The sequence below is a fragment of the Muscardinus avellanarius genome (genome assembly GCF_963383645.1).
Source record: "Muscardinus avellanarius genome assembly, chromosome: 1".
NCBI lineage: Eukaryota > Metazoa > Chordata > Mammalia > Rodentia > Gliridae > Muscardinus > Muscardinus avellanarius.
In genome coordinates, this window is record NC_137786.1 from 57,349,503 (window position 1) to 57,493,681 (window position 144,179).

Genomic DNA, 144,179 nt, shown 5'->3' on the forward strand with positions numbered 1-144,179 from the left:
CACAAATGTATACAAATGTATACAAAGTGATATTATGTTTACATACAAAGAATAAGAAATTTGTAGTACATGCCTATTAAGACTAGCTTTACCCTTTAGAGAGAGGGAAATGGGCATATGCTCCAAATCCACATATGATAAGGTGAAAATCATCAGGTCAAATACGTACTTTGAAGGCCAAATGTCAGGACGTGTTTAAACGTCTTGGTCGTCAAAAGTGGGTTCATTGAGAACCTTGGCCTTCTGGGAATAAACTTAGAGGTTGAAAGAGATGGAGAGGACTTTGAGAAAGTATATGAGCCAGCCTCACCGCAATCCAGCTCACTTTCCATGAAGCTGGCTCAGTCTGCCCTGCTCCCTCCTGACCTCTGACCTCCTGTACAGTCCCATGGGGAGGAAAGCCCTGGGCAACTGCATTGTTGTTCCTTTAATGGCTGTACTTCAAAAATAACTCCCAGCTGTTCCAGCAGTGCTAGAGACCGTGGGGATGAGCCTGACCCCACACTCGGAGTTCTGAGAGGGAACAGCAACCCACTCATGCAAGTATTTGACGCCTGAAGATCTTCTCCCCACTCCAAGTACAGCAGCTGCAGAGAGAAAAAGGGGACCGAGATAATACTTGTTAAGTGCTTAGGAATTGCCGCAGAGGAGGTAGCCATTCCTGGGCACCCAGACCCCATGGGGGAGGGTGTGAAATGACAAGGTCACTAAGCTAAAAGTGCCACGGAAAGCCCCCACCTATGGAGAGAAAAGTTGGGGTGAAGCTGGGGAAGGTTCCTGTCTCTCCCAGCATCAACACCAGGAAGGGACAGCAGCTGTGACTTAGACTTGATAACAATGAAGCGAAGCTGAAAAAAAGAGTCAGAAACTGGAGCCCAGAAATGTCAAATAAATGTGAAAAATCCTAAGGGATCCTGAGAGAGATAAAAGTGGGGTGCAGGGGGGATCTAGGCAATGGTCCATCTAAACAAACAAACATATATATATAAATAAATATATATATATATATGTGTGTGTGTGTGTGTGTGTGTGTGTGCGCTTAGGATGCAAGTTATTTTAAGGTAAAGATGATAAGATGATTTATTTATAGCAGAGATTCAAATCTCTGCTTCATCATATTAAAGGGGCTCAGTATATTCTTCTCTGGAGGGATGGAACACATGTGTGTGCTCCAAGGCTTTTTTTTTTTTTATGTGAGAGACTCCCTCTGTATCATTTCTTTACCCCCTCATTCTCTGAAGATAAATACTTCTGCACAGACACTCTACACTTCTCTACTGAATAGGTCTCTGCTCACTAATGGCTCTACTGCTACACTAGAAGTGACCAGGGCTTCAGTCTGGCAGGCAGAAGACGCATTGATGAGAAGGAGAGGGAGTTACAAGGCCACTCAGTGAGGTGTTGGCAGGGTGCCTGATTCAGGGTCCTGCATCAGCTTGATAAGTCCTGAAAAGCAGCAGGCTATCACCAAAGAGTGGGGCCGGGGGTGTAGAGGTGGGGATAATGCTGATGAGGCAAAATGCCATTAACCTCAACACACTTAGTTTTTAGATGAATTAGTTTGGATGTCTAGAGTCTGTCTTTCCTTTTTTCTCTCTACCCTGTCTCTCTGGTCAGCTTCTAGATTTTAAGCAGCAAGCAACCTGAAAGCATTCTCTTAGAGGCTCTCCAACAGAGGCATTGAAGGAGTGCTTCAATCAATGCCATTCAGTATGATTTGAGTAATCTCTACCTACTCTACCAAACTAAACTAACTCTCAAATTTTCTAAAATTTACAAATACTCACCACATAAATCATAGGTGCCATGAATACAAAAAATCCACAAGACATAATACCTGTGTTTGAGACTCAGATTCTATTTGGGGAGGACCTACATATGCCTATGTATCCACAGGAGTGCGCGCGCACACACACACACACACACACACACACACACACACACACACTAAGTGATTGAAGATAACAATCAAGGAGATGCAAGCAGGGTTTAGCTTATTATTTTTTCAAATGAGTGGACAAAGATGGCAGCATTATTTGGATAAGGGAGGAACCTCAGCCTGGGGTGCTAGGGGAGGCTAAAGTTCAGGGACCAAACTGGACCCATAGACTAGTGTTTCAAGTTAAACTGTATCTTTCCCAAGTCATATGTTGGAGTCCTGATTCTCAGTACCTCAGAAGGTGAAATTATTTGGAGACAGGCTCTTTAGAGAGGTGATCAAGTGAAAATGAGGTCATTTAAGTGGGCCCTGTCCTTATAAATAGGAGATATTTTGTGATGGATACACGTGGAAGAAAGATGATGTGTAGAGATAAAGGGAAAACACAACCATCTATAAGCCAAGAAAAGAGGCTTTGGACAGATTGTTCTTTTACCATCCTCAAAAGAAACCAACCCTTGCTGACACCTGATTTCAGTCTTCCAGCCTCCAGAAATGTGAGGAGCAATTTCTCTTAAGTCACCCCATCTGTGGCACTGTGTCACAGCAGCTGGAGGAAAGCACTCCGGCTTGGAGCAAGAGTAAGACCTGAGAGAGCACAGGAGGATGGAGGAAGCCTTGCTCATTAGTGAAACAGCACCAACAAAGTCCACCAATCAGAACACAGTGAAGTCCACCAATCAGAACCCAGCAAAGTCCACCAATCAGGACACTGCACCTGAGAAACAGTGAGGAACCCAAAGCCAAGCGCTCTTGGAGGAGAGCAGGAGATGCACCTTAGGAGGCCAGGGCCTTGCACCTGTGTGCACTGGGCTTATTCTAGGCTGAGTTTGGAATGTAATCTGAAACTAAAGGGGAACTTAGATGGCATTTCAGCAGGGACCTGTGGTGACAGAGATGGTGTGTTAGGAAAATGCGGAGTCAGATAGATTGGAGAAAGGAGACTGGAAGGAAGGTGGCTTAGTTAGAGGTTCTCAAGAGTGGACGCAATTAGAGTCAGCTGGTGTGACTGACTGGCCACGGCCCCCAAGCATACCCGTAGCTTCATCCTGGGAACCTGTGAATATCTGTGTGACAAAAGAGATTTTGCTGAGTTAGAGGGACTATTTTTTAGACCCTAAATATAATCAAAAGTGCCCCACAGAAGAAAGGTAGTGGGAGACTTGACTTAGAGAAGAGGAAGAAGGCAACATGCCTGGGGAAGCAGGGGGAGAAGAAGTGGTGTGATGTGGCTGTGAAGAAAGGAAAGTGAGACAGCTCTGAAGACAGAGAAGTAGGCTCATGGATCTCGCACCAGCACCTGCAGAAAGGGGCAGCACCTAATTCAGCCCAGGGGAACCTCTTTCAGGCTTCTGGTCTGCAGAACTGTAAGAGAATAAATGTGGGTACTTTTAAACCACCACGTTAGTGGTAATTTGTTCCAGCTGCCAAGGAACAGGAATACACTTGAGGAAAATTTAATGAAAATCCGATGCCTATGTCCTGTCCAAGAGCCATTGAACCTGTCCTGACAGTGAGGCCTGGGTATCTGTAATGTCGCCTAAATGTGCTGCTAGGGTGAAGACCTCTGGGGCAAGAGGTTGTCTCAGACACCAGCAGGAGAGGCACAGCCGGGAGGAGGAAAGAGATACGAAAGATACCATAAAGAACGGGGTACCAGGATTAGGCGACCATGCGGCTACTCCATGCAGGGAGGGAAAAAAAAGAGCTAAAAATGGTTAAGATCCTGTGTGTGGAGCGCACCCATCCCCTTCAACACCTGGGAAGGAGGGGGCGGTGGGGACAGGCCTGGTTGCAAGGGTCTGATGAAATTGCCCAGCCATCAGTTAAAGAACGTGAGATGAGACCTGGGGAGAGATTACCAGGGGAGTTTTGAAATGAAGGAATGAGTGGGGACAAACAGAACCAGGCGTCCCCCTGTAGTTATAAAAGGTGAGCAAAGTAAGGAGAAGACAGAGGCAATAATTGGCGGTGGTGGAGAGAGGTTAGGTGCTTGGTGGTGGCAGGGGAGACAGCAGAGGCTCCTCAGGCTGAAGGAAAGGTGAAGACAGGATGACTAAGCTCTGATGACAGACCAGGGTTCTCCCAAGGCCAGCCTAAGACAACTCAGTGACCTTTGAGAAGGCCATTTCCATGGTATTGAAGAGGTGGGGGTACACACATTGGATAAATGGTCTTCAGGACAGAGAGGGTGGGCAGGATGTAGAACAACAACAAAGGCCACCTCTTGGGCCTCCAACAATGACAGCATGAGGAGAAAGGAAGAGACCGCTTAGCAAACAAGACAGACAACTCAGCAGACCAGGCCCCAGAGTCAGACAGATGTGACCCATACACAGCTGCTCCTGTCCATTGGGCCTTAAATTGCTTAAACTTTCATAGATTCAGTTACCTCATTTGCAAAATAGTCATAATAATACCTACACCAAAGCATCATAAAGATTCCATTTTTGACATAGAATGGGTAAATTATCTATTTTAGTGTCCTACACAGAGTAGTTGCCAAAATTCATGTAAGTGTAGATGGGTATTGAAGTATGGATGAGCTCTGGAGCCGTACTCTCCTATAAAAAAGGTTGGAAGATAAAATACAGGATTTGGTTAACTTTTAATTTCAAAATAAAGGTAACTTTGGTATAAATAGATTCCAAATATATTTATGAGCCAAATGCATACTAAAATATCATCTGTTGCTCGTATTAGTTATCCTTTGCATCTAGCAAGTTATCACCAACTTGATGGCTTAAAGTAAATATTAACTTGAAGTTCTGTAATTCAGAAGTCTGGCATGGGGCTCACTGGGCTAAATCAAAGTGTCAGCTGGGCTGCATTCATTTCTGGAAACTAGGTGAGAATTCGTGTTGTTGTTGTTGTTGTTGTTGTTGTTGTTGTTGTTGTTGTTTTGCCTTTCTGAGGCCATGTGTATTTCTTGGCTTATGGTTTCTTCCTTTATCTTCAAAGCCAGCAATGCTACATCTCTCTGAACCTTCTTTCTTACCCACCTCTCTCTCCAAACAGCTGGAGAAAGTTCCCTACTGTTTTAGGGTTCATTTGATTAGATTGGACCCACTCATATAAATTAGGCCACTCCCTACTTCAATTTACATACCTTTACCACATCTTAAAGTCCCTTTTGTCAACTAAAGCAGCATATACACAGTTCTCAGGGATTAGAATAGAACATGAACATCTTTTGTGGGCTATCTAAAATACAAATTTAAGTAGGTGTCCTTTTATTGTTTGTTTGCGAAATATGATGATCATACCTATAAAACTTTGTTTGATTAGTTGAAAGAAAAACAATGCTAATTTCCCCTGCCCTTATTACTTCAGCTATACATTTTGTTACCTCTTTTCATTCTATAATTCTTCTATATGATTGCCCTCCACCTTGTGTTATGTGTGTTTTTATTCCAAATTTTATAGAGGACATCCATAGCTATTTGTAAAAAAGATTGTGTGTGTATGAAAAAGAGAAATTCTACTCTGTCTTGACTTGTATTATTTGTCTAAATCTCATTTACACTTAATAAATATTAGTGGAGAAATCAGAAACCATATTAGGTGTTTTAGGCAGGAAAGGAATTTAATACAAGGAACCGGTTGCAGGACTGTGGAGAAGTCAGGGGAGGAAGGTGGGGAAAGCCACGAGCTTTCAAGTTTGCTGCTCTATATCAGAGACAGGAAGTTTCAATGACTGCAGGAAACTGCTGGTGATGATCACATCTGCTTCTTGTGCTGATGTGGATGATTCATAGGGAAATGTCTGGGAGTCAATACAACATCTGATATCTGCTGAAACCCACACATCTGTCCTGTTCTGCAGAGGAGCAAATGATGTGGCTTCCACCCCTCCAGTCCCTTCTAAATCTCATGCCATTATAACTGGTTGTCAGCATATGACTGGGAATTCTGCTGGCAAGGATGGTGAGAAATATAGTTTCCAGGCTTCCAGCCCCCCCAACAATAAGAGGGAATAGTGGGCATAGATAGTTAAAGAAAGAAACAACCCCAAAGGTATGTAGGGAGAAAACTTTTACCAAAGCAAGAGGCAAAATAATCACTAATTTTTAGATTCCTGGTTATTATCAAACACCCAAATCCATAAGGCTTTTGTGCCCATCTTTAGCATAATACTTTGTGAATTTGCTGTGGCTGACCCAGTGTCTTCTGGGCTTAGCCTACCAGGGGATTTTACTGACAACATACTCTTGTCCATCAGAATTTTCTTTTCCCTATCTAAGGTGGCAATGTGTAAGAAGAGGATCTTGATAATTAGGTTTGTTTCCAGGGCCAATTCCTGAACTGTAAAATATGACCATTTCATAATTTATTGTTATGAAACAGATTATACTCTAAAATTGAGTGGCTGAAAATAATAATCCACTGTCTCATCATCTGTGGGTCAGGAATTTAGGGTAGCCTCAGCCAGCTTTTTTTCCTGTGGTATTGCCTGAGTCTCGCTCAATTTTGTTTAGTTGGTGGCTGGCTGTGCAAGCGGATCCAGGGAGGCTTCCGGCACATGCATGGAGCCTTGGTGACTCGCCATGTGGCTTCTCTCCATCTCTGTGACCAACTTGGGCTTCAGCATAGCACAGTCTCATGGAATCAGGCCCCTTGCACTGTGATATTATATATATAAACATGTAACTATAAATATACATAAATATGCATTCATATACATAATATGCTTATGTAACACTCTTAATATGTCTGTTAAATATTAGTTGCCGGGTATGGTGGCACATGCTTGTGATTCCAGTACTTGGGAGACTGAGACAAGAGGATCGCACAGGTTCAAGGCCAGCCTCAGCTGCTCAGTGAGGCTCTCAGCAACTTAGTGAGACTCTATTTCCAAATAAAATATAAAATAGATCTAGGAGTGTATCCTGGAGGTAGAAGGCCCCCGGGTTCCATCCCAGTACCACACACACACACACACAAAAATCAGTAAACCTTATTGTCTTTTATTTTTAATAAGTATAAACAGAAATAGGGATAAAAACTGCTTTTTCATATTCCATGGTGGTAATCACTGATCTGCTTTTCCATCTGGGTCTCTCGATTGCTTTCTTTGGTTTTTCTTGTTAACTCCCTACCCAAGTCCTTCTATCTCTCCACGAGGTGATGTCACGATCTCTTTCCCATTCATTATCCTTTTCCTGATGTCTGGATATATAAAACATCTAATAGAGCTCGGTTTGTTCGGCACTTCACAGTACGTATTTAGAAAAGAATTCTATTATGTGCTCAAATCTGATTATTGTTAGAATGTAAGGGTTATAGTTGGATAAAACAGATTTGGTCTTCTCTTCTACATACTGGCAGCTACACATCTGCATCCCTATACTTGAATTGGTATATATACACCAATTGAATACACACACACACACACACACACACACACACACACACACACACACATTCAGGCACTCAGGTACTCTCATTCCTCTAACAAAATCATTTGGGGATGAAATCCTGATTAGAATTATTTGTGTTCAAGCCGGGCGTGGTGGCGCACGCTTGTAATCCCCGCGCTTGGGAGGTGGAGACAGGAGGATCGCGCAGGTTCATAGCCAGCCACGCTGGCTTAAGAGACCCTGTTTCAAAAATATAAAATAGGTGTGGGAGTGTAGCCCGGAGGTAGAAGGGCTTCCAGGAATCCCAGTACCACCAAAAAAAAAAAAAAAAAAAAAAAAAAAGAGTTATTTGTGTTCTCCCACAAGTGGGAGTTTGGGAAGAAGTGGGGTACACCTTACCACCTTAGCGTTTCCAGAGTTCTACCACAGGACCCAACAAACAATAGGCACTTTATAAATGTTTGTTATGCTAAAATCTAGCCCTTTGCATTTAACTTCCCCAGTACATATTGTCTTTTTTTAGTTTTTGAGCTGAAATGTACAATTTGCTTTGCAAGTACTTCTTAAGATATGAGACACATGATAGAGGCTTTTTTATAATACAAAATTAAAACTCAAATCTTTACAGAAAGTAGTGGATAAATAATAAAGCAGAAAACATAGACGGGACATTGCAGTCATAATTGTTCAATCCTTTTAATTATGCGTACAAATTAACTCTGGAAAGCAGAAGTGGGATGCTCAAGGCAGTAGGCAGTGGTAGAGGGGTTTTAAACGATCTGTCATGATCTGCCAGGATATGATCTGTTGGCAGGATGATCCTTGCACCTGCTTCCATAGAAGAAGCTGGAGAAGGAGCTCAGCTGACTTCATAATAACACCTGTAGCTGCTGCACCTATGGCCTTGCTGTCCAGGCTGCCTGCAGGCTCTGATAGCTTATGGAGAAGGAAGAGAGAAGTTGATAATGGGGTAGGAGCCCTGGGAAGCCTGTGGGCGGCCCAGGGCCTCCCATCTGGGCCATTCTTGTGCCAGACACAACACCATCCCTTGAGGCTCTGAGCAGAGGCCTAGGAGGGTCTCTCTCTCCATCTTGTCAAATTTAACAAAGTTTGTTTCTATCTGACACCCCTCATTTCTAAAGAGAGACTGAGCTGCTTGCCTGCATGGCAGAGTCCTGTGGAACTCTCCCAGCCAGAGCTTTTTAATAAGCACTGGGCAGGGTCTGGGGGGTGGATCCAGTGCTGAGGGGCCTGAGATGTGTGCAGCGCCGTGGTGTGGGGCAGGCCTGGGCTCTGATGGATGTGCTCATTCTGTTCACTTCACCTATGGCTGCCCTTCTGAGTGTTTTTACCAAGGTGACTTTCCCCCTCAAAGACACAGCTACAGCTGCATGGGCATCGGTTTCTGTTCCCTCATCCACAGGAATCCCAGGCTGCACTATGGCCAGGTCTTTCCTCCTCCTGAGCAACTCCCCAGAACACCTCGAGGGCTCCCCTTGTCTCCTACGCAGGCGAGGGGGCCTGCAGGGAGACTGGTTTTCAGGGGTTCTGCTGCAGGGTATTGGGTAGTTATCCCCATGGAGACTCGGGGTCGGGGGAGATTAGGACACTGCTAAACAGTTTCAAGCCTATCAGTCATTTGCTGAGAAGATACTTCTTTTAGGGGTGTGTGTGTGTGTGTGTGTGTGTGTGTGTGTGTGTGTGTTTGTGTTTCTGGGTACTTGACACAGAGAAGCTTTACCTCAGAGCTACACCCTCAGTCCTTTTCATCTTTCATTTGAGACAGAGGCTCGCTAAGTTACCATGTGGCCTCAAACCTGTGATCCTCCTATCTTAGTCTCCCAGGTGTTGGGATTAGAGGCATGCACAGCTAGCCTGGCCTTCTTTTAGATTTTTGAGTTTTATTAAGTTGGGTCCTCCTTCTAATGGTCTGGGCCTTAACCCCTTCTCTGTGAGTGAGAAGACTGGACTATAGCTTCTCTCATGCCCTGTGTGGTTTCTACTTCCCATGATCCCATGACCCTCTAATAACCAGGGGTGGAAGAGGCCAGCAGAGGCAAGGAAAATCCAGCAAAATGAGAAACCAACCCCCAGATTTTTTTTTTCTCCATCTTGGAAGATCTTTCTTTGAATTGCAATGTCCATGTGCTAAATAATTAGGCCCCACAATAAAAAAGTAACTCTGAAGAATTTCCCATGACTCCATCCTGCCCCCTGAATTCTAGAAATTTCTTTAGAATTTCACCTTTCTAAAGAAATACAAGGCTGAGCGTGGTGGCGCACACTTGTAATCCCAGCATTTGGGAGGCTGAGACTGGAGGATTGTGGTTCGCGGACGGCCTCAACTACTTAGTGAGGCTCTCTGCAACTTAGTGAGACCCTGTTTCAAAATAAAGAATAAAAAAAAAATAGGGCAGGGGATGTAGCTCGGAGGTCAAATGCCTCTGGGTTCCATCCCTAGACCCACAAACAAACAAACAAACAAACAAAAAAAAATATAAGGACTGCTTCCACCCTACCCTATCTTTCATTTGTCTACTAGTTAGCACTTCCTCTGATTAGAATAGTAAAGGTTGGTTTGAAAAGCCTCTTAGCAGAAGAGTTCTGCAGTTTTCTCAGCAGGCAAGTTCAAGAGTAAATATATAGTGATAGCATCAACCAGGCTGAAAAATAACCGAGGGAGTCGGGTATGGTGGCTCAAGTCTGTAATTCCAGTACTTGGGAGGCTGAGACAGGAAGTCACAGGTTGGAGGCCAGCCTTAGCAACTTAGCAAGATCTTGTTTCAAAATTAAAAATATACAAGGGCTAGGAGTGTAGCTCAGACATAGAATACCTCTGGGTTCAACCTCAAGTATAAAACAAAAAGAAGGAAGGAAGAAAGGAAGGAAGGAAAGAAGTAAAGAAAGAATGAGGAAAGAAAAAGAAAGCCCAAGGGGGTCATAAAAGAACACTATGCCCTCTCATTTTGTTTCTCCTATAGCCCTGTGCAGTTATCTAGGTATTTGCATATGCCAATATTAATTCAGGGAGATAATTGAGTTACCCAAACTTTCCAGGCTGCTTAAGGCAGACTGAGAACTAAAAACCAAGTCTCTGGTTCTTACTGTCCTATTTACAGAGGTGTTTAAAATATGGATCATCGCCGGGCGTGGTGGCGCACGCTTGTAATCCCCTCGCTTGGGAGGCAGAGACAGGAGGATTGCGCAGGTTCGAAGCCAGCCGCATGCGCTGGCTTAGGAGACCCTGTTTCCAAATAAAAAAGTATAAAAAATAGGTCTGGGAGTGTAGCCCGGAGGTAGAAGGGCTTCCAGGAACCCCAGTACCACCAAAATAAATAAATAAATAAATAAATAAATAAATAAATAAATAAATAAGATATGGATCATCTTTCTGGATGAAATGGCTAGTACATTCTCTGTTCACCGGCTCCTGAAATAGAGAGGCTGGAAAAGTAGAAGGAGGCAGAGAAGTCATCTCCAAATTTAAGCTCCTTTTAAAACAATTTGACTCTTTCCCTGGTATGCACAAATGTGGCTTCTGCTTATAGGGTTTGCCCAGAAACCCACAACCACAAAGGCAGTAGCTCCTTTTGTCACACGTAACTACTCAAAAGTGTGAAATCAGAGGTGGTGATCCAGCCCAAGGATCAGCGGTCCACTAGGAGAGATCACAGAGCTGCAGCATTCTTGGGTCCTCCTGTTGGGCGGGAGCCTCTCTGGAGGAGCATCAGCTTACTGGCCACCTCTGTCCTGTGACCATGCCCTCAATACATGCTGATATATTGGAGCACTTGCTACCAACTAATGAGACCACTTCACATTTAATAGGAAACAGAAAGTAGAAAACTTGAACTAATTGGAATATGAGTTTGAAATATATTTAGAGGTTCTCATTTATTCAGATTCAGTGCTTTAAGGTTCAGTTCTGGTACTGCACAATTTACTGGTGGTTTTTCTGGAAAGAACCCCATTTTTATTTGTTTCAAAATTCAGTTAAAATATTGCTGATGAGTTTGATTAAGAGTTCATGTCAAGGGTTTCCTTCACAGTGTTGTTTTGCTGAGGCCCTGGCAAAGTCCATGAATATTCAGAGTCTGAAGTTGATCTATTAAAAAAAACAAAACAAAACAAATGCAAACCTCAGGAATGCTATAATTTTCTGAAAAAAAATACTGAACAATAGATTTCAGATGATCATTACTTAAACAAGATGATCTTAAAGATTGTTGGTTGGTCCTTGTTGGATTGAAAAGTTCCAGATCGTTTTTTAAGCTTTCTGAAATATCTCCTTTACAATTTTTTTTTAGGCCAAAGAGCACGCCATTTCAGCCTCAGAGACTTAAGAACCGGTGCAAACTCTGAACTAACATGGTGGCAGCAGGTCTCCAGTTCTGGATTTTGGAAGGACTAGAGGGGCAGGTTTGCAGGATGGTCACATTAAAGAAAAGTCTGAACTACATAAGAATGCGTGAGCAAAGCTGGGCCCATGGCTAAGAGGTTCAGAAGAGCGGAACACAAAGGAGACGTGCAAAAAGAAAAGTATTTTAGCGGCGCCTCCGCCCTTCACCAAGTGGCTGTGTTAGCCCAGTTAGCTGGCATTAGGACTTCTCCAAAAGCAGCGTGTGGCTTGGAGTCGTTTCAGCGTTACCGGGGTTTTCAGTTTTAAGTGTCTTTTCCCTATTCAAATAGTTCTATCCCGGTGTTTGGAAACCACAAAAGAGTTCAACCAAATACCTTAGAAAATGAACACTTGTCTTTGCTTTTCACCTTTTGTCAACACACACACACACACGCACACACACACACACACACACACACACTCCCATACTGACAACATTACCATTCTTTTTGGTCTTCACCCCAAAAGATATGGTTGCTTGAATATTAAAATTAACTGCATTGCTTCATTTATGTTAAAAGCATTCATTGTAACCACTGAAGAGCTCTATTCATCAAAGACCTATTAAAGTGGCAAGTTTTATTTTTATTTGATTTTTAAATTTTTGTGTAGCGTTAGGATTGGACCCATTCTACCTCTGAGCCACACCCTTAGCCCTATGTTATATTTTTATTTGGAAACAGGGTCTAGCTAGGATGCTGCGGATCTTACTAAGTTGCTGAGGCTGACTTCAAACCTGCACTCCTCCTGCCTCAGCCTCCCAAGTACTGGTGTGACAGTCAGGCACCACCATGCCCAGCTCAAGTAGCAGGTTGTAAATCAGGTGGATTTTTCAAAGCTTTTGTATCTGTGAGTCTGTTTCCCCATCTAAAAGCTGATAGTTACAGAAATAGCTAAGGAGGAGGAGAGAATTCCAACCACAGGATGCACGGAAAGCCTTGCTTCAGTAAGCACCTGATCTGATCCTCCTAAATGTAGACACCTTTCATTCTCTGGATCAGGGCCTTGTGGGGTTGGGGGAGCAGGAGGAGACCCTGAGATGTGAGTGGACATGGACCCTTCTGAGAGGAGGTGGGGAGAGCTGAGTGGCCACTTTTATGGCTGGTCACAAAAGCTCCTGGGGAATCTGCACAAGCATGTTTTCCCTGTCAAAGTCGAGGAGGAAGAGGTGCCCCTCATCTGTTTCTCCTCTGCTTATCTCCCCAGCTCCACACTGGCTCCCTCTTTGAGGGGAAAACTTAAGCTTCCTCCTTCATGTCAGTTCCAATAGTTGCATTCAAATAGTAGACGAAAAGCAGACCTTTCTCTCTTTAAATTTTTTTTTTCTGATAAACTACATATGAGACAAAACTTAACCACTTCAGTCCTTTTTAAATGTGATGTTCCTAAGTCCTAAGTACATTCACACTGTTGTGCACCAAACATTTTATCTTGCAAATCTGAAACCCTATACTCTGAAACAATCTACTGTACCCTCCCGCTCCCTCCTGTCCCCGGCAACCACCGTTCTCTCTGAATTTGACTGTTCTTGACATCTTATATAAGTGGAATCATACAGCATTTGTCTTTTTGTGCCTGGTTTCTTTCATTTAGTATAATAACCTCCAGGTTCCTACGTACTGTCACTTAACATCAGAATTGTTTCCTTTTAAAGGCTGGATAATATTCCACTGAGTGTATATAGTACATTTTGTTTATCCACCCATTTGGTGGCATTGTCTCTTAGCTGCTGTCAATAATGCTGAATGTGGGGATGGAAACATCTTCTCAAGTTCCTGCTTTCAGTTCTTTTGGATATATACTCAGAGGAGGAATTTCTGGGTCGTATGGCAGTTCTCCTGTTGATCTCTGGAGGAGCTGCCCTATCGCTGCTTTCCACACTGCGCCCTTGCCCATTCCCATGGCCAGTGCTCTCCTCACTTTCATGTCATGGCCACTCCTGAGGACGGCGGGGGTAAGGCAGGATCGAATTTACATCTAACAGTGTGATCAGATCAATCAGCCTTGACTTACTGAAGCACTCTGTATCAGCACCATGTCCTCAGGTGACACAAGTTCCAGGCTCCTTCCCTTTCCACTGCCAGCCGAGGAGGGAGTGACAGAAGCAGTCCCGGGTGTCCCGGGGTGCCATGTGTGCCGGCAACTCAGAAGAGCTCTCCCCTCTCCCTGCGTTCCTTTCCACACTGCTCAGGCTCTCCGTACACAGGCCACCAACAGCCTTCCCCAAGACCTGCTCCATGTGGCCCCAGAACGGCCTCTTTCTTAGGATCGAAAAATCATCTAACCAAAGGCTTTTATTTTGGTAATGTTCTCATGGACTCATCCAGACCAACGTGGAATCAGGACTCCTGAATTTAGGGCCTCTGCTTTGTTCACAGCATTATCCAACAAGCACCAGGACTTTTCTGAGATCCCAGCCAGGTGGGCAGATCAAGGGCAAGTGTACTAGAGGTGAGTGTTAAGTTGGGTCCTGCACTCATGTGACTTTGTGTCACATGACCTCTGCAGGGCAAGGGAGGGGCTGAAACCCCCGCGAGAATTGGGCGTTCCCACGAGTAAAACCCCCATCTCGCGAGATGCATGCCTTTAAAAGGAGAGCCCGCGTCCTCAAGCTTCGGACAGGCGCGCGGGCCCCACGGTGCCTCGCCCTGATCCCCGGGAGAGCCGTGCCATTAAAACTTTACATGCCACGTGTACCGGACCTCTCTCGTGTTTTTCACACTCCGCCGTACTCACTTATTTTTATTTTACTCGCATTTAATTTTTTATTTTACTTATCATTTGGTGCCGAACCGGGAGAACTCTTGGGTCTCTCCCCATTTTTTTTCCTTTTTTTTTTCTGTTTTCTCTTTTTATTTTTACTCTCTTTTTGAGCCCCGGACTCTCCAACCCGCCAGCAGCTCGACTGTGAGGTCCCACACCAGCGCTCCGCTTGCAGGCGTTGCTCCCACCACTGCCGCCGCTGCCGCCCCGTGCCTGCGTGGACTACCTCCTGCACGGGCCAGGACCTCTGCCTGCCGCTTGGACCTCCTAAAACCACCGTTCCCGCCTGCCCACGCCGCCCACCGCTGGAATGGGACCGCGCCGCCCGCGGACTGCGCCACGCCGTGCGCCTATGTCTTCTCCGCGCCTGGCGTTGCTTAGACCCGCCTGCCGGGGCCGCCTGCCTCCTCCATCTAGGCGGCCGCCACTCTGCTAAACAGCCCCCAGCCCGCCAAGTCCAGCCCGCGCTCCAGCTGGTTCCTCCACTCGGACTCGCGCCCTGGCGCCCTTCACCCTGTGCCTGCCCACCCCTGCTGCCTGGGCCTGGCCATTCCGGTAAGCAGCCACATGGGATTACTGCGGGGGGGGGGTCGCCAGCTTTGGCCCGCCATCTTGCACACGTGGAATCACTGGGGGGCCGCCATCTTGGCCCCATCATCTTTAACCCCTCCCACCTCATGGCCTCACTGGAGGCCTCGCCATCCTTAACCCCTCCCACCTCATGGCCTCACTGGAGGCCTCTCCATCCTTAACCCCTCCCACCTCATGGCCTCACTGGAGGCCTCGCCATCTTTAACCCCTCCCACCTCATGGCCTCACTGGAGGCCTCGCCATCCTTAACCCCTCCCACCTCATGGCCTCACTGGAGGCCTCTCCATCCTTAACCCCTCCCACCTCATGGCCTCACTGGAGGCCTTGCCATCTTTAACCCCTCCCACCTCATGGCCTCACTGGAGGCCTCTCCATCCTTAACCCCTCCCACCTCATGGCCTCACTGGAGGCCTCGCCATCTTTAACCCCTCCCACCTCATGGCCTCACTGGAGGCCTCACAATCTTTAATCCCTCCCACTTTCCACTCCTAACCAATCCTAGGAGTCGGCGGCCATCTTTCCGGCCCGAGCCAGGCAGCTTGGCACTTGCTCTGCCTGCCAACTGCCTGCGCGGGCCAGGACCTCTGCCTGCCACTTGGACCTCCTAAAGCACCGTTCCAGCTTGGTTCTCCGGTCACCGCCGGGACCTCTGGCCGGTTTGCCCCACCCGCCCCGAGCCAGGCTCACTGGCGGTGCTCCTCGGGGCCCAGCCTCAGCGTCTGGCACGTGCCTGGAAGCCATTTTGTCTCCACGCCGCCTGCCCGGCAAGCCATGCCGCCTGCGCACCCCCACTGATCCCACCTGCGCCAGCCGCCAGTGCCGTCCACACCAGCCACCGGCATCCACGCGCCCCAGCTCCACCACGCTCCCAGCAGCTTCTCAGCGCTTCTGTCGCAGCCAGCACTGGCTGGCAACACTTCACTCCGGTAAACTGCCTCCTTCCCTTGGTTAGCGGGTTCCGGACTTGGGTCTTCCGGTCCACTGGGACCCAAAAATCCAAGCGCTTGGTGACCCATTGTCCCCCGGTCCACTGGGACCACGCTGCAGATGACCAGGTCATCCTCCGGTTTTGAGAAGGAATGAAGACGTTCTTCCCTATCTCTTAACCTCTGTTTCCGAACGATTGAGCAGGGAAATCGGGGACGCCCATTTCCTGTTCTTCGTTTCCGCCCGCGAACCAATTATGGGGAGTCGAACCTTTATACTAGCAGATGCCCTGAGAGCCTGTCTGCCTTGATACGAGTTGGGAAATAGGTTGCGGTGGCCCAGGAATAGTTAGGAACTTTTATAAGCGGTCTGGTATCCCTCCAAATGCTCTCCCCCATCAGTTTCCATTTATTTTCCTGCCAGCTGCCATTTTGTGATGGCGCATAGTCGCTGCCTGGTGATGTCACAGTCACCATCTTGGCCTGCGCCAGACTGCAATTTTGCTGGGTGGCCCGCTCGGGCGCGCCCTAGGTGCTGCGGGAAACGACAGGCCGGGGCTGGGGCGACACTCTCTGTCTGCCCGTGCGGAGTCCGCGTTGCCATTCTTGCTAGACACCCATCTCGGGACGTGCTCTTTGTGAGTATAGGTCCGTTGCAGCTGACAGAACCTTAACATAGCATCTAAGCTTTAATTCCAGAGAGAAACAGGCGGAGATGGAGCGTACACTCTTGACTTTGCCAAAAAACAGATCCCTGGTAGCTGCCCTTTGGCTGGCGGTGGCGGCTCAGCCCCCTGGAGCGCCACCTAGGTGTGGAGGACTGCAACAACTACCTCCAGGAGCCTGCCTCAAGTGGGGCAAAGCCACGCCTACCAATCAGACTGCCCGGCGTGTGGCCAGGAGGGCCACTGGAACAGTGCCCTAGGAAAAGGTTGAGCCCCAGGTGCCTCAACACAGGGGGAGCACCTTTCCAGACCAGGCCCCGCCGCTGGCCCTACTCAGCCTGGCTGAAGACTGACGGCTCCTGGATCCCTCAACCTCCATCCTCTTTGCCAGCTCAGGGTAGCTCTCCAGGTACTGAGTAAGCCAGTCTCCTTTTTGGTCGCCTGCTCAATCTCATGATTTGTTTTTTTCTTTAATAGCCCTTGCCTGTTCAAGCCTCCTCAAGCGCACATCACTAAGCTGTCCAGGGTAACCTCCAATTCGCACTGCAGCTATGCACCCATCTGCACCCCCTTCTGGGGGACTGAACTCCCGACTCCTCCCGGCCTGGGGCCCCTGACGACGCCCCTTGACGGCAGGAAGAAGCTAGAGGGTCCAATCGTCATCCATTATCCCTACCATCAAAAGGCCGGAATGTTAAGTTGGGTCCTGCACTCATGTGACTTTGTGTCACATGACCTCTGCAGGGCAAGGGAGGGGCTGAAACCCCCGCGAGAATTGGGCGTTCCCACGAGTAAAACCCCCATCTCGCGAGATGCATGCCTTTAAAAGGAGAGCCCGCGTCCTCAAGCTTCGGACAGGCGCGCGGGCCCCACGGTGCCTCGCCCTGATCCCCGGGAGAGCCGTGCCATTAAAACTTTACATGCCACGTGTACCGGACCTCTCTCGTGTTTTTCACACTCCGCCGTACTCACTTATTTTTATTTTACTCGCATTTAATTTTTTATTTTACTTATCAGTGAGGTTTACATTAGATTTCACAGAAGAGGAATCAATGAAGGAAAGTTACCCCTACCACTTCTGTGTCCACCTAAAATGAAATCTCTTCCTGCCCTAAGCTGCCAAGCTTGATCCTTCAAAGAGAAACTCTTTCAGGATGCATTTCACCACCTGCTGGCTGCCACTGCGGACTCAGGACTCAGTTTCCTCATCTGTGAAAGGGAGAGGAATTGTACAGCCTTGTACAGTTGTTGGCAGGTTTGCCATCTGCCAATAGTAAATACTGACAAAAGAGACTACTGATAATTCTAGCATAGAGAAAGAGCTTTAAAACTCAATTTAGCCAGGCATGGTGGTGCATGCATGGAATCTCAGTGCTTGGGAGACAGAGACAGGAGGACTGCAGATTTGAGGCCAGACTCAGCAATTCTGTGAGACTTGCAGCAACCTAGAGAGACCCTGTTTCCAAATAAAAAATAAATAGTGCTGGGGGTGTAGCTCCGAGGCAGAATGGCCCCGAGTTCAATTTCCACGGAGTGTGGATGTGCGCGGGCGCACACATACACACACAGCCAAGAAATCAAATTTGGCTTAATATTTAGGTACGCGGAAACAAGTCCAACATCTCCCCTGCCTCTATGCCCAGGCTGGGGCCTCTGCTGGATCTCCTCCAGGGTCAGTCATGCCCAGCCTTCTGCCTCTCTCTTAGACTGAACTCCCAAGCACATCTACCCATAGAGATCTCTCTGGCCACATCTCTGCAATGCTCATTTTTGCTTTGCATTTTACTAATACTTTGCATTTTGCTTTGCACCTCTAAACGCAGTCTGGGACGTCAACCATCGAGGCAGACACTCTGCTAGGCACAAGCCAGAGGCACTCAGTGGACGCTCTTTGAAGGACGCGGAATGCCTGCTCCAACAAGCCTGCTTTCTTAGAAGCGTTCCCACTTCCCAGCAAACCATCTCCACCTCGTGATCCCCATGAGGCTCCTGGGGCCGGGCAGTGTGGTCCCGGGATCGCTGAGCACAGGCGGGTGAAATCCGGGAAGCAGGCGTGCGCTGCGTGCGGAGGCGGTCCAAGAATAGCTTCAGACCAGACAGCGAGGAGAGAGGGCGAGCGGTGACTCACGTCCCCAGGGCAGGCTCCACTCCGAGGGGCGAGGGGCGTGGGCGGGAGCTCACCCTCTGCGGAGGGGATTACCTGGGAGGACCAGGAAAAGGGTGCAGAGGGCAGCTGCTGACTCACACAGGAAGGCAGGCTAGCGAGGGCAATGACCCAATCTGAGAGGCAAGTCGCCCCTGTCAGGGAAGCCCTCAGAGAAACAGGAAGTTGGTCAGCTGGTACCCAGCTCGGTAAGAGGAAAATTCAAGGTGTCCGCCTGTGTTTGCTCTCGCTCAAGTTTATCCAGATGAGCGTCCGCTGAGAGCAGCGCTGTGGTTGTGAGTCAGCGCCCCTCTCAGCGGGGAACCCACAGTCAGAGGGTGCAGCAGCCACCAGGGTGCCTGGAAGGAGCAAATGAAGCCCCATGGCTGACCTGCTCCCTACCCTCCTATGTAATGACTGCTGCTAGCATTTAATGACTGAGCCTTAGTTTTCAGTTTTGTGAGTTGCACCCAGACAAAATATGGCCCCTAACTGGAGGGGGGCTTTGCTCCCTAAAACCGGAGCCCAGGCACTAGCCTGGGCCATCCCAGAGGGAAGGAGTCTTTATGAAATGTGTCTACCCACAGGAGGACACCTTTTTCTAATTAGCACAAAAACATCCTGCCCGTTAACCATGACCCTGTTGACTGAGCCCTTGCTAATCTGCCAGGTCTTGTGCTAAGAATTTGGGGTCCACCACGTCATGGGGCCAGCTTAAGGTGTCTGTCAACCGATGAATGGATCAAGAAACTGTGCTAGATACAAACAATGGGGTTTCACTCAGCCATTTTAAAGAATGAAATTACATAAATTATGTCATTTGTAGGAAAAAGGATGGAACTTGAGAACATTGTTAAGAGAAATAAGCCAATCTCAGAAAGTCAAGGGTCCTGTATTTTCTCTTGCGTGTGGAAGCTAAGGAGAAAGAATGAACCTAATAAAAACTGAAGAGCAAGGGCTTGATGGTGCACGCTTGTAATCCCAGTACTTGGGAGGCTGAGACAGGAGGATCGCAGGTTTGAAGCCAGCCTTGACCACCTAATGAGGCCCTCTGCAAGTTATCGAGACCCTGTTTCCAAATAAGAAATATAATCGGGCTGGGGGTTAGCTCAGAGGTAGAATGCCTCTGGGTTCAATCCCCAGTACAGAAAATAAAAAATTGAAGGAAGGACAGTGGAGTAGAGGAAGGGGATGAGAGGGCTGGAGGAAAGGAAAAAAAAGGAGGTTCTGGAAACTGAATTGAGCACATTATGTTATATGCCTGTATGAATGTCAAAATGAAGCCCACTTATTATCTATAACTGTAAGGTGCCAATAAAAATTAATTAGGAATTTGGTGTGCATTCTCTCATTTCATTCTCACAATGACCCTAAGTGACAGCTTTCTTTATTATCCCAGTTTTACAGATGAGGAAGTGAAAGCGCGTTGGGGTGGAAATGCACTGGGGTAACCCAGCTATGTGTATCTGACTTAAAATGTGTATGTAGACGGTGCTGCCTCGCGGTATGACTTTGTTTAGAGCTGGTGTGGCTTTAAATCTTAGGTAGCCGAGGATGACCTGTGTTTTTGGAAGTGTTTCTTTAGCATAATGCACCTACAGGGTGAACAGAAAACGCAGAACACTGGGGAATTCTCGGAGAGGTTGGCTCTGCCCTGCCAGGACCTACCTACAGCCAAGAGGAGGTTTAAGTGTTCCCCGGCTGAGTGGCAGGGCTGGGTAGGAGGTCCCCAGGCAACACACAGCAAGGGGCCATCTTGCCGAGCAGGGACTTGCCTCTACTCTGTTATCTCAGTTCCTTGACTGTGGTAGGCCTTCCTGCCATGACAGGGATTTATTTGGGACTCTGAAGAAAATGAAAGACAGGATCATCTGCCACTCAAATGGAGTTGTAGCTCTCAAGAGAGACTGTACCTTTTAGTCCAGAAGCTCTCAAACACTAGTGTCCTTTAAGTCATATCCCCATCCCAGGAATTGTCATGCCAACAGGTTCCCAGGGGATTCTGAAAGCAGTTGGAAGTTCTGTTCTTCCTGAAATATCACTCTAGGCCTTTCATGCCATGGGTGATGGGACATCATCCTAGCCATATAAAAGGAGAAAAGCTGGTGTTGAAAGTCTTCTTTTCGAATGACAGCTAGCAGCCCTGGTGTCTTGACTGACCATCTTTTAAATTCATGTTCTTTTTGAAAAGGAGCTGGCAATGTTTGTTTGTAACAGTTTTGGGGGAGAGGGGAGGTTGTGAGAACAGAGATTGGGAGAATGGAGATTAGGAGAGAGACGAGATACCCAGAAAGTACTTGTGATGACATGAATTACCTCGAGAAAAAGCATAGAAAAAAGAATCTTCGAGTGTCCTGGGCTTTTTTTTGGAGCCTCATGATTCTGCAAAACTAAACACTGTCATCTATAAAAACAAAGACTTGAAAAATGAGAGCAGATAAGGCTTTGTGTTTTATAAGGGCAGCTTATATCTCTAAGTTCAGCCATGGAAGATTCTCCAGTGTTTCCTCTAATTTCCCTCTCAGTTTCCCTCCTCCTAACAAAAGTAGCAGACATGAATTATGATTTAAAAAGCTTCACAGAGGCAAGTGTCCCAGAAATGTCTCTCCAATCTGTCTGACACTTTGTTCTCCCATGGCTTTCCTTTGGCTCTAGAAACATTAGGAACTGTGTGACTGCCCACCTGAAGTGTTGAATTCCCGAGGGGGGGCACCTTAATCCTTTGTCTGCTATCTTGTTAGGGACTGCTTACAAACCCTGACAGCTCGCTGGGAGAATCTGGGCAGGTGAAGGGGCAATAATGGTGTGTGTGTGTGTGTGTGTGTGTGTGTGTGTGTGTGTGTGTGTGTGTGTTGGAGGGCGATGGGGTCAGATGGGGCTCTTAAGGAGGGATGGGTGTGTTTTCACATGCCCAAGACCCATTCTGCTTGCTGCCTTAAGGATTAGAGCTGGAACTGTCCCTGTGCTCCCCACCAAAAGTGATGCACACACTCTCCTAACTTGAGAGAACTTATATTCAGTCCTCTCTAGTTAGGAGTCCAAACATCCGAGCACATCTCACACTCTGGCTTCTTCCTGCTCCAAAGAAATGGGGCTCTCTGTGTCTAGGAGGTAAGTTGTACAACGTGACTGTGGGCTGCCATCCTTTATGGACCCCTTGCATCCTTCCCCAGGTTCCACCACACTGCACAGAAAAGAGGCAGCTGGCTAGAAATCTCTTCCTCAGTGGGAAACAGTGCCAAGGCGGAGCCGAGCTGCAGCCAGTCACCCCCAGGAAAGAGCTGACTCTCTGCAAGGTGTAAAACCCACACTTTGATCACCTCTCAGCTTTCTGCATTTCATTTATGGGATTAATGTGGCCACAACAGGCAAACGTAAAGAAAGCCCTATTCCTTCTACTCTTCCCCTTCCTATGAACGGACACCCAGGCCCACAGAACATATTAGAAACAAAGGTAGACAGTGAAGCTGGGCAGGGAGCAGCCTTCTGGGCCTCAGTTCCCGGAATGTAAGACAAATCAGTTGGTCACAGAACTTTCTGTCTGGCTCTAAAGTTGTGCGATTCTATCAGATTTTAGCACAGTTAATCTGGCACACATTTAGATGTGTGTATATGTAGAGAGAGCTCATACAGTCATTTAACTTACATGAATTCTACTATACAAGTTGTCTCTTTTACATGCTTAAAAATAAAAGTGATGCAAAGTCCTACTTTACATGCACATATATATTTTTAAATAAACATAATACCAGGAGGGGCTATAATGCCCCAAACCTTGCATAAGTATACTTTATGGGTGATTTAAGATTATTTACAACTTGTCATTGATTGTATCTGACCTTAGAACCTAACCCCACTTCCCACTTATGTGATGCCACAATAATTACTACTGTGTTGCCAGGAAGGCAGTGAAATAGAAGGAAAAGAATGTGGGTCTTGAAGATAGAATGTCCTGGGTTTGAATCCTGTATTTTAATCTCAGCTCTGTCATTCATTGATTGTGTGATCTGAGACAAATATCATAAATGATTTTTGTTTTTTATTATTAAAAATAATTATTGGGAAGACTAAACGAGATGGTATGTGTGACACTTCAGTCTCTGGGACAGTGTATCACTCAGTGTATGGTGTCTATTGGTTAGCATATACATGATACAGCCTAAATACATTTACATATCTGAGTATATATGTATTTATGTACATATATGTATGTAAGTATATGCATCTATCTATCCATATCTATAGTGATACTGGGGACTGAATCCAGGGGCATTCTACCTCTGAGCTATACCATCAGCCCTATTTTATTTTACTTATTTTTTAAAAATTTGTAAAAGGATCTCACTAGGTTGTGGAGAGCCTTGCTAAGTTGCTGAGATTGGCTGTGAACTTGTGATTCTCCTGCCTCAGCCTCCCAAGCACTGGGATAACAAGTGTGTGCCACCACGCCTGACTCTGACAATATTTTATACAGCCAAATCAAGCATTTTAATAGCCACTTATGTAGAACAGAAAAATTCTGATATATCTATAAAGATCCATGGATCCTGCTTTCCTAAAATATGCTCTAAATTCAGCAGAGGTCTGTGGCCATATACATTTGGAATATTCTACATGTTATATATTTCTCCTTGAGCACAAAATATTTTAACATATTCAGGGTCTGAGAAGCTTCAAGAAAGGACACTTTCTAGCCAGGTGTGGTGGCACACGCTTGTAATCCCAGCATTCAGGAGGCTGAAACCGGAGGATCACGGTTCGCGGACAGCCTCAGCTACTTAGTGAGGCCCTCTGCAACTCAGTGAGACCCGGTTTCAAAATAAATAATAAAAATAGGGCAGGGGATGTGGCTCAGAGATCAAATTTCCCTGGGTTCCATCCCCAAAAAGAAAGGAAAGAGAGAAAGAAAGAGAGAGAGAAAGAAAGGAAGGAAGGAAGGACAGACGGACGCTTTCTAAGCATGATTTAACTCAGTGTTCTGACACCTTCTATCCTCCAACACTTATTAATGTCCTGGTACCAGATCTTCAGAGCCTAAAATATACTTCAGGAAATACTTCTCAGGTACACAATTTAAGAGGCCCTAGGTCAACATGGGCACAGTTACTCTTCCTTCCAGGAGCCCCTTGCTTGGCAGATGGACTTGCACGTAGCTGTTGGGTATCAGCACAAGAAAGATTTATTATTTTAGGTACCACTAGCATCAGAACTACCTGGAATGCATTATAAAGCTGTAGATAGATTCACTGGCTCCACTGCAAAGCTGGTGAATTAGAGGATTCAGAATTGTGCATTTTTAAATAAGAATTGCAAGCACTGAACTAAACTTTCAGATACACTGGATAGATGTTGGGAATTAAAATCAAGCAAGTGGTGCAAGGAAGGTCTCCCATACTTCTCCCTCTCAATGACTAAGTTTCTAGAGCTGATTTGATGTGATTCAGGGACTAAAAGGAACCTTCTTTCTCTTGAGCGGTCTCATGGGTAAGTTAAGGGCTGCCATCAGGCCCAGTTTAATGTGGGTTCCTTCAATCATATTGCTTTTCTCTTCCATATTTGCAGAGACCCCGGCCCTTGCTGAATCAGCACCTTGATTTCTGAAGGAGATGCCAAGGGCATCCCTTGGGAAAACCACACTCTGCAGTGACTACCAGCCACTGACACTTGTATGTGAACACTCAGAAAATCAATCAGAAGGGGAAAAGCCATGAAAGATAACAGGCAGCCTCAGGGTTAGAGGTATGATAAGGAACAGGATGTTCTTTAACTGTGAGATGTGGGTCTATTAGGATTGATTCTATGCTTAAGAGACCTTCTGGTTCTGTTATCAGTAGTATGAGTCTCCTTGAAAACACAATGGGTCCACATCCTTGCTCTAACCTTTTGGAATGCAAGTCTCTCCAGAGGTTTGATAGGCCCAGCCTCCAGTTTTACAATGCAGAGAAGTCTTAAAGCTCAGGAGCCTCATGACCCCTCAAAGTGGGAGCACACCTCTCTGGAGTTAACCTGGAAGTCTCTCTCAAGATGTAACTGAGATGTTTTATTGTTGTGTCTAATGCATTACTATATAAATTGTGTGACACTCCATCCTGACTCTAAAGCCTCTGCCATTATGCACGCGCTCAAGGTGTGTGCTGAATAATCGATCAGTTGTCTATCTTTCCACATTGATGTAGACAGGTTTTTGCCTGTTGGCTAGACTTTCAATTTCCTTGCAGTCAGAATGGCAGGTTGAACTTCAGTTGCCCTGTTCTAAGCAGTAATATGAGGGTCCTTCAATTATAAAGTCAGTGTAAATCTTACCAATTTGGTACAACCAATGGCAGCTCTCTGGGGGGCCTTGAAGAAGAAGAAAGGAGGAGTGTTTGAGCCTGGAGCACGAGAGCCAGAGCATTAGGGACCTTTGGGTGCAGGAAGGGTGCAGACCCTCCCTATGCCAATCCTGCCCCTCCTCTTCACAGAGAGACTTCACCAAACTTGGAAATTCCCTTCCTATTAGGGCCACTTCTGTCTTCTCTAACCCCCCTCTTCTTTCTCTTCTTCCTAAGAGAGGGGTGAAGCAGTGCAGGAGGATCATAAGAGTGAGGAGCCCAAGAGAAAGAACGGTACCTGTTACGGTTTGGCGCCCTTAGAAAGAGGGAAAGCTAGAGCTTAGAGCAAAGCACCATGCCACAGAGACATAGTGGGATGACCCGAAACAAAGTCAGCCCCGTGTGGGCGTCACACATGTTACAGTGAAATATGTTATGGTTGGGAATGTTATGGTTTGGGGAACACTGTCCCCGGGAACCCCTGTTAGGGTTCCGGACACAATTTCCCTCAAAACACAAAAAAACCCAAACAACCAAAACCAGAAAAACCACGGGTTCTTGTCCTGAGCTAACGATAAGTATACATAGCTTGGACACTTGCTGAAGATTTTAAAAAGTTTATTAAAAAGATAGAAATACAGAAGATAGTTACAGCCCCATGCCAGAATGGCATGGGGGGGTTGGACTCCGAGCCAATTCACCACCCAAAGATACAGCACGTGGACCAGACTTTTTATACCCATGACCTCCATCTTGTTTATGTAATTCTGACTGTAGTGAATGTCCCTGTAAGGTTGCTCCCCTTACCCTGTAAGGTACCTCCCCCAGCAAGGTGTGGCAAGGTGTCTCCTTTCATGAAGTCAACTCCTCCTCCCATCCTAGCTAGCTTATCTAATCATGTAGATCTGTCTTTAGACAGAGAAAGGCCTGGTTCCCCTCTCCTATTGACTTGCTAATTACTTTTAGCTAAGTCAATCTAAGTTTTCAATAGCTGTTTGCTTCCTGATGGAAGCCAAGCCTTTCTTTCTCCAGGTCTGCTATTTTGACACAGTTATTTCTGAAATATATCTACTAATAATCAGAGCTTTCTCAAATCTTCCTAAGCCATTCCCAATACTGGTACAGTACCCTTTGCACAGGGCCTGCCTTGTTCTCTGAGCTGTGCATCCTTTAACTCAGAGCCTCCTCTACCCAAAGGCTCCACTTTTCCCTTCTTCCTAAAGCTGCCCACTACGGTCCAGTATGAGGAAAAAAAAAAAAAAAAAAAAAAGAGCCTTTAACAAATTCAGAAAAGGTATTGGCAATTCGCAGGAATTTGATTCTCATCTGCTTTGTAAAATGCAGAGGGAAAGGGGCCATGACCCAGGGTGGGGCATGCAGACTTCAAATGCTTGTCTAGGGGAATGTCTGGTTGGATTAAATGGTTTGGGTTGATAAAAGGAGGTTGATAGGTGGGAGGACAGGCAAAATGATTTAAGATGCCCTCATTCCAATCTTGCTTGAATATACTAAGTGTCCTTCCCTTCCACCTCTAAGTCAGTTCCACAACACAAGCTAGCTGTTGCTCTTCTCCATTACACAGGACACGGGACAATGGGCCAGCTTTCCATATATAGAAAGGACATTTTTTTTTTCCTTTTAGCTAACATTTCCCTTTAAGAAGAAAGAATCATTCGTGTCCCACATTCCCATGACTCCTACCCACTTTCCACTGGGTGCCCCCTGCATCCATTAAGCAGAGCTCAAGCAACATTCCCCGACCACCACGGAGTTTCAGCTCCTCCCCCCATTTGGATAGTTCTGTCCAGAGTTTCTCTGTTCAGTAGGCTGTTTTTGACATAGTGACCCATTTTACCTTTTTCTGTCTAGAGTGGCTATTCCCAGAGGGGATGAATCACTTTGTACTCCTAACAATGCAGGCGATCCCCAAACATCATACATTTTGCACTTGTTCAAAGTCCTTGAAGCAGCTTTGAAGAAAACTTAACAAAGCAGTTACCCCTGGGTTAACACCTGGTGTGATTCTGCAGAGCCTGAAATATAACTTTACAAACCACTTCAAAGTCACTGCAGATCCAGGTCTGGAACAGAAAGACCATATCCCACTAACCGCTACGGCATATTTCTTTCCAGTTGAGCAAATAAGCCCAATGTAGCAGCAGAATTCCTGTCTTCCTGAGTTAGCAGAAAGCTGAAGCCTTGTCATGGCTCAATTTGATCCTTCTCATTAGTCGGCCCAATGTTACCATAGCTAATAAATCAGGTGTAGGCTGGTTGCCTCCTAAAAGAAGGAATTTGCCTTATTCCTCTGTACCACACACAAGCAAGCAGTAATTTATAGTCTTCAAGCCAGTAGCACAAACACTGATAAGTAAATGTTCAGTTGAAGTCACACTCTTTCTACTATTTATGAAAGGGGCTTGGAAGCCCACTCTCAACTGTCAATCATCTTGAATCATACCACTGTCGAATTTAGCTAATGTTTTCCTGAGTAGCCTCTCCCATTAAACTAAATTGTGATGCCTTTGGGCATGTTATTCCTTTAAAACGTGGCACTGGATCTGAATAGAAAATAACTTGAATGTGGAAAAAAATGTAAGTTTATTTGGATGGTTAGTTATGTAGACAGGGTTAAGTGTTTGTATTTTAATGTACTATTTTTAATCAAAAGTTATCCAATAATTACAGCCTTAAGGAAACCACAGTAAAAAAAAAAAAATCTAGCCAGAAATTTTTACTCACTGTAATGGATAATTGTCAAAATATAAATAGTGTTAGGAGTAGGGAAGAAAAAAGAGTGACATTGTTAGAAGCTGTCAATGTGGCAAAGTGGAACCTTCTCCCAAGCTGTCCTCCTACTCCCCTCCTTCCCAGGGCAGGCCAAAGCGCAGGAGACTCTGCATTTCCCTCTGGCTCTCTTTACTGACAAAGATCTGCCCACTAAAAGAGATCTGAAGCTCATTTTCATTATGGTGTAAATGATTGATAACTTAAGTGTTACATGTTTTTAGATTATTCATTTATTTTCACAGACTAAATAATGCTCCCCTCTAAAGAAAGAAGCTCTAACGGGAATCTTAGCAGCCAGGCTACATGTGAAGGATGACTTTATCAGCAAGCGTGGTGGTACTGGGGAATATTTTACCAGTCAAGTGAGATCACGAGAGCATAGAAGTTTTGATGCCATTATAGAAAATACATCAATGAACAGGGTCAAAATTAAATGTTTGGCAAGATTTTTTTTTTTAATTGCTATGTTCTAGGAATTTAAGTGGCTTCACCAAACAGAATCAATACAGAGAACATGAGATCTGAGCATTTGGGGAAATGAACAGGATGAAGATTGAAAACTAACACACATTCTCTCTCTCTCTCTCTCTCTCTCTCTCTCTCTCTCTCTCTCTCTCTCTCTCTCTCTCTCTCTCTGTCAGAGCATACTATAGTTTTACATTAAGAGAAACAAGGAATGGGGCAGAGAAAGAGAGAAAGACCCTAATGAACTTAGAGGAACTCAGAGGACCTGGGAATCCTATAGATCCAAGACCACTGATTTTGGAAAGAAAGAAACCCGAGGAAAGACTGTAATATTAGATAACTAGAAGGTCACTAGTGACTTTTTATGATGATAATCCCAGAAGCTTTTGTTCTCTTTGGTCAAGACCAAACATCTCAAACATCTGGACCACTGGCCCTGGCTGCCCCTCATCTCTCTCCACTACCTCCCACCTCTAGCCCCACCTTTCTCTTTTTCTTCTTGTAGATCCTGGGTCTTTGCCCTTGAACCTTCCATTGTGAAATGCTTCCATACTCCTCCGACTTCCTCTAGTTAATCCTTGCTAATCCTTCAGATCTTGGGACACTAGCTACATCTTCTGAGAAACCACCCAGACTCCTATGACTAAAAAAATGGCTCCCTGCTCTCAGACCTTATGCTTTGCCTCAAAAAACACCCACCCTAGTTTGTAAATATGTGTTTATCTAGAAGTTGCTAAATGTCTGTCTCCTCCACTGCTCTGCACATACCACAAAGGTGCGGCTATATGCTTCATTTATTTTTATGTCCCAGTGATAAGCACAATGTTTGGCCATAATATGTTCTCAATAAACTGCAAGTTGATTATGTGAAGGAATCAGTAATTCTCATCAAGGCATCTCAATAGAATCCACTTTCTGTTGCTGTTTAAACCTTAAATTGCCTAATCTTTTTAAACTCCAGCTTCCTTAACTCTAATATGGCATTAATAATAGCACGTATTTTTGAGTTTGTTTTACGGATTAAATAAAACTATGCATGCAAATCAAGGGGTATCTATCTAGCACATAATACCCTCAAAAATGTTTGTTATTATTATTACTGTTGCAACTTACCTTTTTGCATCAACTTTCTCATCTATGAACTGATGGTTTTGAAGCCTCCTTCTGGCTTTAAACATGCTACAACTCCTACTTAATCCTAGAAGAAAAGTTCTTTGTTCTCTGGATTTGTCAACCTGGCAACTTTAACAATCAATATATTAACCATTTTTGAGCTGCAAAAATTTCTACGGGAACCAGCAATGATTCATCAGCTTGTAATAATATGCATGAATTTAAGGCATGGCCATCATTATTTTATGAACTTGCATTTAATGTACCAATGTCTTCATTTTTCTCACAAGTTTTTGAGAAGTGGGAAGAGAGGGTCATTTGGAATGATAAAGCTCTTTTTCACATTCAGTCCTAAAGAGGGATATTTTTTTTTCCTTTTGAACAACAGGGTAGATATATATGTTCTTACTTAAAAGAGGGGAAAAAAACCAGAAAACCAAAAGTAAGATATTTATATTACACAAGCCAAAATATTAAACAGAGATCTATTTTCTACACTGTAGTTGGCTAACTCTGCTACATATCTTTCTGGATTTTCATGCGTATGAAAGAAATGATATTCATACCCTAGTAACTGCATAAACTGGGTACAATCCTTAACCTTAAAGGGAAGCTGTCATCTGCTGCAATCTTATAACATATAATGGAGAGTTTTATGTTCATGTACGTATGCAAAGTTGACGCTTCATAAAGAAAGATAATTATCTAAAAATCACCCAGTTAACCATGCCCCGAATCCATGCCAAGTAGTTCCAAAGGCTTAGGCCTCACCATCACGTTGCTTTGCTTACCTGCCAAGTCCCGTAAGTGTGAGCTATGCTTTGTGTCTGTTTCCCATAAATACATCCTTATTGATAATGTCAATAAAGTGAATTGCATCACCCACTTGGAATGGCTCCGTCTTCATCCCAGAAGTGTTTTGTCTTCCCGAAGAAGCACAGGACAATGCAGCACAGTGTCCAAGTGCCTTTCATTTGTCACTGGGCCCTTTGCTATTCAGATCACACTTCCTCCTTCTTAGACCTTAGCAAATGAAATACCTCCATTCAAATAATTGTTTCTGTAATGGAGGTAATAGCATTGGTAAACTCTACTCAGACACCAGTTTTTGGTTTTTTTTTTTAGTGTTCAATTTTAAGTTGACCCATACTGTCTAAGAATGTTTCAATGACATCTGAAGCCAGAGGGGGATGGGATGCCAAGAAAAAAAATACCCTAAAACCAACAACCTATGTTTGCACAAAGCTTTATAATTTACCAACTTTCAATATTAGAAAGGACTTTTAGCAACTCAGTGAGATAGCGAGTAAGGGCAGGTTTCATTATTTTTGTTTTATGTTTGAGGTAAATAATGCCTACCCAGATTTTTTTTTAATTTAAAACCCTATGCTAGAACTACCATACCACAAAGCTACTGAGAACTTCTTCTATTATTATTATTACTCTTACCATTCAAAGCCGGAGTGGCATTTGACTGAACTCCCATTCATATGAACCATCAGAGAAATCAGGATTGGAATCATGTGCCAAAATTTGCTTAAAATAAATTTACTTATTATTTTCCAGACACAATTTGGACAAGTTATTTTAAACACAATTGTGTATCAGTAAAAGTCCATGGGAACAATGAGCACTCTATAGACTTTTAACTGAGAAAGCGAATTCAGAACAGTCCTTGTTACGGTGTCAAAATGAAACAATGCCCGGGCAAGTTCCATTACTGTTCCACAAACAAAACTAAGGAAATGGGAGAAGAAAGAAGAAAGTAAAGCATATTTGTGCACTGCAGGACTGGAGCTCTGAAAGGGAATCTCGAGTGAGAGCTCCCACCAGTGCTAACACTTGACCCTGAGGTCATGGAGCCTTTGTGTGACTCTCTATCTACAGCCGGACATGTGGCTGCTCCTTCACACACTCCAGAGGCTGCAAGGCCCTGGCCCTCACTCAGCATCCCCAGCACCCAAACGCGGCCACTTCATCTGCAGGGCAGCCTCCTTTCTTGCTCGCATAAGCCTCATGACTGCCAGTTTAACCCAAGAACTGCCTCTCTGCCCTCATATTTACATCATCACCTTTACACAAAAGATTCTTTGGTATGTAAGAGTTTGCTGCCTATTGGCTGGGAATACTCAATGTGAAGAAGCACCGGATGGCCTGGAACACAGAAAATGTTACCAAGCTTGATTATGTAAGAATGACTTGGGGTGCTTTTTAACAACTCAGGCTTTTAGATTTGATCTCTGAAGATTCTGATACAGTAGATTTTGGATGGGGCATAAGATCTAGATTTTAGTTTTCTTGATATGGAGGACACAGGCTCACTCTTTGAAAAATACTATGGTGGTTGCTAAATAATTACAAGAATAAGCCAGGCATGCTGGTCCACTCCTGTAATCCCAGTTCTTGGGAAGCTGAGAAAAGAGGATGGCAGATTTGTGGCCAGCCTTGGCAAGGTCCTCAAAACTTAGTAAGACCCTATTCCAAAATAAAAATAAAAAATGAAGCTAGGCATATAGGTTGGAGGTTGAATGCCCCTGGGTTCAAAAAAAAAAAAAAAAAGAAAAAGAAAAAGAAGAAGTGAACCATAGTATCATAAATTGGTATCAAATGAGTAATTTTTCTCAAATTTGTCTTACCATAGAATCCTTAGGATACTTTTTAACAATATTACTTTCTAGGCCTACCCTACTTCTCATAATCATAATTCCAAGGAAGGCTCTTGGAATCTAAATTATTAAACAAATTTCCCAAAGCAGGCCTCTGATGCAGTCTTTTGGGGAATACTACCCTATGCTGTGTTCCCTGTAGTCCCTAAAAATACTCATTTCTATTTGTTGAAGTAGGATCCTGGGGTGACCACATCCAAGCAGGCGCCCCAAACTCTTTTTGTCTCAATAGAACTGCTCCTTTGCTGTAACACCATTTTAAAGAAAATTAAATCTCACAGCCATATGATACTTCCGGCAAACAGCCTACAACTTTGGATCCAAATGGTCCTTAACATAATTAGGTGAGGTTTCAAAATATATAGTAATTGATATTGCTTGCACATCAACCAATCAAAGTAGATAAACACTGTTCTATAAGCAACCAGTACTTATTGTCTAAAACACCAGACCCTCATATATTTTAAAAGGCATTTTTTTCTATTATGTAAGCTTAATGGAGCTTGGGAAATTAATGTGATTCTAACTTCTCTTCTACTTCATCTCTCCCACCCTCATTATATAGGCTTGATATTGGTAGAAACCTTCAAGGTAAAGCTTGGTCATTTCACCAGAGTTTGGTTAATATATCTCTTTCTGTTTAATATGTTGCATGCTCCATGCCCTGACATCTTATTTCTTACCAGACCAGAAGTTTTCAAATGTGCAAGCCTATTGTGCCTGGGGAAAAATGTTGAACTTTTGCCTTTGTAATAAGATATGCTCCAATTACCAACTTTAGCAATTTAATATAGTTGAATAATAACCGAATGGGACACTTTGTCACTCAGCCATTATTCAAGCTCTTACTGGGGGTGGAATGAGGAGTTGCTGGAGGTCAGCCTACGCCTGGGAGAGCTCAGCCTCACGAACCAAAACTGAGAATTTACTTTTAAACAGTGTTACAAAAATTAAAAATCCCAGGAAATACAGGTCAAGCTATAGATTTGTAAAATGCTATTAAGAGCTCAAGTTCAATATTTTTTTTTAATGGCATAGTGTTTGGTGTTATTTTTATATTTGGGGAGTGTTGGGGAAGGATAAAGCAATCACCTGTATAATTCAGTCTAAGAAGTACTTGTTGGTGGAGATGATCCAAATAGATGATCTCATCTTCACATGGGCCAGAAGTGCGGGAAAATTTCTCTTTAACCTATCCTCCATGTCACCTCACGTTCAGAAGATATGCCAGTATCAATTGCAAGGTTGAAGCACCTGAATCTCACTTCAAAGTGCACAAGACATTTTTGCTAAGAATTGTTAAGTCTCTTGTTTTTATGTGAAGCTAGAAGAAGCCAACAGTTTTGTTTGTTCTAGTCTAAGGTTAGGTTTTGTTGTTGTTATTGTTATTGTTTTTCAGATGTAATTATAGACAAATTTCTTCCTCTGTCTGGGGGCCAAAGCTCATTTACCACTTAAGAGATTATCGCACACAGGCTTAATTTACATATTTAGTATATTCATTCAAAGTGTCCTAGGGTCTCATGAAAGTTAATCGAGAAAAACCCCAGGTGGCGGTCATCTAGGAGGGCAACCTCTCCTCTGGAATGACACTGTTGGGACGAGGCTGATTCATAGAGTTTCGCGATAGCTGCCTCAGTATCAGGACAGAAGGCACTCTCAGGAAAGATGGGGTGCTTTTCCAGGATACCCAAGTCCCCATTCCTGTGGTCCATGTCCTCCTTTAAATCTATGTGGACACCACTATCAAAGAGGTCAGCCAGAGAAGATTCCTGACCATATTATATCTTTCCAGCAAAAGAAAGACCATGTCTGCTGCTTGGACTAGGATGGCCCTTCCCAGGAATGTTTAGAGGACTCAAGAGAGTTGCAGAAGAAATTCTGGAGAGAGTTCTGGAAGGTGTAGAAGGCCCTGAGAGATATGGACCCCATCAACAGAGGGCTTCATTATTCACCTTCCCCCCCATACTCCACATCCGTTATGCCAGTTTCCAGCCACAAACTTAAGAGACTAACCGCAGGTGAAGATAAGCTCCAGGTCTGGAACTCTTAAATTGACCTCAAGGGATTTTGACAAATGTTGATAGACTTCAATAGTAAGACCTGTTCCCTTGTGACTAGCAATCTAAATGTTCAGGCTAGTAGAAGAATTTTTAGAGGAGTGGTCACCCCTTGACATAATCTTAAAAGTCACCATAGGTAAAACATCTCTCTCCCATGGACATAGTTATAAATTGAAAAACATTTTTTCTAAAGTACTGATTTAATATCCAGATTATCTGTAAGATGCCCCATGGCAAGGCCCTTTCTCCCTGCCCTAATTTGAGGTCCAGATTTGCCCTAGATTTCAGCTCTGGAGACAGTACTGTTTACCCACAATCTGCAGTGCTTACCCCAAGAATATTCTGCTCTGGTTCCAATAGAACCTGTATTCTTTCATTGTCTCGCCCCACCAGAAGCTGGGTCTTAGGGAAAGCACATAGACTGCCCCATAGTGGAGCTTCCAAGAGCAACTTGAAGTCACATTTGGCAAATGGAAGCCCCTATCAGGACTATCACCATATGCCCCTTGGAAAACTTCTGGAATGACCTTATTATTGTCATGCACTATGCCCAACCTGTGGCTTCACCTTACCCCTCAGCTTCCTTCATTTTGATGCCCAGCCCAATGAGCACACACTGCCTCCATAGTCAGCATATATTCAGGTTCCCCATTCTAACTCACTCTACCTTGCCATTCTTGAGCCCTCTTGGTCTTCTTTTTTTTTTTTTTTTAATTTCACATAGCCATACTTTATGGTCTAGCCTACCAGAATTGATTTTTTCAGGCAGAGTACATGTCTGCCAACTCATCCCAGGCTCATGCCCATCAGGAAGTCCTAACCCTACCCTAGGCCTTTGCTCTGGCTCAGATCCATCAGCCTCTGTTGCATAATTAGGCACCACAGGGAACACATGACTACCATCCACAAAGACAAAGATGGAAAATATGAGCCATCCATTTGGCAACAATGTTGGCATCTTCCTCCACTCATGCTGCCAAGCCCTGACCAGAAAGATCTTGGCCTGCTTACTGCCCAATGTGGTCAGTCCAGACCCAGGGTGGCTCAGGTCATGGTGGGTAGAGCCAGCTATAATGAGATTTATATGTGCGAGTAATGACAGAGAAGGGGTTCCAGACTCCTTATCAGTTTGTGCCCATGAGACCCAAGATAGAGGGAAATCTAGGAAACTTTCATGAAATTAAGTTGGAAAGGGTTTTTGTTGTTATTGTTGTTCAGATATTAAGCAAGAGTAAACATTACATTCTGCTTTTCTTTTCAGTTTTGTTATCATAAAAACCGAACGTGTTTTCTGTCCATATAAAGCATGTACCATCTTTTTCCAGGAATAAGCGAAGCAGAAAAATAAGGGAAGAATATTAAATAAATAGAGTTGAATATATGTTATAAAGTGGGGAAAACTGCGTCATTGTTGCCTACATAGTATTAATTATGTGGTCGGAATGATTCTGAAAGTACCTTAAAGAAGGCAGGAAAAAAATTAAGCCCTTGTACATTTATCTAATTTCATTCTCCCTTCAAATCTTTCATGTTAAGTGTTATTTCCCTTCCTTGTAAACAAGGAAACTAAAGCAGCCTCAAAAAGGCAATAGGATTATTTAAGGTCATAAAATTAATAAGTGATTGAGTGAAGAGCTGACCACCAGACATCAAAGCTCACAACTGTTAAAGATTGTCATTCATTTAGACAACTGTCTTCTCCTGCAATGTATACCCAAAGACGTTTAACAACATTCCAAGACGATGTCATCAGGGAGAACATGGTCAAGTTACCACTGAAGGAGTCCTTCCAGGCCATTTCCCAAAACTAAGAGTTGAAAGGTGAGTTTTGTAATTGGTTCATTTTTAATGGATGATTTATTTTAAGCTGCCTCGCCTGATGATGCAACAGGCAGAGGAATGAGCTTGGTTTGAAGATAGATTGCTGATCTTCTGGGAAGTGTTTCCACTTTAATAAGCTTTGATTCTCCAAGGAAATTCCTAAAGAGGGTCAGTCATGACCCAGTGAGCTGCAGGTATCTGTAGATACACACATGAGTGTGTCTACATACTTAAGATAATAGATAATTTTATAGTTTTGACACTGAATGCTCTGACAGAAGGTGAGGGGATAACATTTCCTCTTCCAACTTGGGCCAGTGTTTTTTTTGGGGGGGAGGGATTCACAGATTAACTGACAAGAGTAAGAGAAAAAAAGACAGAGTTAATTTGTGTAAACAGGTAGGGTATTCAATGATAACACACTAGCCAGAGATACTAAGGTTTATATACTAAATGTAATGGGGATGGCATTAAGGAATATAGAAGGTTCTTTGGGCTTCATTGCTAATGCAAATGGTAGTCTATTTCCATGGTAGCTGAATTTGTAACAAACTACCTTGAAGGAAGGTTAATGACAGTTGCATTTTCTTGGGGCTCTAGTCAGATAAAAATATTTCACATGAGATTTGCGAGTCTTCTTTATTTAAATCACCAAGTTGGTCCCCACATTTTGTTCATTTGAAACTATTCTAAAAGTTTCACCAAAAACAGAAACAACTAGGTTTATTGATGTAGCAAGAAATTCAGGTTAGAGGTTATAAAGTGAGATATCTGCAAAGGGGAGGAAAAATAGAAATTAAAAGCTGAAGCAGACTGGACCCAGTTTATAAGTCCAGAGGGCAGCCAGTCAAGAAGATTCCTAAAGATGTTTGGTTGGAAGCCACTGCAGTGAGGCCAGCAGTTACAGTCACAGTTATTTTGCAGGAGCGGAGGACGAAAGATATAGGTGTTCTATGAATTTTCTGAGTGTCCCACATTTTCTTTTATGGTACTAGCAAATGAATCCAAGGGCATTCTATCATCTCTGAGCTACACCCACCAAACCTTTTGCATTTTTTTATTTCAAAACAGGGTCTCACTAAGTTGCTGAGGCTGGTTTTGAACCCGTGATCCTACTGTCTCAGCCTTCCACAAACTGGAATTACAGGTGTACACCACCACACCTGGCTATAAATCTTTTTTTTTTGGTGTTGGTACTGGGGTTCCTGGAAACCCTTCTACCTCCGGGTTACACTCCCAGACCTATTTTTATATTTTTATTTGGAAACAGGGTCTCTTAAGCCAGCACAGCTGGCTTCAAACCTGCATGATCCTCCTGTCTCTGCCTCCCAAGCGCAGGGATTACAAGCATGCGCCACCACGCCCGGCTATAAATCCTTTTAAGTTATATCGAATCATTCAGCTTCAACTTGTGGGGCTTCAGGAAAAGGGAAGTTTTAGTTCTCTGATGCCAAATCAGCAGTGTGGGAGAAAATTTTTAAATATGACTGACTGACAAACTTGTACCATCATGCACATTAACAATGAAGTAAAAATAGTTTAAAGACAATGAATGGGACCATAATCTGATAACTGCAATTTTCCATTAAATCATACTTTTTTTTTTTTTACAATTACCCCCATTTCTATCAAAGGTAATCAAAGGAAGAATGCTTTTCTTAACAAAATCTGGTCTCATTAAATTTGATCTGATCATTTTCATAAGTATAGCAAGAAACATGATTGGCCACGTACACCTCTTAAAGTTTGCTTTGCGGAACTTTTATAAGAAATCTCAGATTGGACTTTTTAGTCTTTCGCAGCTAAGAAGCCAAGCTAAAAATTTGTCATTAGACTTCATCTTCTTTTACAGATCTGAATGAATTCTTTTCTCTTGAAGTTCTCAAAATATTCTAAGTTTCCTGGGCCTGCCAAGAAGTGACCTTCATTATTCATCAATAATGCTGGGAACCTGTAAACCAGGTACTAAACCAGTTTTTCCAAGAAGAGTTTGTAAGCTCTGATTCCATAATGTCAATCATAGTTCCTGTATGTCTGGTCATATCTGTTTCTATGCACATCATTCTCAAATATGACATTCTAGTCAAAACTCTGTAATATAACTAATTTTCCTACTTAATTCCTATTACAGAAATAACATTCTTATAGGATTTATGCAAAAGTGATATTGCCATAGAGATAAAAATATTCAATATGGGTTTATTATTTCCAGAGATCAAGTAGGAAAAAATGAATGTTTCCATTTTTCTTGACAAGGTATAATCTTCTAAATTGTGAATTATAGATATCTTAAGATAAAAGAGAAGTGGGTCCTTATATTCATAAAGTAGAGTATTAACATAAAAATATAAACATTATTCAACAATTCATTAAGACTCCTGTAATGAACTCTTGTTCTGCTTCATTTGGGGTAGGCCGTGTTATACATCTACACCAGTTTCTCCACTAGAATTCTAGAAATCTTCATCCCATCCAGCGGTATGATCTCAAAGGTATTTATGCAATGTTATCAGAAACCTAGATCCAGAGTATCCATCAGAGACCTTTCCAGGGGTCTTTTTTGTTAAAGATGAAGCATTCTGACTTGTTGCAGATTGCAAGAGCTTTCAAGAAAACATCAGACAGAATAAAATGATGACTATCTCTGAATGACACAAGACTTTAAATGACTGTGATTAAAAATTTGATGAGAGTTTGTTATAAAAATAATGCAGTTGCCAAGTAAATTCACCTGTTTCTGTGACCTACAACATTTTGAGATAATGGCTAGAATTTATGACTGATAACACTGTAGCAGGACTTACGGACAACAAAGATACTAAGAAATACCTAGCAAGTTCATACATTTTCTGGAGTACTTAATCATGAAAATATAGAGAAGGTAAACTATCTCACCTTATTTGATGATTCTCCCCTTCTCCAGTGTTCTGACTTTCTAAAGTAACTGAAATCATCTTGACACTAATAGGGAGGCTTTGGGATTAGGAAGAACAATAGGTGGGCTTTGGGTTACTGTCAGAACTATATTTCTTTTTGTACACACTCAATTTTAGTGTGACAGTTATTTTTAGTTCTTCAAAGAATTGAGTGACCACCTCAATAATAACATTAAGGGGCCAGCCTGCCCATCCTACTGTATTGTTTTGGATTCGCTATTTTATATTACAGACATTTCCAATTAAAGTAGAAACCTAAAGACTTCTATGTCTGGGGCTTCTGGATTTAGAACTAGGGTCTTTGGAATTTTTTTTATAAATCATTCAACAGAGGGTTTTGTATGTATTCCTTCCCTCTGAGTATGTTGGTCACTTTGGCCCAATTAACTTTCCAAGAGAAGACTTCTGTAATAGCTGTTTCCAGGCCTGTACCTTAGCCTCCACCTGGGCCATTTTTCAGGAGAAGGGTGATAGAAGGAATTTTATGATGGGTGTAGATTTTAATTTTTGCTCTAAATTTAATCTTTAGTATTTAATTTTGTAAAGGGGATGTTTTAGGCTAGTCATGATTGTTGTTGTTGTTGTTTTTATGTTGTTCTCTCAATTTAATCTTCCCATATCAGTAATAGACCGTTTGTTTATGGCAAAAGCTTGCTCAAAATCCTCTCAGGTACAAAAGCTTTCTTTTCCAAATCTAAGTATCTTTGTCTGTCCATTGACAATTTAGGGCCTTAATTGGTATACCTGTTCCAAAATGTGACTCAAACCAGTGAGCCTTCTTATGGTTAACTATGGATGCAAGAGGCATCCCCCCAAAAGATGCAGAACCTGCAAACCCCCATGATCCATGGTCATCCCCAAAGATAGCAAAGAGAAAGAAAGCCAAGACTGTCAACTGCCACAGGACAAGGATGATGCTGTGAAAACTCCTATGTCCAGGCTCCCTGAAAGGGATGTGCTCCCCATAACTGATATGCTCATGAAATGGGGCAGAAGATGCTGAGATGGGATTTCCTTCCCAACACAAGCAGGGCAACAGGAAAGAGACCATCAGGGTGATTACTGGCCAAGCCCTCTTTTGTCTTTAGATTTAGATGAATTTCCCTAGAGCTGGCAATAGTTGGTATGATGGCAGCAACAGAGGCATCCCCAGTTTCTATCCAGTTGACTACAAATTCTTGAGCTCTTACCTGACAGGTGGATGCCTCTGAACACGGACCTAAAAATCTGTGCTCCCAACAGGTGGCAAATGAGAGAGAGAGAAAGAGGTGGGGGGAGAGAAGAGAAGAGAAGAGAAGAGAAGAGAAGAGAAGAGAAGAGAAGAGAAGAGAAGAGAAGAGAAGAGAATGTTCTCACTGGATCCAATCCAAGGTCTTGGGCACAAAATGAGACAGACAGGACACCATAGCTGCCTTTGGGAGAGAAGGTATCTATAACAAAAGTATTCAGATCAAGTCACAATTTAGCAAGGACTAGTTCTTACGTTTTCTCCTATGAACCAAAATCTTGGAAGATAAAGTAAAAAAGAATCTCCTATTGCCCTCCCTTGGCTGGACCCTGAGCTGAGAGCCAGGAATCTGATTGGCAAGAGACATCTTTGTTGCCTTAGTCAGAGGTCCTGAGATATCAACTACAGTCTCTGGAGGAGCAGGTAGTCCCAACCATCACATCCTTATCACCAAAGCCAAGGGAGGAAAATTTTCCCTCCTTTAACTTGAGTACAGTGGTTGAGGTCCCAAGAATTAACTGACAATAGAGAGATGGACAGGAGAGAAGACCATACACACAGGAGTTCTCAGTGATGAATAACTCACTCAAAACTCAGAGATAAAAGATTTTATATACTAAACATAACAAAGGGACAAGGGAGTTAGGGCATTGGTGGGAAGGTACTAAAGGTTCTGTTGTTAATGGTGATGGGAATTCTGCCTCTCTGGCAGCTGAATTCCAAGAAACTCCTGGCAAATGGAGCTAATAGCAACTGTATTTTCTGGAATTTTTAGCAGGTGAGTATTGTTTGGATAATATTTCTTTTTGTATCTTTTTTAGCATGACAAGTTTTTACTTTAAAATAATCTTTATACCTCCTCTGGGTGTCTGAGTAGATCCCCACAAGACCCAAAACCTGTATCATCACAAGAAGTTCTATAAAGGGAAACCTCCTGAGTCCTTCCTGTGGCTAGTTTTGAAATAGGCAGCCTTTCTCTGACATGCTTGAGAGCTTCAGGAAGGTTCCGTGAAGCTTCTGGTGACAGAGACATCACTGCCTAATACAAATGCACTGCTGGGTTATCGGTAAGGTCTCTGCACAGGCTGACATCATCCCGGGCCTCGTTCCAACCATGGCAGCGTGGCTTCTGTGCCCACAGTGAGGACTGGTGTTTAGCTTTATTAAGTCCCTCAGATCCCAGCCTCTTACTTGTCTTGAGAAAATCATTGTGCAATATTTCCCAAGTTAAATAGTATCAGGTTTCAGGTTTCAGCTTGTTTTGCTTTCTTTCTTCCCTTTCTTCTTCTTCTCTCCCCATCTCCCCCACCCCCTTTTTTTTTTGCTTCTAGTTTTTACCATTTTACACCTATGAAAAAGTGGATTGTTTGTATTTTGAGATGACAACTTGCTCTTATAATTCCAACCACTGACTTCTGAAGAAGTTTTATCATCAGTGGAAATATTTAGAAGAAAGAGTTCACCCTTTCTTAGAAGCACTTTATTCAAAGTGCTAATTTCAAGAGATAGTATTCCATAATACCAATTTTTCATACAAAATATGAATTGGCACTGCTTGTCTACAAGGATAGCATGCTTCCTGACCATTACAAGCATCTCTACAACCTCAGGAGCTCTGGCATTATTAACATAGTCTCAGACATCTAAAAAAACTGTGGGAGTATGGCGTGGTGGTGCACGCTTGTAATCCTGAGGCTGAGACAGGAGGATCACGCAGGTTCAAAGCCAGCCTCAGCTACTTAGTGAGGCTTGTAGCAACTTAGTGAGACCCTGTTTCCAAATGAAGTATAAAATAAGTCTGGGAGTATAGCCCGGAGGTAGAAAAGCCCCTGGGTTCTACCCCCAGTACCACAACAACAACAACAAAAACTATGTCCTCGTGCCCCTACTTCAGTACAAAATATAGAAAAAACAGACTGTTGAGCCACCAGGTGAAAATCCATTTAAAAAAGAAAGAAAAGGATGAAATTCTCTAAAAATGGCACCAGAGATTCACTAGCCAGCAGACACACTGGAGGTCAAGAACAAGGTAGAATAAGAACACTACCAGGAGTTCAGAGGTTGAGAAATTTCTTCATTGCATGGTTTGAGATGTTGCTAATTAGTGGGTTCAAATGCTGGGTCCCCTACAGTATTGTAAAAATAATTGTTGACATTGGATATCCCTGGGGACTGGGCTGTCCTTGGTCAGAGTAAATATCCAGCAGAATTCCTGACTACCCCTCGTTGCCAGTAACACCTCCACTTATGAGAATCAGACATTGCTAAATGTCCTCCAGGAAGCAAAACTGTCCCCAGGTGAGAACCAGTGTCTTATGGCTAATGAACCACAATGCTTTGACAGTGTCTTAGTGGAGCTTCAGAGGAAGGAGGACACAGTTGGGAATGTTTTAAGATTTCAAAGCCTGCATTTTTCAATGTGTACCTTTTAGTGCCAAAGCAAGAAGGGAGGTCCAGTTAGGGTTGGGTGAGGATATAATATAACAGCTTAGACCCAGTGGACACAGCAAAGTAAAGATTTTAAGGTGAGGAGCTCAAACTGATGTTAAATTTTCCTTTGATAGCTTCTATTGAGGACTTTATTGGTCTTTTGAGAAGTTCCCAGAATGAACAATAAAGATATTTGTAACTTATTTTCCTGAGCAAAAATTTTCTAGGACAGGAAAGTTATATTGATGAAGAACATAAAATAGAAAAGTCATATAAATATACACTGCATAAATGTAAATAATTTGGGATTTCAGCAAATTCTTTGTATTTTTTGTGTCCCCCATCTTTTTGCTTCTTATTCCCGCTTGTAGAAAAGCTTAAAAAGTGCATGAAAGACTAAAAAGGAGGCAGTGAAGAGTGGGGGCTGGAGTCCCTGGGCTCCACCACACTAACTAGTTGCATGACCTGACCAAATGACATACTTTCTCCAGCCCTAGTTTCTTCAACACTATATTGAGGCTAATAATAGTGTCTTCCTCATTAGGTCTGGTGGAGTTTTAATGAAACAATATATGTCTAGTGCCCTCAATATAAATATGCACACCCTGAATATAAATTATTTAGGCAATCTATAAAAAAATTCATAGCAATGGTGCACCTGTGTGGGGCCATCGCACCTTGGGGAACTACCTTCATTCTCCTTCCTATAGACTCTCAAAAAGACTGAGCTTAAAAGGGAGCTAAAGTGCTCCTTCTGCACCCTAGACATCTTGTGGAATAAGAGGTAGCTCACTTTTATAAATCCTCCCATCCCTGTTCATAACTGAGTATGATCTTGGATAACCACTAAAGTGTGGTGGGACTTGGGTTAGAGTTTAGAAATGCCACTGGTTATGAGAGGAGGGAAATCATAAAAGCACCCTGGCACTAGCTTGAAAAGAGTTAAAACTACTTCTCAGAAGTTTTTCCACTAGAATGCTTATTCAATTGACTTTCCATGGGGTGTGTTAAAGACAATGCCTTGTTTTAATCATCATGACCTTGACTATATTAAGGTGGAGTTCTGCTTACTTTTTCCTGGTTCTTAAAATAGACCATATTCTTCAAGTGACAAATTCATTCATACTGTGCAAAGAACTAACCTAGGTACTTCATATAAATTTTCTAAGTTAATTCTCACTCTATCAGGTTAAATTCTGTTATCAGAAATCTGATGCTCAGTGAGTCAAAGTAAACTGCTGAGAAGACTCAGCCTATACATGCATGGAGGCAGGATTCAAAATTTAAACCTCGGTCTCCTGGGCTCTGAAGTTGATGATTCCTTTACAATAGAATGCTGTCACCTACTTATCTAGTTTTCTCAAAATAACAAACAGAAAAACCCAAAGATAACAGATCACATCTAGTCATGGTTATATAGGGCCTGGGCCCATCTGCAGTATTTGAACAGATTAAGTATCCTTGTTGTTATTTATTTATTTATGTATTATTGGTGCTGGAAATTGAACCCAGGCCTCTGAGTCACATCCCCAGCCCTTTTTTACAATTTGTATTTATTCATTTGTTTGTGGTACTGAGGACTGAACCTAGATGTAGTCTGCCTTTGAGTTACACCATCACCCCTTTTTATTTAAAAAAAATGTTTGTGTGTGGTACTGGGGATGGAACCCAGGGGCATTCTACCTCTGAGCTACATATCCAGCCCTATTTCATTTTTTTTATTTTGAAACAGGGTCTCACTGAGTTGCAAAGGGCCTCACTAAGTAGCTGAGGCTGTCTGTGAACCATGATCTTCCTGTCTCAGCCTCCCAAATGCTGGGATTATAAGTGTGCACCATCATGCCCAGCTTATTTTCTTTCTTTCTTTCTTTTTTTTTTTTTGAGGTAAGATTTTATTAAGTTGCTAAGGCTGGACTCAAATCTGTAATTTTCTCAGCTTAGCCTCCCGAATTGTGGGATTACAGTCATGTATCACCCCACCTAGCTTGAACTGTTATTATTATTATTATTAATAATTAAATAATTAAATAATGGCAAGCAATAGACAATCCTGTAAAGTGATAGATCTAATCTGACAAAAAGGATAACTGAAATAATCAGATAACAACCTCAGGAAACCACATTGCCAGTCCAGTTGTTTGCCTAACCCTAACAAATAAATGAAGTAGATTCAATTCATGGGTGACATTTCTTTGCTATTGATGGGCTTGGGAGGAAAAATAAAAACAAAAACAACCCATCATGCACAATTCTGTTCTCCAATGCAATTGATGGCTGTGTAAGTTTGGTAAAAAAATGTTTAAACAACAAAGGTTATTAACAAATGGCAAAGGCCCGGTGTAATTTTGCTGGATAACATTGTGGATGTGAGTGACATTGGAATTAAATGTCTTGTAATGAAGTGTCTCGAAGAGTAGGTTTTCTGGAAGATCTTTTTTATGGCAAAAGTGATGTTATTTTGTTCAGAGTAGGTGATTCATAAATGGACAACTAAGTAAAATGTATTTGTAGACCCTCATAAGTTTGTTTCGTATTTTAGCATGAATCAGAATTCTTTGTTCTGTCTCAGCTTTGTCCTTTGCTAGTTGTATGATTCTGAGCAAGTCACTCATCTCTCTGGGCCTCAATTTCCTCTTCTGTAAGAAAGAGGGTTTGGATATATGATCCTTCAGGTTACTTCCTTTCCTTGAGTCAAACTGATTCAGAGATGTTATTAACTTACTAGTGCCCTCTATGGGCAACTTCCTCTGTAGTGTGAGAATCCAAAAAGGGGATGTTAACAAGATTGTCTTGTTATATTTAACGCTGTAACCTAGTGGCCAACATAGCATTTTGTTAATAATCAACCATGGTTGTGAATCAATTAAAATTTTAGAGTTTTCAGGGAATCGTAGTATACACCTATAATTCCAGTACTTGGGAGGCTGAGACAAGAGGATATCAGGTTTGCCTCCAGCCTCAGCAACACAACAAGACCTTGTTTGAAAACAAAAAAATTAAAAGAGTTAGGAGTATAACTCAGAGGCAGAACACCCCTGGGTTTAACCCCCAGTACTACAAACAACGAATTTTAGATCTCCTTCAGACTTCGTTTATAGATAAAGAATATGAGGACAACCTTGGATGTGAAGGTGTGTGTGTGTGTGTGTGTGTGTGTGTGTAAGGCTGGAGCTTGAATACAATCCTCTTCTTTTGATATTCAGGTTAGTAGTGTCCAAGAATGCCCCCTTTGTGGTCTTTCACAGCTGTCAGTACAACACCCATCCTTCCCATTCTCAGATGGCCGTGGATCTCAGCATATTCTAAATTTCCTATGTACTTCCCACCCTTAACAGTTGATGAACTGTGGACATTTCCGTTACACTTAGAAGTAGTTGCTTCAGTGTTGCCTGAAAATGATGTAAGCACCTCACTGTAAGGGCTCCTTTCTCACAACCTCTCCTGATACTGATGGGGAGGTCCTTTACATTGACATTGCCGGTAGAAAATGTATGCATGCTCGATATCTGATTGATTCACTTTCAGTTCAAGGACTGCTAAAATTTTTAATCCTTCATGCTGAGACCTACTCAGAAGTTGGGACACACTATTCATTTGTAAGTCAGAGGACACAGAAAAAATGTCCTGGATAACTTTCAGCGTAAGTCTGAGTCTTTTTAAACCTGCTTTTGATTTTTAAAAATTAATTTATGTATTAATTTTTGTTATAATAAAAGTAGCATATGTGCTTCATGGAAAGTTATAGATTCAGCTAGGGAAAATTTTAAAAGTGATATCACCCTTTTCTTACCACCCAGAGACTACCACTCTTAACACCTGTGTGTATATTCTTAAAGCTTTTTCTATGCATATATAAATATACATATACATATTTTTACCAAAGTGAGATCATGTTGTACATGCTGTTTGTAACCTGCTTTTTTTAGTTAATGATCTCTATCTTTCTTTGCCAATAGATTTTCCTCTTATCTAAAACATAGTCTAGATTCAAATTTCTCCTGTTTGTCCCCAAAATTTCCTTTACAGTTGGTTTATCCAAATCAAACTCTAATGTAGGACCCTGTATTGCATCTAGTTACTATGCCTATAAAGCTGTTCAACCTAGCCTGGTCTCCTCTCTCTCTTTATTATTATTTTTATAGTTTTGTTGATAAGGAAAAGACAAGGTTAAGGTTTATTGCAAATTTTTTGTTTTGGTTTTTTTTTCTTTCATATTTTATTCTTTACATAAATCAGATTTTTAAAACATTGCCCAACTTTCTGCTTTATCTGCACCTACAAAAGATACTGCCTTAATGGCATAACAGATGGTCATCTGCTTAAATGTAAAGCTTTTAGCCTAAAACGAAATCTGTAAGCCTGTTCAAAAGCCTGGAGGACATCTCTGTTTTTCTTTAAGTTTCCCCTCTGTCTGTTCCTCCAACCCCAGAACAAAGGAAACTCAGTAGACACTTATGTCAGAACCTATGAAAAGCTCTAGTGGTCCCTGTCCTCAGGGAGCTTGGAGTCTAATGGAGGAGTTGGACCTGAAGTTAACCTTTACCATGAAATGCTTAATGAAATCATGACAGAGACATAGAAGTTAGCTCAGGAAAGAAAAGGCCTGGTCCAACATTGGAGATGCCTTCTCTGGAGGAATGACATTTAAATTAGACTTAGTTATGAAGAACGGGTGTGTGTGTGGGGGGGTGACTGTTCCATGCCATGGGTACAGCATTTGCCACGGTGCTAAGGCTTAGGAACAATTTTTAGAATGGCTGGGATGAAGTGAACCAGGAAGAAAATGAAACAAGTCAAAGCTAGGAATGAAGGCCTGGGCCAGCTCACTCAGAACCATGGGCCATGGGAACAACTTTGGACATGAACACATGGGCGAGAAGGTGCCACAGAAAGGTGCAGGTAGAAGAGAAACATGAGTGAACTTAGGCTATGCTATGATCACACATACTGTTACATCAAGAGTCCATGGAGGGGACAGGAGTGGAGACAAGGCACTGGTTAGAATGTTACTGTGGTTATCTAGCTGAGCTTCAATGGCTTGGCCTCCACTCACAGCTGGAATGAATTGAAGAGAAGTGATTTTAGAGATATTTAGCTAGCTAGAAAGTGGAACCAAAAAGACTTGGAGACCGACCAAGTGGAGAGAGGTGAGAGGAGATGTGCTATTAGGACTATTTCTGTACAAGTGATTGCAACCCAGTTCAAGCTGACTTATGCCTAAGTGAAAATGTATCCACTCAAGTGCTGGGAAAGTCCTAGGATAGATCAGATTCTTCAGATATGGCTGAGCCAGGAGTTGAGATGATATTGTTAGGGGTAACTCCCCTTCCACACACCCCCATACTAGAAATGAAACCCAGAGGTGCTCTACCACTAAGCTACATCCCTGGCATTTTCTCAATTTTTTATTTTGGGACAGGATTTCAAGGCTCAGGCTGGCCTTGAATTTGCAATCCTCTTTGCCTCAGCCTCCCAAGTTGCTGGGATTACAGCACACCAGGCTCTTTAATATTCTCTTTCTCATACTGGGTATTGAACTCAAGAGTGTTATACCACTGCCCTCCCCCTCCCCAGCCCTCTTTTAAAATATTTTTTTTTATTTTTGTGTGTGCTTTTATTGATGCATTATAGTCTCACAATGACATACATGCACATGCTCTTTGTAAAAGTTTTTTTTTTTTAAACAGGTTCATGCTAAGTTACTATGAGCTGGCCTCAAACTGTGACCTTTCTGTCTTAGCTTCTCAAATATTGGTATTATAGGCATGTACCACTGGGCCCAGGTCTTTCCTATTTTTTTTTATCTGCTGTGTTTTCAACCTTTTGAGAAAGCTTTCTCTATGTTGACAAGATGTTCACACCCCTAGGATTGTATTCTCCCAAGGTAGCAACTCCAGCAGAAGGGAACCCCTCAATATTTTCAGTAAATGTCCTAGAATTGAATTTCATTGGCTTCTACTGGGTAACATGTTTTCACAGTTGGAATGGTGCCATCTAAGTCCCGACTCTTTTATGATAGTAAGCATGGAATGGCATGCCTCTAAGAGATAAAATCTGATGAGAAAGTATCCACTGAATATTGTAACATGGTGATTATTGGTGACTTTGGTCAATGGATCAGATTTAGGTAGAGCCAAAAGGCAGAAATCCAGGATTGGTGGGGAATTAAAGTGTGAATAGAAATTGAAAAGATATCAAAGATAAGAAATTTTCCATGAAGGAGTTAAGATTGACAAAACAATTGCTGGAAAAGAAGATGGGATCTACAGTGTTTGTTTGTATGTTTGTTTGTTTGTTTGTTTTGGTAAAGAAACTTGAATTGACTGAAATGAAAAAGTTAGAAATTCCAAAGATTGAAGATAGAGGAAGATGGGATCCAAAGCTCAGGTGGATCAAGAGATCTTAAAGTAGAAAAGTACCAACTCCTTCACTACAATTGGAAGTGAAAAGGATGTATACTGATACAGGAAGGTATATAGACTTCATGGCCAGAAGCTGGATATCATTCCCCGTATCTGTTCTTCCTGTGAAGTAAGAAGTTGCATTATCTCAAAGTGAGTAAAGAGTCTGAGGTTTAAAGAGAGTAGAGAGACTTGAAACAAGGCACAAAAACAAAAACACAAGCAAAAGCTGAAGGTAGAACAGAATCTCTCAGCAGTGCCTATAGCCCAAGGAAGCTGAGTTGGCCTAATCTGACCAATGAGTGATTTCCTGCCGCAGAGGAAGTCTGCAAAAACCTCCCATGTGCTGAACCTAAGATGGATAGCTAATCCTCCAGATGTGATGGAAAAGCACTGAAAAAAATGAGTTTATAATAGAATAAAACCCTACCATAACCATAACGTTACATATGGGGTATAAAAATTCAGTTACATAAAATGGAGAATGTCATTATGGTGAGCTTGGTGAAATGGCACAGAGACTGGTGGAGGACAGGAGCCAACCACTAAATATTGCCTACCGAATTTGCATGATCACAGGATGTCCTTGTGAGTTTTTACTGAGTTTTCAAGAAAATAAGTGAAAGGGAGAACCATATGGACTTTATGTTGGGTGGAGAAGGAGGGAAGGGGGAGAGCTGAAAACAAGATGAAGAAAGTTGGCAATAGAACTTTCCAAAGATATAAGAGAATAGATGTGGAAAATACAGCAGGATGGTCTTTAGTTCCATAGTAAGACTTGGCAAGAGGAGGAGACCTTGGGCCATGGAAACACACTAATGCAGGTGTTGGAAGGCCAGGCTGTAGGTCCAAGCACCACCACTTCCTAATCACCACTTCCTAAAAACAGCAACTTCGTTGCTGTTTCCTATTCCTCATTTCAAAACTGAGAAGAACATTGGTATCTTTCCCGCTCACCTTACTGAGATGCTGTCAGCAATTACCTGAGGGCTTGCTCCAGGAGTGTGAGCCTCATTGGACAATAGACCTGAGGACTCCATTTTCCATTCTGACAGACGGGTGTGTGGAAAGGGGGATGACTTGCCAGTGATTACAGCCTATCTCACATGTACCCGGTACTCAGGTCAGGGGAGGAAAAACAGGCTTTTTCCACTCTGCTTTTAGCTGTTATTATTTACAAACAAGCTGCTCCTTAGTAGTGCAATAGTTCTATTTTAATTTTTTAATTGTTTGTTTTTATTCTGTAACAATCAAACTGTTCTGGATCATCAAACATGTCTGGCGCATTAAAAACAATTGATCAGGGATTCATTTGAGGCACTGATGCTTTGCAGTGATTCTCTGAAGGCGGTTACTCTTGTTTCTCCTCAGTAAAGGTTCTATATTTTAACCCCTCATCATTGTCCTTTTCTATTTTTTCTCCTTTTTCTATTATTTCCACATTATGAAAGGAAACAAAAGCAAAAATAACCAGAATCTTTCTCTTGCTATGGCTATCCCTCTTTCAGTAAATGGCACCATTTGCATTCTTGACGACCTTCTCACACAGTCAGTCTATCAGCAGATCTGATGACTCTAGTCTCAGGAGAAATCCTGCACCATCTTTACCACCACCCTGTGGACCAGCAGCTATCAGCTATTGCATGCACAACTGTGATGACCTCTTACCTGGCTTCTGCTTCTACATTTGCCTGCCTACAGTTCATTCACTCCTTAAAGTCATAGTTTTAAATCATATGACAGATGTCACTAAAAATAAAATCTGCCCCTCCCCTCACCACTTCAGCCGAGCCACTTTCGTCCTCCTTTGGGTCCTGGAACTCGCCCAACTGGTTTTCCACTTAGACCCTTTGCCTCGACTGTTCTTTTGCCTTGGGATGTTGTTCTCCCTGAGCTGGTTCTTTCTTCTTATTCAGATATCAAATCTAATGCCACCTCCCAAGAGAGTCCTTTTCTGACTACTCCCAACCCCCATCCACATACCCCATTTGAAAGTAGGCTTGAGGATTCCATCTGTCTCATAGAAACGTACTCATTCCTTATCCTGTCCTTTCTTGTCTACATCTCTTTTCCTTTTCTACCCTTAAAATGGTTCTCGTTAACCCATTTCTTAAGTTAGCCTGTGGTATATATAGATCTCACTTAGAATTCCCTAAGCACCACTTGTGGGGCTAAATTCATGGAGCAAATACTGGCTTTAAATTCAAGCATCTTCCTCCCTTCCTCCCTCTCTCCCTCTCTCCCTCTCTCCCACTTTCCTTCTCTCCCTCTCTCCCTCTCTCACACTCTTCTCCACCTCCTTTCTTCTTCATCCCTCTCCCTCCTTTTCCATAATTAACTCATAGGCTCCCATGTTACATCAGTCATATTTCTAAACATAAAGGCAGCTGTGTTCTATAAAAAGGAAGTACTCGATTTAAAGTCCAAAGACTCAGGAGACTTAAATAAATTCCATTTTTCTCTTGTTTATTTGATTCTGAGCCTCAATTTTTATATCTGAAAAGTCAATAAAAATGATTTCACAGGTTATTATTGTGTGAAATAGTAGGTGTATAAGTTATTTGTAGCCACAATAATACTGTGTAACAAACTTACCCCAAACTTAGTGGCTTAAAGCAGCCATTTAGCATTCTGCATTAATCTATGGGTCAGCTGGGATTTTTTTTTTATCTGAATGGGTCCCTTGGGTATCTGCAATCAGATGACGATTGAACTGGGGCTAGCTGGCCTAGGATGTCCCTCAGCTGAGCTGATTCATCTCTATTCCATATCATCTCTTGCCTCCCAGCAGGCTAGTCTAGGCTTCTGTTTTTGCTGGTGGCAGGGTTCCAAGAAAGAAACAGGTTCTCATAGGCACATTTTGAGTTTCTGCTTGCATCAAGGCTACTACTATCCCATGGTCCAGACAAGTCATGTGACAAAGCTCACTGCAAAAGGTCATGAAGATAGGGAAATGTGCAAAACCTATGGCCAGAGACAACTCATCCAGCACAATAGAATTGAATAATGATGTGGGATTTTCTTCCCTGGGAAGCTTTTCCTGGTTGATCTCTGCAGACTAGCCCACTCTTGAAGATATGCTTCCACTAGAGAAGTTATTCATAGACATTTGTTGTATATTTAAAGTAGCTATTTAATGTACCTGTATACCCATATATATGTATATATATTTATTGGTGCATTGAAATTATATATCATAGTGAGGCCCAAAGTGATAAAAACATATGCATACATCCTTGGTAAATTTCTTTGTATTTTTAACTCTAGATGTTGGAGTGCTACAGATTTAGCAGTGAATGTTTAAAAACAAGACCATAACTCTGGGCGTGGTGGTGCACGCTTGTAATCCCCGCGCTTGGGAGGCGGAGACAGGAGGATCGTGCAGGTTCGAAGCCAGCCTCACTGGCTTACGAGACCCTGTTTCCAAAAATATAAAATAGGTCTGGGAGTGTAGCCCAGAGACAGAAGGGCTTCCAGGAACCCCAGTACCACCAAAAAATAGATAAATAAATAAATAAAATAAAAACAAGACCATAATTTTTGAGTGGTGGAGACAGGGTTAATAAGCAAACACGAAAATATACACAGTTCCACTTACTGATATGTACTCCAAATGTATGGTTTTAAAGCTCTTTGTGAGCACATCAAGTCTTTTCCACTCAACCAGGATTTCCTTGAGGACAGAAATCAAGTTTTTTCCATCTTTGCATCTCCAGTTTCTAGTGAAATCTGGCTCTGTAAATAACGGGCCTGCAGGTGGTCAAAGGGCTATGCAGGGTGCATGGCGATGAGAGGTGAGGAGCCAAGAACTGTGCGTGGCAGTGGCTGCTCCTAAGGTGCTCACTCCCAGTACCCCTTCTCCCTGGTACTCCCCTTTCTAGGCAAGTGTGTGAGGGGCCCCTCAGGACACATGTCTATCACTCATAGGCGATTTTGAGCAATGGTGCTTCCAGCATTTCCTGGCCTGGCTTCTCTCCTAACCAGAAGAAGTTTTTGCTGCCTTTTTCCAAGCCCTTCTATGTCTCATCACAGCAGATGGTGGTGGGAAAGTCAGAGAAGATAAGGGACATGTGGACTTGGGTGTGTGCCTCACTTCCATTTGGGATTGTAAAGGTAGAACAATTTAATCATTTTAAGCAGAGAGGCTTTATGTAATCCTACCTCTCTCAATATGAATGATGGACAGACTATAGTTAATGAGTTTTGTCATCAATTATTCGACTTTATCCATCATTTGGCCTGGTTCTTAAACTTCTTTCAAACGTTACTTAAGGCCTCCTTCCATAGGCTAGTACGCCAGATTGAAGATATTGATTGGTTTAGAAAGTACGAATGTGAACCAGGCATGGTGACATATGCCTGTAATACCAGTACTTGGGAGGCAGAAACAGGAGGATCACAGGTTCAAGACTAGCCTCAGCAATTTAGTGAGACTTTTAGCAACCTAGAGAGAGCTTATTTAAAAAAAAAAATTAAAAAGGGGGTGGTGGATGGGGTTGTAGCTTAGAGGTAGAATGCCTCTGGGTTCAATCCCCAGTGCTACAAAAGTATTGGTGTGCCATTATACATTTTATGCATGTATCAAATTATCACACTGTACCCCATAAACATGTCCAATTAAAATATCAGTTTTTCGTTTTTAACAAGTAGCAATGTGGCCCTTCATCTTCCAGGCATTTATAAAGTTGTCAACTATCCCTTCAATAATATTTTTGAGTAAAATTCAGCCTAAGTTTGTTGTTTCTAGCTAAAAAGCCCAACTAATACAAACACCACATTCTGAAGCACTCTCCCTCTTTGGGGAGCTTTGTGTTCTTTCTTTTTTTTTTCATTGAGACAGCTCATATTTCTGAGCTGTTGTCCAGCCAGCATTTTATAGGGTTGACATAGCTGTACTTCCTCTGTGGTTAGCAAACTTTTAACCAATCTATTCCGACTTCTTCCTTCCATTTGAAAGTAAAAATGAAGTTTTCTTATATGACTGACCTTAGAGTTGGTTGATTTGTTGATTCTCTTCATTTAAGCCATCCAGGGTCAGATATTGTCCAATCCCTAACCCTGAGGGTAAGATGCACCTCCTGCAATGTGGTGCATTCTGCAAAGATCAGTGAGCTGTCCCTGGATCCCGGACCTTGGAGATATGGACATTAACTGTGACACCCTAATTTTATTTCTGCTCTTCAGAGGGTTCTCTGAGTAAGCTATTCTGCTGTCTTCATTTTGGATTTAGTCACACTAGTAGCAATTTCTTGGCTTGCTAATGCATTTTTATACAATGTCTGAATTTACTCTACAATAAGACTGTTCCATCTCCTTAAGCCTATGACACTGAATTTAGATAACCACTGATTAAGTGTAATTGTCTTATCCAAGCATAGGGTTGCACAGGCTCAAAACGTGGGTGAATTGAAATTGATTTTTTTGTGGGTCTTGGGATGAAACCCAGGGGCATTCAACCTCCAAGCTATACCCCTGCCCTATTTTTTTTATTCTTTATTTTGAAACAGGGTCTCACTAAGTTGTGGAGGGCCTGAGTAGCTGAGGCTGTCTGTGAACCGTGATCCTCCTGTCTCAGCCTCCCAAATGCTGGGATTACAAGTGTGTGCCACCATGCCCAGCTTGAAACTGATTTTGTTGGTTGTCATATAATTCAAGAGATTAAAAAGAGGAAAATAGTAGCTTTATATGGTTTGAAATCAGAAAATATATATCTTCTAGCTTTGTTCTTTTTCAAGATCGTTTTGGGTATCTAGAGTCCATATTCCATATTAGGATAGATTTTTTTTCTGAAAAATAAATATATAAATATATGATAGTTTCACCTAAAAAATAGAAAAAAATATTCTCTGGTAAGAAAGAAAGTAAAAAATATTGAAATGTTATCTTTAAGTCATCAAAAGCTTGGTATCAGACAAATGAAACTGTTATGTGAGATTATCATTTTTAATTTTGGATAAATTGCTATAATACTAGATGTCAACCACTAAGCCAAGCATGGGAGGGAGGGATGGGGAGAGAATGGGGTGGGGATCGGGTGGGGGCTGACTGGGCGATGTGTGCATGTATGTCTACAAAAGTTTGTATCCCACCATGATGTATGAATACAGTGCACCAATAAAAAAATAAATAAATTAAATAAAATAAAAAGAGGAAAATAGCCAGGCGCATGCTTGTAATCCCCGCACTTGGGAGGCGGGGACAGGAGGATCACACTGGTTTGAAGCTAGCCTTGCTGGCTTAAGAGACCCTGTTTCCAAATAAAAATATAAAATAGGTCTGGGAGTGTAGCCTGAAGGTAGAAGGGTTTCCAGGAACCCCAGTACCACGAGAGAGAGAGAGAGAGAGAGAGAGAGAGAGAGAGAGAGAGAGAGAGAGAAAAGAAGAAGGAGGAGGAGGAGGAGGAGGAGGAGGAGGAGGAGGAGGAGGAGGAAGAAGAAGAAGAAGAAGAAGAAGAAGAAGAAGAAGAAGAAGAAGAAGAAGAAGAAGAAGAGAAGAATAGTAAAAAATTGCAAACAGAGGTAGAAATTATTAATGCCCCCCTATTTCCAGTTTAAAGGAAAGAGAAAAAGAGGAACGGCAATCGGAGAACATGATACCAGTCTTGCTCTCACTTTTATTTCCCATAAAAGAAGCACAAAATTACCTTTGCTAGAAAAGAACCATGTGCTAAACATGATGCCAACTTCTTCATAAATATATCCACTAATATCTTGCAACAGTCTTCTACCATAGCTGCTAATATTGATCATTCCATTCCACAGATGAGCAAACATGTTTTCATACTGATAGTTGGCCAAGTAAGCATCCTATATTATGCCAAAGGATGCTCTTTCTGCTGCACAGAGAAAAGGGGAGCTAAGCATCATCTAAGAGACCCCAGAAGTAACAGTATTCCTTTTGCTCAGAGGATCTGAAGACTAAACAGGACAGGAAATTCAAGTTGCTCCTCCTAGAAATCAACAGAGATAGGTGACATCATCCACTGCCTCTCAGAACCTCTCTGCTTTCAGCTCATCCCTGCAACACAGACAGCACAGCCATCCTTTGGATCTTGCCTCTTTGATGTCTAGGCTTGTATTTGTTTTGCTCATTTTGAGTGGCAAGGTATTTTTTGTCTTTCTACTCTTTCTTTCTCTGGCTGCCTATTTTATGGTTTATGGTTGAAGGAATATTTGGAGCATAATCCATTGATGGCTATGGCCCTTGTTCTCTCTGGCAAAAAAAAAAAAAGAGCACAAATGAATGACCTTGGATAAGTCACTTAACCTCTTGAGCCCTTATTGATTTAATCTCTAGTATAGAGATATGCTGCTGTGTGTGGCTGACAGTAGGGGAAGATCCAGACCCCTTCTTGAGCTCTACTCCATACCAAGAGCTATGAGTCAAAACAAAAACTTAACTCTCTTTCTTTCTCTCTCTCTCTCTCTCTCTCTCTCTCTCTCTCTCTCTCTCTCTCTCTCTCTCTCACACACACACACACACACACACACACACACTTTTTGGTACTGGGAATTGAACCCAGAGGGACTCTACCTCCAAGCTAAACCCCTAGACTTATTTTGTAATTTATTATTTGGAAACAGGGTCTCACTAGGTCTCTGAGAGCCTCGCTAAATTGCTAAGGCAGGCTTTGAACCTGTGACCCTTCTGTCTCAGCCTCCCAAATACTGGGATTACAAGTATGTACCACTATCCCCAGCTTCCTATCTTACTCATATTATAAGCAATGAATTACTGTCCTAAATGCCTTCCTTCCTTAAAGAGGCCCTTCTTATCTTGGGAATTTTTCTCAACGGCATTGATGATTGTTTAAGAGCCACAGTTTGGGCAGGAAAGGAAGGATCGACATCACTGCCCTCCAGCTCACCCTGTACATGCCACTGGCCACATTCACTGGAGTGCTCTATTTAAAAATTGGTTTCTCAGGCCTTTTAATTTTCAGAAAGGAAGTTTTGTTTATAGCACCCTTGATGCCAGGGTACCACGTACACTTTGACCTAGAAAGGTAAGGCAGAGTCATCTGGTAAGTGAAGTTTAAACTATTCTCATTCATTTTTTAATCAAATCCCTCCATTTTCAAGGTTCCCCAAACAGCATGGAGTATTCTCTAGGAAATACTCAGGATTGAGATATTTGAACTTACCATTAAATAAGTGAGCAAGAAGATATATTTGGCCTCTGTCCTGCCAGAGCACGGAAATAGCCTTCCCACCAGAAGTACTTACTTGGATCATAGATTTGTGGCTGTGAATCTAAGAGGGGTCTCTGTTTGGTAAGGGAGGGAGCTCTATCTGTGAGAATGCTGTAAGTAACCACCAGAATGTGACCTCTGGACTTTTACATCCTTTCTTTCCATGGAAAAGAGAAGATGGAGCCAAACACTCAATAAATACTTCTTTCGGTAGCAAAACATACTCTTATGGTTGAAACACTATTTTATTAGACTTTCTTTCCCTTGGCAACAGGGTTGAGCTCTGGGACTTGCATGGAGATGCTAACTAGAATTTTTAAGCCTCCAATGATGCCAAGTTTCCTAGGGAGAAATCATTAGTCTCTTTTTAAGAAAGATCATGGTAGTAGTAGCAGTAGTGATGTTACGAATAACCATAGCAATGGAATCAATACTTAACATTAACTAAGCATTTGCTATGTTCCAGGACTCTTTAAATGTCTTCTGCATGTTGACTCACAACATTGCATGATAATCATGTGAGCTACATGTGCTTTTGGTCCTCATTAGCAGATGAGAAGACTGAGACACAGAGAGGAAGTATCTTCCCCGAGGTCAAGACTGAGACACAGAGAGGAAGTATCTTCCCCGAGGTCAAGCAATGGTTGGAGTTGGGATTTTAACCCAGCAAGTCTTGTTCTGAAGTTCACATGTCTGAACTACTACTTGAGCGGTCACTGGTCCCCACCTGCTTGTGATCTCCAGATCCATCTCTGCTCTGTGACTCTCTGATCTGAGACTTTCTGAGGGTGAATCCTCCTAGACTCACTGAAGCCACTCCTAGTGGTCCCTCTCCTTGGACCCCCCTCCCCCCATTCCAGGGACCGCTCTTAGCATGTGCTTTGCTGGGGAAGTTTCTGCCATTGGATGTGGTTTCTGTCATCACCTCTCATCATGGATGCTGCCTGTGAGTGATGGCCTCAAGCATCCTCTTCTGCCAACATCAATTTTAGAGTGCTCTTAATTTATGCTGCTCCTATAACAATATCCAGATGTCTCAGTCTGCTCAAGTCCCACCTCCAAAGTATGAATAATGAAGCTACCAGGCCATAGTACAGTCAAAGATGTCAACAAGCTGAGCATGGTGGCACACACCTGTAATCTCAGTATTTGGAAGGCTAAGAGAGGAGGATCAGAGGTTTAAGGCCAGCCTCAACAACTTAGTAAGACTCTCAAATAAAAAAGGGGGCTGAGGGTATAGCTCAGAGGTAGAATGCCTGTCCCTGAGTTCAATCCTCAGCACACACACACACACACACACACACACACACACACACACATATGATGTTATCAAGGAAATAACTCTACAGGCCCTCTTATCTCTCCCTTGTTCTTTCAGGCATGGCACAAGTTCACTTGGCCTATACGATGCAATAATGCATATATATATATGTGTGTGTGTGTGTGTGTGTGTGTGTGTGTGTGTGTGTGTAATTGTGCATTATAAACTAATATTATATATATTAAAGCATAATTAATTTGGGCATGATGCATATCTGTAAGACTAATACTTGGGAGGCTAAGACAGGAAGATTACAGGTTCAAGGCTAGCCACAGCAACTCAACTGAGCAAGAACCTCAGCAGCATGGTGAAACTCCGCTTCAAAATAAAAAATAAGCTTGGCAGGGTGGCGCACACTTGTAATCCCAGCATATGGGAGGCTGAGACAGGAGGATCACAGTTCACGGACAACCTCAGCTACTTAGTGAGGCCTTTGCAACCTGTTTCAAAATAAAGAATGGAAAATAGGGCTAGGCATGTAGCTCAGAGGTAGAATGTCCCTGGGTTCCATCCCCAGTACCACAAACAAACAAACAAACAAATACAATACAATACAATGCAATACAATAAAAAAATAAAAAGGGCTGGGGGTGTAGTTTGGAGGCAGAATACCCCTGGAATCAATCCCCAGCACCACACACACACAGCAATATAGATAGATGAACAGAGACATATGTTTATGTATTTATGTGTGTGTGTGTGTGTGTGTGTGTGTGTGTGTGTGTGTGGCATGTATTACTTTCAAATTTATAAAGTTGGTTAAAATTCACTTGCTCATCTGACTCTCAAACTAACCATGCAAGTGAGACTCTATGATCCTCAGTTTAAAGATGAAAACACTGAGGCTCACAAAACTTAAACGGCTTTTCTAAAATTTTATACCAACATCAGAATTAGAAGAAGACCTAATATTTCACCACAACATTACCAAGACTTTTCTCAGTTTTCTTCACTTTCTGAGATTATAGGCAAGACAGAATTTCCTTGTTTTAATTTATGCTACTTTTGTTATTCTTAGATGGATCCTTTAGAGTTATTTCTTATGTTAAGGAAAAAAACTACACAGTTCTTTCTTATGTGTAATTCTTTAAGAAAGAACTGCATAGTGTTTTCTTATGTTGTAACCTGTGGTTCCCAACCAGAGAGACATTGTCTACCTGTGATTTGTATCCCCGAAGAAGAAGTGTCTCTGGAGCCTGAGACTGTCCTTGTGACTGCTTCCACTCAGAGAACTCGTCATTCATGAAAAATTTGCTCCATCGAACATGGAATTTTGTGGAGAAAGTTTTGCAAGTTTTTCTTTTAAGGTGTGCATATTGTAAGAAAATGTGGAAATATGAGACCTATGACTGCAATAAGCAACTTAAATGTTTACCTGGGTAGTCAGAAACCAGAGTTTCTGTTTGTTTCAATCTCTGCAAAATACCCATTTCTAGCCAGGTCTGGTGACACTTGCCTGTAAGTCTAGTACTTGGGAGGCTGACAGGAGGATCAAAATGTCCAGGTCAGCCTTGGAAACCTATTGAGATCCTGTTTCAAAGTAAAAAATAAAAATTAGAAAGCGTTAAGGGTATAGCTTAGTGGTAGAGTACCACTGAGTTCAATCCTTAATACTACAAAAAAAGAAATTCACATTTATATACTATTTATGATCTACCCAAGTAATTTAAAATTATAGTGTTTCTTCTAAAATGTACCCTATAAATCTTCTAATCCAATCTTCTTGTTTTTACAAATGTAGAAACTGAGGCCCATGGAGCCTATGTGATCTGTTCTGTAGGGCAAATCCAGGGTTAATGGGGTTGTCTCAGTTGACTGCACTCTGCACCACCCCTTGCTTAACATAGTCCATTCAAGCAATTCAACCTATAGTCACTGTACTGAGATCCAAATCTCAAGTCAGGACACATGCTCAAAGTGGAGAAGCATTCCCAATGAATCCATGAACACATACAACTCGACGACAATGGAATTTATTGATGTGGAGTTACAGAAAATGCCAGAAGGTGAATTCAGACTTTTGACCACTAAATTGCTCAAATATCTAAAAGAAGATATAAGGAATGAAACCAAAGAAAGTACACAAAGGATGAATAAAGACATTGAAACTTGTAAAAAGAACCAAAAAGAAATCCTGAGTGAAATAAGTACATTCTGGATTGAAAAGAATCTTCACAGTAAATAGTTATGAGAAAACACTCTTCTCACAAATTTTCACTCTTTTACTACAATTTCTTCTTTTTTTCTCTCTCTCTCTCTTTTATCTTCTTTCTTCCTGTCTCTCTTCCCCATTGCTCTGGGACCTCTCCTGCAAGAAATACAACTTGCTGCACCTGTACCTTATTAAAGCTGGCTGGCTGGTAAAAGTACCTCTTCTGCATGGAAAGATCATTCTACAACTTCTTGCTAAGCTGTGGTTCCAGTCCTAGAATTCTGGCAAGAACAGGGAAAGTGAAGAGAGTTAGAGCAGAACAGGACAACGGACATGCTCACTGAGTCAGGAAGGCCAGGTCTGCCGCTCCTCTGACCAGGACATAAACTGAGCTAGATTCACAGTCATCTTCCCCATCACTTCTCCCCTCCCATACATTCTAGTCACCTTTGAAAAGAAAGACAAGACCAATTGCAATTATGCAGGCAGAAAAGAAGACCAATGAGGCTTTAGTGAATGGAACTGGCTACTTGCTTATGCTTTTGATCCTCTGCAATTGTCTTCTCCCTTCCCAGCCCTTTTTTGCAGGACAGACTCATTCATCCAGGGCCCATCACTGAAGGCTCCCTGGCCCTAGCAAAGACCATTTTAAAATCAAATCCAGAGAAGATGGTGCATGTTTTTCTTTTTCATTCGGATCAACGACTTTTTCATACATGTAACATAGAATGAGACGCCAGAGGTTGGTTTGCTTGAAGACTTAGCAAAAGCCCTTTTTGCAGGGTTTGTTGCATACAACCCAAAATGCAAATAATTTCCTGTATTCATCAAATATTTGTGTCTGTGCCATACTAGGCATCGTGTGAGGCTCTGCACATATGATGGCAAAGAAGATGCGATGATGTCTGCTCTCAAAGAGCTCCCCATTCAGCTGGGAACACACAAAAGTACACAAGCAAGGGCAATGGAGGTGCTTGCAGCCTGGGTCAGGTTATGACTTTCCTGGGCCCTATTATTTTTGCCTTCTTTGACCCTTTCCTCTATAAAAATATTAAAAATTATATTTCATATTATATGCACATTGCCTAGAGACAAAAGTATTAATGTTGTATATTAAATACTTTCTTCAACTTAAAAGCTAATTTTTCTTCTAATTTTAAAGGAAATGAAAGCATTTTCATGGTTTCGTTTTCATGGGCTTTTAAAAGTATCATGGACCCTAGACTCTCTGCCTATTGAACCTAAAGGAGAAGTTGGCCTTCCTCCTTGCCATATATATTATCTCTCCTATTTTAGGAAAACTCCACTCTACATCTTTATTACTTTCGTTCCTTTCTGAGAATGAGGACCTTCTCTGTTATGGCTTGGACTTAGAATGTCCCCCAGAACTCATGTCATAGACAAGGCAGCTATGTTGGAGGCAGAGCTTAGTTCTGCAGAGGGATCACTGGGAGTGTAGCACTGTGGACTATATATGTCCCTCGCCCTCAGCCCCTGCCATCTCTCTGCTTCCGCCTCCATGATGTGAGAGCAGAGTCCCTTTGCTCATGTTCTCTTTGCTTCCCACCACCCTGCCCTGAGCTTCATAGACATGATCTGGCCTAACATGGACTCCAAAACTGAAACCTCCAAAACTATGAACAAATTAACCCTCCACCCTCTAGGCTGAGGTTGTCAGGTCTTTGGGGTCACATCATGGGAGTTGACAGAAATAGAACTTTACTCCACCTTTTTGTTCCTCTCGTTCCTTTATGAGAATGAGGACCCCCTCCATGATGGTGATTCTGTGTTTGGTTTTCATCAACTGACACTGCATATGTTGACAAAGAGTAAAGTGAAATCATACTAGAATGCATTTTAATTTATCATGATTGCAGCTAAAAATATATCTGTCAAACAATAATAGCTAAAATGGACAGAGTAAGACTATTCAACCTAGGGAAACCTAGACAAAAAATAAACATGGGCTGAGGGTGTACTGAACCCAGGAATGTTCCGGGGTTCAATTCCGAGTACCATGTAATAATAATAGCTAAAATATATTGAGTCCTCACTATGTCAGCAGTACTGCTTCCACCTTTGTTAATTCATTAAAGACAACAACCCAGCTGGGCGTGGTGGTGCACGCTTGTAATCCCTGTGCTTGGGAGGCTAAGACAGGAGGATCACGCAGGTTCGAAGCCAGCCTCAGGTGGCTTAAGAGGCCCTGTTTCTAAATAAAATATAAAATAGGTTTGGGAGTGTAGCCCAGAGGTGGAAGGTCCCTGGGTTCCATCCCCAGTACCACCCCCCCCAAAAAAAAAAGACAACAACCCTATGAGGTGGTATTATTATCACTGCCATTTTGCAGATGGTGAAACTAAATATTCAGAAGTTAAATAATTTCTTTAAGACCACACAACTAGTAAGAGGCAAAGTCAGGATTAAAATCTAAAATGTCGGGCTCCAAACACATTAATCATGACATTAGATGACCTAGGACACAGTTGTGTAGACAGACATATTGTTCAAGCTGTTTTCAAACCAATTGTAAATTTTCTACCCTTTACAGAACTACATCTGCCAACAGCCCACAATCCTCAGGCTGGTAACCTGTATTCAGGGAAAATGTTCTAACTCTTCTTATAGCATTAAGCTGTCAAGAGGACTCATTTAGTGACTGAAATGTTCCTAGTTTGGGAAACCTATTATGGGAATGCCTCAGCCAGGCTTTCCTTCATAACCTTAAGTTTTGAATTGTTTGTTTCCTAAACAAGGGCCAACTGAATGCCCTGGTTTCCCACCCCAGTCTTTTCTATTTCTTAACATGATTTAAAAATTTTGGCTGCCCCCTTGCATTGTCCATGGAGTTGAGGAATGAAATTATATCTACTGCCTCCCAGGGTTGTGTTTTCACCAACAATGTAGATTCATGAAAAAGGAATTTAGGTAAAAAAGATGGTGTCTCAAATTCTCTGTCCACCATGCCAGGACAATCCTTGTTTGCCAAGTAGAGATTTATGTAATCATGAGATTAAAGGCACTTTTTATTTCCAAAATTTTATCACAACTAGAATAATAATCCCCCCTAAGTAACTGCCAAAATACGTTTGCCAGACTCTTCTTAAGTACTTTGAGTTGATAGAAAAATAACCTCTTGAAATTATATCACTAACTCTAAAACTGTACTGTGAAACATGAGATAAGAAGACAGAAAGGGGGATAGCATCCTGACCCTTTATGCAGTTTTCCAGTCCAGAAATATCATTCACTCAACAAGAACTTTATTATACAATTGAAAGCAGTGTTAGAAAACTGTGGTAATGTTCTGTATTTGAGAGTCAAAACTTGAGAACTTGTCATTTTTTTTATATTCATAGAGCTTAGTTATATTCATACAGCTTAGAGCCAACAAATGTGCAGTGACTGAATGATATCATATGTAACGAAGAGGAAAATATATGAAAACTAGCCCATAAGAGTCTCATAAACTGTGACCAGTAATGAGCTGGCACATAAAAGACAATGTGACCATCAGACACAAAACTGCCTTTTTTTCTTAAAAGAAACAAAAAGTTTGTGTTTTTTAAAATAAGTCTAAATGCCATAGGAGTTCATCCCTCAGTGACAGGACTCTGTATTAGACGTGTCTGATCACTCAGCTGGAGTTTCTGGAATAGAGTTCCAAGCAGAGGCAAATGCTCTGTCAGGGCATGTGGATAGGTGACAGATAGTGGATTTTCACCTTTCAACACTTAACTGTAACCTTAAGCACTGTCTGAATTTATTTCCAATCACCCACAAGGGTGTATTGTTTATAATAAGCTGTCCTCCAAACCCATTTCCAGGAAAAGGTTTTCTGTATGTGTCACCCTGCATCACTTCTCAGGCTACTCAGGGGCCATGTGGACTCCAGGACCCAGAGCCAATAGTGGAGTGGGGTGTGTTAAATCTTCCAGTCCTTGTTACTATTTATGTGAGTACCTAGCCTCGCCTCAAATGCCTCTGAGATACAGTACTTAGAATTTGCAGTCTTGTTTCTACGTTCTCACCTGGAATGAAAACCAACACACATTTCTCCAAGCCATTCCTACTTGTTATAAAAGGAGGGAAGAAAAAAAAAATTGTCTCACAGGTCAGGTTTCCATCTCAAGGTGGGAAAACTCTATAATCTATACTCGGAAAGTAAACAAGCCACATGCACCTCCAGCCTCTGCAGTGTGGAAACATTCAATGGGCAATTCTGATTTTATTCTCAGTCCTGTGTTCATGTTCTGAGTCAACCCTCGCCTTCCCTTTATTTTGAAGTGAGAGAATGCAGGCCTCTGCTCCTACTTGAGGCCCTGTAATCACACTGGGCTTTTCAGAGGAATTGAGAACAGGCACAGGGACATGAATTAGAGCTCAAACTCTAGCTACTGGGCTTCACCTGAAATGTGAGGCAAAGAACAGCCCTTAGATCCATGAACTACAATTTACTTTGGGAAGTTAGATGAAACTTAGAACTGGGTCTCAAAATAGCCTCAACAATTTTAGTTTCCTGACAGCATTTGGTGGCAAGCGTGTTAGAAGACACCATTGTGAAATTCTCCTTTTGTATGTCGCAAGTAGCACGTCCTCTGGGCACACCCAGAGTGTCCAAAGGCATCAATTGTTAAGATATACCTGGTGTCGAACACAAAAGTCAAGAGAGAAAGGGGGAGAGTTTCAGATGGAGCCTGTATCTTGGATAGTCTACATTTCTGCTATTTGCTTAGTTAACAATGAACTGCATCACAACATTAAGAAGTATGGGAGTAGACTGATTAAAAATTATAGGGTCTCAGCTCTGCCATATTCTGGCTATGTGACCAGGGGCAAGTTCCTTAACTTCTCTGAGCCTTAACTTTCTAATGAGACAAAGTATGGCAGAACCATATCTGCAGGACCATATCTGCACACACGGGGGCTCAGGACTCTCCCCTCTCACCCTTTCTTTTTCCATGAGTGTTAACAAAATGAAATGTATGGTATTCAACATGAATTATTATTTTGTCTTTATCTCTAAGTTCAATGATATAGAACTTAAAATATTATTTGTATCATTACTACTTGTAGATGGGCATTTAAATGTGCTGAATCTAATTCTAGGTATCAAATCACTTAATAGAGACAATGTCATTCTGTGGGACCTGTCTGAGGGGTTCAAGAGACATGGGGCTAGTGCCCACCTGCTGGTCTTATGGAAGACGTGTAGCAGGTTCTTTCTTGACTGACAAAGTCTTGGTGATGCCTGCTGTTGAGAATGGCACTAGGCAGTACCACTCCTGCATGGACTTGTTTATAATGGGATTTGGGAGATTCTATAGAGATTGAAGATAAATGAGACTTAGATTCCTTAAATAGGCACTTAATTATTAGATTATCATTGAAGTTTTTTGTTTTTGTTTTTGTTTTTGTTACAGTACTGAGGATAGAATCCAGGGGCATTCTACCTCCAAGCTACATCCCTAGCCCTATTTTTTATTCTTTATTTTGAAACAGGGTCTCACTGAGTTGCAAAGGGCCTTAATACTTAACTGAGGTTGTCCATGAACCGTGATCTTCCTGTCTTAGCCTCCCAAATGCTGGAATTACAAGCATGCACCACCACACCCAGCTTGAAGTTGTTTTTATTGAGCTAATATATCAAGAAAAGTCATTGTGGTGGGGACCAAGGGGCAAATCCCCATCAAATAGGGTTCTTTAAGGCACCCCATAAGGTAAGAATGCCTTAAGTTCAACAACAGGGCCCAGGTGGTCCGAGAGGCACTGATCTAGCACTGACACAGACCTTTCCGGATCCAGTCACCATCGGGCCATGGCCCTTCCCAGTAGAAAATGGCTGAGTATATGAGAAAGAAGACTTGTCTTAGAGGAACCCAGCTCGATGGCAGAGTGGATCATGTCACTCCAGGGAGAAGCATCTGCCTCCCAACTTTCCAGTGTAGTACAATTTACTACATTGATGGACCTTTGCTTTCCTATAGAGACACAGGAAGCACAGTCCTCTTCCAAGATTAATTGTGTTGGCCAGTCTGGACTAAGGTTCTGACTTCTCATGAGCAATCTCCAGGGAAAAAAAACTACCAACTTCTCAGTGAGAACAGAGAACTAGAGTTACTATAAACTGAATATTCAAAGATGTGTGAAGCTATTTCCTATTCCAAGCCGTGGAAGCAGGGTACACTAGCTGTGCCCACATGCGTGTGAGCGGGCAGTCTTCTTCACATCTGTTTCTGAGCTCTTCTACAACTCCTTATACTAAAGAACTTGTGAAAACTGAAAATAGCCATGTGCTCACATCCTGTAGAGTAGGACTGTACTTCGTTACCTGACTGCCTTCCAGTCCAGATTTCCAAAAGAAAAATGTGCTAAGACTGAAGTTAGAACTACAAACTAGTTAGCTTATCTGGACAATATTTTCAGAAAGCTACTTACCCAAACCCTCCTCTCACCAATTTGACTTTGGACAATTTCAATTAATTATTGAAGCTTGTATTCAGTTTGAGGTTCCTGTTTTTCAGAGGTAGAAATGAAGTTGCATCACAGTGATCCTGCAACTTAGCATTCTTAATTTTTTTTTAAATGTGTATATACTAGCCGGGCGTGGTGGCGCATGCTTGTAATCCCCACGTTTGGGAGGCAGAAACAGGAGGATCACGCAGGTTTGAAGCCAGCCTTGCTGGCCTAAGAGACCCTCTTTCCAAATAAAAATATAAAATAGGTCTAGGAGTGTAGCCTGGAAGTAGAAGGGCTTCCAGGAACCCCAGTACCACCCAAATTAAAAAAAAAAAAATTTTTTAAATGTGTATACACTAAGCAATGTGTTTTTGTTTATCACTTTGAATCTCACTATAATGTGTAATTATAATGCACCAGTAAAAGTATTAAAATTAAAAAAAATAAGTGTTAAAAATGTAGTAGAACTTGGGAGGCTGAGACAGGATATGGATAGCAGGTTTGTGGCTAGCCTCTGCTACTTACTGGGCCCTCTGAAACTTAGTGAGACCCTATTTCAAAATAAAGAATAAAAATATAGGACTGGGAGTGTAGCTTGGAGGTAGAATGCCCCTGGGTTCCAACCCAGTACCCCCCACCCCCAAACACACAAACAGTAGTAGAATTTCTTGTGATGGCATTAAAGAACAGGAACAGAGAGCTTTACCCAAGCTTTGCTTAATATAGACTCAAAGTTATCTTCTAAACTGATTGGTTGTAGTGTTCATTTGTCATGGTTAGTATGATTTTAAATAAATGGCTTGAAGCAGAGGGAAACCTTCCTTTTATAGAGATGCTGGTGGGAATAGAACTGGAAATTTTATCATCTGACCCATAGAGCATTTTTTTTAACTGATAATCTCAAATAAATTCTCAGTATCAATGCTGACCCATTTCAGAGTGGAGAAGGTAATGAAAATTTGCTCACCAGCTGTGCACCTAAGTGTCCAGTGCCAACTGTATGAGCAAAACAAAAGGCAAGTGCAGAGGTTGAATGTGCAGGGTTGCATCCCTCAGCCTATCACTCCCACCAGCCAGGACCCAGACCATCCTCTCCAAGCAGTTGAACTGACAGGGTTGAGAGAAAGTGAGAACTTATGTGAAATGCCTGGCTGGTTCATAAAGTTTGGTCTGAGGCTTCGACTCTAATGAATACCCTCCCTCTAAGTCCTGAGAAGCTCCCACATGATTAAGACTAGAGTCTGCTGGACTTGAATGACATTACAAAGAAATGCCCAGTGTGACCATGCTGCCATTAAGACATAAGACACTCATTTGTTCACTAAACAAGGAACAAATCTTAGGTATGATGCTTACTGGGTACCCACTCGCTTACTATGTTCTTTAGGAGATTTAAGTTAGACACAATCCATCCTCCAAACCAAACCCTTGTTTTACTGATGAATGGACTAGCATGCAGTCATACAGATGAGTAGCAGATCCGTGACCAACACTATGGTTTCATTCTTCTTAGCGCTCTTTGTAACACTTCCTTATGTAAAGACCAGTGAGATGCAATGCTGTCCTGCAGTTTATAATAATGGCAGAAGCTGAGCCTGTGCAAATGAGCAAGGATTATCCCAGCATGACAGTGTGATAGGGAAAGGGAAGAGAATTAATATATGCTGATTCACCTCCATGTGCAAAGGCGTTCTTTATATGTTTTCTCATTTAATTTTTATATCAAGTTTATGAGAAATATATAATCAGGCCATTTTGTTGATAAGAATACTGAGAATCAGAGAGGTGCTATAATTCTTTACCAGCACTGCCATGGAATGATAACCCACTTAGGGATCTTCTCTGGAGATACAGTCAGTACGGTCCCTGGGTGCTGGGTCAGTTGGAGAAGGCTGCTTGGAAGGGGGAGGCATGAGTTCACACGTGACACTTGATTAGGCGTGGAGCAGTCTCCACAGATGGAAGAAACACAGATGGCCACCCCATGATTGCATCGCCACCCAGGGAAGGTTGGAAGCAGTTACATACCCACTGCTTTGCTGTCTCAAATGTAAATTGCCTAGAAAACTGAGCATGTTGAAGAGAAATTACATGTCTTAAGCCTGCACAAACCCCATTTAGAAATGGTTTCTTCCAGGCCAGGAGTAATACAATGTGTACAGGGGACTTGCTGGGGGTGTGGAAAATCCAAAGGCCCCTTTTATGAGTTTAGCATTTCCTCAAGAACCAGAATGGGCATGAGGAAGGGGCAGAGGGCTGGGCAGTGGTGTGTAGCTCTACACAAGTGCTGGGGAGAGGCAGACAGCAGAGTGTAATGAGGGGAAGGGGTTAGGGGCATGCGAGTTTAAGGAGAACTGGCCCAAGCAATGGTTTGAAGAGCCTGGTTCATCAGAGAGTAGGTTGAAAGGAAAGTCCATGCTCAGTTACCTAGTTTAACAGAAAACTCAACACAAAATATGGCAGCTGGAGGTGAGGCAGTCTGGGAAGGAGTATCTATTGGAAATTTTAGAAACTTATATTCAAAAACATTCTTTTCATTTGGACACACAACCTCCAAGCTCTCTCAGAGACCTCCATTCATTTGAATACATGTGTATATGACTCAAATACTGTCATGTTCCATTCATAAATAGGGGTCCCGAGTCAGAAAGGAAAGAAAGACCTTGATAGAAGTGAGATTTTATCATCTACCTTTTCTAATCAAAGTGGAGGTTCAAAGCCACAGATATCCTAGATTTGAAGAAATCTGAGTTTGTATTTTATAAGGAAGCCGCAGAATGCACACAGGCTGAAATGTGCAGGGAAATTAGGTCCTGACTAACGAGCATGAGCAGCTCCTTGAGGAATTTTCATTAGATCTAAGACTGATGGGATGCGCCAATGCCAGATCCCAAATTTCCTGAACTCTTGGTGGTTGTACGGGTGGCAACTGGAATCTGTTTTTAGCAAAGTCTCTCAGGCAGAAAAAAAAAGGTCAAATATTCTTGAGGACGTCCTGAACAAATGAAGTGACTTCCAGGCAGGTTCTTCAACCTGAGATGATAAATATCCTGTTTTACAATATGAGAGACTTAAAATAGATCAGTGGTTTATTTCTGCAAAAATTATTTTTATAGTCACCCCCTTTTTTTGTCCTTGCTCTTGTTGGAGAGCTAAAAGGCCAGAGCCCTGATCCTTGGGAATGATCCAGTCATTATAAATGGGAATGCAGCTAGTGCTTTGCACAAAGGTGCCTAGCTGAGAAGATAATAGTGAGGTGGAAAGCCAGATTTCCCTGTTATAATGTAAATTTCATGTAATGTAAGGGTCTTAAGATCTTGGTTTCTTCCTTATCCCTGATATCTAAAACAGTCCTGAATACAGAAGTTGCTCAAAAGTATTTGTTAATCAAGTGAATAAGGAAAACAAAGTAGTCTAAGGAATATGGTTTTAGGGTCTGGGATCAGGAAGAAGATGCTCTCCGAGTAGTCCCCCTGTGAAGAGGCAAGACTACTCTTGAAGCATCCATCACTGCTAGGTGCCTAGCAGCCAGGCTCCTTCCTTCCTTGCCAGACATATTTGCATATTGTTTCAAACAGAAATATATCTATGTTTCTTGTATTCCTGGGCCACAGGAAAGGCACTGACATTCATTTCAGGACACAACGAAGTAATTAAAAGTCTGCTAGACCTAGCAAGCAGAAGGTGCAGACTTAAGCCTCAATGTCACACACACACACACACACACACACACACACACACACACACACACACACACAGTCTGCTGGAGATTTCTGGGACATCAGCTTGAAAAAGGGGCAGCCTTGTTGTTACCATGAGGCAAAAGCCACATGCTAAGAACAGAGGAAAGAAATACTGAAGTTACCTGGAACTTTGAAGACTGCAAAGCACTTGGACTGCTCACCTGTGTGTGAGAAAAACAGAAAAACACTTCTATTCCTGTTGAATTGAACCACAGCAGTTGGGTTTCTGTTACATGTGGCTAAGCCCTATATTTAACCGAGAGACTAAGCAACTACCAGGAGTGAAAGCCATACAAGCATGTTTAGAAATGTTTGAGTAGGAGACAGTACTTTTTGCTTCCAACATGGAGACCTGGGCTACGCTTGATGGCTGTTCAAAGACATAGACTCCTCATGAGGCCTGAGGACTTGCATTACAAACTAAAGAGTTTTCCATAAGTGAAACCTTGGGAGTTACTAAAATGTACTATAAAGACACCCTATGGGCTCTAAAGTATGGGTTTATGGGATTTTCATCCTGACAGTGGCAAAGACTACCCACTAGTTGGATAACATCTGGAAGAACCTTCTGTCCAGAACTGTGTTAAGCCAGAGCCACAAAGATGTGCTATAAACCAGTTTGAGAACTTGACGTTCCTTTTATTGCCTAATGCCACTGAGTTGAAATGGACCAATTTATTTAGAATAGTTGCTGTAAATTTGATCACCAAATTACTGGTTGGTAATTTTAGTGTCCCTGATCTAAAAGTACCCTGTGATTGTAAGGAGGAACAGTTGATATAATCGCTATCATTGAAATAACAACCTCGTTTCACACGCTCACACCTTTAGCTTGTTGACGTTATTGGTACCTATGCTACACATCTTTTCTGTTTTACACAATACTGGTGTGAATTGGTGTCCTGAAGACCTGTGGACTCTTTGAAGTCTATTTGGAGATGTTTCTCTGCCCTTAGCATCCGTGCAGCTAGAAACAACAGGGAGGTGTTGATTGGTAGGTATATTTTTAGTCTGATTGCTTCAGCCCCAAACAGGGAGTGCTTCAGGCAGTGAGTGTTGAAGTACATCTGATTAGAGTATATAAACGTTGTTTAGGATGACTCCTAGAGATAAGTAGCTGGCCTGTCCTGGTGTGTCTACAGGTGTGTGTATCATGGTAGATGCCCTTAGGTGATTTACTCTCAAATGGAAAAATAATATGATACTGTGAGAGGCTACCACTTTTATCCTGTGGAGCTCCAAAATTTAATTTTTAAAAAGTTGCTTTCTGAGCCAGGTATGGTGACACACATCTGTATTTCTGGTAGTTGGGAGGCTAAAACAGGAGGACCTCAGGTTCGAGACCAGCCTAAGCAATGGACTGAGGTTCTTAGCAACCTAGCCAGATCCTGTTTCAAAACAAAAGAAAAAAAGAGGTCTGAAGGTGTAGCTCAGAGGTAGAATGCCTCTGGGTTCAATCCCCAGTATCACAAAAGGAAAAATGTAGCTTTCTCTGTTCACTACAGCTCTTTGAGGTATAGTGAGTTTCTATGCAATAGCCCTTTCACAAATAAACAAAAGGAGTACAAGCTTTTATATGAGGCTACTTCTCATTTACTTTTGTATAATGGTCAAACATTTGAACACCATAGTCATATGTGAAAAAGTAAACTTAGATTTTTTATTTTCTTTTTCAGATCTTATCTTGTTCTGGCACCCTTCATTTCCAAAGGTAAAACAGAAAACTTCACCCTGCCATTTCAGGGTGACTGTTTCTGCTGTTTCTTGGATCAGTCCAGGCCTGTTTGACCTTACATGTATTGCTTGACTTGTCTTCAATGATGACAAGAAGAAGACAATGATGAAGAGATGGGTGAGGTAGCCCATCTCTTCACACCTGATACCAGCTGTAGAAGTGTGTGGTTTCTTTCTTCCATAGTGCCCTTGTTGTGAGAATTCAGGAGCATGAAATGACCTCTTCATCCTACTCCCAGACTTCTCTCTAGCCCAATGTTCTATAAAGATGCTTGATTCTTTTATTGAAATACATAGAGATTTGAGGACCCCTCCAGGCCATGAGGCCTCACTTGGCCTTTCTAAACTCCTACTTGTTTAGAAACATGTCACTCCAGGCCCAAATCAGGAAACTTCCATAAAAGGACCCAATATTTATTATAATATTTATCTGGAGATGATTAGAATATGTCAGCTTGCTCATGGAGTTTTTCAATACCTTTTTCTACCCAGAGTTTTGGTCCAGATGAGAAAGTCCTGTTTTTCAGTTCTGACATCTTGCCCCTCTTGCTTCTCCTTCCTGGACTCCTTCTCTGGAATCCAAAAGCTTTTATTACTTTCCAATTCAATCAGATAAAATTTTTCTCTCATTATATCTTTGTTTCTCTTTCTACTAGAGTTTATAAGTAAAGCCCTGGAATATAAATTTACCAGGCTTGACTTTTCTAGCCAATCCCTATTTCCAGTTTTAAGATATAATTACAAATAAAAATTGTATATATTTACAATATATAACATGTTTTGATGTGTGTATACACTGCGAAGAGATGAAATAAAGCTAATTAGTATAGATATCACCTCACATTCTTAACACTTTCATGTCTATAGTGAGAACATTGAAGATCTACTGTCTTAGCAATTTTCAAGTATACAGTACATTAATTATAGTCATCATTTATGTCCAGAACTTAATTATCCTAACTGAAACTGTTTCCTTTGACCAGAATCTCTTTCCTCTATATCCCACCACCAGCTCCCCTATAATATCATTGTGCTCTTTTGAAATCCATGTATAAGTGAGATAATGCAGTATCTGATTTCTGAGCCTGGTTTATTTAACTTAGCACTATGTCTCCCAGATTCACCCATGTTGTCACTAGGACAGGCTTTTATTTTAACTCTGAATATACTCCACTGTGTATATATACCACATTTTCTTTATCTGTTCATTTACTGATGGTCACTTTACTTTGACTCCACAGGAATAGTGTTGCCATAAACATGCAATGCAGATAGACCTTTGACATCCTGACTGCGTTTCCTATGGATGGATGGATGGATGGATGGATGGATGGATGTATATATATATATCCAGAGGCAGAAGTTTTGGGTCAGATGGTAGTTATATTTTTTATCTTTTGAAAAATTACATAATGGTTGTACTAATATATATTACATTACCACCAATTACATATAAGCATTCCCTTTTTTCCACATCCTCAGTAACACTTGTTAACTTTTCACTTTTTGATGATAGCCGTCCTAACAGGTGGAAGAAGATTTGCCTTTGTGGTTTTGATTTGCCTTTCTCTAATGATTAGTGATGCTGATCACCTTTCCATTTACCTGTGGCCATAATTAATGTCTTCTTTTGAGAAAAATTTATGGAGGTCCTTTGTTATTTTTAACATGGTTATTTAATATTTTTGCTATTAAACTATAAGAATTCCTTATACACTTTAGGTGTTAGCCCTTTATCAGATGCATGATTTGTAAGTAGGTCACCTTTCCATTTTGTTTTTTTTTTCCTTTGTTGTAGAGAAATAATTGTCAAAACCAATGTAAAGAAAGTCTTCCCTTATGTTTTTAATAGGAGTTTTGCAATTTCAAATCTTATATTTAAGTCTTCTAATTTTAATTCCACTGTGAGTTGCTGTATGGTGTGAAACATGAGTCAAATTTTATTATTTTACATGTGGGTATACAGTTTTCCCAGCACCATTTGTTGTAGTATTGCATAGTACTGACACGTGTACTATTGGTACTATTGTTGAAGATGAGTTGGACTATTTATATGTGGGTTTAGTTCTGGGCTCATTTTATTGTATTATATGTTTGTCTTTATATCAGTTCTATACATTTTTACCAGTATTTATTTATTTACTTTTGGAATCGTTTTCTTTCTTTTTTTGGTGCATTGCAGTCATACATCTTAATGGAGTACAAGATGGTAGAGGCATCCATCCACATATCACTCTTTTCTATACATTTTTAATTACCATAGATTTATAATATGTGTTGAAATCAGAAAGTATGATGCCTTCAGCTTTTTTTTTTCTGAAAATCACTTGCTATTGTGACATAATGGGCCTTTTCTGGTTCAATATTAATTCTAAGATTGTTTTATATATTTCTGTAAAAATGCATGAAATTTTGGTGAGGATAACATTGAATCTGCAGATTTTATTATGTATTAAGGATATTTTATCAGTTTAGTTTTGAAGGTCTTTCCATTTTTTGTGTCTCATTTAATTTTTTCATTGATGTTTTATAGTTTTCTTGTATAAGTCTTTAACTTCTTTGGTTATATTTATTATTTAATATTGTAATCTTTCTGATACTATTTCAAATAAAACATTTCCTTATTTTGAGGGATAGCTTTTTGTTAGTGTATAAAAACATTCTAGATTTTTGTATGTTTATTTATTATCCTGAAGTTTCACTAAAGTTGTTAGTTATAGCAGTTTTTGTGTGATATTTAGCGTTTTCCATGTGTAAGAGCATGCAATACTCAAATGAAGATAACTTTACTTTTTCCTTTTCAATTTTGATGACTTTTTTGTTGTTGTTACTTAATTTATCTGGCTGGCACTTCTAGGACTGTGTTAAATACACATGGTGAGAGTGGGCATCCTTACTTTGTTGCTGAACTTAAAGAAAAAGCTTTCAGTTTTTACAATTGAGTATGATGTTATTTGTGACTATATGATATATAATGTTTATTATGTTCAGGTAAATTCCTTTTATAAGAAGTTTGTTGAGTGTTTTTAATCATAAAATGTTATTGAAGTTTGTTACCTGTTTTTTCTGCATCTGTTGAGATGATTGTGTGATTTTTATCACTCATTTGGTTAATGTGGTGTACCAGCCTTGATTCTTGATAAGTAAGGAAAGCTTTACAATGGAGAAGGTTCTTCCCTTTTTCAAATAATATTACTGTCACACTCTAGACTCAAAAAGTCATCCTTTGAGACTTCCGGGAAGATGGCGACCGAGAAAAGCGGGGCTTAAGAGCCCCGCTAACAACAAATCTCCATTACCACAAAATCAGCGCCTTTCATAGCCAGAAAACACCATCACCAGTGAAACAAAAAATCACCAGGCTCCAGAGAGAAAGCGGACTGAGAACAGAGCCACAGAGGAGATCCACCGGCCTCGCGCCCGAGGACGCGGCAGACGTGGCAGCAGCGCCATACTGCCGGAGGCACCGGCGAATTCACAGGACGGCTACAGCAAGCCGAGGTGAGCCACTGCGGAACAGCTAGGCGGGATTTCTCCGCGCAGAGAGCATCTAAAGCTCCCAGTGGCCGAGCTCAGCACACGCTGCAGGGATTCAGAGTAGAAATCAAAATCAAGAAGAAAAACGCCAGCCCCATAGCCGAGGGCGTAGCCGCGGCGCCATATTGCCACCAGCGGCAGCAGCAGCGAATTCAGCGAGGCCAGTACAGCTACATCTGAGTACTCAAGAACAGTGAGTCAAATTGTGGGCCACAGAGGAGAAATCCCAGTACTAGACTCACTGGGACTTGACCCAGTGGGAGAGGGGCGGTGGCAGAGATATCACACCATAGGAGAACGCGCAACCTGGCACCCCCCACAGTCTAAAGCAGCCTCTATCGACTCTCTGGGTCGGAGACTCTGTGATAAAACCCAGTAAAGGAGTAGTGGGGTCCGAGATACTACTGACTCGAGATCCAGAACACCTTAAGGGAAGTCATAGTGACCCAAGGGAAGAACCCAGAGAAGGCACAAACATTGGAAATCATGGGAAAGAGGAATAATACTGGAGCAATGAATGCCCACAACCCCACAACATCAGAACCCGATAAAACAGAAAATCAGAGATTTCTAGAAGATCAAATCAGGAAAATAACTGTAGAAATAATAGAGGTGCTTCGAAAAGAACTCAGAGAGAGCCAAAAAGAGATAAAGGATGCAATTAATGAAGTAAAGGCCTCAATTCAAAGCACAAACAACCGATTAGAACACATGGAGAACAGAATCTCGCTCTTAGAAGATGAACAATCCAAAAATGAACTCATAGTTTCTAATCTAGAAAAAAATATCCGACAGCAGGAATCTGATATTGAAGAAATATGGGCCCATTTTAAGAGAGCTAACCTAAGAATAATTGGAATAGAGGAGGGAAAAGAAAGTGAAACCAAAGGGATCAACAATCTCTTCAAAGAAATAATAGCAGAAAATTTTCCAAACATAGAGCAAGAGGTTGATACAAAGGTCCAGGAAACTTATAGAACTCCCTTTAGACAGGATCGGAGAAGAGGATCCCCACGCCACATAATTGTCAAAATGACCAATGTGGAAGCCAAGCAGAGAATCTTAAAGGCAACAAAAACAAAGGGCCAAGTGACATTCAGAGGCAAACCAATTAGAATCACTCCAGACTTCCCAAACCAAGTCATGAGAGCCAGAAGGGCTTGGAGTAACATATTCCAAACTCTGAAAGAAAACAACTTCCAGCCAAAAATTTCCTACCCAGCAAAACTTTCTATCAAATTAGATGGAAAAATAAGAAGCTTCCATGACAAACAGAAACTGAAGGAATTTATGTCTTCAAAAGCAGCACTAGAGAAAATACTCAAAGAGATGAACTACAAAGAAGAAATAGGTAACACACACCAGAACCAGAGAAACAAGAGTTTCCATCCAACAGACAATTAAGATTGGTTATCTGTGGAGATTCATTATTTATGTTAGTCTTTTACCTATCTCTAAATGGTATTGTTTGCCTTTATTGTTGTTAATTTTTAGGATTTCTAGTTGGAATATTAATATACCTTCAGATATAGCATTTGGAAATATTTTATCCCATTCTATTAGTAACTGTTAACTATGTTTACATTGTCTTTGGATATACAATTTTTTTTTTTTAGGGAGTCTGTATACTCCTCTGTTGCCTGTGCCATTGAAATCATGACCAAGACATCACTGCCAATTTCAATGTTGTGAGGTTTTATGACCCAGATTTTCTCCTAAAAGTTTATAGTCTTAAGATTTATATTTAGGTCTATTATCTATTTTGAGTTAATATTTGTATATGGAATTAGGTAAGGGTCCAATTTTATTCTTTTCCATGTAATTATTATTTTTTAACAATATTTAGTTAAAAGATTTATATTTCCACCACCAAATGTTTGTGGAAACCTTGTCAAAAATAACTTGACAATATAGGGAAGAATTTAGCTCTAGGCTTTTATTTAACTCCAATGGTTTATATATCTGCCTTTAGAATAGTACTACACTGTTTCAATTATTGTAGCTTTATATGGTTTGAAATTAGAAAATATATATCTTCTAGCTTTGTTCTTTTTCAAGATCGTTTTGGGTCCCGAGACTCCATATTACATATTAGGATAGATTTTTTTTTCTGAAAAATAAATACATAAATATATGATAGTTTCACCTAAAAAATAGAAAAAATATTCTCTGGTAAGAAAGAAAGCAAAAAGAAATATTGAAATCTTATCTTTAAGTCATCAAAAGCTTGGTATTAGACAAATGAAACTGTTATGTGAGATTATCATTTTTAATTTTAGATAAATTGCCATAATACTAGATGTCAACTGCTAAGCCAAGCATGGGAGGGAGGGATAGGGAGGGAATGGGGTGGGGATTGGGTGGGGGCTGACTGGGAAAAGTGTGCATGTATGTCTACAAAGTATGTATCCTACTATGATGTATGAATACAGTGCACCAATAAAAAAAAACGAAAAAAAAAGTCATCCTTTTTACTCAGACCTAACTGATAATCTATGAGTTTTAGTGTGCTCCCACTCTCTTTCCCTGTGGTGATCAACTGTGAAAGCCTAAGGAACCAAGAAAAAACAGGACTTGTCAGAGGAAAATATTTGAAGGGAAGAAAAAGAAGGACTAATTTAATATATTTTGAATATCTTACATTGAACTTATGGGAGAGAAAATAGTTGTGCATTAATGGAATGTCAGGCACTATGTCAAGTGCCTCTCACGCTTTCCTTATTTAATCCCCACAGTCTCCAAAGTGGTGTTCAATTATGAGGACACTAAGACTTAGAGAGGTTATAGATCTTGCTGGAAATGACACAGATAATCAGGGTGGAGCCGGGATTGGAACTCACAGGTTTTGTCCTGACAAGTTGCAAGAGTGTGGTTCTGACTTGTGACAAGGTGTCTTAGACAGGACATAGGGGTGTGGATATGGAAATACATATTATATCCAAGAGTGCATATCATAAGTCCCTTATTATTCTCTGTCTTTCTATGGTTTTCACTAAAATTTTTATGCTTCCCAAAACACATCAGGAGAATGCAAGTATTTCTCATTGGAAGAGTGTTCCACCAAGAAGTGGCCGAAAGTTTGGCAGAAGGAGATAGGAGGAAGAAGAAGGCAAGAAACATTCCTGAAATACCAATTCCTGGGAAACAAACCTGTGGTAAGTTCATTAATTTTTCATTCATACTACTTTAAGATGATTTAATGGACCATTTATTGGAAATTTCTTAGGAGCCTATATTTTTGTTGCTATATTTTTATTGGTTTCCTTTTATAAAAAGGCAAAGCCAAAGTACACAGTGTTCAGATGACTCGCTTAAAATGGGAGACATCTGAGTCACAGAAGTGACTTCCGGTACCATAATATCTTTCTTTAAATATACTTTGTCCTGCGGCTTTACTTTTTCAAGATCACAGGATGATTCTGTAGGAAGAAGAAAATCCATCTGACCTGCCTACACTGCAGTGAGGCAGCCTCCTTGGAACCTGTTTCTTTTCATACTTCAAAAAAATCGTGTCTGAAACAGCAGAGGTGGCAGGACTTTGGGGAAAAGTAAAAGTCCTATGTTCTTTTTTTTATGGTACTGGGGATGGAACCCATTCTACCTCTGAAATATACCCCCAGCCCTATTTTTTATACTTCATTTTGAAACCGGGTCTCACTGAGTTGCAAAGAGCCTCACTAAGTAGCTGAGGCTGTCCGCAAACCACTATCTTCTGGTCTCAGCCTCCCAAATGCTGGGATTACAAGTGTGCGCCACCACGCATGGCTTTTCTATGTTCTTTAAAAGCCATAAAACATTGATTCCCAAGGCACAGCTCAAAACTGTAAGCCCATGTTTCAATATTGTGATTTTTTTTCACACTTGCTATTTATACCTTAAAATATGCTATTAGAATGGAAATAAAGTAAATAAATGAAAGATAAATGGTAAAAAAATATTTCAGAATAGTAATGGAAATAAATAAGGACAGTCAGTAGCCAATGCAAATGCAAATATCTTAGATCACGGAAGAGGTGTTTTGTCAAAGGTAGTAAGAAGAGATGAAATGAAAAACTTAAGATAGAACCAAATCAAGGGAAGTATAAAAGAAAATGGAGTAAAAATATTATACATATGGGCAAAAATGAATAGTTTTAAAGACATAAAGAGGAGGAAGATAAATGAACATGCCCGATTAGAGGGAACTCAAGTTCTTTTTTGAATCAGTGGAGAGATGGTTTGAGAAATGAAATAACTTCTTTGTTTCTTTGTGTGAAGCAGGAAACGTGGGGACAGATGCCAGAAACAGGTCCATTTCCCAAGGGAGAACGACAAAGAAAAGAAAATTGGGTTTCCTGCCAGAACAGGTAGTGTGTTGACACACGCACATCTGACAGGCAGGGTTCAGGAGCTTTCCTAGGGTCTGACCAGGCCAGTTATATGTGAGACTTTCAGGAAAAGGCAACACCAGGAGGCCTTGGTGATATTGTTCCAAATGTCTTTGGACACACAAGGTATAGCGGTGGTGGATAGGAAGAGTAATATAACATTCTGCTACTGATCACAAGGTAGAAATTGAGTTCATCTTAATCATAGCTCATGGTTAGATATCCAGTATAGGAAAAGAGCCAAATGTCTGGTTACTTCCAGGTATAGGCAGAGAGTAACTCACTAAACCCGTTGTGACCTTCTCAAGTACTGTTAAAGCTTTAAAGCTTTATTGCAATTTTTCTTTTTCTTTAAATTTTTAAATTTTAATTTTCTGAAAAAAATTTGCAATTTTTTTCACTGTGTGTGTGTGTGTGTGTGTGTGTGTGTGTGTGTTATTGTTGTTGTTGTTGTTGGTGGTGGTAGTGGTAGTGGTTAGTAACTGAGAGGATAGATCTGAGATTGGGAAACAGTATATGAATCAGGGATGAAAGACAAGTGTATGCTGTTCCTACAGTGCTGAGAATTTTGTTTCATTTGATTAGCTTATTTTTCAGCTGGAATTGGTGGCGCACATTTGTAATCCCAGTACTTGGGAGGCTGAGACAGGAGGACTGAGTTTCTTGGCCAGCCTCAGCTACTTAGTGAGGCCCTCTTCATCTTAGTGAGACCTTGTTTTTAAAAAAATGAATAAAAAATAGGGCTGGAGATGTGGCTTGGAGGTAGAATGCCCCTGGGTTCAATCCTTGGGCGCGCACGCACACACACACACACACACACACACACACACACACATACACACACACAGAATAACTTACTTATCATGTGTCTTCTGATTAGAACTCTGTAAAGGGCATACTTACCCAATCAAAAATATAAAAATAATAGCCTAGGGCTACATCAGGAATTAAACTATCAAGTCAAAGAGTGTTGACATAAGAATAACATTTCTGGCCCTATGTTATGATTAAGGGGCAGAGTGGCAGCTGCAAGCATGGGCTTAGAAATCAAACTGCTTGTGCTTGAATTCTCATCCCATCAATTGGTTTTATGATAATGGGTATCAAACTGTGAGTTCTTTAGTATTGAGCCTTCGGATGCTTTAATTTCCTCACTATAAAGCAGGGATCACAACAGAAACACTGACACATGCCTACTATCCTTTTCTTCCTCCTTCCTGGGAATGAAGGAAAACCACATTTACCATTCTCTCTCTGCATGCACGTGGGGCAACACGACCAGTTCTACCCACTGGAATGTGGTTGACCCCTGAAGGCTCCCACAAGATCTTCTATCCTCCTGTTTCCTCTCATTGTCTGCCAATCATCAGAGTGACTATGACATCAATGAGAAATCTTTTACTGTGTGAAGATTTGGGAGACATTTGCTACCACAGTTATCCAATTCCAGCACTATTTCTAAGTGTCAGTGGTCTGACTAAAAATTATATTTCAGGGTTTTTATAAATATTAAATAAATTATAGCATATAGAAAGTATTTTGAATGGTTTCTGGTGTATAATAAACTTTCAGTATTATCTTGCTTAAGTGCAGAATTGGCTAACTAGGTAGATACATGAATTCCACTTGGTCTATTAATTTGAAGAAATACTATTTGCATCATTTTAGCAAATTTGAGCATAGACTACACCAAGCATCCCTCATGGTCACCAGGATTCTATGAAATGATTCAAATGATCATTTTGGTTAGATTGGGCAAGACACTATGAATGGCTGGGGACATGCAAGAACCTCCAAGTTTTAGGCACTCCAATTATTCATCTATATCTTTCTATAGGGGCCTAAGATTCATAAGGACAACAGTATGTCATCTAGATACTGGTCAGTAACTGTATAGAAGTCATTATCCAAACAGAATGCTTATGCTGAAGGGCTTTGAGGTTTATAAACAGTGTATGAAAAGGGAATGGCATAAAAAACATAGCCCAGTTTAAAGCACATGGCAAGTATCTAATAGGTGGTAGCTACAATAATAACCATCATGATAAATAAATATGTAAACTCTCATTATCATTATTTGAATACTTTTTCTGAGAACTTGAAGACTGTATCTTATCTATATCATATGTTCTACCTTCGATGCCTTGGGAAGCCTTTTTACCTCCTGATGCAGCTGTGGCCTTGCCTATTAAACAACACTATCTTTTCTAACAATTCATCTACCTCTTGCCCATTATAGTCAAATGCCATTACTTATTCATATATTTGCTTGGTCTAATGAGGCTAATTGGTCCCTGTCCTCTTTATAACCTCCCTTTCTCATTTACAAACTTCACACTGGCACAATATTGGATATCATTCATTAAATATGCAGTATCACACACTGAGATCCCAGCAATAATTACGAAGTAGAAGGTCATTTTGGGGGAAGAAATGTTAGTCTTGTCTCTGAAATTCCCTTTTCTTTTGTAGGTTCAGGTCCATAAAGAGTTTAATTTTCCTTTAATGTGGAGATGAGCAAACCTGGCCACTATCAGGTTGGGCAAACTCTACCTGGGTATTTGTCAAGCACCATATGGCTAAGAACTCCTCCTCAGATGCACTCTGCCAAATGCTTTCTGAACTTCTCCTTTACTATGAATTTCTAATTTATTTATACTTAGCTGATCAAAGTTGTGGCATTTGTCTTAGTCAACACCTACAGGTTCTAAATTCTGTTTCTTCAACACAGGGAACCTGGAGAGGTTGGCAGCAACCATCTCCTAAGAAAGAAACCAAACCAGTCATGAATCTGGGAAGTAGTTCACATCTTTCATTTAGACAGGGTTTTAAATATTTTTTCCCTTTGAATTTTCAAAGATGAAGGAAAAAATGTGTTTCTAAATCTCTCTGAGTTCACATAAACTCAAAATGGAAGTAGCCCTAGATAATCTAAATAGGAGAGGTTTTGGGGGGTAGCAATCTGGTTGAAAGGGCATAGGTACAGGTGTCTTGTCCTGCAACCCAGATTATGTGGCACTTTACATAAGACAGAGAAAATATTGACTGACCATACCAAGGGAAGGCAGTGGTAATGTTGGGGGAGGAGAGGGAAGGACATGGGGTAATTTGGAATCTCAGTAGCCACTCCTGCCACTCTGACCTGATATCACCACACCATGAATCTAATGTTTTGGGGGCAGAAGTTTTCAGAAGAATTGGAACCCCTGAAATCCTGGCAGGACAAGGAATGGCAACTAAAAACAAATCTTTGTTGAAAGAGTATGGACAGTACAGCCTTCCATTCCAGACTTAAAAAATGTTTCCTCTGCTGTGATCTCCCCCCCACCCCCGCCTCGCCCCCAGACAACTTTTTATGGCATTGTCTTTCCCTTCAAAGATGCCAGAGCATCATGTGAATGTGGATAGAAAATACTCGCTTTGCAAATATTCCAAAGAAGGATTCTCCTTGAAAGGCAGCTTGAGAAATCTGATAATTTTCTTTGGAATGTATAGTGCAGGATAGAGTGATCTTACCTCAAAAATATAGGGAGTAGCCTTGGACTCTTATCCAAATCAGTAACTCTGCAATCCTTCATGGGTTCAAAATCTAGTTTTAAACTGATATTTAAAAAACATGCCTCTCTTTCTCCCCCCAGAAAACACCCACAGAGAACAAAGCTTAAATTCATAAAAGAAAAATGTTTGAGACAGCTGCTTATCAGCAAACACTGAATTCTATTACATTAGTGGGCTATAGTTTCTAAAGACAAGTATCTTTTTTTTAAAGATAAAATCATGTATGGTAGATGGGCAGACTCCAGGGTGGTCTCATGATTCCCAGCTCTTTGCTGTTCACACTCTGGTGTGAAGCCTTCCATTGAGCATGGAGAGACCTGTCACTTGCTTCTAACTCAGCAGAATATGGCCAAGGTGGTGGGCTGTCCCTTCGTGATAATGTTTTGTTATATGACTCTGTCTCATTAGCCAAGTAGCCACATGGCAAGAGGCTGAGGAAGGCCTCCAGGGGCTGAGGGTAGCCCTCAGTCCTACAGCTGCAGGGAAATAAATTTTGCCAACTCAAAGGACCCAGAAGCAGATCCTTCCTCTAGTTACATCTCCAGATGAGAATACAGCCCAGCAGCTACTCTGTGACTTCATGAGACCTTGAATCAAGGACCCAATTAAGTTGCACCTGTCCTTCTGACTCACAGAATTCATCAGGTAATAAATGTGTGTCATTCTGAGCTGTATATTTCTGGTAAGTTGTAATATAGTAACAGATAACTAGTATACCAATTATCAAAATTATTTTGCCACTCACAGGTTTTATACTGAAATAGTAAAAAAAAAAAAAGCTGACTTCTATCATCTGATGTTATAATTAAATAATACAATGAGCCACGACTTTGTTAGTGTCATTATCACCAGAATAACACAAGAATCAGGGGTATGTCTTTACCCTCTTTAAGTATAGTTAGAAAAAAAAGCTTAGCAACTAATGATTTGTTGCTCAGGCATTTGGATTTTGCATTAAGAAACATGTTTTGTTAGAACAAATAGATCCTCAAGCACTGAAGTCTTTCATACCCTAGAAGTCACTATTAGAATTTTCTTAAGGCTACCATCCAAATGTAGAAAATAATTAGGGTAGCCCATATGTTTTTGCATTTGTATCAATTGACTGGATCCACAATTACATTGCATGCAATTTTCAGAATCTCTGTTCACAGTGAAATTCATATTTTGTGACTTCTGAGGCCTCCAGAATCTGGCACAACCTTTGTTTCTTCACTCGGCTTGCCCCCTACTGACCTTCTCTCTGTCCCTCAAGAACAGAAACCAATCTTATGCTTACTTTCAAGTCTAGATCATTCTCCAGAGTTTCTATAGCTGAGTTTCTAATTTCAGTCTCAAAAGTCCCCTTTTTCTACAAAGTCTTTCCAAGGATTAAACTGACCAAGTTTGTGTATCAATTTCCCAGAGCAATGTATATGTCTTGCCTGGGTTTTAGAATCACTTACCTAAAAGACCCACAATGGCTTCCACCAAACCGAACAAATAGATGTTGTTCTCAATGCCAGTTATGTCAGAATCTCTAGGAGCTTATTTTGGGATGTGTGTATTTTAAAAGATGCCCTGTGAGTCCAATGTACATTCAGGGTGGAATGGAGAGCCTATAATGCCACCAGAGCAGTAAATCAACAAGAAATGCTCTACAACAACAGAGAAGCAGCTTGTGCAGGGGTTAAGTCTCTGTAGTAGAATAGCCTACGTTCAAAGCTAGGTCCTGCAAGTGACCTTGGACAAGCGACTTAGCCTCTCTGAGGCTCTGTAAACACCTTTTTAAACTGAGGATAATAAATATAGTTGTATAATAAGGTAAATGGAGAATTTAATAAGGCATATAAAGCATCTGGTGAGAATTTTCTAGACATATCAGCTCAAGTTTTCTTCATTGTCCATGCCTTTCTCTATGTCTAAAAGTCTCAGGTTTTCATTACGGCACTGGAAAGTCCAGTGTGTATTTCTGAAGCCTTTGTATCCATCAGCTTAACAAATGATGGTAAACTCTGACCCCCAGCCTTAGCCCAGCACACTGATGAATTCAAGAATGTTAAGTCAGGGCTCTGAAGAAATATGACTGAGACTGAAATAAGTCAACCTGGGAACAAGTAAGTATTTTAATAGAAATGAAAATCATGAGTGAGGGACCTGTAGACTTGCCTGCCCAGGAGACCATGAGTTTTCAAGGTCAGAACACCCCTTTCTGTAAAATGTGATGGGCCATTTAAATGAAACAAAATTAAGCTTTCCACATCACTTAGATTACCAGTACCATCATTCCTCCTCATTAGTGTGGATCTGGCAAAAGAATGAAAATCAAAATTCGAATCTCTCTCTACCTCACCCTTGCTTGCTCCAAAGTTCTCTAATATTACTGCTGTCTAATAATCTAATACACTGAAGTTAGCATGACGACTCATTTAAAATTTTCTTACATTCTTAAAAACCAGCAATGTGCCAAGAATGAGACCATTTAGATCATTTATACTTATCAAAGAAGCAATTTATTCCTGTGGGTAAGTATAGAGAATTCACTGCACAATGCTGTGTTAACATTTCTATGTTACAATATTTAAGGTGCTCACCTTGTAGACTGATAAATGCATGAAAAACAGCCTGGAAGAATATCCTCCAAGCTTACCTGGATGGAGCCATTTCTGGAGTAAACTGAAAGATGACTTTAGATTTCTATATTTTTCTCTTTAGTGCCATTGGAAGTATGTACGATAAGCATTTATTATTTTTGTACTATGAAAATACAAATTCTAGGTGAAAGGATTCTTTTGAAAATAAATGCTAAAAATCTGTAACTTTAAAGAAAGAGCTGTCATTGAATATGAATTTGTTTTCAAGTTTTTTATAATTTTATCGATACATTGTAATTATACATCATACTGATTCAAAGTGATTCATATACACACACATCCCACCCAGCTCCCCACTCTTCCTTCCCCATTCCTTCTCATGTCAGTGAGATTGGTAGTGATACCTTTGTATATTGACATAAATTTATTTGAACTGTTTCCTACCTCAAGTCTTGATTTTCCCCACCTCTCTTCCCTCCCCCAATTTTCTTCTATTATTCTTCTGGTCTCACTCAGCATAATGTTGTCTCATTCCATCCGTTTTCCTGAAAGTGATATCATTTTGTTCTTTTTTATGGCTAAGTAAAATTTGATTGTGTATATATAACCTATTTTCTTTATCCATTCACCTATTCACAGATATCTAGGCTGGTTTCATAATTTTGCTATTGTGCATTATGTTGTTATAAACATGGGTATGAATATGAATTTAAAATATTTAGTGGGTTGGAAAAAAGGCTCTGTGCTGGAAAGAGAGACTCATGGTTTGAAAACCCTCTGGTTTTCACTGGTGGCTTTGGATGTCTCAGGTCCCCTTTCTTTCTAACTGATGAGGTGACAGCGAATACTCCATCGCATGTCTGTGGAGAATGGGGTCCAAACCTCCAAGGTGGGCTTAGACATGTTCTCCTCAGTAAAGACTTAAGTCTCTATTTCACAAATTGAACTGGTGTTTTTCATGGTTCCAAAGGACTACCATTCACCTTTTTCCACTTCCATCATTAGACACGGAAACATTCCTTTCTGTGGATTTTCATGACCTGCTGTCCAAGACCAGGTGCAAATTGAAAAAATCCCACTGGCCAATTTCAGCATAGGGAGGCCTGCTGTTCTCTCAACAGAGCCCCTCTTTCAGGCCAGGACTCAGATCATAGTCCCTGGGCACACAAGTCAGGGGTTTCACTTTCATCTACAAGCATCACTCATGAAAAACTCCTTCTCTGTGGCTGCAGCTGCCTCTCCAGACCCTCAGCCCAGGGGTTCAGACATAGTCTGTGCAGACCTGGGCATTCATCAGAAAGAAAAACCAGAGAGATTCCTTGCAAATCTTAACCTTTAAATGTACAACAGTCCCCAGATTAGACATATAATTTTCCAACCATGGATTGCAATGGAGAGAGTTTTGGGTGGCCTTCCCCACTCAGAGCACTCCACAAATGGATCAAGATGTCAGTTCTGCCACCAATATCCAAAGAAGAACATAGGTGCTTTAGAAGCTCTGGCTGGTTCAAACAGGAATTCAATTCTGGTTTCAAGTCAGTGCCCCACAGTGCTTGTGGCTTAAGCAATCATCCAATTAAATTCCATTTTACAAACATTTATTGAACATATACTTTGTAATTTGGGTCACCATAGGTAATTAATCCAAACATCTGTCATTTGATTGAATTGCTGCCTTCACCCTGTGGTAGGATTGGACAGTCCGGATAGGTTCTCTACATTTGCCTCTAACTTCTACATAAATGTTTTATCCTCTGCTAATGAGGGTGGGGTGGACACAGCTATTAAAACTCCAATGTTGAAGTTTCTTTATCCAAATTGATTAGATTTGTCACTATGGACTCAGTGAGTAGACATTCAAACTCCACATCTGAGGGATAGTGAGGGAGCTTTGGAAAAATGTGTTCTGATATTATGAAGCTTGATCCACCTAACACACAGTTCAGAGAAGCATTTCAGATGGTGTCTTGGAAGAAAGACACCAAATCATCAGATTATAAGTGTTGCAGAAAGTTCTTGACCTAATTTGCAAATTAGGTATATCAGTTAGGGTCTCATAGGATGCAAATGCTCTACTAATTTGTTGAAGCCTTTCACAAAAGTGTGGCCAGGACAGTGTAGTACTTCATGTCTAATTGAAATTGGGAACTGCCACTATCGGTAGAGGTCCCAAGAAGAAGGAAAGGGGAAAGAAAACCAGCCAGGAAAGGGTAGCTCAAGGGACAGCGTTGCCTGAAGTGAATTACAGCTTTTGGTAGAAAGACTCAGACAAACCAAAACAAGCAGGCAGGGAGAGAGTCAGAAAATAAATACAGTTCTGCTCCTGCTTTCTGATCTGCTGCTGGTGTCTCCCCTGAGTTGATCCCACCTGGAGCTAGAAGACAGGGAGCCAAAGTGCTGGGCTCCAGAGGGGTAAAGAGTGGGCCTGGGGGCCAAAAAAAGACTTCTAGAACACTGAGGTTGTATAAGTATGGTGAGGATGCCATGAAGACTGTGATAAATAAAATTTTTCTTGGAAGCAAAATGCTTCCAAGAAAATATAATTAGAGAGTTGATGCTTCAGCTGAACCTAGTACAGGTAGAAGGCTGATATAGATGGAAGGGGAAGGCATTCATGGGCCAAGACAATTCTGGAGAAAGGAGCTTAAAAAAATATCCTTGTGGCCAAAGCCTGAGTATAAACAGCTATGACAAGACAGGAGCCCAGAAAAGCAGAGAGGGCTAGGCTACATTAAGAGCCTTGCATACCAGGCTAAGGCACCAGTTTTCTGTTTGTTGTTTGTTTTTGTTTTGAAATGCTGAGTATTAAACACAGGACCTCACACACATGAAGCCCGCCCTCTAACACTGAGCTACATTCCCCCTCCGCCACTGAGTTACATTCCTAGTCCAAGACACTGAAATTTTATGATGAACTTTTAATAGGTAAATGCTATTTCCAGGTCTACATTTTAGAAAGTAGGTAGACCTACATTTTAGAAATGGAATTCATGCATCTTTAAGGTTCAAACACTTTTTTTAGAAAACAGGTAGGACAAAAAGATAAGGAAATCAAAATAAATAACAGAATTCCTTCTGGCCGTGATGGCTTTGTTTAATAGCTGAGAAGTCAGCATAATCATCTTCCTCCATAACACAAACAATGATTACACTTAATTATCTTCTCTACGAGGTAGATGTCTTGGTCCATCTTTTTTGTTGCTACAACATAATACCAGAGACTGGATAATTTATAAAGAAAAGAGGCTTGTTTGGGTCACAGTTCTGGAGGCAGGAAAGTCCAAGTTCAGGAGGCTGCATCAGGCGAGAGAGAGCCTCATGTTGCCTTATCCCATGGTTGGGGGCATGGCATAGGGGAGCACGTGTGAGACTGGGAAGCAGGCACATGTAGAAAGGATGGTAAGAAGCTGACTTGCTTTATAACAGTCCACTCTCGTTGAGTGGACTCAGTTTGCTGAGGAACTAGGTAAGTTACATGTGATGTTTGATGGAGATAAGATAACCCACATCCAAACCATAGCAAGAGTCCTCCTCTTGGTTCTGTCACAGAATCTTTGGACACTCTGACTGCATCTAGAGCATATAGGATGCATTGCATTAAAGTCCTGGTCCTTCTATGTCTTAGGTTTTTAAGGAAACTTCCTCAGCTCTGCACGAGATATCTTCAGTGGCTGAAGCACATAATCCCTGTACCACCGTCCAGAGCTGCCACCAACCTCACATTCTCTTATGTATACACTGTAATTTTCTCTGAGCTTTTTGTTAATTTTGACTAAACAGGTGGTGTCCTCCTTGAGTACACCAGGCCTAATCCTTCTGGGCAAGCCTCCTCTCCACCTCTAGCTCTAAGCTGCTCTGAACATGGACAGGTGTTTTTCTCAGGAGCATGTGGCCATTCTCCACCCAGAAAGCAATCTGTGCTTTGGACAGAGGATTTCCTTACAGCACACCAGGGTGTCACTTTCTAAAAGTGCCCACCATCCATATTGTGTCCAGGGCAAGTGTTTATTTAATCATATAAAAGGTATTTGGAACACCTATAGTATGCAGGGACTAACTACCTCAGACAGTCAATGAAATATATTAAGTTGGAACACACAAATTAGAAAATTTCCCCCAATTCATCAGCCTCTGTTACCCTCTCCAAATAATATTTACAACTTTGCAGAGACCTTCAAAGCCTGCTCAAAAATGGAATAGTGCAGTGCAAACACTATAGGAGGGCTCACAAGGAAGGTCTCTTGGGTTAGGGATGCCAGAAGCCTGAGTCTGGGACCATAAACTCCTATTCTTCTTTAATAATCTTGCTGAAAAATGGAGGCTTTCTGGACGGCTCGCCACACAGTCCCAGAATCATTCAAACTCAGTATTCTAAAAGCTAGAGCTTCTTACAATGCTGTTCTGAGTGCCATTCTTCAGAACAAGCCAGGCTTGTCTGCACCCCAGCCCAGATCTACTGAGCAGGATCTCAGGACCTCAAGTGCTCATTTGTTAGCCCACTCCCTAGGTGGATCTTACTCACTGTTGCTCGAGAAGCACTGTTCTATCTTTTGTACCATGATGGTGTCCCATGCATGCACCTGCCATTTTCATTAGACCATGCACCTCTTGAAAACAAGAGCCATATGTAAATATCCACATCCTCCAAACTTTCTCCAGTTTCTGGAACATGGTAGATTCTTTTAAAATCTATGATCCATTTTGTACACTTCTACAGGGTCCCTATTTATCACAGTATTCAGATGTCTTTGCCTTGAGCCTAACAAACATACTCTAGGTATCTACTGCCAGATGACTAATTAGCACAGAAACTAGTACAGTGTTGCTTCTGGTGTATGCTGCTGTTCAAGCAGTCACAGAACATGTCCAGATTCAAGCTGAAGGGACACAGGCCCTCTCTCTCATTGAAAGGAATGTCAAAAAATCTGTAGCCATCTTTAATCTACCACACAGCTCCTGCCAGAGCCTATTAAAAATAGACTGGGTACAATTCTTTAATCTGGTTTTATGGGCCTTTCAAAGAGCCAAATCATATTTTTTGGCCCAGGAAATAAAGAGTTCAAAAGGCATAGGAAAAGGCATAAGACAGGAAAAAAATTCAAAGGTTTTTCTAGTGCCTATGCTTCTGCATAGCTTATGTCCAAGCAACTTGGTCACAAGGCTTTTGAACTTCATTTAAGTCCCTTTGTGATTTTCAATAGTGTCCTTCCCAAAAGCAACTGGACACTTTGATAATAGTGAATGGAATGATTGGAACTCTTTATCAATCATAGGAAAAGGTCAGAGATTGAGCTACAAAAGTGTTAGAAAGTCCTAGGAACAGGTCCAAGCTCAATCATCTTCCTCTGTAGAAATTCCCTTAGTTTGTGTTGCTGAGATTTGTAGCTCTGGATATCTCTTGATTGGAAAATTCTCATTCTCCCTCTTTTTTCCTTCTCTCTCTCTCTCTCTCTCTCTCTCTCTCTCTCTCTCTCTCTCTCTCTCTCTCTCCCTCCCTCCCTCCCTCCCTCCCTCCCTCCCTCTCTCTCATTGGACAGCTCTAATCCACTCATGTGCTTAAATGAGACATCTGGTCTTTTCCTTGCTCACTTAATTCTCTTCCTGGCCAAAGTGCCTGGCCTGGCAAATAGAGGTGGAATCAACCACCTAGTTGATCAACTATTAGGTAGTCAAAAATGACTTTTCTTGGTCAACACAGAAACTGAAATAAGTAGTCCTTGTAAAACTAAGTTAAAATGGCATTTCAGCTCAAAGCCCTTTTGTTGAGCTTGAAAATTCTTGGCTAAGGGGTGGGAGCCATAAAGTGCTTTATGAGTCATGAGGTCAGAGATCACCTTTCAACTTTTCAAACTAGCCCTGACCACTTATGGTAGATTTTCTTTCTTTTCCTCTTCCCCCTCCCTTCCCACTCGCCTCTTCTTCTGTGTCCACTTCACAATGTATCTGTAATGAATTTGGATCCGGTTCAAGGAATACACAGGAGGACTTCAGCTCCCAAAGCAGGCTGCACGGTAGGAGGGAGAGAGAAAAGAAAACACCCCGGGGCGGTTCTGTATTTCCAAAAGATTAAAAATAATTAAACAATAAGATATTCAGCTTGGATTATTGCAGACAGTGATTAATGGCTCTTCTCCCCCTAATGGTGCCCTTCCCCCCAAGCTAATCCATCCCAACTTCATTTCAAAGAAAATGTTGGTTAACACTTCATTCCATGTACTCAAGTAAATCAGGGTTGTTATGGCCCTGAAATTCATTCCAACCAGCTGCCTCCCCCTCTTCTCTTCTGGAATAATTGAGGGTGAAAGAAAGAAGACATTTTCAAAGGCATCAGTGCTTAACTGAGTAATTATCTATCTACCCCAGTCAACAGAGCAAGAGTTACCCTAAACTGCTGTTGGAAACTGAAGGTCAGAATATAAGTATCTCTCTGCCTGGATAGGTGCACAGTCCTGTGCGCCACAAAATAATATGGGTTGAATGAATAAATTACAGAAACAATTCTTTTCATCATTTTTTTTGAAGTGAGAAAGTGACTTATTTTCATGAGGACACAGACAGGCAAAGAAGAAGCAATGTAGATGCTACTGTTTCCATAGGATTTCGCAGATTTCCAAATAGGCTCATGCATACATTCGGCATTTATTGAGCACCTAATATGTGCCGCCCTCTCAATTTCCTCTTGCAGTGCATTCAAACTGGACTGGCTCTAGCATCAGTGGCAGAAAACTACAAATAAATTATTCTGGAAGGTGGCAGATAGCAGTTTTTTTGACACTTAGTGCTTAGAACATCAAGGTACTCAAGAAATATTCATTGAATGGATAATAATGTAGAAAAACAACAGCCACAGATTATTTTGAGTATGACGCCTCCAAAGCTCATGTCTATGAATTTCAATGCAACGCTGTCTTGGCAGTCCAGTGCATTTTGAAGGAGTAGTGTACATTCTTGATCACTTAATTTAAACTGGAGAAATATATCAAAAGCATGAATCTTAGCCCCATGCCACTCCTTCTCACGTGGTGGGGCAGACAGCCTTTTGCACTGGGAAAATCAACTGCTGCATCTTTGTTGGTGTTTGTGGCCCTGGGGATTGAACTTGGGGGCATTTTACCTCTAAGGTACATCCCCAGCCCTATTCTATTTTTTGTTTTGAAACAAGGTCTCACTAAGTTGCTGAGGCTGTCCTCAGACCTGTAATTCTCCTGTCTCAGCCTCCCAAGTATTGGGATTACAGGCGTGCACCACTAAACCCAGCTCAGCAGGTAAATTTATAAAGTGACAATTTACTAAAATCATTTGGGGATTGCTAAGATCATTTAGAGGTATGGCAAATCCATTTCCCCTAAGTTCATTAATTGGACTTGAAATAAACCTTGACCTTTAAGTTAATGATGGGATTCACATTAAATTTAGCAAGTTTTACTGCATATTTTTGGCTATTTACCCAAGGGAATTTATCAACTTTCAATTTGGATTTTCAAGCACAAAAAACACTTAAGTTTTATTTGATAGCCCCACCAGTGAACCTGCAAAAAATAAATGTTTATCCTTAATCAAATCCACTTGATTATATCTTCCTTTCTTCTTTTAAGCTTAAAGTTTTTCATTTGGGTAACAGCGATTTCCTTTTGTAACTTGTAGGAGTAGAGAAAGTCCCTACAGTGATGGGCTTATAAAGACTGAATGGCCACAGTGTATGTGGGAAAACTTCTATCCCTTTCAGTTACTGTCAAAAAGCAACTAAATGCAGCCTCTATGCAAGTTGAAGCCCGGCCCCCAAGCAGCCTGTCCTGAAATATACTTCTCTCACTCTCTCCCTGAAGTTCCTGTCTCTGGATAAGCCAGAAGCTGACCCCACAATCAAAAGAATGTTCCATGGAGCCATTGAAAGGCCTACTACATCATCCATAACAAAGACTACCATGGGACTATCCTCTTAGTAACCACAGAAGCACTGGGCTGAGTATCTTTTGAGAATATTATCAAGACTTTCTTTTTTGATGATACAAAACAGTAGTCATGTTCCAGTAACATGAACCTGTCTGCCTGACCAAAGTAGAATGGACCTATAGTGGCACCTGACCAAACTGGGCTGATCAGGTCCGCTATAAACCTTATTTCTATTTTTAAAAAATAGACTGGACTTCCATTAAAAGAAAGTAAAAAATCTTTATATGTATACCCAAGTGCCTAATTCATTGGCTGCCAATAGTGCCTATTCTATTTTAGGGACTCAGTAAGTGGATCACTAAGGAAAACTGGACAACTTGTGTAACAAATTATCTCAGATTGTATTTTTTGTTTGTTTGTTTTTGTTTTTGTTTTGTTTTGTTTTTGGTGGTACTTGGGATGGAACCCAGAGGCTTTCTACCTCCAAGCTTCACCCCCAGCCAATTTTTTATCCTTTATTTTGAAATAGGGTTTCACTAAGTTGCAGAAGGCCTCACTAAGTACCTGAAGCTGTCCGTGAACCTGCGATGATCTTGTCTCAGCCTTCCAAGTACTGGGATTACAAGTGTGTGCCACCACGCCCAGCTTATGTAATTCTTATAATAAATAACCCTCCTATGAAACAGATACTATTATCCTCATTTCACACATAAATCTGATGCACAATGGCATTTAATAGGTTACCAAACATTAAGTATTTAATAAGTGGAAGAGCTGTGATAGGAACTGAGGCAGGGTTATCTCTGAGGACATGCTCCTAACCATGATGCTGCTCTTCTCTCCCCCTAGTACCGAAAAAAAAAAAAAAAAAAAAGATAAAACATTTGAAGCAACTATGCACTTTGGAAGCTGAAAGAGAGGTTATTTGGAAGGTCCCAGGTTCTGAGATGGTATGAGATAGGAGGAGTGAGTCAACACATATAGCAGGGGGATTAAGGGTGCTCTCCTAACCCAAATTTGGACCAGGAATTCCCTGGATTTCCAATGATACAGGCCTGTCAGAGGTCGGATGAACTTGTTAAAGAGGCATCTGTCTTTTGCAAGTAGAAATATGCCCTTATATGGATATAGACATGTCTCATGGACCTTAAGAATAGGGAGAAAACAACCTCAGAACTGTTTGAGAATTAAAGCCCATTAGGGAGCCAGAGAGTCATTTTTTCTCTTATTTTTGCTTCTCTCTCCACATTTACATCATTCTTTTCCCTCATTACAACTGACTTTCTTTGTTTGATCATGGTAGAAAATAGCTGCTACCAACATTTCTATTTCTTTTTATGAATGAGGTCAACCAAACTAAACTGGAATCTTACATTCAATTCCAAATTTCTAGAGGAAAATCTGATTGGCCCAGTTTGGTCAGATGCCACTACAGGTCCATTGGACCTTGGTCAGGCTCACACTACAGGGAAATGACTTCCATAGTAATCTTATAGATGTGATTTTTCTCAAAAGAGGGAGGGGGCTGCATAGACCCCTTCTTCATATTTGTCATCACAAATTTTCTTCTAAAATCTTATTCTGTATAGTTATTTCTATTACTGTTTTTCATATGCTTGTGTCTTTTCTACCTAGGTTATAAGTAAATTAAAGGTAAGGACCATATGCTATTAATTTTTTCTATTCTCTGAAACTAGTATAGTAACCAATAAAGGTGAGAAGTACTTATTGAATTAATATGATTAATCCTGGAGGAGTGACTCTTGGCCAACTCAATGACTTCAGAGAGTGAGTACTGTCAGTTTTTAACTTTTGTAAAGAAAGTATATGAGTGCCGGGCGTGGTGGCGCATGCTTGTAATCCCCGCACTTGGGAGGCAGAGACAGGAGGATCGTGCAGGTTCGAAGCCAGCAAGAGACCCTGTTACCAAATAAAAATATATTAAAAAAAATAGGTCTGGGAGTGTAGCTCAGAGGTAGAAGGGCTTCTAGGAATCCCAGTACCACCAAAAAAAAAAAAAAAAAAAAAAAAGAAAGAAAGAAAGAAAGAAAGAAAGAAAGAAAGAAAGAAAGTATCTGAGATATGAAGAAATCATGAAGAGAATCAAGTGTCTTTAAGTTGTTTGTCTTTAAGTTGTTTATTTTATCCCTCCTCAAAAATCACTGCTTGGGGACTTCTGGGAAGATGGCAACCAAGAAAAGCAGTGTTTGAGTCCTGCTAACACTCGATCTCTATTGCCACAAAATCAGCACTTTTCATAGCCAGAAAACACCTATCAGCAGAGAAATAAAAAATTTAAACACAAGGGACAGAGAAAAAGAAGTCTAGAGGAACAACCAGAGACCAGAAAAGAAACCAGCCCACAATGCAGCAGCAGAGCCACACTGGCGCCATCTTCTCTCACAGCACCAGGCTCCAGAGAAGAAAGGTAAACAAGGAGCTGAAATGAGCAGCTGTGGATCATTTGGATGTAATTCAGCAGTTCTTCCAGTGCAAAGAACGTCTAAAACTCGCAGTGGACAAGATTATCACACCTTCCAGGGACTCAGAACAGAGCTAAAAAACAGAAAAGAAATACACCAGCCTCACAGCCGAGGGCATGGCAGTGGCGCCATATTGCCAGCAGTGGTGGCAGGTTCACCAGGCCCGCGACAACTCCAGATCAGCACACACAATAACCATAAGCAAAAGTGTGGCTCCTACAGGAGAAATCCCGGCACTGCATGCCCAGGGACCTGCACAGCTTTGATAATCTCCCTGGGTCTGAAATTTTACAGACCAATCCAGTGAAGGAGTAGTGGTGGCAGAGATGCCACACCCTAGTTGCAGCTCCCTGTGGGAAAACGCCAGGCTTGGCACCCCCATGGTCTCGTGCAGCCTCGATTAATTCCCTGGGTCTGAAACTTTACAAACAACCCAGTAAAGGAGTAGTGGTGGCTGAGATTACTACAAACTCCAGATTCAGAGCACCCTAAGTGAAATCGTGGTGACCTGGGGAAGAACCCAGAGAAGGCACAAACTTCTGAAATCATGGGAAAGAGGAACAACAATAGAGCAATGAATGCCCACAATCCCATATCAGAACCTGATAACACAGAAATTCAAAGATCTCCAGAAGATCAAATCAGGAATATAACTGTAGAAATAATACAGGACCTTCAAAAAGAATTTAGAGAGAGTCTAAAAGAAATAAAGGATGCAATCATTGAAAGAAAGGCATCAATTCAAACTATAAACAATCAATTAGACCACATGGAGAATAGAATCTTGCTCCTAGAAGATGATCAACTCCAAAAACGAACACATAATTTATAACTTAGAAAAAAATCAGACAGCAGGAATCTGACATTCAAGAAATATGGGCCTATTTTAAGAGAGCTAACCTAAGAACAATCAGAATAGAGGAGGGAAAAGAAGGTGAAACCAAAGGGATCAATAATCTCTTCAAAGAAATAATAGCAGAAAATTATCCAAACATAGAGCAAGAGGTAGATACACAGGTCCAGGAAACTTATAGAACTCCCTTTAGACAGGATCAGAGAAAAGGTTCCCCACACCACATAATTGCCAAAATGACCAATGTGGAAGCTAAGGAGAGAATCTTAAAGGCAACAAAAATAAAAGGCCAAGTGACATTCAGAGGAAAACGAATTAGAATCACTCCAGACTTCCCAAACCGAGTCATGAAAGCCAGAAGGGCTTGGAGTAACATATTCCAAACTCTGAAAGAAAACAACTTCCAGCCAAAAATTTCCTACCCAGCAGCATTAGCTATCAAATTAGATGGGGAAATAAGAAGCTTCCATGACAAACAGAAACTCAAGGAATTTATGTCTTCAAAACCAGCACTAGAGAAAATACTCAAAGAGATTAACTACAAAGAAGAAATAGGCAATACCCACCAGAACCAGAGAAACAAGATCTTCCATCCAGCATACAACTAAGCAAAGAAGAATATATTCATGTGTTTATAGGTTAAAATCTTTGGAGATTCATTATTTATTTTATTATTTTACCTATTCCTAAATCTTATTTCTAAATTGTATTGCTTGCTTTTATTGTTGCTAATTTTTAGGATCTCTATTTGGAATATTAATAAAGCATTTGGAAATATTTTATCCCATTCTATCAGTAACTTTTAATTCTGTTTGCATTGTCTTTGTACACAGTATTTTTTAGTTATTGTTTATTATTATTATTATTATTATTATTATTATTATTATTATGGTACTGGGGCTCCTGGAATACCTTCTACCTTCTACCTCCAGGCTACACTCCCAGACCTATTTTATATTTTTTTAAATTTCGAAACAGGTTCTCTTAAGCCAGCGAGGCTGGCTTCGAATCAGCGCAATCCTCCTGTCTCAACCTCCCAAGCGCAGGGGTTACAAGCATGTGCCACCATGCCCAGCTAAGAAGAGAATCTTTTTTTTTTTTTTTTTTTTTGGTGGTGGTACTGGGGTTCCTGGAAGCTCTTCTACCTCCGGGCTACACTCCCAGACCTATTTTATTTTTGGAAACACGGTCTCTTAAGCCAGCGCAGCTGGCTTCGAACCTATGCGATCCTCCTGTCTCTGCCTCCCAAGCGTGGGGATTATAAGCATGCATCACCATGCCTGGCTTAATATTTTTTATGAAGTTTGTTTGTTTATTCTTTTGTTGCCTGTGCCTTTGCAATCATATCTAAGATATCATTGCCAATATCAATGTTGTGAAGTTTTATGACCCAGGTTTTTTTCTAAAAGTTTATAGTTGTAAGATTTACATTTAGTTATTTTATCTATTTTGTGTTAATATTTGTATATGGTGTTAGGTGAGGGTCCAATTTTATGCCTTTTCATGTAATTGTTATTTTTCAACAATATTTAGAGAAAAGATTATTATTTCCTTCATCAAATGTTCTTGGAAACCTTGTCAAAAATAACTTGACCATATATGGAAGAATTTATTTCTAGGCTTTTTATTTTACTCCACTGGTTTATATATTTGCCTTTATAGCAGTACTACACTTTTTCGATTATTGTTACTTCATAAGGTTTGAAATCAGATATTGTACATCTTCTAGCTGTGTTCTTTTTCAAGATTGTTTTGGGTGTTTAGAGTTCATATTTCATGTTAGGATAGATTTTTTTCTGAAAATAAATAAATGTATAAAAAATAAAATAAAGTAAAAAAAAGTTGGAATTGATTTAAAAAATTAATGCAATCACTTTGGAAAACAGTATGGAAGATTCTCAGAAGAAGGAAAACAAACTTACCATATGACCCAGAAATACCACCTCTGGGTATCTACCAAAATGAATGAAAACCAAAATACCAAACTAATGCATGAGCAACCATGTTCATAGATGCACAATTCACCATTGCCAAACTGTGGAGCCAGCCAAGATGTCCTTCAACAGATGAGTGGATTACAAAACTCTGGGATGTGTACACAGTAGAATTTGCCCAGCTATAAAGGAGAACAAAATTATGGCATTTGCAGTGAAATGCCACAAAAAATAAGAAATCAGATGCTTTCCCTAATGTGCAAAACTAGGGAGAAATGGGTAACAGGGGGAACTCTAGATGAAGAAGAGATCCTAAAAAGGAGCAATTAAAGTGACCTATCTGAGGGGATGGGAGGGGGGAAGAGGAAAACTCTTTAAAGCAAATGATGTACTTAAACAAACATATCAAAGTTAATCAGGAAACCAAGCATGGTAAGGAGGGAGGGGGAGGGTAGGGGTTAGGGATTGGGTAAGGGCTGATTGGTTGATGTGTGCATGTATGTCTCAAGTTTTTTTTTATCCTATTTAGAAGTATACTACAATGCACCAATAAAAAATTATTTTAAAAAAATAACTGCTTGGTGGCTCCAAATATTCACCTGCTGTTGACCAGTAGTCACTGTTGTTCCCAGCCCTTAATGCTGCAGCTCTGCTGAAAATTGGTCCCTTACTCTTCTGTCACCACTCATTTCTAAAACTGAACCTCAGGGCCAACAGCAAAGAGTGTTTTTCACCTGAATATCACTGCTGTGGATTCACATAATAATTACTATATGCATTTATTACCATAATACTTTATCCTTAACCCTTCCGACCTCAGTACTAATTCATCCACCCATCCTCCTAGGATTCATTCCTGTATCTTCCACACACAAAGCCCAGAGCATACAGCAGTGTCTGAGACTCTGTTCCTCCCTCCAGGAGCTTACGATCTGGAGGTGAAGCAGACATGTTGCTAGGTAGATGCTGAGGAAACTAATCACAACCTCTTCCCATACTTGTGGTTTTGCATACAACAGTTGGCAAGTGAAACTTATAAAAAAAAATCTTTCCTTCCATAGCATCTAAGTTAAGGGAAGCATTTGGAAAACTTCAAGTATGTCATGGTAAAAATGTACCTAATTTAACGGATGCAATTTTCTGCGTTCTCTATTCATGGTAACCAGTCTATATTTCTTTCCATCTGTTTTCAAGTTGAAGTCTGACCATTGCTAAAGCAAAGGCTCACTTCTTTTCTTTCTTTCTTTCTTTCTTTCTTTCTTTCTTTCTTTCTTTCTTTCTTTCTTCCTTCCTTCCTTCCTTCCTTCCTTCCTTCCTTTCTTACCTTTTTCCTCATTTGATTTATTTTCATTGACACAGAGTTCAATTCCCAAATGGTATAAAGAGAGAGTTCCCTGGGTACCAAGGAAGTGAGGATTATGATGGTGAGAAGTGACAGCAGCCTTGAGAGGTCAACAATGATGTGATATGCATTTAATTCTACTCCTCCCTCATTACAGTGGACCATCTGATCACCTTGGTGGTTACAAAGTAAAAAATTTTAGAGAGCCCTGCCTGTGGAGGGAAAAAGCTGTCCCTTTTCCTTAATCCTAGGGATGATCCAGTGAGAATGAATAGTTTGTTACTATCCCCAGTGAGCTCCCAAAGAACTTTAGAAACTCAGCTAGATACAGGCAAAAGACAGAGGTAGGCGTCAATATTTCCTACAAATCTATGTATATATCTTACCCCTTCTTTCCAAATGCAACAGGGGAAAATACAATAAACCAACCAATAGAACATCCTAGAGGCAAAAGTTAGACTCTGGGCCTTAGTTAGATGAAGGATTCTGGTGTGGATGTATACAGCTTTGTGCAGGAGTTCTAGATCTAGTTTGTACTTACTTGTACAAGGTTTGGTTTTGTAACTTATGGGTCTCAGAAGGTTGCAGAATTAACAGACGTTGTATGAAAATGTTGTTCCATTATTTATTCAGAGTAAATAGTCACATAGAAGCCCACAGGATCTGTCAAAGCCAGAAAGAGACTAGGCCTGTGGGCAGAACTGTTCTTTTCTTGTGTCTTCTTCAGAAGCCCTTTCTAAAGAAAGCCATCACCACATATTTAAAACATGATGGGCTTCATCTGACTTCATTCTGGGTGGTGCAAAACTTTGTCCATCTTTTCCAGCTTTGGAAATTTAAGTACTGGCATTGCGGTTAACCCCGAGACACTACCTACTCCCATCCCAAGTGCATGATTGTTCCGTTCTTATTTAGTTTTTTCTTCCAAAGAAATGTGGGTTCATTGTTCTACCATTACACCACTTCCATTTCTGCCAGTTAAGTGGTGACAAATTTCAACTGTCTCAGAGATGGATTCTCTTTAATTTCTAGGGCTATATGTCACAACTCTCAGGTTGATCATCATTGGACTCTAAGTAGGGTTTTCCTGATCTGGACTTAGGCACCAAAACATGGAGAATAGAGTTTACAGTAACCAAGGACCTTCATGAGACTTTTGTGTAGTTTTAAACCTTAGCAAGTTAGGTTGAGGCACTGCTGAAAATAATATGGATGGCCTTTAAAGGATAGTGGCTAACATTAAAACCACCACAATTATTAAATTTAAGTTAAGCATATATGCTGTATTTCCCCCCAGAATCAAGCACAAGTAGGGGTTTCCATAGACAACAGGGTCAACTTGCATCCTGTAGGTACCAAGACTGAAGTCCATATCAGTTGTGAGAAACAATTCAGTTTGTGTTTAAATACAATTGATGATTTATTTCTTTCATACTTGAAGCCCAAGTGGTTAAGCTTTGAAAAATAAATATTTGAAAGATGTTCAAGTTCTCTGTGGATTCTAAAGCAAATGAGCACCTACTTTATTTTCCAGAGTTATTATTTTTTATTTTTTTTTACTGGTGCATTGTAGTCATACATCTTAATGGAGTACAAGATGGTAGAGGCATACATGCACACAACAAGCATCTCTTTGAAAAGGCAGGTGCAAGCTGGGCATGGTGGCTTCCATGCTTGTAATACCAGCATTTGGTAGGCCAAGACAGGAAGATCCAGGCTCGCAGCCAGCCTCAGCTACTTAGTAAGGTCCTTTGCAATTCAGTGAGACCCTGTTTCAAAATAAAGAATTAAAAACTAGGGCTGTGTCTATATCTTGGAGGTAGAATGTCCTTGGGTTCCATCCCCAGATGGGCAAAAAAAAATAAAAGAAGAAGAAGAAGGAGAAGGAGAAGGAGAAGAAGAAGAAGAAGAAGAAGAAGAAGAAGAAGAAGAAGAAGAAGAAGAAGAAGAAGAAGGCGGCAATGCAGGAAACACACCAAGTTCTGTGTGTATATATGTTTGCACTGCTTTGAACCTCACAATGATATACCATTACAATGTACCAGTAAAAGTATATTTTAAAAAGCAAACACAAAGAGTGTACACTTGGCTCACATCAGGTAAGATAGAGCCCAATTAATGGCTATGGCCTCTGGTCAGAGGTGTTGTAGAGTCATCTCCTTTTCTCTGATACTCGGTTTATGGCCTTTTCTGACTTCCTCATCTCTGCTATTAAGCTTAGAGTTCATCAGACAATTCAAGAATGGGTTTTGGAGCCAGCTGCCTAGACTTGTTCTGTATGCCATCTGGACCTCAGCTGGACAGATCAGGGGGACACTGTTGACAAGGGGGCTGAGTATTGCCTTCTCTATTTCAAGTCCAGGATGGCAGGTGTATCTTCAGCAGCAGCAGCAGCTAAGAGTCTCCCTGCAGGAAAGATGCTGCTTGACCTCAGGGACATTTGCTCTTTGATCTTGCCTGCGCCCCTGCCCAAGGCACCATGAGGGAAAACCATGATGCTTCAGCTCATTCAGAGTTCCTGAGCTCTCTGAGTAACTCCTCACATGCTTTGGGTAATTGATACTAGGCAGACCTGAGTCTTATTACAACTCTACTACTCGCCAGTGGTGTGAACTTAGGTCACTTCTTCCCGAGCCTCTGTTCCCTGGTCTGTAAAGGAGGGTTACAGTAGCACTTAACTCACAGAGTTGTTGAGAGAATTTGATGAGATATCCATGCAAAGTGCTCCATGCAGCGCCAAGTGTACAGTGAGAGCCCAAGAGCATCAGCAATTATCACGGGGGATGGTCACTGTGCACCTGGGAAAGGCTCCAGTTGCTTCAAGGGAGAAATTATTAAGGTCATAGATTCCCTCATTTTGACACAAAACACCTCTTGGTGTGAATAGCAGAATATTTATTAAGACCAAAATTCCTTCCCTTTGGTTATTCCTGAACTTAGAATCAAACTCGAGGTCTAGAATGCAAAGATTCTCAGTTGTCAATGCAACCTGGATACTTAAACCATTCTGGCTTCTGACAGCCCTCATCTGTTCTTCAAGATGACTCTTGTGTTCCTTCTCCCTCCTCCCATTTTCACCAAGGTATAAAGGCTTCCTCCTGATTCCCGTGACTCTACAGTTCTATTTCCAGGCAGCAGAAACAGAAAATACTAGATGGACTCCAGAACACAGTCATCAGAGAATTCACATTCTAAACATTTTCATTGCTGTCATTCATTTTTTTGCATGTGGTAAAAATATTTACTGTATTTCATATTTTGAATATTTGCAAGTGAGAAAATTAGAAGCTTGTATTTATCAAAAGGTAGAGGACAGGTCAAAAAAGTTCTGCCTTCACAGGGCACACAGGCTGCCCCTCAGCTGCCTTTCCAGGCTCCTGTTCTAACTTCCTCTCTGCTGTCTGTCCTTGGTCTCAATGAATCACAGTTGCATGGCCTGGCCCCCATGCTCTGCTCTGCCATCTCTCCACCTTTGCTAGTTTAGTTGCACCTGTCTCTGAAATGGCTCACCTTTTGTGCCTCCCCCACTCTTTTATAAAAATCTCTACTTAAATGTCATCTCACAAGAGGAATAAACACATAGAAGAACCCAATAACTGGCTCAACTGTTTCCTGGTTCTCTGACATTGGGCAGTAACTTTTGGTTTTCTCATCTGGATGTACCCCAAAAAGTACAGATTTGACCAGGTTAGAAATAAAAATGTAGGCACTTACCACAATTCTCACAAGCTTGACTACCTGTCCCTCCCCCAATCAATTTAGAAGCAACTCATTTAAAAAAAAAATAAAGAAGCAAAGAAAAAAAAAGATTTCCCCTCCTCAAGTATTTCGAGAACTTTTAAGGAAGATTGTAGAACACTAATTCTAAGTCCAGACACAGCTCATTCAGAAAGTTTACTTGGAGGCTGGAATTTTACCCATCCCATTATTGCCAGAAAGCCACCACCATCTGGCTGCCATCTTGATGCCTCTTGCTCAAGTCTGCGGGCCACCACTGTTTCACAGTTTGTATGTGGAGAAGACTCCTACTTGTCTTGGTCAACCAAGGGTTTCCTCTAAATGATGTTGATTGAACACTAAATTTTGAAGCTCTTCCTATCCAGATTGTCGTAGATTTTTTTTGAGAAGTGGTAAGGAAGGGGTTCTACTGCCGAGGCTATCCCCAAAATCATAATTCTTCTTCTTCAGCCTCCTACGTAACTGGGATTCTAGGTGTGTGCCACCATGCCAGACTTAGTGGATTTTAAATACAGTGTACACCTGTATCCAGAAACCCCATGTGTTCTCCAACCTTAAACCTTGGCTAAACCTTTAACTTGGCCAATTTTGGGGCCAGACATCTCCTCCCCTTTGGGTGAATTTTATCCTGAGGGTTCTCCCATTGTTCCCATCTGAATTTAAATTATTTCTATACCTCCTCTGCAAATTACTGTATGCAATAGTTTCTTGGGAATCCACCAGGGGTAAGGAGGTCCTGAGGGAGGTATTTTATCTCCTCTCCAAGAAGCACTACTTACCAGCAATGGGAAATCCGTGCAACATGTAAAACTAAGACAAAAATATGTCTTATGATGAGCCAAAGAAATGACCAATTAAGTCATTTTAAATAAGATAGTATATTTAAAGTAACAGGTATAGTCCCTGGTATCTAGTTCATTCTTAGTTTGTGGAAACAACTAGTTCCCTGAACTCCATAGGAAAAGAGCTCCCCTCTCTCTTTCCCCCACAATGATTACTATGTGTCTCTGTTTAGCTCTGATCCTACTGTTTGGAAGTCATATCTCTCTCATATGTTGGAACCTTCACTTCTCTCTTTATTGCTCCCTCTCCCTTAACCTTGGCTGCACATGATGCTGGTGTATCGTAGCCCTTTAATAACTTTAGTGAAAGGAAAATAAGCCTGAAACAAGTAAATTCCAATTTTCCTTGGAAAATAACTGTGTCAGCATATCTCTTAAAGTCCATGTGCTCTTTCTCAGCTAGTTTTTAAGTGATTCCAGGTGAAGGTGTTTATTTTTTGAGTCTCTATTACCAAGCTTCAGTGTCCTATTCAAGGTAGACACTTAATGGATATTTGTTGATGGTGCTGATAGTTGAGTTAATGCTTCCTTAATTGTTCCACTTACCACACAATTCTAGGTGCTATCATTAACCCAGTTCCCAAATACTCACTCCCTCAAATAAACAAACAAAAATGTCTGCAGTCCCTCTTTGCTGACTCCACTAACTGACTGGTCAGAGTGCCTGGGCCTGTGGTCTAGCTGGCAGACACACCCTCCCCCGCCCCTGCCTCAGGGCACTGTGTTGGCTTCAGTTCCCAACTTAGCCTCCATTACAAGAGTGATTTCAACATGGGACTCCAGACATCCATATGGAATCAGATGACTACAGGAAGACTTGAGGGGCACCAGGCTAGTACTTCCCACATCTAGATCAGCAGAAACATCTGGGAACTATATTAAAAAATATGCAGACTCCTTTAATTTAGGAGTCAGGGTGTGGGCTTAGGAATCTTCATTTTTCCAAAATATCCCAGGTAGTTGTGATGCAGCCATGAAACTCTAGGGAGTGGACTGGTCTTTGGAAATGTTGACCTAGGTCATTATCAGGGCTTAGTTAAGACTTTTCTAAACAGTTTGGCCATTCTTTTACAAAGAATATGTTACCAAGGGAAGGGGAAGGACACTCAAAGGAGTGGTATGGTGGCCTTCTTAGGCAACAGGACCTGTCAGTAGAGGGACATGACAAGCAGAGACAAGTATATTGAGGGACACAAAGGCAAAGGTAAGAGAATACACCTTACCCATTGCAATCAGAAAACCTGGATGGATGAGGGATGATATTTGAACAATGAAGGAAAAGTTAACTCCAGAAACAGGAATTTGGAAGAATGAGAACAAGGAAGCCAGCAGGAAATCTGAGGAAGCCACACAGCAATTTAATAAAGGTTCCTCTGAGGTTCAGCCCTAGGGATTTCCACTGTGCTAGGCAGAAGGTATTTCAGAGCCATGGTAATAAGTGGTTCTGGCCTAAATAGACAGAAATGGGGTGATGGTTGTGTTGCTTTCTTGTTTCAGTAGGGAAACTTGTGAATTGTCACCAGGAGATAGAGATGCAGCGAGATGGTACAGGGCCAGCATTGGCCATCCAGGATGTCTCAAGGCTCATAAAATGGCCAGGCAAATTTGAAGAAGGGCACAGTCAGAAAACATGACACAGAGGAGTGATTTATTTAAGAGGAAAATCATTCATGAATGTTTGCTATAGTTTCACTAGATGCTTTTATGGTGGTAGAGAATAAGGTACCAAGTTCAAGTTGTTCTTAGGCCTTTGATTCCGACTAAGGGTTGAGGGTGAATACCTGAAGGCACTATACAAACCACATACATGTTCTCCAGATAGGACAAAAAGCAAGAATTCAGTGGGCAAAAGCAGCCCCCTGATGCTGGAATGATCATGGGAATGGGCAAAGATCAGCCAAATATGGTAGCATGAGACAGAGAAAATTTGGGACTATTTCTAGAAAGAAGTAGCTCTTAGGTGTAGATACAAGACTCTGTTCTAAACCCTGTATTGGTCCACTGGCCCTCTCAGCATTTCTTTGTCCTCTTGTAGGGCATATGGGAATCTCTGGGTACCTGTGTGTTCTACCTAAGCAATGGAGAATTGGGAGCATCTTGACCAGTAGCATGACACCACTGATATTCTCAGACCATGATGCACTGGATGGGGCACTGAGCTGACTGTGTAGCTTCCCTGGAGACTTGGAGTCACCCATAGTCACTGACCTTGATATTCTCTTCGATAAGCAGGTCATTGACCTTGATATTCTCTGTTTTGCTTTTACCAAACTGAGTACTTCAACACAACCCCATCCCAATCTGCCTTTGAGGTTTGGCCCTAGAGTAGACACTTCCTTCTAGCAAAACCCCAGTTTTGCTCAGGTCCTCTCCCATCTTAACAAAGCCCATATAAGAGCTGACCACATTGCCAGTCCTAGGAACAGGCCTGATGAGCATAAAGTCTCATTTTCCTTGACATAGTAGCTCAATGGCCCCCTGACCTAATTCCAGCCCAAGACGCTTTTTGAGAAGTGCAGAAGCAGAGTCTTTGTCCTTCCTCTGCAGATTTCCATGTCAGAACATATTGTCTGAAACAGCTGTGTTCACCTTGCTAACGAACATAAAGATGAGGCTGATGTTAAAGGTGAGAGAGAGAAAAGATGGTAACAATATGGGGCTTTTAAGATGTTGCTGAGTGACTTATTCTGAAGTCTACTTTGCCCCTGGATTTCCAATTATATAAAATAATACCCTCTTTTATTGTTTAAATCTGAGTTATGGTTTCTTTTCCTTGTGGCTGGAAGCATTCTAGTTGTTAAAGATCTCAGGAGGAAGGGAGGCATCTGAACACAACTTTCATATTCCTTCCTCCAAGCCCTCACAGAATGGAAGGGTGGTTTCCATTTGCTATTCCAATCTTTTAGAACCCTCCCATCACATCCTTCTCCTTCCTGAATTGGTGTTTAGTACAAACATTGTATAAATGCTTATATTTTGCATCATGGTTATGACTTCTGTTGAACTGTTGAACTGATGTAAAACCAAAGAAAAAGCTAGGTGTGGTGGTTCACACTTATAATCCTGGCATTTGGGAGGCTGAGACAAGAGGGTGTGGTTCACGGCCAGCCTCAACTACTTAGTGAGGCCCTTTGCAACTCAGTGAGAACCTGTTTCAAATAAAGAATAAAAAATAGGGCTAGGGGTGTAGCTCAGAGGTATAATGGCCCTGGGTTCCATCCCCAGTACAGCAGGAAGGAAGGAAGGGAGAAAGGAAGGAAGGAAGGAAGAGAGAAATGAAGGAAGGAAGGGAGGAAGGGAGGAAGGGAGGAATTTGTTTGCATCATTGGAATATAGAAAACAGTATAGACAAAGTTATGGGTGAAAATTACCCAATTGTATAAAATGCTTAAAAATGTTCATGTTTATGAGTGGTCATATATACAGTACAGATCTAGGTTACCTTTCAGACTCGATGTCCCAGTGTCCTTTAAGATCCTTCTATAGAGCCTTGCCCTCCTATAAGCAAACAGCTACTTGGCCCAGCCACTAGTCACATATGGTTATTTAAATTTTTTATTTAAAAAAATTAAAAATTTAGTTCTTTTGAATTTCTTCTTTTATGAAGTGTCTCTTTAGTTTACTTGCCTATTTTGTGATTTAGGTTATTTGTTTTCTTAGTGCTGAGTTTCTTGAGTTCTCTGTGTATTCTAGATATTAGTCTTCTATCAGAGGAATAGTTGGCAAAAGTTTTCTCCCATTCTGTCAGCTCTCTGTTGAGGTTCTTGATAGTTTCCTTTGCTGTACAAAAGCTCTTCAGTTTAATGCAATGCTCAACATCATTAGCAACCTGAGAAATGCAAATCAAAACTACCCTAAGATTTTGCCTAACTCCAACTAGAATGGCAATCATTCAAAACACAAACAACAAATGCTGGTGAGGATATGGAGAAGTGGGAACTTTAATACACTGTTGGTGAGACTGCAAGTTAGTGCAACCACTTTGGAGAACAATATGGAGGATCCTCAGAAGAATGAAAATGAACCTACCCTATGGTTCAGCAATACCACTTCTGGGTATCTACCCCCCAAAAATGGAAACTGTAATACCAAACTAATGCATGCATATCTATGTTAATAGCTGCACAATTCACAATTGCCAAACTATGGAACCAGCCGAGATGTCCATCAACAGATTAATGAATTACAAATCTATGGGATGCATACACAATGGGATTTTATTCAGTCATAAAGAAGAACAAAATTATGTAATTTACAGGGAAATGGATGGAACTAGAGAGCATTATGCTAAATGAGATTAGTCAGTCACAAAATGTAAGAAATCAGAAGCTCTCCCTAATATGCGAAAGCTAGGGAGAAAACAGATCATAGGAGGGACTCTTGACAAAGGAGGAGAAACCATTGATTAGCAAATAAAGTGGCCTAACTGAGGGGGATGGGAGGGGGTAAGAGGGAAACTCCCTAATGTACATGATGTACATTCATAAACATCAAAGTCAATCACTAAGCCAAACATAAGAAGGAGGTAGGGAGGAAGGAATAGGGTGGAACTGGGTAAGGGGTAAACAAGTGATATGTGCATGTATGCCTCCACCATCTTGTACTCCATTAAGATGTATGACTACAATGCACCAATAAAAAATAAAAATAGAATAAAATATTTTAGTTCTGTCACACTAGCCACATTTCAATTCTTAGTAGTCACACACAGCTGCTACACTGGATGGGACAGATGTGTAACACTTCTAGTATTTCGTAAAGTTCATCTGGACAACTCTGCTCTAGTGGTGTCCCTATTCAAAGTGAAGTAACAACCAGAAGCAGTCATAGGAAGCATAAAGGATGATGGGCACAGAAGCAAGGACACAGTTTTGTAGTGAGTCCTGAGCTTGAATTCTGGTTCTGCCACTTGCCTTGCTGCTGGGAACCTTGGTTTCTTCACAGTTAGAAAAGGGATAATAGTATTTATCTTGGAGGAATGTCCTGAGGACTATATGGAACACTTAGGAAGGTTCTTACCATACTGTGACTCCTCAGTGACAGTAAGAGCTGTCCCTGGTTTTCTTACTGAGGTGAGGGGGTTGAATTACACAAAGTGTTGCTTTGTCCCACAGTCCTCTACATCCTCAATACCGAGGAGGAAGCTACAGAACTGCAGCTTCAATACCACTTGGGAGCTTGTTAGTAAAGCACAATCTCAGGCCCTACCCCAGAATGATTAAATTAGAACTTACCTTTTAACAAGACTCCTGGGTGATTTGTATATGCAATAAAATTTGAAAAGTGATTCTGTATACATGCCTGACAAAAACTCACAATAAGTAAACTAAATAATGTCCTGGAAAGGATTTAGCTAGACATGCTGGAAAAGATTTAGCTAGTAAACTATGGAACCCTACACAGAACTGTGAGAGTCTAGCAAGTGAACCCAACAATGATAGGACAAGAAACAGCATCAGGCCCAAGATCTCTTACACTATCCTAGTAAAATAGCCAAATAGTCATACAAAAAGGAGAATCCTCCCACCCCACCCCCTGCCTGGATAGGTAATATGGTGGTACATCACAAATTCTCCTGAGAGGAGGAAGCTATTGCTGCCTAATAAATTATACCCAAAAGAAGCCCTTCTACCTCCGGGCTACACTCCCAGACCTATTTTATGTTATTTTTTTTTAATTTGGAAACAGGGTCTCTTAAGCCAGCCTCTTAAGCCAGCGCGGCTGGCTTCAAACCTGTGCGATCCTCCTGTCTCCACCTCCCAAGAGCAGGGATTACAAGCGTGCACCACTATGCCTGGCGTTACCGAGTTTTTCTCTTGTTGCAAAAGAGGAAACAGAACCAGTCTCTCGGCAAAGGTCACATAATTGTGGCCATCTTTGGAAAATCAAATCTGGAATACAAATATTTCTTTTGGTTCAAGTTATTCCAAATCTCAAATCACTACTCACCATTAAGGAGTTCTTACTTAAGTCTTCCATATGCAGAGCCCATATTCTGATTCATATTTATTTTACAGGAAAAGCTATAGAGTACTTATCTCCCTTTTGTGTGCCATGTTCTTGGGAATTTTTACATTTCTTTTTACCAGGAAAAATAGCTTTAAAGCTAGTTTCACTTTTCATTCGATCTTGTTCTTTCACATTTTTTTCCATTGTAGTCAAACTCTTTAAATGTGACATCAAAGGACTTTGAAAATAAAGTGAAAGTAAGCAGAGTAGGTAAGGACCATGGCTCGTTCACTGATACTAAGTTTCTAAACAGGTTTTTGGCTTCTCTACAGATTAAGATTCACTGCTGATGGCAAATAAAATATCTACCACAAAATGTGTCCATGCATTAAAATTTTGATTTCTACTCTTAGTAGATATTTAACTACCTTTGATTTTCAGACTAAAACTTCCCTCTGTGTTCTCATCCTCATAGTAAAACTTTCTTGGCAAGATCAATCTCAATCTGTTTGGTGGTTCTTATATTAGAGCAGAATCAAGAAAGCTGGAAGAGGGGACAAAGTCTTCTACATGTGACAAAGTAAAAAAAAAAAAATACTAGTGTTTGTTTCTCATGTAAAAAAAAAGTCAGAGACAAAAACTACAATTGGATCTGGCCTGTGGCCATTCATCCTAAATAATGGAGGAAGCAAAGCATCAGGCTGCCTGATATAGACTTGGCATGGGCTTTTAGGTTTCTAATTTTATATAATCTTCTGTGTTCCCTTTCATCAGAAAGTCACATTCTAGCTTTGTTTAGATAGATGATCTGTTCCTGTGACGGTCCTTTTTCTCCACCCACCTCCTAACTGCTGTTAACATCTCAGTGTTATTTCCTTCTCCCAGACAGACACACACACACACAACACACACACACAACACACACACACACCTAGTACAACTCACATCTTGACCTGGACCACTACCTGGCCATCTCCTCCTTCCTTGAACACCCTAGCTTCAGCTCTAAGCAGGAGGGAAACTTATAATTTGGGGACATCAACACAATAGCTAAGCTGATACTCAAGACAATCCCAAAGCTTACTCATGATCCTGAATTTCCCCAGTGCCCAGTGCCAACAGTGCATCACCCCATCCCATTCGCTTCTAATCAAGGTTATCAGAAAGCAATTACAGATCTGAGTCAGATATGCATATGGTTAGCTTTGAATTTGTTCTAATTTATTTTTAGTTCACAAAATTCTATAAAATAAATGTTATGGATTAAACTGTATCACAAAATCTTTTTAAAGAATGTTAAAATCATAACTTCAATTACTTGTGAATACATCCTTGCCAGGAAATAGGGTTTTTCTTGATGTCATCAAGTTAAGATAAAGCATGTAGGACATGATGATGCATTCCCAATAATCCATTAGGAGGCTGAGGCAGGAGGATCACAGATTCAGGACCAACCTCAGCAACTTAGTGAGACTCTCAGCAACCATAGTGAAAACTTGTTTTAAAATAAAGTCTATTTTTAAAGAGGACAGGGATGTAGCCCAGAGGTAGAATGACCTTAGGTTCAATTCCCAGTTCCCAGTATCACATACACATGAAGGAGGAGGTGGAGGAGGAGACACTGAGGAAGACCATCATACAACAACAGAATCGGAGACTAAAGGGATGCAGCCACAAGCTAAGGAATACCGAGGATTTCTAGCCACAACCAGAAGGTAGGAGACAGCAGGAAGGAGTCTGCTCAGGCTCCATCACTCTAAAACCCCTCAGTCTATACCCTGCAACTACTTGAAAAAGCATATTTGCTCCCGCCCTTCCAGGATGATCTGTTGCTCATAGCAATGCTATGATCATACACATGCTATCCCTATGCTCATCTGGAATTATATTTACTGAAGCCTTAGGCATAGTTGTGTTGCCTTACATGTTTCTGGTAGAGCATTCATCCATAGAATTGTTTTCTAGCTATAGTGGACTTCTTGCTTTTCATATCTGCATGGCAATTGTCACTATGCTGAGGCTATCCCTTCAATGTGAAGTGTTTGGAAAAGACCCAAGCCAGGAAAAAAAAAAAAAAACACTGGGAGAAGCTGGGAGTATAGACATAGAGAGCAAGAGAGTAGCTCCCAGTTAACATAGGATAATATATATTTTAAAAGGAAGAAACAGAAGAAAGTTCTCATTATTGTATCAACTGTACCTGCATGCCAGGTATTTCATGTATATATTGTTATGTAATCTTAATATCCTTAGTGTAGGTGTCATGCCTATTGGAAGGATAATAAAATTGAAGCTCAGCGAACTTAACTGGTCTGCTCACAGTTACACAGCTAGTAAATGGAGGAGCTGGGATTTCAGTCCCATTATGCCTGAATCCTATCCTGATTCGTAGTGAGAACTCAACTCAATAAATATGAGGTCTCACTGGAGAAGAGCTGCTCAGATTTATCAGAATAGGAAGGAAGCTAGATTTTATTACCAAGCTTAAGTTGTAAATAGGCAGATCTTTTTACATTGGATGTAATAGCAGTCTTACTTTGACACTGAAGAAGGCTAGCCCAGTATGCATTATTGACATCATGACCTACTGAGAGCTAGGATTTAGAAAATTACAATGGTATTCTTCTCTCTTTAATCCATAGTAATAGAGCTTCAATTTTTAGCTGGGCTTATGGCCATTTCTTGGTTTCACTTGTAGCAAGATATGGCAATGTCACTAATATCTGGCCAAGAGCAAATAAACGTGTCATGTGCTTTCAGTAATCTTCCTTAGAGAAAGCTGAGGACACTTCCTTATCCCATTCTCCTTCATCCCTCCTTCCATTGTAATGCTGGGAATCTGAATGTTTGAGATATAACCACCACCTTGGACCATGAAGACAAAAGATCCCTCTAGAGAACGCACAGCACCTCTCTGAGGACTTTGTGAAGCATAATTCCTACTCAGTTTCGAAATGCTCAGTTCCTACTTGTACACAAGATAGAAATGCATATCCATCTCACTTAAGCTACTATAATCAGTCTTTGTGTTCCATATTGTGTCCTTTTAGACTCCCTACTCCATCTCCAAAGAGGTATATATTTTTGCTTTAAAAGGTTCTTAAATTAAATATGGAGATGGCCAATAAATGCATGAAAAAATGTTCAACATCACTGGCAATCAGAGAGATGAAAATCAAAACTACCCTGAGATTTCACCTAACTCCAACTAGAATGGCAATAATTCAAAACACAAACAACAAAAAATGCTGGCAAGGGTGTGGAGAAGTGGGAACTCTAAAACATTGCTGGTGGGATTGCAAATTAGTGCAACTGCTTTGGAAAACAGTATGGAGAATCCTCAGAAGAATAGGAACAAATCTACCATTCAATCCAGCAATACCACTTCTGGGTATCTACCCAAAAGAAAAGAAACCAAACTACCAAACTAATGCATGTGTATCTATGTTCATAGCTGCACAATTCACCATAGCCAAAATATGGAACCAGTTAAGATGTCCATCAACAGATGAATGGATTACAAAACTGTGGGATATGTACACAATGGAATTTTATTCAGCCATTTAAAAAAAAACTCAATTACATCATTTTCAGGGAAATGGATGGAACTGGAGGACATTATGCTAAGCAAGATTAGTCAGTCACAAAAAAAACAAGAAATCAGATGCTTTTCCTAATATGTGAAATCTAAGGAGAAATGGGTCATAGGAGGAACTCTAGATGAAAAAGGAGATCCTATAGAGGAGCTAACAAGACAACCTAAATGAAGGGATGGGAGGGAGGAAGAAGAAAATTCTCTAAAACACAAAAGTACTTAAACATATTGAAGTCAACCACTAAGCCAAGCATGGGAAGGAAGAATGGGGAGGGAATGGGATGGTAATTGGGTAGGGGCTAAATAGGTGATGTGTACATGGATGTCCACACAAGTTTTTTTTTTTTTTACCTCAATATGATATATGAATATAATGCACCAATAAAAAAATTTAAAATTTGAAATAAATAAAAAATAAGGAATAGCCAGGCATGGTGGTGCATGCTTGTAATCCCAGCATTTGGGAGGCTGAGACCTGAGGATAGCAGTTCACAGATAGCCTCAACTACTAAGTGAGGCCCTCTGCAACTCAGTGAGACCCTGTTTCAAAATGGAAAATAAAAATTAGGGCAGGAGCTGTAGCTCAGAGGTTGAATGCCTCTGGGTTCCATCCCAGACCCACAAATATAAATAAATAAATAAATAAATAAATAAATAAATAAATAAATAAATAAATAAAATTAAATATGGGGCACTTAATTCCCATCTACAGTCAATAATACTTAAGTTTTATATCTTTTTTCATTATTTTATTTTTCTAAATCACTGCTACTTTTACTTGCACATGCTCTATAATTTGGCATGACAATCTCCTCTCTGTACTTTTTTTTTTTTGGTACTTGAGATTGAACCCAGGGGCATTCTACCTCTGAGCTATACCCCAGCCCCTTACCCTTTTAAAACAAGTTCTTGCAAAGTTGCTGAGGGTCTTTCTAGATTATTGAGATTGGCCTCAAACCTGTAATTTTGTCCTGGAGTCTCAAGATTACTCACATATGCCACTGTACCCAGCTTCTCTCTGTCTTTTCAAAGTTTCCATTATGGTCTACATGTTGAGAGATCATATAATGCAATCAAAATGCCTTGCTACTTAATTTTAGATGTTCTTGGAGTTTGGGGACTTTCTACATAGAAAATCATGTCTCCTCTGAAAAAAGTTGTTTTATATCTTTCTCCTTGATATGCCTTTTATTTCCTTTCCTTGTCTTATTCCATTAGCCAACACTCTAGTATGAGGTTGAAAGAGGCAACATTCTGTTTGTTTTTTATCTTAGTGGGAAATAGTATGCTATATGCTGTACGTACACATCTCATTGTGATGATTTAAATATAGAATATACTCTGAAATAGCTTATGTATTGATGTTCAGAGTTGATGCAATGAGGGTTGTAATCTTATCAGAAGATAAATACATTGTAATGTATTTACTGATTTAATGAGTGGTAACCTAGACAGGTAGGGTATAGCTGGAAGAGGTGTCACTGAAAGTGTGGCCTTGGTGACTGTGCTTCTGTCTTTGAATCCTCTTGCTTCCTTTCTTGCTTTCTGTCCTCCATGATATAAGCAAAGTACTTGCTCTCCACCATGCTCCCCACCGCCATGTTCTGAACTCTGAAAATGTAACATGGCTTCATATGGACTGAGCCCCTGAAATCTCCAGAACTGTGAGCAAATAAGCCTTCTTCTAAGTTGTTTCAGTCAGGTTTTTGATGGGTCATAACAGGGATAATGCTGACTGAAACACTCATAAACTCTCATAAATCTCCCTGTGGGAGAAGAATTGTTGTAGTTCTTATTTTTCATGTGAGGATATGGAAACTCAGAGGCATTAGGATCAAGGTTAAATGGCTGATAAATGGTAGTGATGAGATTTGAACTCACAGGTGTGCTTCCAGAGCCTGGCTTCTTGACCATTTTTCCAGGCACTGAGATAGCATATGAACAACTGTTAAAATGTATAGATGCTTAGAATTTTCAGTAAGCACCCAGATCTATGGATCTCTGAAGATGAGCACATATTGTAAAAGTTGCTCATCTGATTTTAGCACTTGGAATCAATGTGAATGATATCAGTCTGGTGAACTGTGTTACAATTAATACAATTTAATCATATACACAAGGCTGTTAATCATCACACAATACAAATTCATACCACCTGGATATCTGAGGGTCCTATTCTAAAATGCAGCGTGGATTTTGGAAGTACAAATACAGATAGTGGCATCATCTGAACTCCTTCTTTAAAAGAACAGGCCTGGTAAGGTTTGCATATTTCATCCATGCAAAATACTAGGCTCATGTGTCCAGAAATGGCTTATCATAGACAATGAGATAAGAAACAAGTCATTCCTCATCCATTATGCCTAGAAACAATTTATAGATTAAGTTAGATTTTAGGAAGAAAAAGTAGCATTTTTTAATTTCTGTGTAAACTTTCCACTAAATGAGATTTAACTGGGTTTAAATTTAGAGGTAAGGAGTTAGAAGATCGAACCACTGCTGGGTTTCTAAAAGTGGACAGCTCATGGCATAGAGAAGGCTCTATGAAAGAGCCACAGAGTGGATTTTAATAGTTTTCATTCTCTTGTACTTACATCTGTGTTCTGAATATGGCAATGTGCATGTATGAGAGGATCAACATTGAAAGTCTGTGATGGATACCTCCTATACACTCAGCCACTCCTCTGAGTGTGAGTAGAGAGCTGGTAAGGGGTAGTTTGTTTGCACAAGGATTCCATCTGTCTCATGGAAGAATCAGTGATTAACGCAGTGAAACTCAGAGAGGCTTTAGCTATTGTAATTAAGTTGGCCCTATACCTTCGGTCTCCAATCCCTTAGAGAGAGACTATGATAATGTATTAGTTTTCCTGTGGCCGCTATAACAAATTACCACAGACATGGTAGATTAACATAGCACTCTTCATCCTCTACAGTTGCAGGGGCCAGAGGTCCACAATCAGCATCACAGGGATAAAATCAAAGTGTCACATAGGGTCACATACCCTCAGAGAGAGGCTCCAAGAGAAAATCCATTTATTGTCCTTCTGACTTCTGAGAACTACAGCATTCCTTGGCTTTCATGACCACAGCAACCCAGTATCTTCTAATCTCTCTCTGCTCTGACTTGACCTTGGCCTTCTCTGTGTCTGGCCAGTCTCCCTCTCTCTCCCTCTTATAAGTATGCATGCAATTGATTACATTTAGTGTCTACCTTGATAACTGAAGATAATATTTTCATGTTAATATCTCATACTTAGATCTACAAAGACATTGCCATATGTAGTGACAGTCACAGATTCTCAAGATTAAGACTTAAAATCTTTGGAGGCCTATTCCCTATTCAAGGACATCAGCCTGATCAAGGAGAGCTTGTCAGAGAATAATCTTCTGGTCTGATCCCCAGAAATGTGTGTCATTATTCTTGAAAGAAGAAATGCTGCTATACAATGGGTCAAATAAGAGTGTTATATATAAAACTACTACTTAAATGCAATTTAATAAGGTTGTCAATATCTCTGAGGACACACTGATTTGTTCATCATTCAATGATTTTGCATCAGATAGTCAGCATTGAAATGATTTGGGTGTCTGTCCTGGAGAATAATTTCAATCCTACTAATACTACAAAAATGAAATTGAGCACATTTTTGAGGAATTAAGCTACAAAGGGTTAAATTTAGTATACATTTTCTGAGGCGTGGTTCAGTGGTGACTTCTATTCCTCTCATCTTGTGTTTGTACAGCTGGCAACTGTAAATTTAACATGAACACAGGGTTTGCAAGTCAGCAGATATTTCACAGAGCTTGGGGGTAAATTTGCCAATACTGAGTTCTATGATTATCTAGATCCTTAGAGTGCTGATGGTGAGGGGTGGGGGAAGATTATGGCTACGGTCTCACTCTCATGGGGTCCAGAATTGGCCCAACTTGTTATAGCATGAGATACTTGAGCCATGCCCAAAAATGTTTTCCTGGCCTAACCACAGAGAGGAACACTGAGCCGTCCCACTTGCTTAAGGAATGGGTATACTCCTGGCAATGGGGAGGGGTCCTTTGAGAGTTCACAGTTTAGCTAGAGCTCTAGTAAACCTCAAGTCCAAAAATCTGTGGGAGAGAGGGGCAAAGGGTGTTATACAAAGTATCCAACCAACAATTCTTTTCCAAAACCATCTTAGTGTGATCAGAGACTCCAGCTCCCTTCTCTCTTGCCCTGTATTAACAGTTGATGCTGGGCACACTCTTTTTTTGATGGAATGGGCAAGGGATTGTAGCTGTGAGGAAAAGCTGTAAGATGAAGAAACCTGACTGAACACCAGCTCCAGTCTCTGAAAGGCTGCAATGGGAAATGGATCTTCAGCAGCTACCCACAAGGTCACCACCAACAAGAAACCACCTCTCTCCGTCAGCCCTTGCCAACCTTACAAAAAGTACAAATTCTCCTTCACAAGGAGGCTGCCATTCAATGGCCCACGGAAATGAAAAATCGATTCCAGATTTGTCTCCGCCGGGAATTAAGTATATTCCTTAGAAATAATGAGTTATGAGGTCATCGAGGGCTTGTTCTTTTCCTGCTTGCAGAGACTTCTTAATTCAAGAAGAAAAAGTGACTAATGAACGGGACATTCTAATTCCAGTGATGTGCTTTTTCCCATTTTAATGTCAACAGAGCCACAAAAATGTTAATTTTTGTCTCTTCATTCCTCTTCAAGGTTCAGGAAAGAACATTGTCACCAAAGGAGAAAAACACTTGGTAACTCTTGCTCCCTCCACCCACCTTCCAAAACACAGGATGAGCTGCAGTTCTGGTCAGCTAGCCTGCATTCTCACGGGTCATGGCAGTCATTCCATTTACCAGCAGGGTTCCCACAAAGAAACATTTGCCACACTTCTTAGTAATGGCACACAAAGAAAACAATGTGGCTCAGAACCCAGGACATTCAACAAGGTGGAGAGAAGCTTGATACATGAAAAAAACAAAACAAACCCTTAGCAAACCTCCCAACAAACAAACTCAAACCTCACCCTTCCTGCCCCAAGTTCCTAGGCATTATCAATTGAGTGCCAGCTATGATTCTATGTTGATGCTCTATTTGCAAGCATGTACTGTTTTCATACGTCTAACAGGTCTATGACATTGTACAATTAGTAAACCATAGAACTGCATTAAAACCTGGGAAACATAATCTGCACTCTTAAACCCTGTGCCCTAAGTCTGTGGTTCTTGGACTTAAGCATACACCAGAACCATTTGTAGGGCTTGTCAAAGAGACTACTGAGCTGTACTCCAGAATTTCTGATTTAGTGAGTCGGGGGTTCACACTTTGAGACAATGCCATAATAACTCACTATGATCATCCAACCCAGCATCCTAGTATAAAGCTCTTCAGGGAAGACCTTCAAGTACAGAATAGCATATTATGACTTCTCTTTTCTCTACTTTTGTGTTTACGTGTATGGTACTGGGAATTGGACTCAGGGTAATTCTACCTCTGAGCTACACCTCCAGCCTTTTTTATTCAATTTTAAACAGGGTCTCACTAAATTACTGAGTGCTGGCCTTGAATCTGCTATCCTTCTATCTCAGCTTCCCAAGTACTGGAATTACAGCCATGTACCACCACATCCAGATCCTTCTCTGTGTCTTATGAGAATCTTAAAAAGAATGTGTGAACAATAGCTAGCATGCACTCATAAAGAAAGAGTTGAAGGTAGAAAGTTAAAGGCACAATTTCTCAGTTTATATAAAACTTTCTGTGGTGACCTTAGGCAACCATGACACACACCTGCTTAAGACTGTGGCTATCCCTTTGAAGAGAAGCCCCTCTCATTGAACATGAACTGACCCTGCCATAATGTCTCTCTTCCCTTCACCATGATGGCTGTAGGGTTAGTTCTCTTAATTTAGAATTCTTTGCATATCCATGTCTGTTGAGCAGCCCTGGCCCCACCACTTTACCCTCACTACTACTTTCTCCTAGAGTCTGAGTTTTTCTTTCTCCATGAGGGTGTGTCTCTCTGTGTCTCATTCTCTCCTTCCTGTCCTGAGTCATCACAATTTTCTCATGGATTAGCTAACTGTTGATTGATTTAGTGAATTTGATGCAGTGCAATAATGTGAAATATGCCAAGTTGAGGTTTTTTATTACAATGGACAAGGATCTAGCATGACTTCTCTTTCTCCTTCAGCATCCATGTCCTGGACCTTCAACTGCCACTATTTCTCTCTTCTCTTCCACTCCTTAGCACTGTGAGGACTTTCAGACACAATTATTTAAATGTACCCACTGATGGCATAAAGTTCAACATATTACCTGAGTCCATATAAAATAAGGACTATCATGCCTCTGTATCTTTCTCATGGATTTATTATGGGAAGTGATGATCTTGGAAGAGGAAGCTCAGCCTGGCCAAAGTCTGTTTTACTCACAGGCCACTTTTTTTGTTTAAACACCAAAAAGCAAGAAAATAATAATGAGAGATAAAGTTTCAAGTTCCCCCTGTCTACACTGAAAGATTTATGGGAAACTATTTAAGAATGTTATCAAATACAGCAGATATGGTAGTACATTTCTGTAATCCCAATCCTTGGAAGGCTGAGACAGGAGAGATTGTAAATTCAAGACCAGATCAGTAACTTAGTAAGAACCTGTTTCAAAATAAAACATAAAGGATTGGGGATATAGCTTAGGATAGAATGTCTTGGGTTCAATTCCCATTACCTCCTCCCTACACACACACACACACACACACACACACACACACACACACAATTTACCAAGCAGACGGTGTTTACCTAAAATGGAAAAAGGAACCTAACATTTGTGGACATCTACAATAGACCAGGGATTGATTAGCAGTTCCAGGTACACTATTCAAATTTGTCATTATAGCTCTCAGAGTGTGGCTTTATTATTCCCATTTCCTAGTCAAAGAGGCAGAGGCTAAGAGATTACATAATTTCCCCCAAGATCAAGTTGAGTCAAGGTTGGAACCCAGATTTGTTTTTTTTCAATGTTATATCGCCCACTTAGAAAGTGATATGCTAAAAGAAGATGGACAAAGATAAGCAACCAAGAAAACAAAAGCAAGAAAGGGTATGCTATGGAAAAATGTCAGAGGCATTAACATGGATTATGCAAACAGGACATTTAAAAACCATTAGCAGTAAGGGAAATCCTTAATGAAGATAGATTTGAAAAGAAATGAGAGATACAAAGAGAAAGATGAGAGTACAGAGCAAGAGAAGGCTAGGAAAGAAGAGAGAGTAATGACTACTTGTTCATGAACACACCGCAGACACGGGGCCAAGGCTGTGAAGAATAGGGATAAGAACAAGGATGAGGAAAATAAATTATTCCCTTGATCTTGTTAAAGAGGAATAAAAAATCAAGTATAAATAAACAAGGTCATATAAATGGTAAAAAAAAAAAACTTAGAAATATGTAAAAAGTAGAAAAATAAATTGTCAAAAGCTGAGAGAGACAGAGACAGAGAGTCAGAGAAACAGAGAGAGGTGGGAAGAAGGGGGAGGGACAGGAAGAAGCAAAAGAGAAGAGTGGAAGAGAAAGGAGAGCAGTAAGATACAAGAGAAGGGACAAACATTTTTTTTAAACGTTTCCACAGAATAGGCAATTATTCTAATGTTTGCAGAAGCACCGATTTTATGCCAATAAGGGAAGATACAAATACAAAATACCTTTCAAATTTTCAAAGTAAACTACAGGGATGGGCTCAGATGATAACATCAGGGAGGGCTTCTTCTCAGAAAGGAGCTGCATGAATCAAGCTCGTGGGCTTGCCTTTTTTCCTTCACAGTACCTGCAAGAACCCTGGTAAATTCCCCTGCCTCCCTGCCTTGCTTTTCTCTAGCTCGTTAGTTACTGAGGTGCAAGCCAGCCAGATGCTGTCACAATGCCCAGGCAATAAAGTGTTGGTTGAGAGGGCACACCTGCTACTCTTTCTTTTATTGTTGGCAGCACACAATGCCAGTTAGCATTTGCACCGTGCCTGAAAATGCCCAAACACAGTCCCTCTCTATTGTGTAACTGGGGTGGGAAGTCCAGGCGCAGCAGCAGGTCCCTGGTAGACCCTGTCCCATGCAGCTATCTGGTAGACTATAGGATAGTGACTGGGGTCGACTGTCACTGAAAGACACATACCATATGATCTTTTACATTGTTTAGTGGGAGGGTTCCAGCACAGACAGATGTTCCCAGGGGCATGACAAAAAGTCATCCTTGCCATTTCTGTGCTCCTTACATTGATGGCTTATGCACAGGATAACAGGCTAATTATTATTGCTCCACAAAAGCCCCTGGAACATTCCCCCACCTCCTGCCTAAATGTCCAATCCATTGTCATCTGGTGCTTTGGTTTGTCCACATTTTGTAGTTTACAATTAAAAAAAAAAATCTGCTTAAAAAAAAAAAAACTGTAACCACAAGTGGAGGCTGGCAGCTTTGACGGCTGCTCTCTACTCAAAAGAGATTTTGTTTTTCAAGTCATAGAATAAAATGATTTGGGAAAAAGAATCCTCAGCGTGCAGGCTTTGCCTTCCAGCTTCAAAGCCTTTTACAAGCTGCAATTCATTAAACGCAATAATCATTTGAGGCCAGTAGACCGACCTCTGCAGGGAGAGAGGCCAAGCCCTCCCACCCCACCCTCTTTCCTTTTGTGTTCCCAACCATAGAGAGCCTAGAGGGGAGGGATAATGGCGCTCCCACCAGGCGCTGCCTGTGGCCCTCCGCCCAGGCCTGCTTCTCTGTCTCCTCCTTGCCAGGGCTCCACGCTCCACTTAGCCATTGGGAACAGGCTCTTCTCTCCTTGGGGCTACAATTGTCTGCCTCTTGCTAATAGAAAGGCTGCCCACATTTTTTATTTTCTTTAGATAAATGAATTTCCTAGCCATGGGGCCCAGCCAAGCCTGGAAGATACCCCATCTTTAAGAACAGGTCCCTTCTCTGCCTGGCCTCTCCAGGGTAGAAAGCTAAGAGGTACTTCTGTTCCTTTGTCACCAAGAGTCGGAGCCAGGGTGCCTCCTCAGTACAGAGGACCACAATCCCCACATTTGCCCTGGCAACCCCAGCCAGGCCAGTTGCCCCTTGGCAATACCCATCCACCCTCTCCAGTCTCCTTTCCAGAGAGGTGTGGGTGTGGCTGGCTGTGGTATTGGAGTCGCTGAAATGAGTGGTATGTGGTATTTTGAGCTCCAGTGGGTCACTGTACATTGGAGGCTTCATTTCTTTTGCCTTCTGTTATTCCACATGGACCCTACCCAGACTTTTTCTTAGAGAGAGGGAAAAAACCAATAAAGTACCCACAAGGCCCAACTCTGGTGTATTAAATTTCATAACGCAATGCTGAATTGATTTTTATAGCTCTTCTTCCCAGTCGCCTTTGCTCTCTTAAGTCTACCCACTACTTGAAGGAAAACAAGCACAATATCCCTTTAAAACACCAATTAATTTCAGCTGTAAGAAGGTAAATTTGGTCTACATTTAACAGTGCATCATTTCCAAATACTACCAAGAATATTTAGGAGTTTTAGCCATAGGACAACCTTAAAAGCAAAAGCTTGTGTCAGGAGATTCCTGGGCCAGAGTTTATGTAGGGAAAAGAAGCGGAACCACCCGATCCAAGTCCTTGCCCCTTCCTAACTATTTCTACCCCTCTCTCTACCTCTCTGCCTTGCCTCCAGGTCTGCTCCAAGGCACCCCTTTCCTCCTGTGCTCTCTCCTCTTTGAACACCTTTATATCCTGCCCTTCATTCAAGGCACAACACAGCTCCCAGCAGCTCCTATGGCTTTTGGCTCAATCAGTGTAAATGGGCCCTTCTTTTCTTTGGATCCTTAAAAATGTTCATACTTAAGTGATGTTCACAATAATAATGTTAGGCTTGGAAGGAACATGAGACACCAGTCTCTTCATTTACTCAGTAATAAATGAAGTTATTTTGAATATAAGTGATTTTCTCTGTGTCATAGACTAGTTCATAGGAGGAACAAGAATCCAAGTCTCCTCTCAGTGACCTGACTTATTACCTCCCCCCATAAATGACTGCCACAGACCAGGAGACCTGGAGATCAAAAGGGATACATCCTCGCTATTTTTATTTTAGTCTACACACACACACACACACACACACACACACACACACACACACACATATAGAGGCAAAGGGACCACTACTTTCAACAGAATTAATTTATTCTACTATGGAACCAGAGTCCCGCCTCTAACTACAGTCTTAGGGCACCCAGTACTATCTTGCACTGAGCATCTCTGGGATTTTATCACAAGCCCTCACTATCCATATCTTGTTATGATTTGGATCTGAAATGTTCCCCAGCGCAGCAGTGTTTAGAGGTGGGGTGCTGGGGAAGTGCTTGGATCCTGAGGGCTTTAGCCTTGTTGATGGGTTAATTTATAGAAGAATTAATAACTGAATGGACTATTGGGAGGTGATGCAAACTGTACAGTGAGGAAGCTAGTTGAAGGGACTGTGTCTTTGGGGATGTACCCTTGGGAACCATGCCCTGTCCTCATCTCTGCCTCTGTTTCTCCTTCCTGGCTGCCATGAGGTGAGTAGCTTTCCTTCTCCCTACCCTTCTGTCACCATGTTTTACCTCAGAAACCATAAGCCTAAATAAATCTCTCCTCCTTTAAGTTGTTTTTCTCAGGTATTTTGTCACAGCAATGAAAAACTAACTCGCCTCTCCACTTCTGTGCTTTGCTGCTCAGGTTGCTAGCTGGGCCCCTCTGTACATTGAGCACTCAGATATGTTTAACACATGAATACATACACATAGTTAAATACATCCATTATAGTGACACTAAATATCACCAACATGATCCATGAGCATAAAGGAGGGAGCCTGGTTATGAAGAGGAGGTCCAGATGACTCAGAATATATTTATGTTAAACTAACATTCTCCTTTATAAATGGTTTCAAACTTACAGAAAAGCTTCAAGAGTACAAAGACATTTTTTTCTAAACCTCTTGAGGATAAACTGCTGATATGATATGTCATGACCCTCAAATATTTTAGGCTGAAATGTCTACAGAAAAAAAGCATTTCCCTATATAGCCATAATACAAACATCAAAATGCACATTCACATTTATTTCTATGATCTAACCCAGAACTCCCTATTCAAATTTTGTCATTCATCTCAATAGTATTTTTAGGCAAAAGGATCCAATCCAGGATAGTGTATTACATTTCATTGCCATGGTTTTTTTTTTTTTTTTTTCCTGGAAGCCCTTCTCTTTCCGGGCTACACTCCCAGACACTCTCTCTCTCTCTCTCTCTCTCTCTCTCTCTCTCTCTATATATATATATATATATATATATATATATATATGTGTGTGTGTGTGTGTGTGTGTGTGTGTGTGTGTGTATGTGTCTGTGTATGTATATGTATATGTATGTATGTATATATATATGTGTGTGTATATATATATATATATATTTTTTTTTTTTGAAACAGGATCTCTTAAGCTAGCGAGGCTGGCTCCAAACCTGCACGATCCTCCTGTCTCTGCCTCCCAATTGCGGGGATTACAAGCGTGCACCACCACTCCTGGCTCAGAAAGAGTATTTATGTATAAGCATTTTATATATCAACAAGGTGGTACTTTATATCAACGAAGAATGATTTTAACACTAAATAAATAGTACTGAGAAAATAGTTTAATCTCCAAGGGGGGAAGAAATCACATTTCCTAAAACTTTATCCCATGTACCCCAAAGTATAAATGAAGTAAAGAGTTATGATCATTAAATTACTACTTATTAATATAATGGAGAAAAGATAAATATTATATCATCTGGTAGAAACAAAGTTAACAGCACCAAGTATAGGTCCTCTAAAATAAAAAATTTAATATATTTGGTTATTTTAATACATTTGATATTTTAAAAATTATAAACCAAAATCAAAAGGAAATAAAAAAGGTAGAAGCCAGGAGTGGTGGCGCACATTTGTAATCCTAGCATTCAGGAGGCTGAGACAGGAAGATCACAGTTTGAGGCCAGCCTCAGCTACTTAGTGAGGTGCTTTGCAACTCAGTGAGATCCTGTTTCAAAATAAAGAATAAAAAATAGAGCTGGGGTGTAGCTTGGAGACAGAATACTTCTGGGTTCCATCCCTAGTACCACAAATAAAAAAGAAAAAAAAATAGAAAGGCACATTTATTATATAAAATAGGAGATATCCTAATATATAAATAGCTCTTATGGAGCAATTAAAATAGGATGACCTTGTTTATTAGTGATAATTTTGTATTTATTTAATCAATCAATAAATAAAAAATACCAAAGCATGCAAACAAGCAAAAATCCTAAAATTAAAATGAGATAGAACTTTGTGCTTCTACCTTAACAAGATTAGCATAGATATAGTATATCTCGTGCTATACTGCAAGGAGAATGACACATTTCACCTGCTACTGTTAGAATATGACTTAGAATAATTTTTATGGAGGGAAACATAAAAGTATCCATAAAAATGCAATGTGCATACTCCACTCTATCAGTGTATTCTAATGATATAATTATAGAGGTGAGCAAAGACTGATGTGCAAAATATATAGTTAAGAAACATTAAAGACAACCTAAATGTCCAACGATAGATGTTTGATTAAGCTATGACAAAAATGAAATAATATTCAGCTATTAAAAATCATGTTGCAGAAAAATATGTAAAACTGAGTATAAATGGCAGTATATAATTAGATATTTTAGGTGAAAACATACATATAGCCGGGCGTGGTGGCGCACGCTTGTAATCCCCGTGCTTGGGAGGCAGAGACAGGAGGATCGTGCAGGTTCGAAGCCAGCCATGTTGGTTTAAGAGACTCTGTTTCCAAATTAAATTAAAAAAAAAAACATACATACATACATACATATGTGTGTGTGTGTGTGTGTGTGTGTGTGTGTGTGTGTGTGTATAAAACAATAGAAGAATTTTCACCAAAATGTTAACAGAGTGACAGCAGCTATACTTATTTGGATGGTATTTGTATTTTCATTGGATATTTTTGTGTTTTCCATATTTTCTATAGTAAGCATATATATTTTTACAATCACGGGGGAAATCCACTATATAACAAAATGATTTGAGTCTTTTTTTGTGTGTATGGTACTGGGGATGGAACCCAAGGGGCATTCTACCTCTGAGTTATACCCCAGCCCTATTTTTAGTCTTTTTATTTTTGTTTTTTCTTTTTGGTGGTACTGGGGGTGGAACCCAGAGGCTTTCTACCTCCGGGCTATACTCCCAGACCTATTTTGTATTTTATTTGGAAACAGGGTCTCACTAAGTTGCTGAGGCTGGCTTCGAACCCGTGCGATCCTCCTGTCTCAGCCTCCCAAGCGTGGGGATTACAAGCGTGCGCCACCACGCCCGGCTAGTCTTTTTATTTTTGAAACAGGGTCTCACTGAGTTGCGAAGGGCCTTGCTAAGTAGCTGAGGCAGTCTGCAAACTGCGATCCTCTGGTCTCAGCCTCCCAAAACCTGGGATTACAAGCATGCGCCACCACGCCTGGCTGATTTAAGCCTTTTAATGGCACTTTCTAATTTCCCCCCCTGAAAATTGCTGCTAATGAGCTTGGCTTACAGGCCAAAGCCATGTCTACTGGACTTCCTCCTTCTCACCCCGTCTCCCCAGGCCCAGCATCCCCAGAGTGTTCCTCTGCATACGCTGTGCACAAACAGCTCTTCTTTTAAGCCTTTTCCTGGAATAAGGAAAGGACTGGGAAAGCCCGCAGGCAGGCCTAGGAGATCCATAGCAGCTCCAATCCTCTTCCTCTTCCCTGAACCACACACACAGCCTATACTCCTGGGGGGCTCACAGGACTATAAGCCCCTCCTGAGCCCCACCAGCCCCAAAACAATGGAAACTTTACAGCTTCCAGAGAAGCCAAACTGAGAGCCCCATGCTCAGCACAGAATAGGCCACAGAGCAGAGGGCAGGTCCTGACAACTATTGTCACTATCTGTGTCCAGGGCTGACAATTGTTGTGGCCCCATGGAATAGCAGTGACTAACCAGGGCATGAGAGGCCAGCCGGGGATGATGTCTTCATAACCAGACAGGAGTCTCGCTGCAATTACAAGGTGAACTGTGAAGATAAAGCTAAGAAGACATCCTGCTGTTGCCCCCTCTGCACAGCCTGGACCAGCCTGGCATCTTGGGGATTGTGCATGGAGAGAGAGGAGTGGAGAGACTGTGGAGTGGGTTTCAGGCTACAGAGCAGCAGGATATTCAAGCCTCTGTTTACTCTCTAAGCCCCTCTTCAACTAGCTTCTGTCAACTGAAGTCATTTCTAGAAGCCCAACACAGTCAGTCCATGGCTGTCAGTGTGAATGGCTTCTGCTTGGCCCTGGGAGGCATATTACACACAGGATACTGGGTAGCTTCATTCTGAGGAAGGGGTAGAGATGATGAGGGTACTGTTTAGTGTCTTCCAGGAAACCAGGAATAAAGAATGGGGCAGTAGCAGGGCTCTGGAAGTAGCAGCAAAGAAGAAAAAACAAAGAAAGGGTCTAAAGCAGATGAACGGATTCAGAGACACTCTCCCCCTTTGTTTTGCCCCATGCTAGTGCTGGGCCTGGGGATTCTTCCTATTTTCAACACTAACCTTGATGCAGTGTGTGTGTGTGTGTGTGTGTGTGTGTGTGTGTGTGTGTGTGTGTGTTGGGGGGGAGAGTATTGTTTGATTGACATGTGAGCCTCGCTCAGGACTGTGATACTCAGCTGAAATCTACCAAATACTGTTCTGTACTCAGAGTGACAGTTGGTACAAGCTTGGTTGTTTGAAAGGAAATTTAATTTAAAACCCATATGGGTTTAGCATTCAGAAGGGCTGATTTATTCTCTGATGTTTAGATCCGAAGCTTCTGCTCAGAGTGTCATGCACTCAGCTACATCTCGTGTTTCCTTTACCAGGTGTGCAAACCAACCTGTCCGGCACCCTAGCTCCACGGGAAACCTCATTCCTCAGGGAGTGGAGGATGGGAGTAGTTGGCATGGCAAAGAAGTCAAAATTATTGAATAGTACTAGGTGCCAGTGTGTTGGCACAGGATCATTATAATATGATTCTGATTTGGGGGGTCATATTACCTTTACTTAACCTAGTGGATGGAAGAAGAAACTTGGACCATAGTGTTTGGTTTACCCACAGATAAGGAGGGTTCTCAAATTAAGTATGGCTTATTCCTATCCTGTCAAAAGTCTCAGTGACTGCGAGCAACTCTAAGAAATGTACATGAGGGACGATGATCTAATCTTCTCAACAGGACTCTGGGAAAAATAAGTCCTCTAACTCTGTATAGCTGGTTTCTGTTACTTCAGCGAGCTGTTCATCTTGTTGGTCGATGACACACTTGAAAATGCTGTTCCCTTCCAGAAAGCAATCTCAGTACTCATGCTTTACACTACAGGATTTAGTATAAAGGACTTCTTAGGGAATATCTCATATGGACGGATTTTAGTAATGTCTTCCTTGCCCCATATGTGGTGCTTTAAGTTAACAAGTCCTAAATCAGACTTGCTATATTGTTGTGATTTTAAATAGTTCCTGTGTTGCCGATGATATACCATTCAAAATGGACTATAGACACTAGTTCTGTGTGGATCCCACAGCAACAAACCTCTGGCTTGTTATAAATTGGAGAAAGAATGGAGAAAAAAAGAGAGGAAAGCTAGAAGCTAAAGTCTCCAGTATCAAGGTAGCTTTGTTTTTGCTTTTTTTTTTCTCTAGGAAGATAAGCGGTGGAGTTTCCCCACCCCCCATGTAGTATAGTCTTTTAGAGATGGCTGCATTAAAAAATGGAGGTTTCTATTAAATTAATTCCGTTTGAATTCTTTGACAAGTTTGGGAAGCAAGAGACATTTTCCCTAATGGAACACCTCTCTCAGTTCTCTTGTGCCACTCCCCCAAAAGCTCCTTTAATTACATTTTTCTATGGAGCTGGGGGATTCTCATTTGAAACAGTGGGGTTTCCCTGCATGCGTGCCAGTATGGTCTCAAAACAATCCTGGGTCTACATGCTCCTTACATGCAAATAATTTCTTATGTTATCTCATTCTCCTCTCTCTTTTTGTGATAAGGAGTTGTTTTAAGATATATATATATATATATATATATCTTTATACATATATATATATCTTTATACATATATATGTATATATATATATATATTTCAATATCTTGTATCCATTTGCACTGATTTAGAATGTTAGAATAATCAAACCCATTAGAAACTACTGGCATAAGGATAAAGATGGAATTGTATTGAGAGAAATAAACCTTGTATTTCCTTGACAAAAGTGTCAAGGAAAATTTAATGGGGAAATGCAGGGTCCTTTTAACAAACAATTCTGAGAAAATCATATATCCACAAGCAAAAAGTAAACTCAAGCCTCATGCCATACTCAAAAAATTATTTAAGATTGATGAGACACCAAATGTAAAAGCTAAAAAATAAAACTCTCAGATGAAAACAAGAAAAAATTCTCTTATTTTTGGTTAGGCCAAATTTTCCTAGAATAAGACAAAAAGAATGACCCATAAAGAAAAAAACAAAAACCTGATAAATTGAACTTGATTATAATTTAAAAAAATTTTTTTTTGGTACTGGGGATGGAACACAGGGGCTTTCTACCTCCGGGTACACCTCCAGACCTATTTTATATTTAATTTGGAAACAGGATCTTATTAAGTTGCTGAGAGCCTCACTAAGCTGCTGAGGCTGGCTTTGAACCTGTAATCCTCCTTTCTCAACCTCCCAAGTACTGGGATTACAAGTGTGTGCCACCACGTCCAGCTTTGTAATTTAAAACCTTTTCACTGAGAAAATAAAAAACAAATCACAGACTGGAAAAAATATTTGCATGTTACATATTTGATAAAGGACCCAACCCATGTCCTGAATATACAAAAAGTTCTTACAATTCAATATTAAGACAAACAGTCCAATTAAAAAAGGCACCAAAGATACAAAGAAGCATTTTGCCAAAGATGACGACTAGTGAATAAGCACACAACAGATGGTCCTCTTTATTAGTCATGAGGGATATGCAAAATCAAAACTATGAGGAAATATTATATCACGCCCACTAGACTGGCTATCATGGGAAACACAGGCAATAACAAATGCTATTCAGGATATAGAGAAATAGGAGCCTTCACACACTGCTGCTGAGAATGCAAAATGATGTAGATGCTTTGAGGAAACATTTGACAGTTTCTTAATCACTAAACATAAATGTGCCATATGACCCAGCAATTCCAGTGCTACATATCCAACCAAGAGAAATGACAACATATGTCCACACAAAGTTTTACACACAAGTGTACTTGGCAGCATTATTCATAATATCCTAAAAGTGGACATAATCCATATGTTCAGAAACTGTTGAATAGATTAACACAATGTGGTAAATACATATACAATGGAATCCTCTCAGCAACGAAAAGAAATGATCTGTGGACACAAATGACAACATCAATGAGCTTCAAAAATCAGTAAGTGAAAGAAGACACAAAAGAGGTGAAAGAAGCAAGATGCATACAAATATATATCAGATGATTCTACTTATGTGAAATATTCAGAAATATTCTGAAACAGACAGTGATGTGGCAGGAGACTGGAGGGAGGAACTGAGATTGACTATAAATGGATATGACAGATCTTATTGGAGTGATGAAATGTTTTAAAACTGGATTATTATTGTGATGTTGTACAACTCAGTAAATCTATACAACATTAACTAGTTACAGTGGGCAAATGGCATTATTTGTAAATTATACCTCATTAAATGTGTTAAAAGTCAATATTTACCTAAGGAAACTTGATTTTAGAAGATTATAAGCTAAACTCTCAATCTCAGCTTCAACGTGTTTTCTATTCTTCATTAACTCTGCAAGAAGTAGAGGAGAATAGTTCTCTAAAGAAAATAATAGAGGATGTCTTTTCTGAAAGCCTCATGGCCTATTAATTGAAAACAAGTTCAAATCAACCTAACTGTGCCCAAAGGGAAAGCTGGATTTCTTTCACTTGCTTTCTTTGTAGAAGGTATCTCATCTGAATAAAAGTGTGCCCCATTTCAAAAATTATCAGTCCTGAAACAGATAATTTGAAATCAGATGTTGGAACAGTCATCCATGACTTTTTACCAAAAGATTTTTTTTCCAACAAAGCAGGAAAAAAAAAAAAAAAAGGAAACACAGAAGGAAGAGATACAAAGGGGAAAAGAAAAGCAAAAGATCAAGAAGAGATGAATTAATCATTTGAGGTGTGAATACCCTCAAGCCAATCTCTAGATGGGAAAAAAATTCCAATTTAGTGATCCAAATTTTCTTAGTACCCAGCTCTGAGAGCCAGTTTTTTTTCAGGAGGAAAAGTCTACTGCTTCTCCTCTCCATCAGCACACCTGCTCCCCCACATTCTATTCCTTAATAAACACAAAACATCCATGATCCACTGAAGACTCCAAGCCAAAACCTAGCTGTACCTGGATATGATTAACTGTAGCATCCACCCAAGTGACGATACACTGACCCATGACAGCCGGGATGTGTGCAAACCACAACCCATGTGCACGTATCCAAGCCTCAGCAAGATGTTGCCTGCCTCTGCCTCAGTGTTTTGCCTCGTGCACATTATTCTTCCCAGGAAGAATTCTTCCTCTCAGCTGAGAAATTGCTGATCATCAGATAGTCAAGGTTCTTATAAAGACGAAAGGTAAGTTGTGAGGTTCCAGAATATGTGTCTGCAAAACCAATTCTGTGGCTGCTTCTGTCCAGAGTTAGCCCCAAAATGATAAGGCTAGGTATGTTTTGAACTTATGTCAGCATCTGTGACCATATCCTAATCAATGATATTTTCTATTGCATTCAGTTAGAAGAATTCAAGTCAGGTAGGACTTGTAAAAAAAAATGATATTGGGCAGACAACATGGATATAGTCTCTAGTCTCTTTTAAGAGCTGGAATCTTTTATAGGCAAAAAGGGGTGTGAGAAATGAGCTTCCTGCACACACACACACAGCAAAACAAAACAAAACAAAACAAAAACAGGTTCTGGTAAATGTTCATTTTGCCCACAACAGCTTTGAATGTCTGTCAGACAAAAGGTGTCTTGTTCTTTTGCGGGCTCAGTGATACTATGGGATTGAAGAGGTGGTTCCAAAGGTGTTTGGCCAGTGCAGATGTGTGAGTTTGAAGAAGGGCTTGCCAAATCCTGTTAAGGTTTATAGAAGTCAAGAAGCCATGGAATTCCAACTCTGGTCATATTTCTCAAGTTCGGCTTAAGTTTTTGTGCTTGCAGTTGACTGGCTTTTTTGTATTTTGATTTTCATTAACACAGAAGGCTTGCTGTTGGCAATCATGCTTTGGAACGTCCTTGCTGGAGCTTAACATTTCAGCACATTTTACATTGCTTAATGATGGAGTTGTGGTTTGCCAGGAAGGGACTTTTAACACTTTCCTCCTAGAACTGGGTAGAACTATCCCCATGCAAACCTCAGCTAGTTCAAACAAAGCTTCTGTAATGGCAAAGGGAGAGAAAAGCTGCTATAAATACTTTTATAGGCTGCAGAGGTGATTTACAACCCGCTTTATTAATCCTATAAAAAGGCACAGCTGAACGCCTTTAAGTTACATGCATACAGATGACTAATTAAATACACAGTTAAAAGTCTTGACCCAGCACAATTCTGACCATTAAAGAAATAAGTCTTGAGTTCCCCTCTAGGCAAAAGTTTTTGGATGAATTTGTCGGTAGAAGGGGCGGGAGCCAGGTGGAGAGGTAAGGTCGACATCGTGGCCCACGGGAAGTAGACAGGAGAAGGGGAAACATAGTTTCTGCAGGTTCCTGTCTACCCATTTGTCACTACACATATGAGCTACAACATAGCAGCCAGACTGCCCAAAGCCATTCCTCTGTCCTCAATAATGATAATGCCACAGGTAGGTTGATTGGTGATGAATGGAAGAGAATCCTAGTATTGGGTTAGAGGGAAGTTAGCAGTCTCGCTCACCAGCCCACCATTCACATCCTGACTCCTACCCTTACTTTGCCCTCTCAGAACCTGAGACTCTGGGGATGAGAGATGGGTCTCTCTCTCATTTTTTTTTTCAATCACAAGACTAGTTAAGGGCAAAACTGGGACAAGAACCCCAAAGTGACCTCTAGAACACTGACCTTTTAGAGACGCTGCCGTTCTTTCCTCGGGCCATGTTGCCAGGAGACAGGACATGTTTCTATGGTGCAGGGCTGGGGGGAGGATTAGTGGAAGGCGAGTCAGGTAGGATATGATTCCAAAACTCAAAATGTTTGCCAAACCATTTATCAGAAACATAAAAGGCCCTTTTAGTTTTCAGGTTCTTGGAAGGGATTGGAAGGAGAGGGAGTGGCCTTTCTCATCAGGGGACAAGCCCCAACAATTCTTCCCTCAGCTCAGCGGGCTTTTCCTTGTTAGTTGGCCCCCTCACAAAGTCTGGCTCTATAAAAACATTTTTAGAAGCTCCAGGATCAAACTGTGAAAGTGTGGTGTGAGAAAGCAGATGGGCCAGGAGGATTGGGGAGCAGGCTCGAGGAGCCACCTACGAGAGCCAGATTACTCCTGTATTTAATTCCTGAGGTGACCCGCCATGCCAGGGTCTCCTCCACACTACCCAGAGGCAGACTGCTGTGGAGATTTTCTCTTTTCTCCAATGAAACAATTCTACCTTGTTATGGTTGGGAGTTAGATGTCCCCCAGAACCTCATTTGTTACACAATGCAGCAAGGTTGGGGACAAGACCTGGCTAGAGGGGGTGGGTCCCTGGGGCATGGCCTTGGGGACTATATCTGTCCTTTACCCTCTCCTCCTTCTCTCTCTTGCTCCCACCACCCTGAGCTGAGTCCGCCATGTCCTGAGGCCCTGTCACCCTGGTTCCTGCCTTGGTGCCAGCTGATCATGAACTGACCTCTGAAACTGTGATTCCCAAATCAATCTTTTCCTTAGCAGGTATTTTGGTCATAGTGACAAAAGTGCTGACTATAGTATACGTGCTTCTCTTTGTTTCTTCATCATTATGGGCTAAATCCTCAGCTCCAAAATGAAAGGCTCATTTTCTTGCCTCTTTAGATATGGAGCACACAGCCTGGCCATTGCCTGTGCTTAGAGTCATTCATCTTCCATCAGTCTTGCACCCCCTCTTATCAGCTAATTCTGATTCATTCTTCAACTCAGCCCAGATGTCACTTCTAATCTGAGAAATGTTTCCGGATCCCAAGAACATGTTCAGGGGTTTTTCATCCACTCCTGAAGGAGAGCATCCATGCCCTGTCACAGGACACACTCATCACGCTCTCTAATGTGATTCAGGTTATTTTTTCCTGCCAGATGTAGGCTCCATGAAGGCAAGAACCATGTTGCCTTATTCACCCACTTATCTCAGGCTCACATCGGTGTCTGATAGAGAGGGATACTTGTAAAGCACAAATATTTGTTTAACATTGAAATGTTTTCTTCTTCCTCATCATCTCTCCATCATTTTCCATATTTGAAAATAGTTTTGTAGGATATATATGTACTTTTCATCCAGAATGAAATAATTATTGAACTCTAGACACATAGATGTAGAAGAATATAACTAAATAGGAGGATTGGATCAAGTTTACTAGAGTTGCTACAAACAATGTTTTAAACAGTCACTGGCTAGGTTATACTTATGGTTATGTTTAAGCAAAATATAAACTAATGGTCACAGAGTTCTGGGGTCTAAAAGACCCAGATAAAGGCACCGGCAGGGTTGGTTCTTTCTATGGGCTGTGAGGGAGGGATCTGTTGTAGGCCTCTCTTCTTGGCTTGTAGATAGCTATTTTCATGTTCACACAGCATTCTTCTTATATGCCTGTTTGTCCCCAAATTTCCCTTTTTATAAGGATACCAGTCATAGAGATCAGGGCTAGGTCTGCTAGTTTTAACTTGACTAGTTCTGCAAAGACCCTACCTCTAAAAAGGTGACATTCTGAGGCATTAAGTGTTAGGGCTTCAGCATATCATTTTAGGGACAAAAATTCAACCTAGAAGAAGAATAGCAGAAACATACAGCTGGTCACTTCAGAAGGCTAAATCCACAACAATCACACCAAAAACAAAATCTCAACTTTTTCTGGATCTGATCACTTCTCACTGGGTGTTGGAAGCCAGGCTGGGTAGCAACCCTACTTGGGGAAGATCTTCCCCAAATAGGCTCACATCAGAATAAAAAAGTGTTCTAGAAAATTTATTGTTTACTAAAACCCCCTGAGCATCTGTCAGGGAGAAAGAATTGTACCCCTTCTCCTCAACAATCATTGCTGTGACCGTGACAAGAAGCAAAGAGAAACAGATTTTCAAGGCAGTTAGAGCCATTTCCATTCCTTGCTCTAAACTTACACTATTATTCCTAGAATAACTGCAAAATTAGGGTTTGAGCCATAAACCTGGTGAATAATCAGTTAAGGTCACTTAGAGCTGAACTATGCCTGGTACTTGCTGGTTCAGTGTTTCTTTTCCCCTCTAGCTAGGTTAAAAACAAGAAAACTTCTAAATTAGCCTCTCTCCTATCTCCTTTGGTTTCAATATTGTGATATTGAACATCTATACATTTCTACAGCAGGCAGTCGTATTACCTCTTTTGTAAGTATTTTTTTTTTTTTTTTTTTTTGGTGGTACTGGGGATGGAACCCTTTTGCCTTCGGGCTACACGCCCAGACCTATTTTATATTTTATTTGGAAACAGGATCTCTTAAGCCAGCAAGACTGGCTTCAAACCTATGCGATCCTCCTGTCTCTGCCTCCCAAGTGCAGGGATTACAAGCGTGCGTCACCACGCCTGGCTGTAATTATTCTTTATATACAAAGGAAGGTAGCTCTTAATGTGGCCCATTGTTTTCTCTAAGTTTTCAAGTGTCAGTTTTGCTAATGATTTTTTTACTATTAAAATTTTACATCTTTGCCAGGCGTGGTGGCACACACTTATAATCCCAGCATTTGGGAGGCTGAGACTGGAGGATCACAGTTTGCAGACAGCCTCAGCTACTTAGTGAGGCCTTCACAACTCAGTGAGACCCTGTTTCAAAAATAAAAAGACACCGGGTGTGGTGGCGCATGCTTATAATCCCTGCGCTTGGGAGGTGGAGACAGGAAGATGGTGCAGGTTCGAAGCCAGCCTTGCTGGCTTAAGAGATCTTGTTTCCAAATAAAAATATAAAAATGGGTCTGGGAGTGTAGCCCAGAGGTAGAAGGGTTTCCAGGAACCCCAGTACTACTACTACTACTACTACTACTACTACTAATAATAATAATAATAATAATAATAATAAATAATAATAAAAAGACTAAAAAATAGGGCTAGAGGTATAGCTCGGAGGTAGAATGCCCCTGTGTTCCATCCCCAGTACTACAAAAAAAAATTACATCTTTGTGCAGTAAAATGGCAAGTTTTTAAATTGATTTTTACCTTTTGCTTTTCTTATATATTTTTCCTCTAGAGTCTTACTGATTCCCTAATGGCATCTTTTGTCCCCAGCCTGCTATAGATGTTGCTTTTATCTGACTTATTTAAAGAACTACACAGGCTCCTTGAGTGATAGGTTTTATTTTCTCAGGGGTAACTTTTCAATATCTTGTATAAGACACATTTAATAGTATCAAATAATACTATCATAGTGTTTACCATATTTCATATATACTTTGAATATATATCTGTGTCACCCACCAGATTGGCTTTTTCTGAAGGCAAGGGGTATGGTTCTGTCACCATTGTCTCAGTCAGCATTTTCACTGCTATAATCCAAAATACCTGAGCACCACAACTTATAGGGAGGAAGGTTTATTTGCTCACAATTCTGGAGATTTCAGGGGTGTAGTCCATGTCAGGCCAGGTGAAGTGTGAAGTGTTTGGGACATGGCACAAAGAGGAGAGAGAATGTTCAAGGGTTCTGCTCTCATATCAAAGAAGCCAGAAACAATAAAGAAAGCTTGTGAAGGAGGTTTAAAGACACATCCACAGTCCCTAAGGCCACACCCACTTCCTCCAGCTATATCCCACCTGTCTAGGTTACCAACCAATAAATTTATTACAATGGATTTACCTACTGGTGATACTAGAGGCCTCATAATTCAATCATATCAACTCTGAACATACACAAACTCTTCAAGGAACATTCTATATTCAACTTATAACAACCGTGATAGCCCTGGAACTTGGCACAGTAATTGGCAAGCAATAGGTGTTCAATGAACATCCTCTTGAATAAATATTCTCTCCTCTTTCTTGGGTGTTCCTTATTTTTTAAATGCTCATGTTATGCATGCTATCTCAGGTTATACAGAGTTCAGTATCTGATATCATCAGCCCATTAATCTCATGGTGTTAAAATGGTCCAGTGTGGTTTCTCTCCAAAAAAATTTTATCATTAAAAAAAAACCTATGGATGAAACTCTTTGGTGTCACTCAAATTCTCACTCTAGGCCTCTTCTGTTTGCATATGAGACTGAACTAGATTGAGTGTCTTTCTCACCCCAAACCTGGACTATTTCCTAAATCAATCTCTATCATTCCTTTGTGGAGGTATACAACCTCCTCTTCAGTATTTTCCATTTTGATGTCACTGTTCATAAAGGGACAAAACTTTAACTTTATTGAGAAAATGATCCATTGAAAAATCAGATACCTTTTCATATGGCCACTAAATGAAAGAATAGAATAATGGATTCATGATAGTTTTTCTCAGGGTACATAAGTGACAATCACTACTCGCACTTACTCATTTTTTCCCTCTCTGCTTCCCACTGCTGAATAAAGATACAGGTTTTTAAACAACTCCAAATATGTGAATCCAATCATAATGATTTCAAAGAAAAGGACCTCACTTTATGTTTCTCATCCACCTTAGCAAAGTTGGACTGCTGCTCAGGAGCTGGCAAGTATGTGAGAGGAGAGAATGAGAAGAATGAAGTGGGACGTATCTGTCAAATCCAGCACAAGTTTGCCTTTGGATCTGCTATGAAAGTGACTCATTTCATAAACAATACAGCTGCTGTAGGAGGCAGGCCTGTCAGATTTGATGGATGGCTGTGTATCTCTGGATCTTCTACAGTTGGGCGGATGGGCTTTGGGGCCAAGCAACCATATCAAATCCATCTTGTGTCAATAAGAAATATGAGAACTCTTCCTTCCAATGGTAAAAAGAAAGCAAAGTTCTATGAATTCTGAGACTCTGGACTTATGCCACACACTGACCCAGCCTGCCTTTTGACCACAGCTTCACATCTTACCTATCTGAGCATTCCTGCTTTGTAAGAGAAATTATGGGAAGTCTTTCTCCCTTTCAGAGAGAAAAGACAATCTCGGTCCCAAACAGGAGATGCTGGGTGGGAAATGGATTCATAATAGCTGTTATGAACAAGGAAAGAATGGACTTCTGGCAAATGTGAGCTCAAGAGGAGAAACCAGGAGGTGAGATAATGAACCTTCCCCTTATTAGTGTAGCTCTGGTATTATGCTCCATTTATAGCAGAAACACTACCAATAGACAGTTTATGGAGGTTCCCTGATGATCTACTTTGGATCTGGAATATCCCCCAAAGCCTCATGTGTTGAAAGCTTGATCCCCAGCTGGTGGTGCTAGTGGGAGATGGTAGAAACTTTAAGCGATGGAGCCTAGATAGAAGAAGTGGGTCACTAGGGCCATGCTTTTAACAGGTGTATCTTATCCCTGGACCATTTTTTCTTTCTCTCCCTCACAGCCACTGTGAGGTGAGCATCTTTGCTTCACCATCCCTTCTGCCATTACATACTGCCTTATCCAGAAATAATGAAGCCAGCCAACTAAAAACTGAAACCATGAGCCAAAGTAAATCTTTCCTCCCCTAGGTTGTTTCTCATGAGTACATTGTCATAGCAACATAGAACTAACACATAAGTAAAGAAAGCCAAAGATGATCCGCCATGGGTTGTTGGCAGATAAGGGGCAAAACCAATGGGGAATTTATCTCCATGTCCCTTCTCTACTCAGAAGAGGGGTCATGGGTCTTGTTCTGCTCTGACCTCCCAACTCCTAGAAAGCTATCATCCGAGCTAGGAGAAGCCCTGATTTTGACAGAATGTGATTTTAAAAACTCTGGAAACATCTTCTTGGCCAAATATCATCACTCATAGCCTCCACCATAAAACATCTCTTTGTGTTAAGACTTTGAAGGCATCTAGAAAGTAAATCGAGAACACACTTAACACTGTGTTAAGAGTTTGAAGGTATCTCAAGAACAGATTTTGTTCTCTCGAGTACAAACCTCCAGCCCCGAAAGTCCAGGGCCCAGGTGACCAGTCTGGGTGGCTGTCAGCTTCCAGGTGCCAGCTGATTTCTTTCCACCATTAATGGTTCAATCCTAAGCACATAGGAAGCAGTCTTCATCCTGTCCTCAATGTCTACTTGCAAAGACTTTCCAAGTACCATTGAGACCATGTATGTAATGTTGTCTTAGGAGCTTTGATTCCAGTCAAAAATAGGGGAAGAAGAGTCATGTAGGTCCCAGGAAGGGGGAGGAGCACGCACACTTTCCTGTTTTACAGTGGGTAGGGACTGGTAAACCCCCCAGCTCAGGATCCCTCAATCCAATACCTACTCTTCTCTCATGAACCCTACCTGCCCATTTCAAGACTCAACAAAATATTTTTCCCAATATCAGTATGCCAGGGAGAAGGGCTCATTCTACATTTTTAAAAGCTTTTAAAGAAAGTTGTAGCTTCACATGCAATTTAAATACGTAGCATAGAGAGACTCTGTATACCCTCACCCAAGTTTCCCTAACAGTAACATCTTTAAACTATTTGCTCTCACAACCAGACCATTGGTGTAGATACATCAACCATAAGCATATTTCCCCCATTTTATATGCCTACATTTCTATGTGTGTATTCCAATCTATGCAGTTTTATAACATGTATAGACTCTTGTGACCACCAGCACCATCATGATACAGAACAGTTTCATCACAAGGATCTTTATGCCAGATTTTTGAGAGCCACAGTTACCACCCTATCTACCACCCCCCTCACCCCAGGCAACATCTAATCTCTTCTCCATCTCTGTAATTCGTTATTTCAAGAATTTTATAGCAGTGTGTATGTGCATGTGTGTGTGTGTGTGTTTACATAGTATGTAACCTTTTGATATTGGATTATTTTACTCAGTATAATTCTTTTACATTAGTTATGCCTCATTAGGTCATTTCTTTATCCTGCTCTGTAGTATTCCAGGATAGGGACAAAACAGTTTAACTATTCAATAGTTGAAGGACATTGGGTTGTTTCTAGTTTTTAGCTATCACAAATAAAACAGCTATGAATATTCTTGTACAGGGTTTTGTATGAGCACAGGTTCTCATTCATCTGGGATAAATGCCAAAGAGTACATTTTCTGGATCATATGGCAATTGCATGTTTAGTTTTGCGTGTTTAGTTCTTTTCTAGAGTGGCTGCATCATTTTATATTCCCGCCAGCAATGGATAAGTGATCCCTTGCTCTGTATTTAAAATTGTATGACTCAATGTCAAAATCCAATTCTTTTGCATAGTTTCCTTTAAGTACCCAAAACAAAAATAGTAGAAGAGAAAACCTTTGCCCTCCTTGAGTTGCGTGACCCTTGCCCTCGCCCTCCATCAGGCTCCCTCTGCCCACACTCGCTTTGATTCTATAGCCTGATTTTGTGTTGTTCCCTCCCATGGGTGCTATCCAAGTAGCTTATCAACGTCAGCTGAAATTCCTTTGTCTTGTGCTGATTAGAATCTGTTAATCCTCCCTAGACACCATGCCAAGCCCCAGCGGTGCAGTGGGGCCTGCAACCACCACTCATGACTCAGCACCTTGGACAGAAGAGCTGGGCCAGCGGCCGGGGCGCCCAGACCAGGGGTAGCCACGTATTCTATCCAGGCCCAGGTTCCACTGGGATGCCATCCTATTTTTCAAGGAGTAAAAGAGAACTGTGGGAAGGGTAGAGAATGTAGGCCCAAACTGGATAAGACTGGAACAAACCTGCTGACAAGGTGATAGCAGAGGGTGGACATGGTCTTGGCATTGGACTTTACCATTTGAAATGCTAGTTATCATGTTTTGAGTACTTGGGCCAAGGACATACTTTAGAATGTACTTCTCATGTATGTAGCTCAATAGAGTCTCACAGCCACTGTACAAGGATAGATCTACTCTCTTCTCATTTCAAATATAAAGAATCTGGGGCCTGAGATCAGACAAGGATTTAAATTTAGGCAGGCAACTTCAGAGCCTGTGCATTCAACCTCTTTTCTCTGTTCCACCCAAACAAGCAGGACTCTGCAACCCACAGTTCTACAAACCTTAAGAAAGAGTCCAAAGGTTTTGAATTATCTTCCTACTAATAGCATGCCAGAATTATTTGTACGATAGGAAGGAGGGCCCATGTAAGGCTGCGGGGTTATGTCAGAAGCAACAACTCATATAGCCTGTTAATAAACATTGGTTCTTTTCTCAAGAGTCAGGCAACAGTGTCAGTGTCCAGTCCATATAAACCAATGTCTCTGGCCATTTACAAATTCTATGATGAAAAAGGACAACCAAAATGTTGTCGTACATACAAAACTGCCCGAAGGAAATGGTACACAGCAAGCTTTAGGCAAGGGAGGTAGGCAAGCATATCTCTTGGCCCTGCGGCATACCACAAACCAGCAAGGATACAGTGCAGCCTCATGGCATACCACAGCCCAAATGCCTTCACTCCAGCAGCGCACATTCCACATGCACCGGAATTTTGCCACTTGTGCTGGTTTGCCTTCTGAAGAGACATCTTGCTGACAGTAAACACTTCTGTAAAGAGAGCCTCCTC